The following is a 144,179-nucleotide window of genomic DNA, read 5'->3' as shown; positions in this document are numbered from 1 at the left end:
TTTGGGAGTTGTTGTTGGTACATATAGTTTGATGACTCTTTTGACTTCAAGTAAAAATATGTTGTAATGGTCTTCAACGGAATTGCATCCAGTGAATAGAGATTGCCAATCAAGGGATGAGAGATCGTTGTCTATAAGATCATAGTTGCCTCTTTTGAAGTTACAATTGGGGATTACATCATTGTGGTGATTTTTGTGTGGGCGTATGTTGAGACAAAAGTCAATCATATTGTGGTCACTGCTGGAAAAGGGTTCTTTAGTTTGTATTCCGTAAATTAAATTCAAACTATTGCAGAAGATGAGATCGAGGCAGTTGTTTAGTCTAGTGTTGTTGGTTACTAGTTGTTCCAGTCCCAGATTTGTAATAGCATTGTAGAAGGTTGTGTGTATGATTTCAGTTGTACAATCATTTAGGGTCCAGTCAATATGAGGTAGATTGAAATCGCCAAGAAAGATAAAAGGGTATGGGCAGGATGCAGCCCATGTTAGTAATGTATTTAGCTTGTTTACATGTTCGATGTCATAATCAGGTGCTCTGTAACATAGTAAGAATCGAATTGTGATATTTAAGGATAGTTCACAGATGATGGTCTCAGGAAGAGCAAGCTCCTGGGTAACTTGGATATTTTTTAGATGTAAGGACTTTTTTAGAAGATAGCAACACCACCTCCTCTACGAATTTCACGATCTGATCGGTAAACATGATAGTCTCTTACTGTGGTAATGGAGTCAGGGAGAGATGCATTGAGCCATGTTTCACAGACAAATATAATGTCGAATTTAGCCATATTTAGTAGGAGGAAAAATTCAGGTATTTTATTCACGAGGCTTCTTGCATTGAGTAGTTTGCATTTAAGGCCAGCAGTAGTTGGAATTGAGGTAGTTAGGGGCGTGCATGCCTAGTCTTGGGTGATGGTGGATCGGTTGAGGTAGGGTTGTGGTTGAGGGTTAAAGCTGAGTTGCGGGTTGTGTGGCTTACTTTTGATACAGTCAGCATGGTAGTCAATGTACAGGTCCTTCTCTCCATTGTCTAGACGTTTTTTGAGTTCGGTGCGGAGTACACGGGAGTGGGCACGTTGCTGTATGGTTAGGTCAGGGTGACAACGGAGGTTCTTATGGTTGGTGTTGGTTTTGGCGAGTGAATTTATAGTGTAAATGAATTTACGTTTGCTTGATTCATTTTTGCAAATGACCCTGCACAAGTGTGGGGCCACAGAGCCGTCTCTGTTTTTGAGCTCTCGGCCAATGCGGGAAATGTCAAGTATTTCATCAGCGGAGATGGTTGATGCTTGATAATCACTGATGATGTTTCGGACAGTTGTGATGTCATCATTGTCATTGATGTCCTCTAGACCAAATAAGATGGCGTTTGGACGTTTCCGTTCACGCTCAACAGCTTCTCTGATGAGGATTGGGATATCAATATTTGTCTGGGTTGTGTTTATTTGTGGATTGGGTTTTGGATTGGGTTGTGGTTGTTGGGTAGAGATGTGGTTAGTAGCTATTGGATGTTCAGGTTTTTGCGTTGTGTCTTTTTTTTCAAGGTTGGATATTCTTTCTTTTACGGCATCCAGGGATGCTACTATGGTGTCAAGGGATGTTTCAATGGTTTCAATGGTATCAACTCTTTCCAACAGATCCAGTTTGGGTTTGCATGGTTTGCAGAGATATGGAAACTCATTGGATGATTCCAGGTATTGAATAAATTGCTTGGTTAATCCCAAGCAGTCATGATGAGCGTATTTTTTACACAGAGAACATTTGATGGAGTTTTCATTATCCTTTAGATTTTTGTAGCATTTAAGGCATGTGCAGGAGTCTTGTGGTTCATTGGTGGGAATTAATTTCTCTTTATGTTGTGGTTTGGCATTGGATTTTCTTTTTGGCATGGTAGGTTTGTTAAGATAGTACGTTGATTGAATTAATTAAAGGAACAATTTTGGGCAATCTATATAGCCAATATCACACCAATCAATCAATTGCAGTAATCTCTCTAGTCAGATAATATTCCTGAGCAACAATCAGCCTAATCAATTAATTACTCTAATCACTAATCAATTAATTACACTAATCATTAATCACACTGTTCATTTAAATTCAATAAATCATTGGTTTTACTATTCAATTAAATTACATGAATCTTGATCTTTTAAACTAGTCAGTAATCACACTATTTGCACTAAACACTCTAATCACACTAATCAATTAAAACAATAAATCAATTAAACCATTAATAAAATATTTTATAGAAATTGATTATCTAATCGTTGATATAGGTGATGAGGTAGAAAAGTTGTAAGTTTTGAGGTAATGAATTAATCAGTGTTTGATTAAAGTAATGAGGTAGTATTAAGAGTCTGCAAGGAAAGTGTTAATTGTTTTACTAGCAGCTGTAGTTGACTGAATGAGAGGAATTTATTGCTCTTTGTAATAGCAGATTGCTATTACTCTGTAAACAAAAGGTTGTAACACGATGTTCAAAGGGTTTTTGAAATACAGTAAAACTTGCTGAATTAAACACTTTGACTACAATCAATATGTCTCTGAATAAGATTGTTTTGCAATAGTTTCTTAAAGCTCTTCAAGTTGAGTAGTAGTAAAAATACAGTCCAGAAGTTTGGGTTAACCAATCCAATCTGTCCTTTACTTTTAACTAAATCTGACAGTAACTCCAGATCGTTAATCGCAGCTATTTTCCTCCTTAGAGTCCCACTTTCCAAGGAAAATTCCACTGCAGAAATTGGAGTGATTTTTACCAAGATTAAGCACGCTGTTACAAGATCTTTCCTTTCTTTTTACTTCTGTCACAGCTTTGATTTAGCCATGCTAAGTCTCTTTTTAGTTCGGATGGAGAGGTTTTCTTCGAGTCAGTCTCAAAAGCATTCCTCTGCCGTCCAGGGTGACTTTTGGCTACTAAGAGCCTCAGGGCTTTTTCCTCCCTCATTTTTTTTTTCTTTTTCTGCCAGCTGACCGATGTGGCGGTGAAAACTGCGTGGGGGATATTAAAGGAAATGCATTGTCTGGCGTGGGAAGATAACTTCTATCAGCTGTGTGAGGGATTTAAATGAAGGTAGGTTGTTAGCACTCCACAGGCAGGCTCCGAGTGAAGGAAAGGGCTTCACTTCTCTGGGGAAGGAGAGGAGGGCTCCGGATCTGTTAGCAGGAATATTTGGGCTCCACAGCTTCAGAATCTAGCGTTTTTGGGCTTGTTTTTTTGGACTCAGGTTTACTCACGGTTACTGGTGTAACAGCAGCTTTAAAGGTGGTTTCTGGTGCAGGTGATGGCTTTATAGGGAGATAGTGGTCCAGGAGCGAGAGCTTCACCTTCCTAGTTGGGCGTCGACATCTGCAAATTTAGCAATAGTATTACTAGTGTGAATGGGAATACAGTCATGCACATAAACAGTATAGAGTAAGGGACTCAACAAGCAACCCTGTGGTGTACCAGTGTTAAGAATAAGGGCTGAAGAGGTTATGATTATCTAATCTGACCCTCTGTGAGCAGCCAGACAGGAAATCCATAATCCAAAGGCAGATTGAATTAGAAAGCCCAAGGTCCAGAAGTTTAGACACTAGTCTATGTGGAAGAATTGCGTTAAACGCAGAACTAAAATCCACAAAAAGCATCCTCACATAGACCCCCCCCCCCTGCTGTTCCAGATGAATCAGAGGAGTGTGAAGAGTGATGGCTATAGCATCCTCTGTAGATCTATTTTTTTTTTGTATGCAAACTGGTGTTTATCAAATGTATGCAGAAGACCAGAAATGCTGTGCTGGCAGACCAATTTCTCAAAGCACTTCATGATGAGTACCACTGATCTGTAATCATTGAGGTAATTGATAGGGAACTTCTTTGACAGCAGAACAATCGTGGAAGCCTTCAAACAAGATAGAATAGTGGACTGGGATAAAGACTGATTGAAGATCCTGGTAAAGACTCCAGCCAACTGATCAGCACAGACTTTAAGCACTCGGCCAGAGATACCATCAGGGTCGGCAGCCTTTCTCAGGTCCACAGCCCTCAGAATGCTCCTCACCTCCTGTTCCTCCACAGTGAGGTGGGGGTTACAATTGGCTGGTGGTTGTATTTTATCTGATGTCTCCACTTCAAAGCAAGTAAAGAAATGATTCAGTTCCTCTGCCAATGAAGCAGAGATGACATTGGTCAGTTGATGGTTGGTAATTTGTTGAATCCCTCACCACACCTGCCTCATGTTATTGCTATAAAATTTATCCTCAATCTTCCTCTTATAATCAGTCTTGGCCTTTCAAATACCTTTCTTCATATTAGCTCTGGCAACACTGTATCTTGCCCCATCACCGGACCTAAAGGCCTTGGTCCTGTCACGCAGAATAACTGCAAAAGAAGTAAAAAATGCAATTGGAAGACAAAAAAACTAATAAAACCAGGACCAGATGGAATACTCACAGAATTCTGTAAGGAATTTCAAGATTCATTGGGGGACTTATTGGTGGAGCTGTATAACGTGGCCCTAGAACAAGCAAAAATATCCCAAACATGGACAGAAGATTTATAACCCTTATCCCCAAAGAACAAACTGACCCTCACCAAATTAAGAATTACAGACCTACCTCACTCCTGAATGTGGATTATAAAATTTTAGCTGCAATAATGTCTGAAAGACTAAAAAAAATATTAAATGATATCATTCACCCAAATCAGAATGGGTTTCTCCCAAATAGATATATAAAAAAAACACAAGAATAATATTGGATGTCTTAGAGTATTATGAGATTTATTCCAATAAACTGATGGCATTAATGTTTTTGGATGCCCAGAAGGTGTTTGATAATTTACATTGGCAATTTTTTATTGAATCAGGATGAAATTTGGCGAAAAATATATAGGACTAATCAAAACAATATACATGACACAAAACGCAAAAGTAGTGATTATTGGAGAAACCACAGACAATCTAAAACTAAGCAAAGGAGTGAGACAGGGATGTCCTCTTGCCCCACTATTATATATATTATCGGTGGAGGTATTGTTGACTCAAATAAGGAAAAATCAAGGCATCCAAGGACTGACCATCAAAAAAGAAACATACAAGTTACAAGCTTTCACTGATGATATGGTCTTCATAATGGAAGATCCCAAAGAGTCAAGTAAAAACTTAATGCAAAAGATAGTCGTTTGGAAAGGCGGGGCTCAAAATCAACAAAGAAAAGACTAAAATAATAACCAAAAATTGTACCAGAAGGCAAAATGAGGAATTGACGAAGGAATTAGGGATTCAGATAACAAAGAGAGTAAAATATTTGGGGATCTGGCTAACGGCAAAATGCTCCACAATCAAGACAGACAATTATAATAAATTGATGGCCCAGTTACAGAAAGATTTAGATAGATGGGTAAATATACAATTCTCATTGATGGGAAGGATAATGTCTATTAAAACTAATGTGTTACTCAAACTATTGTACCTATTCCAAACCGTGCCAGTCAAGCTAGGAAAGAAATTCTTTGAAGACCTTAATAAAAGAATTGCCAAATTTATCTGGCAAAAGAAAAAAGCCAGAATAAAATACAAATCAATGCAGGATAGAAGAAGTAAGGGAGGCTTTGCCCTCTTGGAATTTGAGTTATATTACCAGGTTGTGGCTAGTACTTGGATTAAGGATTGGGTCAATCTGGCAGACAAAAGAATACTGATGCTAGAAGGCTTTGATCTACAGCTTGGCTGGCACGCATTCCTTTGGGATGGGAAAAACAGATGTCATAATTATTTCCAAAGACACTGGGTAAGAAATGCTTTGTTACACATATGGGAAAAAATTAAAAGGAACCACTATGTGAAAATACCTCTCTGGCTATCACCAATGAAGGCATTAATATACCCCAATGCCATAGAGTTGAAAAAAACAATAAAAATAAAGAACTTATAACGGATGAAGGAGAACTAAAAACACACAGCCAATTAAAACTACAAGGAATTGAGATAGGTTGGTGGCCTTATGTTCAAATTCAAACAAGATACAAAAAAGATAAGGAACAATTTGGATTTTATACCACCTTTCAGAGGAACTAGACAAAATACTACAGGGAGGTGAAAAAAAGATGATCACTAAAGTATATAACTACCAGTTGGAATTCAAAATGGAGGAGGAGACGGTTAAAGAGAATATGATAACGTGGGCCAAAAATTTCGGTCATACCATTGATTTGGATCAGTGGGAATGACTATGGCAAACGAACTACAAATTAATGCTATCGGTCTCCTATAAGGAGAACATTTATAAAATGTTTTATTGGGAGCACCTTCTACCAGTGAGACTGGTCAGAATGTTCCTCAACCTGTCAGCCAAATGTTGGAAGTGCAACCATAGCCAGGGAACATATTTTCACATGTGGTGGACATGTCCCCAAGTACGAAAGTATTGGCTCAGTATTTGAGCATGGTTAGAGGAGTTAACAAAACAAAAGATCCAATTTAAACTAGAAATCTTTCTGTTAGATATGTTAGAACCGACTGTCAGCTTTAAAATTCAGCTGCCACATTTTTTAAAGAGAATTGGAGGAGTTGAAAAGTTCAAGGTTATTCTGTATGTCATATTAAGAAATTCCAGTGGCAGTTAATTGGTTCTTGTGATTTATGAAGTGTAGAAGTGGGAGGAGAGAAGGGAGGAGCTAAGGTGGATTCTGTGTAACGCGCAAAAATAATTTCACTTGGGAAATTGCCTTTGACATGCCAGATCTGTTTCTAAATAAATCAATTGGAGAGGAATGTCTGGGAGTGATTGATATCATGGATACTTTCTGGATGCCTTACATTTATTTCCCAAGATCCAGCTGTTAGAGGTCGGAAGAATCAAAAAAGACCTCCGGCCAGGGGCAAGTTTGCTAAACACAGCTGGGAAAGCCTCCTCTGAGCAGATGGGAGCAATGGACCACCAGACCGCCACCATTTCCCTGAGAACCCGTCCTGCAAAGACGACCCAATGGTGAGTGATCCCATCATACCTTTTACAGTCAAGGTCAAATTAGTGGTACCAAACATGGGGGAGGCCAGGGAGTTAGAAGCTGTCATTGATACTGGGTGGTTCTAGATGTCTTATCAGATTCCCCATCGTTGAACAATTGGACATAAAGACTAACCCGCTAAAACACCCAATCAGATTTGAGCAAGTGGATGGAACCTTAATTGGGGTGGCCCCAGCCACTCAGATGACTGAATTGATCAAGATGGAATTAGGGCCCCATCGTGAACTCATACGCTTCATAGTAGCCTCCAAGATGTCAGAATCAATCATATTGGGACTTGCTTGGCTAGACAAATGGGCCCTGACGATCAAATGGGAGGATGGATTCAGAAAAATCCTCATTGGACTGGGCCCATTGCCCCCTCTTCCACCCACTTACAAAGCCACCGGTCAGCTTGAACCCAGAGCCTGAGCCAGCATCCATGGCATCCCACCTTTTCCCAGATAACCCCCAGGTACCCGACCAATACCAAGATTTGGCTGAAGCATTCAGTGAAGAAGAGTGTAGTGTCTTACCTCCCCATCGAGCCACTGATTGCACCATAGAATTGGAGCCTGGGGTGAAATTACCAAAACCAAAAATGTATTCCATGACGCCTGCTGAAATGACTGAATTAAGGAAATACATCGACAGCAATTTGGAACGAGGTTTTATTTTGCCTGCCAAATCAAGACTAGCTGCCCTCGTGTTGTTCAAGAAGAAAAATGGCGGGTTGATATTGTGTGTTGACTTTAGAGGCATGAATGCCATATGCATCAAAAACATGTACCCTCTCCCACTTATGAAGGACTTATTGAACCACCTGTCGAAGGGCAAGATATTCACCAAGCTAGATCTCAGGGAAGCTTACTACCGGGTCTGCATCAAAGAAGGAGATTAGTGGAAAACTGCTTTTAACTGCCCTCTGGTAGCTTCCAATTCAAAGTCATGCCTTTCAGACTTCAGGGGGCTCCTGCAGTGTTTATGCAGCTCATCAATGAGGTGCTACACCTGCACCTTTACCAGGGGGATCCTCGTGTACCTGAGTGACATCCTTATCTTCAGCGAAACCATGGAAGAACATGTTCAATTGGTCCGAAAAGTTCTAGAAAAACTTCTAGCCACCAAATTATATGTGAAACTCTCAAAATGCGAATTCCAGAAAGAGTCATTGGACTACTTAGGCTACCGAATATCCAACCTGGGGATTGAAATGGACCCCGGAAAGGTGAAAGCAGTGCTGGACTGGCAACCCCCCAGAACCCAAAAACAACTTCAAAGTTTCTTGGGGTTTGCCAACTTCTATAGACAATTCATTCCATCCTTTGCTGAAGTTGCCCTCCCGTTGACAGAGCTATTAAAAATGGGCCTGTCACCCACCAAACCGAAGCCAAGTCAACCCCTGGCTTGGACTATGGACTGTCAGAAAGCTTTCGGGGCCTTAAAAAGCCTCTTCGCAGCTGAGCCCATCCTCCAGCACCCAGACACGACCAAGCGTTTTATTGTCCAAACTGATGCAAGTGATGTATTGGTGGCAGCTGTTTTGCTGCAAAAGGACTCTTAAGGCCAACTGATACCTTGCGCTCATGTGTCCAAAAAGCTGACAGACACAGAGCGAAGGTGGGCAGTCTGGGAGAAAGAAGCATTCTCTGTACAATGGGCTTTGTTGACTTGGAGGCATTTTCTAGAAGGGGCGCCAGAAGCCTTTGAGGTATGGACTGATCACAAGAACCTTGAGGCTTTAAAGACTTCTAGGAGATTATTGCCCAAACAGGTCTGCTGGGCCCAATATTTCAAGCAATTCAACTTTAACATTAAATATATCCCCGGAGGGAAAAATGTACTGGTGGACGCTCTGTCCAGAAAACCTCAGTTTGACAGCCACCAAGAGGAAATAGTATAAGCCTTAATTTCAGAAGCTCAATCGGCAGGCCAAGTGACCACTCAAGCCCAAGCCAATCACAACCCCAAACACCTGGAAGATAAGCTGACTACAGAATTGAAAACAGCCCTATTGACCGACCCTTGGTTTTTAGACCATCAAACTGAGTTGACAATGAATAATGGACTAGTTTGGAAAGGGACTAAGCTTTATGTACCCACAACCCTAAGACTACTGGTACTAAAGCGTAGCCACGACTCCCGGCTGGGAGGCCACTTCAGATTCCTAAAAACCCTACATTTACTGACAGTTAGACAGTTCTGGTGGCCAAAAATGAAACCTGATGTCAAGGACTTAAAAGTTAAAAGTTAAAAGTTGCTCAATTTGTGCCACAATGAAACACAGAACTGGAAAAACCCCTGGCCTCCTCCAACAAGTTGCTGAACAAACCCAACCTTGGGAAGAGATTGCAATGGACTTTATTGTTGAATTACCTAAGAGATACCATTCTTATCTTATTTACCATTCTATATTTTCTATATAACTTCTCCCTTCTTTTCACTCTCTTAATTATATTTTGTTTATTTCATCTTATTTTAAAATCATTATACTTGTATCTTTTGTCCGTTCTTTTCCAATTATCTATTTATCTCTTCTCTTTAACAGAAAATTTCCCCTGTAATCACTTTTAAAGTGTGACGCCTTTCTATCTTTCCCCTAAATTAACACTTAAAATAATAATAATTTCCATTCTGATTCTGCTTAGTACATTCTACATGTTGCATTTTAAAATAAGAAAATAATAAATTTATAATATAGTTAAATATATAATTTCCATTCTAATTCTAATTCTACTTAATACATTATTTTAAAATAAGAAAATGAAATAGTAAATTTATAATAACATTAAGACAATAATGAATTAAACTATAACTAAACATTGATCATTTTACACATTCTCTTAAATATTTTATTGAATATTGAGATCTATCATTATTAAACATTTTAATATTTTAATATTTTGTCAAATCTATTTCAAATGCAAATACTACAATACTATCTTATGTACTCTTGCAGACTCTTTCTTTAATTATACTCTATCCTTTATCTCTGAAAAAGATCTGCTTTTTTTGCATCTTGTTTCAGGCCTTTGTGGCTTTTTTTTCCCTTTTTCCCTCCCTTTCTTCTCCACCTTTCTTCTCCACCCCACCTCTCCTAACCTCCACCTTTTTAACTTCCCCTCTCTGTTGTATTTCTCTTTTCTGTTGCTTTCTAACATTGTACCTTTTTTTCACCTTATTTTTCTTTTTCTTGGTTGTTTTATTAAATTTTAAATTCTCATTTTTCCTTCCTCTCTTCCTATTTTCTTTCTTTATTGAACTTTTTTGTCCATTAAAAATGGCTTCTTCCTCCTCCTCCTCCTCCTCCTCCTCCTCCTCCTCCTCCTCCTCCTCCTCCTCCTCCTCCTCCTCCTCCTCCTCCTCCTCCTCCTCCTCCTCCTCCTCTTCTTCTTCTTCTTCTTCTTCTTCTTCTTCTTCTTCTTCTTCTTCTTCTTCTTCTTCTTCTTCTTCTTCTTCTTCTTCTTCTTCTTCTTCTTCTTCTTCTTCTTCTTCTTCTTCTTCTTCTTCTCCTTCTTCCTCATGTATTTGCTGATATGTAGAAACTGCCATTTCTAAAAAGTAGAAGACAGCTCCCAAAGAATCCTTGCCTTCTTGTTCTCTTTCCTTTAATTTTTCATATTCCATTTTTAATTCATCCACAGATAGTGCCATTGTAAAATTTTAAGAACAACCCAGATGTTTTTAATCTTAAAGTAATTTCCAAGTGTCAAAGTTATCAAACAATCCAAACAGACACAAAATATTTCTTCTTCTCTTTGCAGTTTTTCCTCCTGGGGCAAAGTCCCAAAATATATTTTAAAGCTGTATTACAGTTAGTTGCTGGTCTTATAATCTTCAAGGCGTCTCCTCCAACAAATTTTTAAAGATTTTTTTTTAGTCCTCTCCTTCCCACTTATAACAAAGAGCTTATTTTTACCTTAAAGAAGCAGGTTTTTCAGTGCTCATTTGCTTTCTCCGTAAGGAAGGGGAAGAGAACTTTCCTTTCAGCACTTTCGCCGTTTTAACAACAACAAGGGAGAAATAATGAGAAATTTGGAAAAGACATGTACAAATGATAATTAAGGAGGTTTTATGTTTTTATGTCTTGTTTTATGTTTTGTATTTTGTGTGTTTATGTTTGATTGAGAATTAATAAAACCTTGATAGAAAGAAATATAATTGAATAAAAGTGAAGGGAGAAATAATGAGAAATTTGGAAAAGATATATATATATGCTTAAATGGAAATGTGATAATGTGGAACTATGCCTTAAAAAATAATGTTTTATTTGCCTTGTTAAAACTTATAAGTAATTTTTAGAAAGGAGGTTTTATGCCTTTATGTCCTATGTTTTGTTTGTCTTTAAAAAAATCAATAAAATTTGTTTAAAAAAGAAGTGAATAATTCAGCAGGATTCATTTATAGAAGAAACTTGTTTATATACAATAACATAAAACATGATGCATGTATACAACGCCCATGCAGCTCTTGCAATGTACTATCAACAAGAAACAGAAGTCAGAACCACCAGAACTCAGAATCACCGACCATTTACCCTAGGCCATACCCAGTCTCCAAGCTATCTGACATGACTCACAACAGGTGCTGTTTCTTAGTCACCAAACAGTTCCCATTGGCTGATTTGTTATGGCTACCCCAGCTCATAATTTCTTATATACTGACACTCCTCTCTTTATGATTGGAATAAACATAAAACCAAATAACCTAATATTCTTCCCATGGTGCACTCGACCCAATGGCTTGGTCATTATATCTGCCAGATTGTCCTCTGAAGAACAGTGAAGAGAGCTAATTAATTTACATTTGATGGCTTCTCTTACATTACAATATTTAATATTCACATGCTTGCTTTTATTTTTTGACATCTGTTGCCATTTTTATGCAAGCAATTCTCACTGTTACAGCATCATTTACCTTTACGCTTAAATCCTGTAACAGCTGTATGGACCAAGTTATCTCTGAAGATAGTTCAGATAGAGTTATAAATTCTGCCTCCGCAATAGAAATGGCTACAGTTGTTTGTTTTCTAGACTTCCAACCAATTAAAGCCCCTCCAAACAATACCACAATCCTAGAATTGGACTTTCTGGTTTTTACATCATTGGCATAATCACTGTCAACATAACATAAACAGAGGGATAGAAGCAAGATCACATGAAGTGTTAATACAACTTTATAATGCCTTGGTAAGGCCACACTTGGAATACTGCATTCAGTTTTGGTTGCCATGATGTAAAAAAGATGTTGAGACTCTAGAAAGAGTGCAGAGAAGAGCAACAAAGATTATTAGGGGACTGGAGGTTAAAACATATGAAGAACGATTGCAGGAACTATGTCTAGTCTAACAAAAAGGACTAGGGGAGACATGATAGTGTTCTAATATTGCAGGGGCTGCCATAAAGAAGAGTGAGTCAAGTTATTCTCCAAAGCACCTGAGGACAGGACAAGAAGCAATGGATGGAAACTAATCAAGGAGAGAAGCAAATTAGAACTAAGGAGACATTTCCTGGCAGAATGATTAATCAGTGGAACAACTTTTCTCCAGAAGTTGTGAATGCTCCAACACTGGAAGTTTTTAAAAAGACATTGGATAACCATTTATCTGAAGTGATATAGGGTTTCCTGCCTCGGCTGGGGGTTGGACTAGAAGATCTCCAAGTCCCTTCCAACTCTGTTATTCTATTTCTATTTCTATTTCAATTCTTCAGAGATCTGTATTTGAAGACCCAAGTTCACAGTTCCCTTCAAATACCTGAGAGTCCTTTTTATACCCTTCCAATGCAATTACATTGGTGCAGCAGTAAAGAGTCTTAGGATACTTGCTGCACAAGCTATGTCTGGTCTGGACCACTGTGGCAGATATAACAGGCTCCCTATTGCTGACTGACATATCTCTTGATCACAGAGTTTAATAACATATTACTTGTGCCTGAAATGAAGCATAATTTACTGAGTGTCTCTAGTCTAGACCAAAAAGAGTTTGAGACCACATTTGTAAATGGGAAGGGTGTCATAAAAAGGAATGGAAGTGTACATGCACAGGGCATAAAACAAAATAATCTTTATGTGTTGCAGGGACAAAAGGTTCAATGTGTCCAAACATTTGGAAATGTGGCACAACATGATTCACACATTCATCTCTTGAATAGAAAGCTTGGCCATGCCAACTTCAGAGTTTGCAAAAGATGCAACAGTTTGGTGAAGGTTTAAACTTAAAGGGTGTAAGGCAGGGGTTCCCAACCTGGGGTGCTTGCACCTCCTGGGGGTGCAAGATGATATTCCAGGGGGTGCGAGAAAAGTCCAGGTAAATAATAGGATATTGGCTATATGTTGGCATTTTTATTTTCTGAATATAATTATTTTATCTGAATATATTATTTTCTGAAATATAAATTTCAGGAGGTGTGAGGTTTGAGTGAAATTTCTTTAGGGGTGCGGGGCAAAAAAAAAGGTTGGGAACCACTGGTGTAAGGCTTACGAACTGTGCAGTATATGTAAGCAAAAGTATCACAAGGCAGACAACAAGAGCTCTAGAGCTGGTACATGCAGATTTGGTGGGGCCAATGCAAGCCAGTTTGGGAGGAGCAAAGTATGCGCTGGTCATTACAGATGACTGTTGAGGTAATTCCCCATTAGGAGAATGAGCGCGTACAGGGAGACGTATTTGAGAGTAGTGTTTGAATAATACACACACAGCACACAGATACACTGTACAGTAAATGTAGGTTTTTACTTCCATAAAGGTTTAAGCAAAGTTCAAAATAAGCAGTCCAAAGTCATTTACAGGTTAAATCAGTCAGTTTTCAGTCCAGGGACAATCCAATAACAAAGTCCAGTGTCAAAAACAGTTCAGTAACAGACTTACATCAAATCCAAGAATATCAGTCAATTAGAAGGAAAAATGGAGGAATGGCAATACTCTCCAACAGAAGGAAAAAGAGACTCACTGAGACTTCTTCTGAGACTAAGACTAAGACAACCCAGGTTTCTGGCTCCATCTTATGGCCATTTCAGAAACCACACCCAACTACAGTTTTGCATTTTTTTAAAGATACAGTTTTAAAATGTTTATCCTGGTTCATATATTTTCAACCCAAGTAGCTGTTAGGTGTCTTACATTACTAACATTCTCCCCTTTTGGGTAGGACAATATATACAACCTTACATTCTAAGTCTATAATCTTCACAGCATGCCTTATGCTTTATAGAGCCTTGGGCCTTTGTAAAATGATCTGCTATATTGCTTTCTGACATACAGTATTCTAACTTAATCATCTTACTTTGCACACATTGTCTCACATTTAAATATCTTAAATCTATGTATTTCATTCTCGTCTTAACAGCAATATTTGAAGCCATCTGTATTGCTGATTGGTTATCTTCATAAACTACAATAGAATCTGTTACATCAATTCCCATATCAATTAATAATTGTTTATACAAAACTAAATCTATACATAGTAAAGACAAACATGAGAATTCAGCCTCCATTGTTGACAAACTTAGATGTTTCTGTCTAATAGATCTCCATCCAATCAATGCTTTTCCCAGTAATACTACAGTACCTGATGTAGATTTTCATGTATTTATGTCTGTAGCAAAACTTGCATCAGCATATGCAGTTAAATTCAGTTCATCTTTAGGCTTCAAATACAATGCATAGTGCATTGTTTGTTTCAGATATCTTAACACACGTTTAGCAGCTTGCCAGTGCCTTTCAGTTGGCTCAGCGTTAAATCTTGCTAATTCATTAACACTATATGCGATATCTGGTCTTGACCATTTACTGAGATAAGATAAACTACCAATCAAGGACTGATAAATGTTCTTATCAAAAATAGGACTTTGAACATCACTATGGCTAAACTCCTGCCTCATTGGTGTTTTAGCCAGTTTACAAAGTTCCATTTTATAACTTTTTAGTAATTGGTTAATTTTATTTGCCTGTGAGATCTTGTATCCTCCCCTAGTTCTATCTATCTTTAAACCAAGATATTGTTTGATTTCTCCTAACCGTTTTATCTTAAATTTCTTCTCTAACAGTTAAATTATTTTAGTAGCTTCTTGTTCAGTTTTGATGATTAATGCTATGTCATCAGTAAACAATAGCAACAATGAAATCACACCATTACTTTCTTTTAAACAAACATGGATCAGCCATGCCAGCTACAAAGCCTATCTTAGTTAATTCTTTAACTATACATTGGTTCCACTCATATCCTGATTGCTTCAAACCATAAAGACTCTTTTTCAATTTCCAACCATCAGTTGAATTATCAGTTTTGATACCTAAAGGTTTCTTTAAATATATAGTGTGCTGCAACGTTGCATGCAGATAAACTGTCTCCACATCCAAATGATTTACTCCTTAGCTGCCCACACTAATGCCACCCTTAATGTAGTAGCCTTCAGACTAGGTGCAAACACCTCATCATAGTCATTTGCTGTCTGATTGAACCCTTGTGCTACTAACCTGGCTTTATGGGTAACAGTCCCATCGACACCTGTCTTTAGCTTATATATCCATTTACATCCTATGGCATGTTTACCTGGTGGTACTTAACATTTTCATATACCTCCAACTTTTTTAATGATTCTAGTTCCTTATCCATTGCTTTCTGCCAAGCAGCCTGATCCTTAGCAGGATACAGTTTTAGTTCACTATAGTTACTAGGAACTGTATTCACTTGGCATACAACACTAGCCTGATATCTATCAGGTGGTCATGTTACTCGGGTTGAACGTCTTGGTAATACAGGGCTAACTGGTGGACTTTCCTGTGCCACCTGCTCCTGTTCTTCTATCTCCTCCTGTGCCTGTTCTCCTACTTCCTCCTGTTCTTCCTCTTTAATGGCTATTCGTGGTTTATTGATTTTATCTTTAGGGACTATTTGGGTGTCAATAATGATATCATTGCTGGATTCCTGTTCCAGTTTATTCCACCCAACATGCTCAAGAAATTTTGCATTAGCACTACAATAAACATGAGCTGTGCCTTCATCCCAAAATCTAAATGATCTATGGTTGGCCTCATAACCTACAAAAAATAACTTCTTAGCTCTATGTTGCTCTTTCAGTCTTACTTGTGAGGGAATATGCACCCATGCAAATGTGTGTAGGTAACTTAAATTTGGCTTTCTGCCATGCCAATGAGTGAATGGCAATTCTCCAGTTGTTGTATTCACTACATTGTTTAAAACATGATCGCTACACATTATGGCTTCACCCCACAGTGTTTCAGGTAAACCTGAATCAGATAACATAGTGTGAGTCATGGCTTGTAACGTTTGCCCTCTTCGTTCTACAAAAGAGTTATGTTGTGGTCTGTAAGGTGCAGAATGTTTATGCTCAACACCAGCCAATTTCAACATAGTTTGGAATCTTTTGTTAACAAACTCAGTCCCATTATCAGTAACTAAAGTAATTACTTTACTTTTCATTTTTCTCTCTGCAAACCTTAGCCAGTTAAAGAAATGTTGGAATGTTTCTGTTCTCTTTTTCATAAGATAGCAGAAACCGTATCATGAGCAATGGTCCATAATACTCAGAATATAGCAGGCACCTCCTAAACTAGGTTTCTTAGGACCAATTATGTCAGCAAAAACAACCTCTAAAGGTTCTTTGGTCTTAAACCCATTTAGTCTGTTTGCTGGAGTATCCTTGCTCTTCTCTTGGCTACAAGCATTACAGTTTAAATACTTGCTACAGGGTTTCAATTTTATTCCCTCTGACAATTCAACAGTTTGTTTGAGCGTTTTGAAATTAATGTGCCCCAGACGTCTATGCAGTAAATGTATACATTCATCATGTGGCTTAACATTGTTATAAACTGAGTTAGCCATCTGCAACTGGTCATCATGTATCACATATAAATCATTCTCTAAAGTAGCAGTAACCCTTTTACCTTCTTTCTCTATTATTCAGTTATCTCCCCTAAAGGTTAACTAAAGCCCTTACTGATAATAAATTAAATTTCAGTTTAGGTACATATAACATAGTTAAATGTTCATTTATACAAGAACAATATGCAGTACCTTCACCAGATGCTTTAATCTTCCATCCATTTGCCAATGATACATGTTGTTTACTTGTGGACATCTTTATAAACCTTTTTCTATCTTTAGTAATGCATTGCGATGCTCCACTATCAATAATCCACAAATCAAGGTTTACAGTTGAATTGCTAGATATAGCTAAACTAACATTCTTCTTAGCCTTCTGGTGATTACCAGTATTCTGTCTTTTTCCTTTCTTACAGAATCTAGCTATATGTCCCCTAGCCCCACAAGAAAAACATTTCCTAACAGTATAGGCAGTTGAAGATAAATTCTCTTCTTGTGGTTGTTCCTTCCTCAGTTGGTCCCTATCCAGCGGTCTTCTTGCCTCTTCTAACAATCTTCCAGTTATGTCAGTCAATGTCAGTTTATCTCTGGGCAGGACTTCCAGGGAAGATACACAATCATCATAACTTTCATCCAATGAGGAAAGAATGATGTAAACTTGATGCAGCTCTGAAAATATCAGTTCTTTTTCATGTAGCTCTTGAAAAGTTCTTTTCATGAAGTTTAAATGAGCTAACATATCTCCACCTTTCAGAAGACGTGCTCTAAACAGTTTACATGTAAGATGTATGTGTGCACCTACATTGTCACGAACATAAATCCTCTTCAAATTCTCCCAAAACCTAGCAGCAGACTCTTCTCCACGAATATGGACTAGCTGCTGGTCACTCAGTGTTAGTCCAATTATACAAAGAGCTCGTTCGTTGTTCGGTTTAAAGTCAGCAAGCTTCTTGGCATCGTCCTCATTAGCTGGATCCCAAGTATTTACATCCGGTGGGTCTTGAACTTCAGTCCATAACCCTTCTCTACGCAGAAGTAGACTGCACTTCATAGACCAGGAAACATAGTTTGTTCCATTCAACCGGGTTATCAATGATAGACTTGTTGAAGTGACTTGTGCCATCTTTACCAGTATAGTAACCCACAATTAAATAGTAAACAGCTGTCTGTATACAGTACTGTGTATTCACACTAACTCTCAGTTATCTGAGCCTGGTATGGCCTGGGCCCATAACCAGTGTTGAGGTAATTCCCCGTTAGGAGAATGAGCACATACAGGGAGACGTAGTGAGAGAAGTGTTTGAATAATACACACACAGCACACAGATACACTGTACAGTAAATGTAGGTTTTTACTTTCAGAAACGTTTAAGCAAAGTTGAAGATAAGCAGTCCAAAGTCATTCACAGGTAAGTCAGTCAGTTTTCAGTCCAGGGATAATCCAATAACAAAGTCCAGTGTCAAAAACAGTTCAGTATCAGAGTTACATCAAATCCAAAAATAGCAGTCAATTAGGAGGAACAGCAATACTCTCCAACAGAAGGAAACAGAGACTCACTGAGACTTCTTCTGAGACTAAGACTAAGACAACCCAGGTTTCTGGCTCCATCTTATGGCCGTTTCAGAAACCACACCCAATTATACTTTTGCATTTTCTTAAAGAGACAGTATTAAAATGTCTATCCTGGTTTATATATTGTCCAATCCAAATAGCTGTTAGGTGACTTACATTCCTGGGGTTGAATTCTTGGCCTGTGGCTATCTGGAATGGGGTGAAACCAGTGCTACTGTGTACAGAGTTATTGTACGCTACCTCTGCAAAAGGTAGAAGGTCAGTCCAATTGTCCTGTTGGTAATTAATAAAGCACCTTCAATACACCATTCTAATACACCATTGGCTTTCTCTATCCTGTCATTGGTCTAGGGGTGATTTGATGAGCTCAACCCCTGAACGGAGCCTAATAGGTTTAAAAATGCCCACCAAAAGAAATGAACTGTATACCCCTCTCTGAGATAATCCGTTGGGGTGTAGTAGAGATGTAGATCCTGTAGAGGGTGCAAGCAGCACACTGCTGTGCCTCAACACCTATATGGGCCTCAAATACCTACATATGATCTCACTTAGCAGAGCTGTCTCTGGCTTGTACATGATCTCACCTTACTAACATCACCACTTCCTTACTTGTATATTCTTAAGGATTGGTGAGGGAATTCACCAATCCAGATACTGTTTCTATATTACCTTTTATTGCTTGTAAAAACTGTATAAAAGCAATAAATGCTGCCCAGGCAGTCAGACATCTTGGCACACTGGAAATGACTGGTTATTGAACTCCATCATTGAGGAGCTCCATGGAGGCAATAAATGTGTATTAAAAACATCTTTGCTGATGCCTTGGCTGTTGGGATCTTTTGACAGGGTATAAAATGAACTCATTTTGGAAAAAGGTCTGTTATAACCTAAATAACAGTGTTTCCTGTACTTTCTGGGATCTCCACTTTAAAGATCTGTCTCCAGGGTGCTGAAGGTTCTGCTACTGTTTGTAGAAGTCCAGGGGATTTCCCTTGTCTTCTTTTTGCAACCATGCAAATAGGGCAACTAGCAACATATTTTTCCATGTCTTTTTTGAGAGATAGCAACCAGAAATGTATTTTGATGAGTTGCAGGGTTTTTACAAATCCAAAGTGTCCAGCTATTTTGGAGTCGTGGCATCGTTTCATGAAGTCCAGTCTCTGACTGGTAGGGATGTAAAGTTTGGTTTCTACTCAGGCTAGATCATCTTTGAGTAAGCAAATATTTTTGTTAGCCTGGAGCCAGTCATCCTTAAGTAGTGCCTCTATAAATTTGGAAGTTGTTGCATTGGCAGCAAGTGGTTCTTTCTTCCCTTGTGCTCGGGTGATTACTTTGGCAGCAAGTTGGGTTGGTTGGATCATGGGTTTTACAATTCCAATCTTTTTCCTGCTGTATTGTGGTTTCCTGGAGAGGGCATCTGCCAAGAATTTTTTTCCTTGGGAGATATTTGAGAGTGAAATTAAGATGTTTAAAATATTGCACCCAACGTACCTGTTTGGAGGAGAGTTTTCATGGAGTTTTCAGGGCTTCTAGATTTTATGATCAGTCCAGATTTTGAAGGGTGTTTTGTTCCCTTCTAGGAGGTGTCTCCATGTGAGGGAGTGCCCATCGCACAGCGTATGCCTCTTTCTCCCATATGGCCCATCTTTGCTCAGTTTCTGTCAATTTCTTGGAAGTATAAGCGCATGGTTGCAACTGTCCACGTCCATTCTTTTGGAATAGGACTGCTCCTACTGTTACATCGCTAGCATCAGCTTGGGTGACAAATGGTTGCTCTGGATCTGGGTGTTTCAGGATTGGTTCTGCTGAGAATAGTTGTTTAATTTTTTTTTTTTTAAAAAAAAACAAGTTTTATTAATTTTTAAAACACACAAATTATCATTATTCATTACATGTTTAAACCTTTTTTCATTGTCAATTTAACAAGTCAGATAAATTATAATTCTATTTTAAACCATTTCCATACAACATACCAAAACCTCTTATTCAATTTCTCTTTACTTCTCTTTACTCTTATTCAATATCATTATTATTATTTCATCTGTTTCTTTCTGACTTAGTTACCATTATTCTCATTCTATATTTCTACAAGTTTTAACTAATTCTCCCCCCCAAAAAGACATATACACACAACACACAAAACATAAAAAAAAATCTTTTTGGAAAGTAACTTGGACCCAGGTGTCTCTCTCTTCATGGACATCAATTATATTCATGCTCATCTTACATATCATTACTTATTTTATTTACCATTCTAAGCCTTCTATATTAACTTCCCCACATATTTCACACTTCTTACTTCTATCTTAATTAATCATCTTAGTTTGAATCATTATATTTGTATCTTTTGTCCATTTTTTATCATCCCTTTGTCTCATTCCTTATAAAAAAAAAAGAAAATAAGTTTCTCCTGAAATCATTAATCAGAGTATGATGCCTTTCTATCTCCCCCCTAAGTTAATCAAATTAATCTTTAAAATAATATCTAATACCCAATCCGATTTTGCTTGGTACATTCTATCTAACTAATACATCCAACATAATTAAGTACATAATTAGACAATAAATCCAAATATTAAAAAAGATACTATAATAAAAATTTTATAATAACATCAATACCATAGTCTTATTAAACTCTTTAATTAAAACAATATTCTAAACCTCCCTATTATTAAGTTTTAAAGCCAATCATTTTTAAACATTTTAACATTTTAATCTCTTATCAACTCTTAAATCATTACAATACTACCATCTCATCTTATGTACCTTGCAAAATCTTTTTTTTTTAAAAAATTATACTTTATCCATTATCCATAAAAAATTTCTTTTTTTCATTTAATTTCAAAACATTGTAGCTTTTCTCCACCTTTTCCCTTTCTTTCTTCTCCCAACAAACCTTTCTACCCCCCCTTCTTCTAGCCTCTGCCTTACCAGCTTCCCTTCTCTGTCGTATTCCTTTTCCCTTTTGTTTACTATCATCATATTGGTTTTGCACCTTATTTTTCCCTTTCTTAAATGTTTTTTTAGATCTTAAGTCCTTAAGTCCTTTAGTTTTCTTCTTTTCTCTTCTTTTCTTTTCTTTCTCTCTTCCTTCTTTCTGGATCAAATTCTGAGATTCATTAAAAATGGCTCCTTCCTTTCTTTCTTGTTCCTCTGCTGTCTTCATCTGTTGTAATGTTTGTTGATAATTAGTAAGCGCCATTTCTAAGAAAAGGAAAGCTTCTTCCACACCATCTTTACCATTTTTTTTTGCTTGTTCATATTCTTTTCTTAGTTCCTCAACAGAAAGAGCCATTATAAATCTTTTCTTTTCTTTTCCCCTTCTTTCTTCTTACAACAACCAGAATATTCAAAAGAAAATAAAAAAATAAAACAGTCCCAAAGTTATCAGTCAGTCCAAACCAAGGCAGAGTTCTCACTTTCTCCTTCTGGGGTAATATCAATCCAAGAGAAAGAAAGTCCAAATCTGTTTAAAATCTTATTGCAATATATTCTTGTCTTCAAATCCTTAAGGCATCTGCTCCAACAAAGTCTTAGCATACAAATATTTTCTTTTTAATCCTCTCTCTTCCCACTCATCGCTTAAAACCAATTTTCACCTAAAAGAAATAGGTTTCTTAATATCCAGTTATTTATTCCGTAGGAAAAGAGGAAAAGCTATCCTTTCAGCACCTTCAAACAGCCGCTTTTTTTCCTCTTCTGGCAGGTATTATTCAGAAAGTCATACTTTTCAGGAATTTTATTAAATATGTCTTAGAGTCCTAGGAGCCAAGAAAAACTTTCTCCTCTCAATCACTTTCTCCACTTCCTCCTGCGCATTCTTACCCGGCTGCCAGCTTCTTTGTGGCGGCCATTACAGACCGCCGCTGCACCGTCCTGGGAAAAGGGAGTTCTGCCGGCAGGGAGGGAGTCTGCAACACCCCAAACCCTTCTCCAGATCCCCTACCTTCAGCTGCCCCTGCAGGGGCTAGCTCCCGTACCCGTCTGGGTGGAGCCCCAAAAATGGCTAGCACGGCAGGGATCGCGCAGCCGCAAATCCCTGCCGCTCGCGCTCGACAAACCGGCAGTTGTTTAATTTTTTTGAATGCCACTTCACATTCCATCATCCAATTAAGGCTTCAGTTCCTCCCTTGGCTTCGGTTCGCCCCACTTTCATTTTCTTTTTTTTATAAAAAGTTTTTTATTTTTATATTTCAAGAACATCTCTTTTGGTGAACAACGTGGTTCCTGGTTTTTACATTTCCATACAAACATGACCTTAGTTACATATTCATCTTTCACATTCAGTTTCATATCACATCATTACATTACATAATTTCTATAAATTCTCTCAAATATCCTTATATTCTTCACATTTATTGTATATATTTTCTATTCATAGCTTATTTCATTTTTCTTTTAATACTATGGTATCTTCTTTATATAATGTTTAAAATTCTTATTTCTTGTTCTTTATTCGTTATATTTTGATACTTTTGTCTCACATTTGCAATTTCATCACACACTCTTAATTCATTATTCAAAACACTCCATCCTAATTCTAATATCAAAAACGAAAAAGAAAAAACTCCCTTTAATTACTAATTTGAGTGTACCACCCCTTTGTCTTATACGTCGTTCAATTAATTCCCTTTTAATTAATAATGATGATTTATCATAATATGATTACTTTTTAGTCATCCCTTTGTAAGTTAGTAACAATAATCTCCTAATTACTATATCACACATATACATTTCAAGCTGTATTCTACATGGTATTTCCCCCCTTAATTACTTTCTATTACATTTATTATTGCAAATACATTAATCTATTCAATTAATCATAAAAACTGATGTTAGTCTTTTTATAACAATCCTCATAGTTCATTTTAACTATATTCTTAATTTTATTAAACTTATTTAGTATATTTATCATAACTTCCCAATTTCACATTTATACCAATTATATCTATGTGTAATTTAACTATAACAATCCAATAACAAAAAACAACATCAGTTCCACTGTGTATTTTTATACACAAAAAATTACTATTACTTCAAATGCATTTATATTACAACACATTACCTTGCAGAATCCCCTTCCTTATTCTAATCTACCCATTATCTTTATGTCTCCTAACTAAACAATTTCTTTTCATTCTTGTTCGATTTTCATATCTCCTTCTTTTCTGATCCTTTCTCTTATTGCCCCTTTTTTTCTTAATTTTTCCTTCCATTTCTTACTTGTTTTTATTCCCCTCCCTCTTTAAAGCTTTTTTCTGCAATTCCCTGTTCTGCTGTTTCCTTTTTCTTTGTTTGGCTTTCCAAACATTTCCCTTTTTAAGTATCTCCTCAAACCTCCAAGTTTTAATTTTCATTCTTTTTTTCCTTTCGCTTTAGTGTTCGTTGTTCCATTTGTTCATTAGAGTTGGTCTCTTCTTTAATCAGCTCCTCCCCTTCTGGCACTCCTTGTTGTTCTTTGTTCTCCAAAATTGCCATTTCTATTAGTTGTAAGGCAATACAGCATGATTCATTTCTTTCATGTAATATTTCCTTTATGTTTCTGAGTTCCGTTTTTATTTCCAAAAAAAGCTCTGCCATTTTTATACTCTTCTTTTAGGTTTTCTTTATTCCTTTCTTTAATATTTAAATTCAAACTAATTGTCCAGTACTTTAATTCAACCATCGTCTTCAATATTTATTTCTAACTATCAGTTTCTGTTAATTCTTCTTTGAGTTTTCTCCAAAATCATCAAATAATCCAATATCCATAAATTAGAGTTGTGCCAAAATCAACAAACAATCCCAAGGTAATTTCTTTACTCTTCTTTCTTTTATCTTTCTTTCTTTCTTAAAATTCTGTATTTTCACTTTTCAGGGTTTTTTATTTTGTTGTAACAAAGTTCCTCTTATTTTGTATCAAGTTCCACTTTTGAAAGAGCCAGGCACTAAAGGGTCACTAAAAATTTTCCTTTACCATTAGGTGGCGCTCTCTGTTATGTCTAAGTTTCACCCTTTTTTTCCCCCACTTTCTTTTCTCTGTTTAGGGGTTTTAAGTTTCAAAAATCCAATAAATCCAATTATCAATTACTGGGATTTTTCCTGACACATTCAAGTTCAGTTTTTAATTATGCCTATTTAGTACCAAATTCATATATTTATCCAATTTAAACAGATATTTTCTTCTGGCATCCTGCTTGAATTTAACTCCTTTCAAAGTTCAAAGCCACTTTCAGCTGTCAATTTTTCTTTTCACTTTCCCATATTTCTGGCCTTCCAGGTGACAGTGTGCAGTCAAGAAACCCCTAGCAGGGGAAATAAAAACAGTCATTGTGTAGCTGGAACCAACTCATTCAGCAACCCTGGTTCTTGAATTTGCTGTTAAAATGAAATAGGCAGGATATTGTTCAAATTGTCCATACTTTTATTCTACAGCTACAGACCTAGACTTAAGTGGGTGGGTGGGTAGGGGGTAGGTTTTGGGAAAATAATGTCTATTAGTAATCAAGCTACCTGTTGTGTACATTCTCATTACATTCATTACATAGGCTGTGCTGTGGTTGCTAATAACCTGATTAGGAAAGTTTCCAAGCTACAGTAGAGGGATAGTGAAAAAGGAAGTCCTTTTGTTTGTTTAATGTTAGTTCACCACCCCTCATTGGTAGCCAACCCCTACTTGCATATAGCAAAGCCTTTGGCAATCCAGGGAGGTTTTCCTAGTGGTAGCCTATGGGAAATATTGATGGTTGTGATAATATTGTAGATGTCATAGTTCCAAGCAATGCTTCCAACCAATTCAAGACTCTGAGGCCTTGGCTTCCTCAAAAAATTGGTTTTTGGATACAACATATCGATACGATCAGATGTGAAACCAAAATTGAATAAGTCCTCCATTTTTGGTACAATTATAGAATAGATACTGTCTACCCCCTTCTGTCACAGGTCACATTTTTGTCAACCAAGCAGGTGATTTGGCCTTGGTTCTCAGGAGCCTTATTGTTATGTCTGGCACATTAGAGGAAAACATTCTACATTCCTTAAATCCCCCTCCCCCCATAAGTATGGCAACTAACTGTTGAACTTCTCTGGCCAGCCAAGTGAGCCAACCCAATTGATAGAATCTCTTTAGTTTTACCCACCTTCTCTTTCAGACCATTTTTTTCAATTTTGTATGCACATTGTTGGTCAGCAGGAACTTTCGGAGTTCCTCAGGGTAAAATAACTCCTTTACAGGGTCATCTACATAATATTTTAATCTACATGCCATTCTTCCTCCTCATTTTTATCTTTAAACTTCCCCTTCATTCTACACACCACACAGTAATCACCCAGCCTAAGATATCGTAAGGTATCTTTTTTAAAAAAAAATTTATCCACACCTCTCTTTTGTTAGACAAATATATGGTATTAGGAAGAGCCCAGATGCTGCTATAAAATACCTCCAGAATTTATTTTTCCTTGTATCATTGTACCATTAAATCTCTATAATAGTTGCTTTATTCTCACTATGGATGACAAAATGATGAATGCTATAAGTCACTCTTTTTTTCAAATTGTATTGATTTTTTATTAATTATATTTCTTAGTGCTTAATAAACATCATGTTTTCTGGGTATTTAATTTGCTTAACAATTCTGATTATATTCTTAATTTTCACCCCTTTTTTCCAACCACTGGTAACATAGATTCCATGTTTGATAGTATTCTGTGTCTTCTTTCTGCTTAATTTTCAATGTCAATTTATCCATTTCTGCACAGTATAATATAATCTTAATTATCTCTTCATCTTGCAGTGTTTCTTCATTTTTCCAATAGTGCAAATATAATCCTTGCTGCTATTACAACATGTAATATAAGTATACAAGAAAAGTAATAATATACTTTTCTTATCTAATTTTTCTGATATTATAACTAATGAAAACAGTTCGGGTTTAAAATCTACATGATTCCCTATCATCTTTTCTAGTCAAAAATTTTGCCCCAATTTTTTTTTATTTTAGCACAAGCCCATCACATATGATAAAATGTGCCCATCTTTTGATTACATTTCCAACATTTGCTAGACATTTTTAAACATTTTAGCTAACCTGCTACCCTGTTTCTCCAACAATACGGCCTCCCCCAATAGGAAGTCCCAGCATGTTTTATAGGCATGAAATGAAATTAAGCCCTTCCCCCAAATTAAGGCCTATATTAAAACATGCGAAATGGGGGGATGGGGGGGCCCTTGCCGTTAGGAAGTACTTTTGTTGCACACCCGGATATGGTGCTGCCTGCGTTGACCCCGATACGAAGTGCCCCACCAATGCCGAGGTCAACATCCAAGCCGTCGACACTTGCCCATCCAAAGATACAAGGGGGAATTAAGTCACCCCGAAAAGACAGCCTAGCCATTTTTTCAGGGCTCAAAAAAAAAAATAAGACCCGGCCTTATTATATGAGAAACACGGTAGGTTAGCTAAGATGCTATAACATTCTAAAAGTTTCTCCAAATAAATATCGAAGAATTCTTAACCTCAATCTCTCTTATTTGGAGGTTGCTTTTTCTGAAGATGTTCTGGAAGTTTTCTGCATCCTGTTTCCCCAATTTAAGAGGTACAGGGGATGCCTGGGCAGGGGTGGGATTCAAATTTCTTAACAACCGGTTCTGTGGGCGTGGCCTAATTTGTGGGCGTGGCTTGGTGGTCATGTGACTGGGGTGGGAGTGGTTTGCTGATTGGGCGTGGCTTATGTGGTCATGTGACTGGGGTGGGCATAGCTATGTGGCATGTGACTGGGTGGGCATGGCCATGTGGCTGGCAACCCAAATTTAAGTGGTCCTCACTTAATGACCAGGTGCTTGCTTAGTGGCCAGTTGCTTAGCGTGATATAAGGATTAATGCAAATTGGAAAGGAAAGACTGCAGAGATTGTGCACAAGTGATTTGTACCAACCAACACACTATGTAACTGAAGATGTTTTATGTTTTATGTTTTTGTTTATGTTAAAAAAAAATACACTGTTCAAAAAAATAAAGGGAACACTTAAACAACACAATGTAACTCCAAGTCAATCACACTTCTGTGAAATCAAACTGTCCACTTAGGTAGCAACACTGATTGACAATCAATTTCGCATGCTGTTGTGCAAATGGTGGAAAGCATAGGCAAGACATCCCCAATAAAGGAGTGGTTCTGCAGGTGATGACCACAGACCACTTCTCAGTTCTTATGCTTTCTGGCTGATGGTTTGGTCACTTTTGAATGCTGGCGGTGATTTCACTCTAGTGGTAGCATGAGACGGAGTCTACAACCCACAAAGTGGCTCAGGTAGTGCAGCTCATCCAGGATGGCACATCAATGTGAGCTGTGGCAAGAAGGTTTGCTGTGTCTGTCAGCGTAGTGTCCAGAGCATGGAGGCGCTACCAGGAGACAGGCCAGTACATCAGGAGACATGGAGGAGGCCGTAGGAGGGCAACAACCCAGTATCAGGACCGCTACCTCCACCTTTGTGCAAGGAGGGACAGGAGGAACACTGCCAGAGCCCTGCAAAATGACCTCCACCGGGCCACAAATGTGCTTGTGGCTGCTCAAACAGTCAGAAACAGACTCGATGAGGGTGGTATGAGGGCCCGATATCCACAGGTGGGGGTTGTGCTTACAGCTCAACACCATGCAGGACGTTTGGCATTTGCCAGAGAACACCAAGATTGGCAAATTCGCCACTGGTGCCCTGTGCTCTTCACAGATGAAAGCAGGTTCACACTGAGCACATGTGACAGACGTGACAGGGTCTGGAGACGCCGTGGAGAATGTTCTGCTACCTGCAACATCCTCCAGCATGACCGGTTTGGCAGTGGGTCAGTAATGGTGTGGGGTGGCATTTCTTTAGGGGGCTGCACAGCCCTCCATGTGCTTGCCAGAGGTAGCCTGACTGCCATTAGGTACCAAGATGACAAGATACCTCAGACCCCTTGTGAGACCATATGCTGGTGCGGTTGGCCCTGGGTTCCTCCTAATGCACGACAATGCTAGACCTCATGTGGCTGGAGTGTATCAGTAGTTCCTGCAAGATGAAGGTATTGATGCTATGGACTGGCCCACCCGTTCCCCAGACCTGAATCCAATTGAGCACATCTGGGACATAATGTCTTGCTCCATCCACCAACGCCTCGTTGCAGCACAGACTGGAGTTGGGGGATGCTTTAGTCCAGGTGTGGGAGGAGATCCCTCAGGAGACCATCCGCCACCTCATCAGGAGCATGCCCAGGCATTGTAGGGAGATCATACAGGCTCGTGGAGTCCACACACACTACTGAGCCTCATTTTGACTTGTTTTAAGGATATTACATCAAAGTTGGATCAGCCTGTAGTGTTTTTTTCCACTTTAATTTTGAGTGTAACTCCAAATCCAGACCTCCATGGGTTGCTAAATTTGATTTCCATTGATAATTTTTGTGTGATTTTGTTGTCAGCACATTCAACTATGTAATGAACAAAGTATTTAATAAGAATATTTCATTCATTCAGATCTAGGATGTCTTATTTTTGTGCTCCCTTTATTTTTTTGAGCAGTGTAAGACACTTTTATTTAAAAATATTCATTTATGTATGCATGCAACTTCTTGTTACATTGATGTTGCTATATATTGATTTAAGCAGAAACAGATAATGTATAACATCAATGTAACAAGAAGTTGCCTGTCTCCCTTTCGGTAATTTGCTTTTCTTTATTTATGTATTTATATATATATTTTACTATCTGTTTCCGTTTTTATTAATCATAAAAACAAAACAGATACTAAAGAAATAATAAACACATAAATAAAAATTATTTCACTATTCATCTTGATGTTTCTTCTTTGCTTAAAGAAACATCAAGATGAATAGTAAAATAATTTTTATGTGTTTATTTATTTATTTAGTATCTGTTTTATTTCTATGATTAATAAAAACAAAAACAGATAGTAAAAAAATAAATAAATACATAAATATAAAAAAGCAACTTACCAAAAAGGAGACGGAGCAAGTTGGCTAGCCAACTATACTGGGGTCCTCCTCAGTCTTCTAGCTTGCTGCAGCAAGGATAGCTGGCGCAGGAGTCGGTTCTCGACCGGGCTGGCAGTGGCGGCAGCGGGAGGAGGTAGGGGACCGGCCCAGCAGGACTTGCTGCTTTGCCTCCTCACTACCAATCGGTGGTGGGAAGGCAAGGCAGCAACCCTGGGTCATGGTGGGCGAGGAAGGTGGCAGGCCAGCCAAGATGGTGGCCGCCATGTGGGCGAGGCAGCGGCACTGGGCCTGGAAGTCGGCTGATGCTGGTGGCAGCAGGAAGAGGTAGGGGACCGGCCCAACAGGACTTGCAGCTTTGCCTCCTCACTACCAATCGGTGGTGGGAAGGCAAGGCAGCAACCCTGGGCCATGGCGGGCGAGGCAGCGGTGTTGGGCCTGGGAGTCGGCTGGCGGCAGTGGCAGGAGGAGGTAGGGAACTGGGCCAGCAGGAGCTGCTGTTTTGCCTCCTCACTACCAATCGGTGGTGGGAAGGCAAGGCAGCAACCCTTGGGCCGCGGCAGGTGAGGCAGTGGTGCTGGGCCTGGGAGTCAGCTGGCGGCGGCAGCAAGAGAGGGTAGGAAACCGGGCCAGCAGGAGCTGCTGCTTTGCCTCCTCACTACAAATTGGTGGTGGGAAGGCAAGGCAGCAACAATGGAGGGCCACAGGTGAGGGAAGATTGGGGCAGGTGACTGGGGCTGGCGGCAGTAGGTAGACAACCAGGTTGGAAGATCGTACTTACAGATCCGCCTCTTCAAAGGCCGGTGGTGGGGTAGGCAGTCCAGGTGGGTGAGGACAGCTAGCGGTGGCGATGGGAGGCAGGCAGGGCAAGGCAGGCCGGCCGGGCGAGGACAGTTAGCGGCGGTGGCGACCAGGGCTTGTGGCAGGGACGGACAGCCGGCTGGCTGGCTCAGCTGCTGCTGCTGCTGTGAGCAATGGTAAATTAAAGTGGGTAAATTTTTGTAATTAGCACACATGTGCTATAAGTAGGGGCAGGGCGGGGAGGGTGGGGGAAATGAGAAAGGGATTTTTGCACTTGCACAGTAAAAATAACCCATTTTTTTAAAAAAAAACTGGATTTTTTTTACTTTGGAGCGGCAGATAGGGGTGGGGGCCAGGGCAGCGAAGGGAGGGGTGGGCGGGGGAGAATGTGGAAGGCATTTTCGTGCACATACAGTAATTAAAAAATGTTTTTTGGCCCATAGGAGCAGCGGGGAGTGGTCGGTTTTACCGGTTCTTAGAACTACCAGTGACGTTAACAACCGGTTCTATAGAACTGGTGCAAACTGGTAGAAACCCCCCCCCCGTGCCTGGGTATATTTAGATAGCTTGTAAATGTTAATATATTTCCATGGTTTTAGAGACATCTATGAGAACTGTTTGTCACTGCTGACCTAGCCAAACACCAATTGCTTTATTTCTAGGAAAATTAATTGAAATCTATGAAGGATAAAAGGATTATGTCTTTTTTTTAGAAAAGTTTTATTGAATAAACATTAAAAACAATTGAACACAGTGCGATTTTCCTGGCAGTTATTTTGTCATATATGCTATAACATATAACCACATAACAATTAATCTTTTCCTTATTTTACATTACTAAGTTGGTGCTATAAACGTATATAATTTCCTATTTACAACCCTAATTTCCTTTCACATTCTTTTTACATAGTCATTATATCTGCTATATTACATTGTCTTTAGCTTAAAGTTCATTTACCTTCCTTCTTATACAACGTCACATTTCCCCCCTTTGTTCTGATTTCCTTTTTTTAATCTAGCCATTGATACAGTTTGTTCCAGACTTCATAATATTCTGTTTCATCCTTATCCTTAATTTCCAATGTTAGCCTGTCTATCTCTATACAGACCACTTTTTTTTATTATTTCACTTTGCTCAGGGATATCTACCACTTTTGGGCATAAACCAATCTTGCTGCAGTTATAACATGCAATATTAGATATATCATTCCTTTGCTATATTTTCCTTCAGTAATTCCCAGTAGGAACAATTCTGGTCAGAACTCTATTTTTTGGCCAAGCATTTCTTCAGCCATATCTTAATCTGCTTCCAAAATTCTTTTGCTTTGGTGCATGACCACCACATATAATATGTCCCTAACACTGTCTTACATTTCCAACATTGTGGTGATACACTTTTACTCATTTTTGCCAATCTTGTTGGTGGGAGGTGCCATCTGTCTAATTTTGTATAGGTTTTCTTTGTAAGAAGTGGCCAAGGGTAGTTTCCTATTCCTTTCCCATAACTTTTGCCATTTATCTAATTCAATACTGTAACCAAAGTTTTTTGCCCATACTACCACGACTTCTTTCACTTGTTCCTCCTCCATTTTATATTCCAATAAGTATTCATAAATTTTCTTAATTGCTTTATCCTCTTCCTAATAGGATTTGTTAGGGATAACATGGTTACCTAACTTAGTTTGGGTAAAAATAATATATATAGACTATGATTGTGTGTGTCACTTTAAACGCAGACCATGTATTTTGGGTGCAGTTGTAAAATCACCATAAGAGGGAGCAAGAGAGCTCACTGTTTGCTGGCTTTTACTGGATTGCTGACAATGATGGATTGATGGTGATAACTGCGTTTTTTTTCACTGCTATTGCTGAACGAAGAAAAGAGGTTTGATTTTCTTCATATCTCTACTGCAAAAAGAGATATATTACTGGACTGATTATTTGTAAGTTTCTTGACCTCTTTTTCGACACTGGACTTTGCTAATGGATAATCCCCGGACGGACTGAACTAAGTGTATGATATATGGACTGTTTGACTATGCTATAACAATCTTACTGGAATAGAAAAAACTTCCGGTTTGTCGGCTTCGCGAGCGGCAGGGATTTGCGAAGCTGCGCGATCCCTGCCGCGCTAGCCGTTTTGGGGCTCCGACCCAGACGGGTACGGAGCTGAGGCTGCCCTGCAGGGGCAGCTGAAGGTAGGGGGGATCCGGAGAAGGGACTGGGGGTGTTGCAGACCCCCTCCCGGCTGGCAGAACCCCTTTTCCCAGGACGGTGCAGCGGCGGCTCTGTAATGGCCGCCACAAAGAAGCTGGCAGCCGGGTAAGAATGCGCAGGAGGAAGTGGAGAAAGTGCTTGAGAGGAGAAAGTTTTTCTTGGCTCCTAGGACTCTAAGACATATTTAATAAAATTCCTGAAAAGTATGACTTTCTGAATAATACCTGCCAGAAGAGGAAAAAAGCGGCTGTTTGAAGGTGCTGAAAGGATAGCTTTCCCTCTTTTCCTCGGAATAAATAACTGGATATTAAGAAACCTATTTTTTTAGGTGAAAATTGGTTTTAAGCGATGAGTGGGAAGAGAGAGATTAAAAAGAAAATATTTGTATGCTAAGACTTTGTTGGAGCAGATGCCTTAAGGATTTGAAGACTAGAATATATTGTAATAAGATTTTAAACAGATTTGGACTTTCTTTCTCTTGGATTGATATTACCCCAGAAGGAGAAAGTGAGAACTCTGCCTTGGTTTGGACTGATTGATAACTTTGGGATTGTTTTATCTTTTTTATTTTCTTTTGAATATTCTGGTTGTTGTAAGAAGAAAGAAGGAGAAAAGAAAAGAAAAGATTTATAATGGCTCTTTCTGTTGAGGAACTAAGAAAAGAATATGAACAAGCAAAAAAAAATGGTAAAGATGGTGTGGAAGAAGCTTTCCTTTTCTTAGAAATGGCGCTTACTAATTATCAACAAACATTACAACAGATGAAGACAGCAGAGGAACAAGAAAGAAAGGAAGGAGCCATCTTTAATGAATCTCAGAATTTGATCCAAAAAGAAGGAAGAGAGAAAGAAAAGAAAAGAACAGAAAAGAAGAAAACTAAAGGACTTAAGGACTTAAGATCTAAAAAACATTTAAGAAAGGGAAAAATAAAGTGCAAAACCAATATGATGATAGTAAACAAAAGGGAAAAGGAATACGACAGAGAAGGGAAGCCGGTAAGGCAGAGGCTAGAAGAAGGGGGTAGAAAGGTTTGTTGGGAGAAGAAAGAAAGGAAAAGGTGGAGAAAAGCTACAATGTTTTGAAATTAAATAGAAAAAAAGGAATTTTTATGGATAATGGATAAAGTATAATTTTTTTAAAAAAAAGATTTTGCAAGGTACATAAGATGAGATGGTAGTATTGCAATGGTTTAAGAGTTGACAAGAGATTAAAATGTTAAAATGTTTTAAAAATGATTGGCTTTAAAACTTAATAATAGGAGAGGTTTAGAATATTGTTTTAATTAAAGAGTTTAATAAAATTATGGTATTGATGTTATTATAAAATTTTTATTATAGTATTTTTTTAATATTTGGATTTATTGTCTAATTATGCACTTAATTATGTTGGATGTATTAGTTAGATAGAATGTACCAAGCAAAATCTGATTGGGTATTAGATATTATTTTAAAGATTAATTTGATTAACTTAGGGGGAGATAGAAAGGCATCATACTCTGATTAATGATTTCAGGAGAAACTTATTTTCTTTTTTTTTTCATAAGGAATGAGACAAAGGGATGATAAAAATGGACAAAAGATACAAATATAATGATTCAAACTAAGATGATTAATTAAGGTAGAATTAAGAAGTGTGAAATATGTGGAGAAGTTAATATAGAAGGCTTAGAATGGTAAATAAAATAAGTAATGATATGTAAGATGAGCATGAATATAATTGAAGTCCATGAAGAGAGAGAGATACCTGGGTCCAAGTTACTTTCCAAAAGATTTTTTTTATGTTTTGTGTGTTGTGTGTATATGTCTTTTTGGGGGAGAATTAGTAAAACTTGTAGAAATATAGAATGAGAATAATGGTAACTAAGTCAGAAAGAAACAGATGAAATAATAATAATGATATTGATTAAGAGTAAAGAGAAGTAAAGAGAAATTGAATAAGAGGTTTTGGTATGTTATATGGAAATGGTTTAAAACAGAATCATAATTTATCTGACTTGTTAAATTTACAACGGAAAAAGGTTTAAACATGTAATGAATAATGATGATTTGTGTGTTTTAAAAATTAATAAAACTTGTTTCAAAAAAAAAAAAACAATCTTACTGGAATAAACTATTTAACTGGCACAGTGTATCTGATTTACTGAGTGTAAGCTAGAACAACGTTTATCTCACATATCTGCCTGCCTGACTGACTACCGTTGTACGTTCTGCTAGGGTGTATATCCCTAACACTGGTTATGGGCCCAGGTGCACAGTCAGACTAACCAGGATATAACAGGCTTATATAAAGTGAGAGTTTGTGTAGTTACACAATACTGTAAACAGACAGCTGTGTTTTATTAATTATAGTTTAATATCCAGAAAAAGTTGGCACAAGTCAATTTACAAAGTTTGTCTCTAATATCCAAACTGGATGGAACAAACTATGTTTCATGGTCTATGAAATGCAGCCTACTTCTACGCAGAGAAGGTTTGTGGAGTATAATACAAAACCCACCAGAGGTAGATGCATGGGATCCGGAGGATGAGGATGATGCCCAGAAAATACAAGAATATAAACTGAAGAATGAGCAAGCTCTCTGTATAATAGGACTGACACTCTGTGACCAGCAACTTGTCCATATTCGTGGAGAAGAAACAGCTGCTAAGTGTTGGGAGAATTTAAAGAAGATTTATGTTCGGGACAGTGTAGGAGCACATATAAATCTTACACGGAAGCTGTTCAGAACACATCTTCAAAAGAATGGAGACATGCTGAGTCATATAAACATAATGAAGAGAATTTTTCAGGAACTGCATGAAAAAGAACTTATCTTCACAGAACTACATCAAGTTTATATAATTTTGTCTTCGTTAGATGAGAGCTATGATAACTATGTAACTTCACTTGAAGTTCTGCCAAAAGACAATCTTACATTAACTGACATTACTGGCAGATTAATTGAAGAAGCCAGGAGAAGGCTTGAAAGGGATCAACTCAGAAGGGAACAACCACAATGTGAAGAAGAGAAAATATCTTCGTCAGCCTATACAATTAGAAAATGTTTTAATTGTGGAGGAAAAGGACATTTGGCTAGATTCTGCAAGAAAGCAAAAGGCCAAAATGCCAGCCAGAATGCTAAAAGGCATCAAAAGGATAAAAAATGCATAGAGTTAGCCATGTATAGCAACGAAACTGTGAATTTATAGGTTGTAGATAGTGGAGCATCGCACTGCATAACGAAAGATAAGAAAAGATTTGTTAAGATGTCCACAAGTTCACAGCAGATATCGTTAGCTAATGGCTGGAAACTGAAAGCAAAAGGTGAAGGTATAGCATATTGTTCTTGCATAAAAAAAAATGTAAAAATGTTATATGTACCACAACTTAAGTTTAATTTGCTTTCGGTTAGAGTTTTGGTTAAACTAGGTTATGTAATTACCTTTAAGGGAGAAAATTGCATAATAGAAAAAGAAGGTAAAAAAGTGACTGCAACTTTAAAAGGTGAAATGTATGTGTTAAATGATAATCAATCAGAGGTAGCTAACACAGTATATAATAATGTTAAACCTCATGATGAATGCATACATTTGTTACACAGACGTTTAGGGCATATAAATTTTAAAATGCTTAAACAAACGGTAGAACTATCTAAAGGTATAAAACTGAAGCCTTGCAGTAAGTATTTGCACTGCAATGCGTGCAGTCAAGAAAAAAGCAAGGTAATACCAGCAAATAGATTAAATGGATTTAAAACAAAGGAGCCTCTAGAGGTCGTATTTGCTGATATTATAGGTCCTAAAAAACCAAGTGTGGGAGGTGCTCGTTATATACTAAGTATAATGGACCATTATTCCAGATATGGTTTCTGTTATTTAATGAAGAGTAAAACGGAAACATATCAAAATTTCTTTAATTGGCTTAAATTTGCAGAAAGAAAAACTAAAAGGAAATTAGTAACTCTTATAACTGATAATGGTACAGAATTTATAAACAATAAATTCCAAAATAAACTGAAGATGGCAGGTGTTGAACATAAAAAGTCTGCACCATATAGGCCACAACATAATTCCTTTATAGAAAGACGAGGCCAAACAATACAAGCAATGGCTCGTACTATGCTGTCAGATTCAGGATTACCTGAAACTTTGCGGGGAGAAGCAATAAATGTGTGGTAATCATATATTGAATAATGTTGTTAACTCAACAACAGGTGAATTACCATTCACACGGTGGCATGGCAGAAAACCTGACCTAAGCTACATGCATACATTTGGAGCACCAGCATGGGTGCATATTCCTACACAACTGAGACACAAGGGGCAGCATAGGGCTAAAAAGTTATTCTTTGTAGGTTATGAATCTAATCACAAATCATACAGATTCTGGGAAAAAGGTACATCTAGAGTTTACTGTAGTGCTAGTGCACAATTCCTGGAACATGTAGGATGGGAAAAACTGGAGCAAGATTCAAGTAAGGAAGTAATAATAGAAACCTACAAAAGACCAAATCAGTAATAAGAAGAGCGCAATTAAAGAGGAAGTACATGAAGAGCATATAGGACCAGAACAGGAAGAAATAGATAACCAGGAACAGGTAGTACATGAAAGTCCACCTGTAAGCCCTGTAATACCTAGACGTTCTACACGTGTAACCAGATCACCTGACAGGTACCAAGCAAGTGTAGTTTGCCAAGTTAGTAAAGTTCCAACTACTGTTGAAGAACTTAGGATGTATCCTGCAAAGGAACAGGAAAATTGGCATAAGGCAATGGAAAAGGAATTAAATTCATTAAAAGAAATGGATGTTTATGAAAATGCCAAATTACCTCCAGGTAAAAAGTCCATTGGCTACAAATGGATATTTAAATTAAAAACTGGTAAAAATGGGACTGTTACCCATAAGGCTAGGTTGGTAGCTCAAGGATTTAATCAAACTGCATATGATTATGATGAAGTATTTGCACCGAATCTAAAGGCAACAACCTTGAGAGCAGCTTTAGTGTGGGCAGCTAAGAAAAACTATATCATAAATCATTTAGAAGTAGAAACTGCCTATCTGCATGCACCATTGCAGCGCACTATATATTTAAGGAAACCAGTAGGAATTAAGGATGGTAAAAATAATGACTGTTGGAAACTTAAAAAGAGTCTCTATGTATTAAAGCAATCTGGTTATGAATGGAACCAATATATTGTTAAAGAGTTAAACAATATAGGGTTTAAAGCAGGTTTAGCTGATCCATGTTTATTTAAGAGAAAGACTAATGGAACAGTGTCATTATTATTGTTGTTTACAGATGATATTGCTTTAATTACAAAGACTAATAATGAAGCTACTGAAATAATATCATTATTAGGTAAGAGGATAAAATTAAAGCAATTAGGAGAGATAAGACAGTATTTAGGATTGACAATAAACAAAACCAAAAGTGGCTTTAAGATATCTCAAGAAGATAAAATTTACCAATTGCTAAAAACGTATAAAATGGAACTTTGTAAGCCGGCAAAAACTCCAATGAGTCAGGAATTTTGCCAAACTAATGCTCAAAGTTCAAAATTTGATAAGACTATTTATCAGTCATTAATTGGTAGTTTATCGTATATTAGTAATTGGTCAAGGCCAGATATTGCCTATGGCGTTAATCAATTGGCAAGATTCAATGCTGAACCCACTGAACGTCACTGGCAAGCGCTAAAGCGTATATTAAGGTATCTTAAAAAGACAATGCACTATGCATTGTATTTGGAGCCAAAAGATGATCTGATTTTAAGTGCATATGCTGATGCAAGTTTTGCAACAGACATAAACACTAGGAAATCAACTTCAGGTATGGCTATACTATTAGGAAAGGCACTGATTGGTTGGAGGTCAATTAGACAGCAACACATAAGTATGTCCACAATGGAAGCAGAATTTTCATGTCTATCTTTATTATGTACTTATTTAATTCTGCATAAACAGTTGTTATTAGATATGGGAATAACTGTTAATGATGCCATTATAGTGTATGAGGACAATCAAGCAGCCATACGGTTGGCTACAAATATTGCTGTAAAAACGAGATCTAAGCATACTGATCTTAGATATTTGAATGTAAGGCAATCTGTAAAAAATGGTTTAATAAGTCTGGAATATTGTATGACTGAAGAAAATTTTGCTGATCAGTTTACAAAAGCCCAAGGTGCAGTAAAGCACAAGGAAAGTTGTGAAAACTATGGGTTAAAATTGTAAATATGTTATTATATTACCCAAAAGGGGAGAATGTTAGGGATAACATGGTTACCTAACTTAGTTTGGGTAAAAATAATATATATAGACTATGATTGTGTGTGTCACTTTAAATGCAGACCATGTATTTTGGGTGCGGTTGTAAAATCACCATAAGAGGGAGCAAGAGAGCTCACTGTTTGCTGGCTTTTACTGGATTGTTGACAATGATGGATTGATGGTGATAACTGCATTTTTTTTCACTGCTATTGCTGAACCAAGAAAAGAGGTTTGATTTTCTTCATATCTCTACTGCAAAAAGAGATATATTACTGGACTGATTATTTGTAAGTTTCCTGACCTCTTTTTCGACACTGGACTTTGCTAATGGATAATCCCCGGACGGATTGAACTAAGTGTATGATATATGGACTGTTTGACTATGCTATAACAATCTTACTGGAATAAACTATTTAACTGGCACAGTGTATCTGATTTACTGAGTGTAAGCTAGAACAACGTTTATCTCACATATCTGCCTGCCTGACTGACTACCGTTGCACGTTCTGCTAGGGTGTATATCCCTAACAGGATTCTATCTAATATTGACAATTCTCTCTATATACCCCATTCGTTTTTATCTTTCTTATACCTTGATTGGATTTGTAGGTATGCCTACCATGCCAATTGTATCCCTTCTCTTAATTCTTGTTTGGATTTTAGTTCTCCATTCTCATTTACTATATCTTTGTATGTAGTAACTTTCCCCAAATTAATAAAATTTGGGTGCATTAACACATTGAGAACCATACTGGTGTTTCTATGAATGTGTGCCAGCCTAATTGTAAATCATGGCCTTCCAATGTTAATAACCTATTTTTGAAATGTATCCATTCTCGCACCCAAGTAAGTGTAGTCGCTTGATAATAGAGCTCCCAGTCAGGCAAGCCAAAAAACCCTCTTTCTTTGGCTTCTTGTAATAATTTCAATTTAATTCTCGGTTTCCTTCCCTGCCAAAGAAATTTCAATATTGTTTTATTCAAATTTTCAAAGTATTGTTTCTCTAATTTTATGGGTATGTTTTGGAAAAGAAATAGTAATTTCGGTAAGATATTCATTTTTATTGTTGTGATTCTCCCCATAAAGGAGAGTGACAGGTTTTTCCATCTTTCTAACTCTATCTTTATTTGATTATTCAAATAAAATTATCCTCCTTAATTGTAGTGCACCTTTCTGGTAGCTGTATTCCCAAGTATTTCACTTTCTTCACTATTTGGATATTTATTTTCTCGACCAAATCTTTTTTTTTTTTTTTTTTGTACATTTGTCATATTTTTGACTAACATTTTGCTTTGGACTTTGTTGATTTTTAAGCCAGCTACTTTCCCATTCTCTTCTAGTACTTCCATAAGTCTTGTGCCTGATTGTAGTGGCTCCTTCAAAAAAAACCAAGATCATCTGCAAATGCTTGCAGTTTAAAAGTTTCCTTCTTAATGCTTAGGCCTTTGATTTGATTGTCTTTTTGGATCATTCTTGCCAGAACTTCTAGAATTAATATAAACAATAGCAGTGATAATAGAAATCCCTGTCTTGTGCCTTTCTTAATTTGAAAGCATTATGTTGCTTCTCCATTAACTATGACTCTAGCCTCTTGTTTGGCATATATAGCCCTAAATATATTTATGAAATTGTTTCCAAAGTCCATATATCTTAACTGTCTTAACATGAAATCTCAAGTTACATTATCAAAGGCCCTTTTGTGCATTTATAATAGCAGCACTACTTGCTTCTTGTTATGAACTTCATAATACTCCAATATGTCCAGGATCGTCCTTGTATTGTTCTGTATTTGTCTTCTTGGGAAAAAGCCATTTTGGTCAACATGTATGAATTAACTCAGGTATTTTTGAAAGCTGTTTGGCAATTGTTACCATAAATATTTTATAATCTGAGTTCAAAAGTGTTATAGGCCTATAATTTTTAATTATTCTTAAGTCCACATTTTCTTTTGGGATCAACACAATATTTGCTTCAGTCCATGAAGCAAATGGTGTTTTGGCTTCTTTTAATACTGCATTAAACACCGCCAATAGTGTTTTGTCTAACAAGTCTTGTAGTTCTTTGTACACTTCTACTGGCAATCCACCGGGGCCCAGTGTTTTACTGTTTTTCTTTTCTTTTTTCAGTGCCACTGTTAGTTCTGATATTTCTAACTCTGCATTCAGCATACATTTTATTTCTTCTGAGATTTTTGGCAGTTCTGCTTTCTTAAATGTTTAACTTTCTCTTCCATAAAGAGAGCTCATAGAGCTCATTATCATCATATAATTTCTTGTAAAATTTTTGAATTGTTTTTTTCTCTTTGCTTTGGTGATATATATGTTTACCGATCAGATTGTGAAATTCGTAGAGGAGGTGGTGTTGCTATCTTCTATAAAAAGTCCTTACATCTAAAAAATATCCAAGTTACCCAGGAGCTTGCTCTTCCTGAGACCATCATCTGTGAACTATCCTTAAATATCACAATTCGATTCTTACTATGTTACAGAGCACCTGATTATGACATCAAACATGTAAACAAGCTAAATACATTTTATTTTATTTATTTTATTTTTATTTTTATTTATTTGATTTGTCAATTGTTTACAAGATAATAAGTACAAGTGTATACATAGTTGTGAATATATGAAATGGGTACATATAAGAAAAATAAAAGAATAAGAGAAACAATAGGACAGGGACGGTAGGCACGTTGGTGCGCTTATGCACGCCCCCTACAGACCTCTTAGGAAAGGGGTGAGGTCAATAGTATACAGTCTAAGGTTAAAGTTTTTGGGGTTTGGGGAAGAGACTACAGAGTCGGGTAGAGTATTCCAGACATTGACCACTCTATTGCTGAAGTCGTATTTCCTGCAATCAAGTTTGGTGCGGTTTACTTTGAGTTTGTATCTGTTGTGTGCTCTTGTGTTGTTATGGTTAAAGCTGAAGTATTCATTGACAGGTAGGACATTGCAATGTATGATTTTATATACCATGCTTAAGTCGGACCGAAGACGGCGTAATTCGAGGTTTTCTAGTTTTAGAATTTCGAGTCTGGTGGCGTAAGGTATTCTATAACGGGTAGAAGAGTGGAGAACTCTTCTTGTGAAATACTTCTGGACTTTCTCAATTGTGTTAATATCACATACGTGATAAGGATTCCAGACTGATGAACTGTATTCGAGTATTGGTCTAGCAAATGTTTTGTATGCTCTGGTTAGTAGTGAGATATTACCAGAGAAAAAGCAACGTAGGATTAGGTTAACAACTCTTAATGCCTTTTGGCTATGTAGTTGCAGTGAGCTCTAGCACTTAGATCATTAGAGGTGAGTATTCCCAGGTCCTTTACAGAGCTTGGGTCATCAACAAGATCTTGACTATTCAGCTTGTATTTTATTTTCTGATTTTTTTACCAATATGTAAGACAGAGCATTTATTTGTTGAGATTTGAGTTGCCATATGTTAGACCATTCAGATACATAGTCTAGATCTTTTTGAAGGGTAGTAGTATTGTCTGTGGTATTGAATAGCTTTACATCATCAGCTAAGAGAACGCAATTGCTCTTGATATGATCACAAAGGTCGTTTATGTAGATTATGAAGAGAGTTGGTCCTAGAACACTGCCTTGGGGAACACCACTATTGACAGGTACTGGATTTGATAGGGCGTTCCCAATTTTGACCATTTGTTGTCTGTTTGACAGGAATGCTTCTATCCAGTTATTCAGTTGTCCAGAGATACCATAAGATTTTATTTTTAGGAGTAGTTTGTCGTGTACCACTGAATCAAAGGCTTTGCAGAAGTCTATGTAGATTGCGTCTATTGCTTTGCCCTGGTCGAGTTGAGTAGTCCATATGTTTTTGCAGTGTAAGAGTTGCAGATTACAGGATAGTTTTTTCTGAAACCAAATTGTTTATTGGAGAGTAGGTTGTTGGTCTCTAAATGGAGGATGATGGATTGGTTAATAATTGATTCCATGACTTTACAGGTGACGCAGCATAAGGAGATTGGTCTGTAATTTTCAACTAGGCTTGGGTCTCCTTTTTGAAGATGGGAATGACTGTGGCTTGTAACCATAGGTTGGGCAAGGAGCTGGTTCTGAAAGATCTTTCAAAGATTATGCTTAGAGGTTTGGCTATGGCAGCGGATAGTTTTCTTAAGAAGTAGGCACATATTCCATCCGGTCCAATAGATAGAGATGGTTTTAGGTTGCGTAGTGCTTTTTCAACGTTGTCTACTGTAAAATCGATATGTATTAGATCATTATTGTTGTCTGTGGTACGGCTAGGAAACATTGGGCATGATCCATTACTGTTTACAAACACTGAGCCGAAGAATGTGTTAAAGATGTTGGCTTTAATGGTGTCGTCGCTGCAGTCTTTACCATCAGGTCCTATCAAGGGAGGGATGGACCTTGAGTCTTTTAGTTTGTTGTTTACAAAATTGTAAAAAGCATGGGTGGAATTGGTGCTTAGAAGGTTTTCCTCTTGTTTAATGTGGTAATTGGTGCATTCTGGTCTTTATCTGGTGGCATAAATTTTTATATCGGTTTTTGAAATTAGCAACGTGACCAGATTTGTTTTTCCGCCAGAGTGATCTCTTTTTGGATTGAAGTTTCCTTATTGATATGGGTAATCTGCTTTTTTGTTTTGTTTTTGGAGTTGTTGTTGGAACATATAGTTTGATGACTCTTTTGACTTCAAGTAAAAATATGTTGTAATGGTCTTCAACAGTATTGCATCCAGTGAATAGAGATTGCCAATCGAGGGATGAGAGATCGTTATCTATAAGATCATAGTTGCCTTTTTGAAGTTACAACTAGGGATGACATCATTGTGGTGATTTTTGTGTGGACGTATGTTGAGGCAAAAGTCAATCATATTGTGATCACTACTGGAAAAGGGTTCTTTGGTTTGTATTCGGTAAATTAAATTCAAACTATTGCAGAAGATGAGATCGAGGCAGTTGTTCAGTCTAGTGTTGTTGGTTACTAGTTGTTCAAGACCTAGATTTGTAATAGCATTGAAGAAGGTTGTGTGTATGATTTCAGTTGTACAATTATTTAGGGTCCAGTCAATATGAGGTAGATTGAAATCTCCAAGAAAGATAAAAGGGTATGGGCAGGATGTAGCCCATGTTAGTAGTGTATTTAGCTTGTTTACATGTTCGATGTCATAATCAGGTGCTCTGTAACATAGTAAGAATCGAATTGTGATATTTAAGGATAGTTCACAGATGATGGTTTCAGGAAGGGCAAGCTCCTGGGTAACTTGGATATTTTTTAGATGTAAGGATTTTTTATAGAATATAGCAACACCACCTCCTCGACGATTTTCACGATCTGATCGGTAAACATGATAGTCTCTTACTGTGGTAATGGAGTCGGGGAGAGATGCATTGAGCCATGTTTCACAGACAAATATAATGTCGAAGTTAGCCATATTTAAGAGGATGAGAAATTCAGGTATTTTATTCACGAGGCTTCTTGCATTGAGTAGTTTGCATTTAAGTGCATCCTGCCCATACCCTTTTATCTTTCTTGGTGATTTCAATCTACCTCATATTGACTGGACCCTAAATGCATGTACAACTGAAACCATACACGCAACCTGTCAAAGCATTCCTGTCAAACAGACAACAAATGGTCAAAATCGGGAGCGTCCTATCAAATCCAGTACCTGTCAATAGTGGTGTCCCCCAGGGCAGTGTTCTAGGACCAACTCTCTTCATACTCTACATAAACGACCTCTGTGATCATATTAAGAGCAATTGCGTTCTCTTCACTGATGATGTAAAGCTGTTCAATACCACAGACAATACTACTACCCTACAAAAAGATCTTGACTATGTATCCGAATGGTCAAACAAATGGCAACTTCAAATCTCAACAAATAAATGCTCTGTCTTACATATTGGCAAAAAAAAATCAGAAAATAAAATACAAGCTGAATAGTCAAGATCTTGTTGATGACCCAAGCTCTGTAAAGGACCTTGGAATACTCACCTCTAATGATCTAAGTGCTAGAGCCCACTGCAACTACATAGCTAAAAAGGCATTAAGAGTTGTTAACCTAATCCTACGTAGCTTTTCTCTGGTAATATCACACTACTAACCAGAGCATACAAAACATTTGCTAGACCAATACTCGAATACAGTTCATCAGTCTGGAACCCTCATTACGTATCTGATATTAGCACAATTGAGAAAGTCCAGAAATATTTCACAAGAAGAGTTCTCCACTCTTCTACTGTTGTAGAATACCTTATGCCACCAGACTTGAAATTCTAGAACTAGAAAACCTTGAATTACGCCGTCTTCGGTCTGACTTAAGCATGGTATATAAAATCATACATTGCAATGTCCTACCTGTCAATGAATACTTCAGCTTCAACCATAACAACACAAGAGCACACAATAGATACAAACTCAAAGTAAACCGCACCAAACTTGATTGCAGGAAATACGACTTCAGCAATAGAGTGGTCAATGTCTGGAATACTCTACCCGACTCTGTAGTCTCTTCCCCAAACCCCAAAAACTTTAACCTTAGACTGTCTACTATTGACCTCACCCCTTTCCTAAGAGGTCTGTAGGGGGCGTGCATAAGCGCACCAACGTGCCTACCGTCCCTGTCCTATTGTTTCTCTTATTCTTTATTTTTCTTATATGTACCCATTTCATGTATTCACAACTATGTATACACTTATACTTATTATCTTGTAAACAATTGGCAAATCAAATAAATAAATAAATAAATAAAAATAAAAATAAATAAATATATTTCATTCCTCATTCTGGTTTATCTCTTTCTTTTCACTTTTTTAATCTATATGATAGCCATCTGGTTTTTTTGCATTTTTGAAATGTTTTACCTATTTCATTTTATTTGTTGTGCTAATTCTTCTTTCTCGAGTATATTCAATTTATGTCTAGTTATCTCCATTTGTCGTTTGAGTTCCATTTTGAGGTTTCTTTTGTAGTTCTGCTTCTAGTCTTTTGAGTTCCTCTTCTAGTTTTTCTTGTTTTTGTGTCTTCATTTTATTTTCTCTTGCCATATAGGATATGGTGGCACCCCTCATATATGCCTTCATGGTGTCCAATAGATCTTGTTTTCTTGGAAGAATAGACAATTGTTCTTCCATCTTCAATCTGAATTCCAACTCCATTTTGTCAGCTGCCCAGAACCACAAACCCATGTGATTCTGCTTCATCAATAAACCATCTTTCCAATCAGCTTCCATGTTTCCAGTGTCTTTCTCCAAGTTTGGAACTGAACCAAATGGATATTTCTTCCCACATCTGCATTCAAGGAAATAATTGTAAAACTGAAAATAACCCCTTTTATAAAAAAAGGGGGGATGCCTATGTATGCTTTATAGTTTTACAAAAGGTGAGTAGACTGGGTGTGTTTGTATATGTGTTTATGGGAACGTATATGAAAATATGCAATATGAGAATAATGCTTTAAAAAAAGTTTCATAAGCAAACACGCATTTGTCTGATATTTTAAGGTGTAATTTATGCCGATTTTACTATGTTGATCTGTACATACTGCAATTCACTTTTTCATCAATCAAAATAAAATACCAACAAATACTAAAGGAAAGAAAAACTTGCATATCTTTATTCATCCTGATCAAAATGGGTTTCTGCCAAAGAGACAAATTAAAGATAACATGAGAATAATTCTGGACACTTTGGAATACTATGAGGCACACCCTGAAAAACAAATGGCTTTGATATTTTTAGATGCACAGAAAGCCTTTGACAACATCAATTGGGGTTTATGTTATTACAGCTGGAGCAGATGGGCTTTGGTAAGAAATTTACTCAAGCCATAGAAGCTATATATCAGGGGTAGTCACCCTTTTTATACTTACCACCCACTTTTGTATCTCTGTTAGTAGTAAAATTTTCTAACCGCCCACCGGTTCCACAGTAATGGTAGGGGAGTCACTTTACTTTATAAAATTTATAAAGCAGAGTTACAGCAACTTAAAGCATATAATAGTAATTACTTACCAAATACTTTATGTCGGACTTTCGCTAAGTTTGCCAGAATAAATCTTTATAAAACAACTTACTGTAGTTAAATCTATCTTTTTATTTATACTTTGCATACATAAAAACATGAAGTCTGATGAAATTACATTTAATTAATTAAATTATTAATGAGATCCCTGAGGCTGATGCTGCAAAACTAAATACTGGATATCTGGCTCAATTTTTGTAAGGAACAAACTAAGGTCTCTTCTTTCGGAAATATTCCGGCAGTTTCTTTCTTTGGTCATAATAAGATTAACAGCACTAAAGCCTGATTCCACAAGATATGAGGTAGGGAAAGGTATCAATAAACTGAATATCATTTTCCACATATTTTAATATAAGACAGGCATTTTTTTATTTCGCCATAGGTTTTCATATCCACCACTATCAAATTTATGTTTACTTTCTTCATCATATCTAATTTCTAACAGTTCTACTTGGCAAGTTGTATCAGCCTCTTCAATATTAGTGGTAAAAGGATTTTTCATCTAGTCATACACCTTCAATTTCAAAATATCTTCAAATTGTTTTTCCATGTCCAATTTAAGTTCATTGAGGTGGCTACTGAATCTGTCAATATCCTCTGGAGTTATATCATATTTTATAGATGATAATTCAGGAAACTGATGAAATTCTCTCTTCAATAGATTATAACAAAGTAGTTCAAGTTTGTCAATAAAAAATGACACAATACTTTGGCAACCTATAAGAATTTTATTAGCTCCTTGAAGCTGCAAATTGACATCATTAAATCTCTTGAAAATATCTGCCAAATAAAAGGCATCATTCTTTACTGATTTTAATTGTTGACACAGATTGCTCTCATTATTACTTTCAAAAAATTGTATGATGCTATCATATAATGCTACAAAACGAACCAAAGATGTACCCTTTGACAGCCACTGAAGTTCTGTGTGCAAAAGTAACGTCATAAAATCTGCATTATTGTCCTGGCAAAGCTGTCCTGGCATTCTATCATTTTTTGCATTGGATTTGATCTTGTTTATGGCTCAAATTATTACAGTTAATGATGAATGGAGACTTGTACTTAAATGTTTTCCTACAAGATGTTGTCTGTGCACCACACAATGAATACATAAAACATTTGGCACTTCTTTCTTCAAATAAGCAACAAATCCACAATAGCGACCTACCATTGATGGTGCTCCATCAATAGCGCATGCAACAATATTATTCAAAGGAATATTATTTTTTGTAAAGTATGATTTCACAGTATTAAATATAGATAATCCTCTTGTATCTGTAATGAGATTTATTACAAATATCATTTCTTCTCATAATGTATTGTTTTCATCAAAATAACGTACATATGCCATCAATAAAGTATTATTATCTGCAATGGTAGACTCGTCCAATTACATGGAAAATGAAGAGTTTTGGAGAATACTTATAAGTTTTTTTCAACATTAACTTCCATTTCTTCAATTCGTCACTTTACTATGCTATCACTCAGGGGCAACATTTTTAAAATTTCAGGTACATCCTGATGCATTATTGTTGAGATAAATTCTTTTATAAAGGGTATTATTACAATTACTCCAATATTATAGCTTTTGCCACTTTTTGCAATTAATTGTGAAATGCGATAAGCAGCAATTAATCCATCTTTGTTCGCTGCATGTTGTTTCTTAAATAATGCAACAATTGTTGAATGATTTTGAAATTTTTTATATATTTCCTGAAAATATTCAATGGGCTTGTCCTTATCATTTGGATGCTTTGCAGAAAGATGTTCTCGCAATCGACTTGGCTTCATTGCCTCATTGGATACATATTGGATGTTGTTTATTTACAACAGATTCTATGAAACCCATCTTCAGATACTCTGGCAAATAGCCACAAGCGTATTTCTTTTTTTTAGACATGGGCTCACAATATTTCACAATATTTTGTTTGAAGCTGTAGACACGTACTCACTCTCACAAATCTAACTGTGTACTGACCAGTGCGACTGCAAACAAAAGAGCCTGTGCCATGTATCATTGTCTGTGCATGCCTCTTGCACATCGTGGATTGGGTTTGGGGAGGGGCGCCGGCTACCAGCTCTGCTTGTCTCTTACAGCTGGGTGGTGTGGGGGGAAATGCACGAGCTATTCTGGGATGAGGCTCTTTTGTTTGCGGTCGCATTATAGCGCCATTTAGTTTCACTTATGTAATGTGAACTAAACTTATGTGCGGGTGATACAAATAGTATATTTTCATAAATTTAAATTGTCATGGGGAATATTATGAAAACCTAATGAAAATGTTTTTAAATAATGCTATGAATTTTTTTTTTAAAGTCAATTAAATTTTAAAAAAAGGAAAATGCTTCAGTATCGGACAAAACCCCTACCACCCACCATGAAAGCTGGAACACCCACTAGTGGGCGGTAGGGACCAGGTTGACTTCTACTGCTATATATCATAAACAAACAGCAAAGGTAATGATAAATGGGGAACTGGCACATTCTATTGACATAAGGCAAGGGACAAGACAAGGTTGCCCACTGTCACCTCTGTTGTTTGTGTTAACATTAGAAATGTTAAATAGAAATATTAGAGAAGAAAAAGATATAAAAGGAATGATAATTAAAAAGGAAGAATATAAACTGCAAGCATTTGCAGATTATCTGGTTTTTATTTTAGAGGATCCATTAGAAACAGCACCTAAATTGATAGAAAAGATAGAGGAATATGGAAAAGTAGCAGGTCTGAAAATAAATAAAGATAAAATGAATATTTTGACAAGGAATATGTTAGCAAGACAAAAGGAAGAATTGGCGAATGTTTTGAAGATCCAGGTCACAAATAAGGTTAAGTACTTGGGGATTCATTTGACAGCAAGATGCAGTACACTTAAAGAGAATAACTACCACAAACTCAAACAACAGATTGTGACAGATCTGGCAAAATGGGAAAATTTACAACTATTATTAATAGGGAGAATATCAACAATTAAGATGAATATATTACCTAGAATTTTATACCTGTTCCAGACAATTCCAATTAGGTTAGGAAAAGATTGTTTTGAAGATTTAAATGAAATAATGTTGAAATATATTTGGCAGGGAAAGAAAGTGAGAATAAAATTAAAACTGTTGCAAGATGCTAGAACAAGAGGAGGATTTGGCCTGCCTGATTAGAGTTATACTATCAGGCGACAAATTTGATTTGGGTTAAGGAATGGATAACGCTAAGAAATACTAGATTATTGACATTAGAAGGACATGATCTGTTGTTGGGATGGCACGCCTTCTTATGGTACAAGGAAACTAAAACACAGGGGTATTTCAAAAGACATTATATATGAGAGGCATTGTTATTAAACTGGGAGAAAATTAAAAAGCAATATTATTTAAAAATTCCAGTCTGGTTATCAATTATTGAAGCATTTTCATATCCAATAACATATAAAAAAGGGAACAGCAGAAACTCAAACCCAGCCACGTGAGACTCCAGGACTACCAGGGAAACAACATTCCCATTGCAGGCAACAGCCAATTCTATGTAAGGTATGGACAATTTGTGGGGTACCTATCTATGGTGGTAGTCAACGGAGCCTTGCCTACCCTCCTGGGACTGGACTGGTTCATGTCCCTAGGGCTGGGAATCACCGGTATACATGAAACCATCGCAGAGATGGCCAAGGACTTGAGCAAAGAGTTCACAGAAGTGTTTGATGGCTGGTTGGGAGAATATAAAGGCAAGCCAATATCATTCAGCCTAGATCCACAGGTGGCACCAATTAGACTGAAGCCTAGGTGGGTGCCCTTCACATTGAAGCCCAAGATCGATGAACAGCTGGACAAATTAATCCAACAAGGAGTTCTGACGCCGGTAGATCATGCAAGGTGGAAGACCCCAATAATAACACCTATGAAGCCTGACAGGTCAATAAGAATTTGTGCAGATTACAAATGCACAATAAATAAAGTGCTACAACAGAGCGCGTACCCCGTTCCGGTGGTACAGCACCTACTACATTCATTGGGAGGTGGGAAGATCTTCATGAAACTCAACCTCCCACAGGCCTATTAGCAACTCTCTGTGGACAATGAGACAGCTGAGGGTCAGATGATTGTTACCCACCAGGGGGCATTCTGGTGCAGATGCCTACAATTCAGGGTGATTGTCACCCCCAGACTCTTCCAATGGAAAGGATGTTGCACAGAATCCCAAGCACCATCCTATATTTTGACAACGTCCTGATCTCTTCCGCAAACAAACCTGAACTATTCAAATGATTGTGGGCAGTACTCAAGAAATTCCAGCAGCCAGGGTTCAAGGTGAAGAAGGAAAAGTGTTTAGTGGCTGTAGAACAAGTAGAATTCCTGGGGTATTTCATCTATGCATCTGGCCTACACCCCACCAAGGAAAAGACACAGGCAATCAAAGCTGCCCCAACACCGATGAACAAAATGGAGCTTCAAGCATTCCTGGGGCTCCTAAATTTCTACTGCATTTTCCTCAGGCAGGACCACTCCACAGACTACTGGACAAGAAAATCCCATGGGCTTGGAGACAAAAGGAAGCAATGGCATTCAGAGAACTTAAGAACCTAATCATATCACAGTGTTCTGGTCCAGTACAACGAGAAGCTACCACTGACAATGATGTGTGATGCCTCACTACATGGAGTTGGAGCAGTCCTAGGCCACAAATTCCCAGATGGGAAGGAAGCGCCTGTCACATTTTTTCAAGAATGTTATTTTGGGGCAGAAAGGAGGTGTTAGCTGCTGTCGGCGGGATAAAAAGATTCCATGAGTATGTATATGGGTGGACATTTGAACTCATAACAGATCACAAACCATTATTGGAAGGACAAACCATATCTTCACAGGAGAGCAACAAATACCTCAAGTTCTGTCCCCATGCATGAATTAGATGGACAGAATTCTTAGCAGCATACCATTACAAACTCATACACTGCCCAGGCACAAGTATAAGCCATGCAGACATGCTTAGCAGATGCCTGTTATCTAAACAAGTGGAAGACCCAGCACCAATAACAACAATACTGCTAGTGGAGACAATGCAAATAGGACTGATTACGGCCACCAAAGTAATCTAAAGAAGACCTTACGATAATGAAAGTATTAAACTGGGTGTGGAGGGGGTGGCTGAAGGAATCAACCAGCACAGAATTCAGGCCCTTCAAGATGAGACAATATGAACTGTCTGTACAAAAAGTTTGCCTGTTGTGGGGAAACTGTGTAGTGATACCCCCAACATTAAGGAAATTGTTGCTGCAGACGCTACATGAAGACCACCCCAGGATCACTGGAAGAAGGCTTTAGCTCACAGTTACTTATGGTGGCCATCCCTGGACAAAGACACCGAGCAGTGGGTAGCCAGCTATAAACCATGCCAAGAGACTGTCACCCCCATCACACTGCCATGAGAATGGAAGATTCTCAGGAGCCCGTGGTCCAGGATACACATCAATTTTGCTGAGCCAGTCTATGGGAAATTAATTTTAATCATCGTCGATGCATACTTGAAGTGGTTAGAAGTGGCCGTCCTGAGCACAACAACTACAGATGCCATCACTGATGTGCTATATAGACTGTTTGCAACCCATGGTCTGCCAGATGTGCTGTTCTCCAACAACAGACCACAATTCACAGCAAGGCCATTTGAGATACCCCTGACAAATCAAGGGATCCACCATGCACTCACCACACCATTTTACCCCGCAGGGAATGACCAAGTGAAGAGGATGGTGCACACTACAAAGGAGACCCTCACAAGAATGCGGCAAGGACATGTACAAGAGAAACTGGAGAAATACCTGCTGACCCAACATGTCACCCCATACGTGGCAATGGGCAGGAGCCCGGCAGAACGGTTAATGGGGAGAAGACTGAGAACACACCTGGATAGAATACACCCTGACTACAGAATAGATGACCAGCGAGGGGAGGATGACAGGGTCAGGAGCTTCAAACAAGGGGACAGAGTGTATATGAGGAAAACCTATTGTCAGCCTTCAAGAATCCTTCTTCTGCTTGTCTTTCCAGCTGCCATAGAAATGGGGGAAGGAAAATTAATTGGGCTTTGTACAGGGGGGGAAGAGTGCTGGAGGCTTGAGATGGTGAATTGTAAAACTTGGGAAAACTTTCTCACTTGCTTATTGCGCAGCTGTAGCTTCTTATCTAAGCAGGTCAAGCCAACTGCCCTAGTGAGCCAGATGTGTGAAACATCACCTGAAGATGCCCCACATGACATGATACACATCTCATATTGTATGGCCAGTTTGAACTATTGTGGGTGGGAATGTTGTCATAACTTTATGTGTCTTTTGCGCCTAATGCCTCAGATCTCAAATTCTTTTGATGCTACCACTTGATTTCTAGTAAAAGTCCTTTTCTCTATAACAATGGAGTCTAAGGGTTTCTTTCTTGGATTTTGAATGGAGCCTCACCTGACATTATTCAAGATCTCAGTTTACCAGTCCACCTGGAGAGTTAAAATTTTATTTTCTGAGGGGGTCTGAAAAACAATGTCTAACTCAGCCAGCAGCCAGAAAGATTTGGAGCTGCTGGAAATACAACCTCTCTGCTTCTTGATGCTGAAGGAGAGGCCGAGCTGCTGGCAGGGCTGCAGATCGGAGAGAAACCAGTGGTCCGACCCAAATGGTCTTTGGGAGTTAGATGGAAAGACCCAGAGGAAAAACCCCCAGCGGTGACAACTACCAGACACAGTCGGGGAGAGGATGCTTGGCAGGAGGACAAAGAAGGAATTTTCTGCTAGCACAAGCTTTACATCTCTTAAATGAGGCTATGGAAGGAAGCAAACCCGACAAAAGTTGTGAATTGCCAACTTGTGAAGAAACTGGGAGAGAGAAGGGGGAGGCAGGAGCACTGGGAGCCCAGCCATCCATCCCCATAAATCAGCCCAGGCCAGTTCAAATGGTGGCTGACGCCCAAGCCTCCCCAGTGGGGGGGATAGTTACACGAAGGTGTTGAATTCCAAAGGTCCCTCCGCTGGAAGTAAAATATGGGGGGGATCCAAAAGAGTTAGGATTCTTCCTAGCCCAAGTTTGGAACCATATGGAGGAATATGGTGATGATTTCGCATCAGAGGCAGCAAAAGTCAGATGTCATCAGAGCTTTAGAGGGAACCGCTGTGAAGTGGATAATGATAATGCCCCCCAATTAATGAACTATGACCTGTTCATGGCAGCATTACGCACCCAATTTGAAGATCCACTGGCCAAACGTAAGGCTAGGATTAGAATGAAAACGATAAACCAGGGACGGAGGTCTGTGGCCAAATACACCCAGGAATTTAGAGAACTGGTTTGAGGCTGGTCCCAAGGAGCCCTGATAGAAGCTTTTAAGGATGGGCTGAATGAAGATGTTTATCAACGCTGTATCTCCAGAAGAGATCCTAGGGACCTGCAACTCTGGTACATGTTAGCAGCAGATGCGGAAATTGACCAGAAACAGACATAGGTGTGGTCCCGGCTGGAGCAAGCTTGTGGGAGTTGTGGAAGCATCATCACTTTTCAAGAAGACATTGGACTGCCATTTGTCAGAAAAGGTGTAGGGCAGGGGGTTGGACTAGATGACCTACAAGGTACCTTCCAACTCTATCTGTTATCTGTTAAGCTCTCTCCTGCAAACCCCCAAGAGGCCCCCAAACCTCAAAAGGGTGGATCAGCTGAGAAAATCAAAACCACAGCGTGCTTCTGATGTGGAAAGGAAGGTCACCGGGCTGCAGATTGCTGTGCTAAATTGGAGCCAAAGGGGGTGCTGGCAGGAGGAAGAAAATCTGAATATTTATTTTCCTATTGTCTTATTCTTTCTCTTTTCCAGGGCTAATGTCTCTTTTGCAGGAGGGCCAAATGTCAGCCTTCAAGTATCCTTCTTCTGCTTCTCTTTCCAGAAAGTGGGGTAGGGATAATTAATTGGGCTTTGTGGGATGGGGGAAGAGTGCAGAAGGCTTGACATGCTGAATTGTAAAACTTGGGAAAACTTTCTCACTTGCTTATTGTGCAGCTGTAGCTTCTTATCTAAGCGGGCCAAGGCCAACAAACTCAGCGAGCCAGGTGTCTGAAACACCACCTGAAGATGCCCCACATAACATAATACACATCTCAGATGGGATGGTCAGTTTGAACTATTGTGAGTGGGAACGTTGGCATAACTTTGTATATGTGATTTTCGCGCCTAATGCCTCAGATCTTGAATACTTTTGATGCTACCACTTGATTTCCAGTAAATGTCCTTTTCTCTATAACAATGGAATCTAGAGGTTTCTTTCTTGGATTTTGAATGGAGCCTCGCCTGACACCCATTTGGAAGTCATGGACCCACAGTGATATCATATGGAACTCAGAGATGGCAAGGTATGGCGCAGACATATCAACCAGCTTCGGAGAGACCCCAAAACACAGGCTAAGAGTGAAACAGAGGACCCAGACCCCCAGGGGGATGAGGGCAAAAGATGTGAATGAGAAGAAAACATTCAGTACCTGGAAGGGTAAGTCCAGCATGAGAGATGACACCTGTCATGAGTGTTCCAACGATGGCAGATTGAGAGATGACACCTGCCATGAGTGTTCCATCGAGAGGGATGTATCAGATGACCCTGAAACAAGGCAAAACGACACCGCTAAGAGGGATGAGCAGTCCAGAATACCAGATACTCGAAAATCAGCACAGAACTGCCAGCGACCCTTTTATCTAGAAGAGCATGAATGTAACTGAGATTATAATTAAAGTTCCAACGAGATGGTGAGGGGTGTTGTGTCTGCACAGACACAGAGCAGCCCATCATGAACAGTGCAGAAAGAATAGTTCAAGGTTATTGGATAATGGAGTGGCAGGCAGCTGCTATATAAAGGTTGCCTCCCAGCCATTATCATTCGTTGTTGCTACATTGTTGCTGTACTTACCTTCAATAAACAAGTGTTGCGGATCCTTGGCTCTGGGTGTTTATTCTGATCCCCTGATCTAACATTGGTCCAGCCCTAACAATCTGCATTGGTAAATATGGTTTATAACTTCATGGAAGAAATCATTTTCAGTGGATTGTTTGATAATGCAAAGTATTTCTGTATACACTACCTCTAATCTTGTATCCTCTCTTTTCCTCTCTTTTCATGACATGTAAATGATTATAAACTGAACTTGCTGGAAAAGTTAGGAATGTTTTGCTTCAGGAAAATTAGTCTCCTTACTTCTCAGCTTGCGGATGGTAGATTCAACAACATTGTCTAGCAGAATCCAACTCAAATTGCCCAAAATTGAAATTTTAAATCAAGTATATTATAATAAAACTAATTAATTATTTGTGGTTTTCAATGTGTACCCCCCCATCTATTGAAGTTCCAATAGGCTCAGAATCCACTAATGTTGAACTTTTATTATTCTGAACCACAACATGGCCAGTGGCCTCAGATCAAGGTCACTACTTCTCTGCTAACGAAGAGCACAATATAGAAAACATATGAAAGAGAAGCCTTCATTAAAGGGTGCATTTCTACCATGGTTATTATTTGACTAATGTGGATCTTTACTTGAAAAAAACCTTTAAGAAAGCTTTCTTTAAATTATAAAATTATTTAATTATAGAAATTAAAAACAAGTTGCTATTAATATACCAAATGGCTGTATTTATTCACATATGGTTGTATTTATTCCACTGTATTTATTCCACTATATGTTTGACATTTTCATGCATCAAGATAATTGGCAGAGCATAACCATAAACCATAGAAAGAAAACTGGTACACAGGTGCAAATTGATGCACGAACATGCTGTTGCTTTTGAGGTGGTTGCTATAGCAACAAGATCATTTATAGAACATGTTCTTTAAGAGAAAAACATATTTTTTTACCTAACTTAATTGTGCAAGAATATTTTCTACATAATCTAAAGTTTTTATTTTGGTTATTCCTTCATTTTTATGTTGCCATGCAACAGTGGAAGAAAGAAATCAGATAATAATTATCCAAGTCAACAGATCATTCAGTTGCTCTTTAGGTTGCATCCAATTGTGTCTCACTCTTAATAAAGAAATTTGCTTTCTTGATACAAATTGTTTTATTATTGTGCTCATCTTCAGAACAGAATAAGAATACATAATCTTTCATTGTCATGAAGGATGGGATTTCAATCTCCCAGTTCTATGATGCTTCCTTGGAATTGACTCCAATCCCTGGTAAGCAATGTCAGAAAGTTGCAGTGAATGGTTGTAATAGAGGAATCTCATGTTGAGTTGTCAGAATCAAATTTTCTGTTGTCAAACAATGCAATTATTGGGCGGCTTATTGGGTAGAGGAAGCAATCTATACAATTGATCATTTTCTGTGACATGCTAGAATATTACTACTACAGCAAAAGATGCTTAGGTACTTTCCTGACTTAATGATGATGATGGTGGTGGTGGTGGTGATGATGATGATGATGATGGTGATGATGATTTGCACAGTCAGCCAGATGTTCAGACTGGGTTTGGCATTTTTGTCTACCCATTCTTACCAAGGACCTAGGATAGGCAAATCTGGATGTTCTATTATATCACATGACCTAAAATGGACACCTAACATCAAAAATGTAATAAAAAAAGCACAACAAAGAATGTTCTTTCTGCACCAACTCATAAAGCTCAAACTGCCCAAGGAGCTGCTGATACAGTTGTATAGAGGAATTATTGAGTTTATCATCTGCACCTCTATAACTCTGGTTTGGTTCTGCAACCCAACAGGACATACAGAGACTTCAGAGGATAATTAGGACTACAGAAAAAACAATTACTACCCACCTGTCTTCAATCAAGGACCTGTATACTGCACGAGCCAAAAAGAGGGCTGTGAAAATATTTATAGACCCGTCACATCCTGGACATAAACTGTTTCAACTCCTTCCCTCAAATCGATGCTATAGAGCACTGCACACCAGAACAACTAAACACAAGAACAGTTTTTCCCTGAAAGCCATCACTCTGCTAAACAAATAATTCCCTCAACACTGTCCAATTATTTACTAAGTCTGCACTACTATAACTGTTAATCTTCTAATCACTCCTTATCACCCACCCCGTCCCACTTGTGACTGTATGACTGTAACTTTGTCGCTGTATCCTTATGATTTATATTGACTGTTTCCTAGCATGATTTGATTGCTATTGTACCCTATGACTATCATTAAGCAAAAAAAAATCAGAAAATAAAATACAGGCTGAATAGTCAAGACCTTCTTAATGCTCCAAACTCCATCAAGGATCTTGGAGTACTCATCTCTAAGGGCTAGAGCCCACTGTAACTACATAGCCAAAAAGGCGTTGAGAGTTGTTAACCTAATCTTACGTAGCTTTTTCTCTGGTAATATTACACTAATAACTAGAGCATACAAAACATTTGCTAGACCAATACTCATATACAGCTTATCAGTCTGGAACCCACATTAAGTATCTGATATTAACACAGTTGAGAAAGTCCAGAAATATTTCACAAGAAGAGTTCTCCACTCCTCTACTCGTTGCAGAATACCTTATGCCACCAGACTTGAAATTCTAGACGTAGAAAACCTAGAACTACGCCGCCTTCGGTCCAATCTAAGTATAGTACATAAAATTATATCTTGCAATGTCCTACCGGTCAATGAATACTTTAGCTTCAACCATAACAATACAAGAGCAAACAATAGATACAAACTCAAGGTTAATCGCACCAAACTTGATTGCAGGAAATACGTCTTCAGCAACAGAGTGGTCAATGTCTGGAATAATCTACCTGACTCTGTGGTTTCTTCCCCAAACCCCAAAAACTTTAACCTTAGACTGTCTACTATTGACCTCACCCCTTTCCTAAGAGGTCTGTAGAGGGCGTGCATAAGTGCACCAACGTGCCTACCATCCCTGTCCTATTGTTTCGTTTATTTTTTATTTTTCTTATATGTATCCATGTATTTATAACTATGTTTTTACTTATACCTATTATCTTGTAAGCAATTGACAAAAATAAATAAAAATAAATAAAATTAAATGTTGAACCTTATGATTCTTCACTCTTGATGAATGTATCTTTTCTTTTATGTATACTGAGAACATTTGCACCAAGAAAATTCCTTATGTATTCAATCACACTTGGCCAATAAAGAATTCTATTCTATTCTATTCTATTCTATTCTATTCTATTCTATTCTATTCTATTCTATTCTATTCTATTCTATTCTATTCTATTCTATTCTATTCCTGTTATGTTCTAGTCTAGTCTAGTCTAGTCTAGTCTATGTTTGATGGTGTTATAGATATCACCGCAGGATGGAATCTATGTTGTTCAAGTGGTGCTCCAGTTGTTTTGGGACTGCACCCAAGGCGCCTATTACTATTGGTACTATCCTTGCTTGCCTTTGCCATAGTTGTTCTATTTCTATTTGTAGGTCTTTGTATTTTGTTAACTTCTCCAGTTCTTTCTCTTCTCTTCTGCTGTCTCCAGGCACTGCCACATCTACTATCTAGACTTCTTTGTCTTTCTTATTGACAATTGTTTAGTCCTGGGTATTATGTGGCAGATGCTGTCTGGATTCTGAAGTCCCAGAGAAATTTAACTTTTTCATTTTCTATGACTTTTTCTATTTTATGGTCCCACCAGTTCTTGCGTACAGGCAAATGATATTTCTTGCAGATCTTCCAATGTACAATTGTTGCTACTTTGTCATGCCACTGCTTGTAATCAGTTTGTGCAATCTTCTTGCAGCATCTTACCAAGTGGTCCAATATTTCTTCTGTTTCTTTGCATAGGTAACACTTACTGTCTGTTCCTGTCTTCTCAATTCTGGTTCCTTAAGGCTTGGTCTTGTGCAGCCAAAATTAGTCAGATACAGATGCAGATGCAGATACAGATGCAGATGCAGATACAGATGCAGATGCAGATACAGATACAGATACAGATACAGATGATACAGATATAGATACAGATACAGATACAGATAATCAGAGTTGGAAGGGATCTTGTAAGTCATGTAGTCCAACCCCCCGCCCAAGCGGAAGACCCTACACCATTTCTGGCAAATGGCAGTCCAATCTCTTCTTGAAAGTCTCAACTGATGGTGCTCCCACAACTTCCGAGGGCAAGCTGTTTCATTGGTTGATTGTTCAGAAAGTTTCTCCTTGTTTCCAGGTTAAATCTCTCCTTGTTCAGTTTCCATCCATTATTCCTTGTCTGGCCTACAGGCGCTTTAGAAAATAGCTTGACCCCTTCCTCTCTGTGGCAGCCCCTCAAATATTGGAAGACCGCTATCATGTCTCCCCTGGTCCTTCTCTTGACTAGACTAGCCAAGCCCAGTTCCTGCAACCGTTCGTTGTATGTTTTAGCCTCCAGTCCCCTAATCATCCTGGTTGTTCTTCTCTGTACTTTTTCTAGAGCCTCAACATCTTTTTTATAATGTGGTGACCAAAACCGGATGCAGTATGGTTTGCCAGCCAGTTGCAAATCCATCTAGTGGTGGTGCTATCTATTCTACTTTTTTCTTGCTTACTAAGAAGTAGGTTGTGGTCTACTTTATCGAATGCCTTGCTGAAATCTAAATATATTATGTCCACAGTATTTTGCTGGTCTTCTAATTTAGTCACTGTGTTGAAGAATGAAATAAGATTGGTTTGGCATGATCTGTTTTTAACAAACCCGTGCTGACTGCTAGTTATTATTTTACTTGTTTCTAGATGTTGGCAGATCCGTTTTTTTATTATCTTTTCCAGTATCTTCCCGGGTATTGATGTTAGGCTGATTGGTCTATAGTTTCCTGGGTCTGTTTTTTTCCCCTTTTTTGAAGATGGTAACCACATCAGCTCTTTTCCAGTCCTCTGGTAGTTCCCCAGTGCTCCAGGATTTTTGAAAGATATGGTGCAGTGGTTCTGAGATGATCTCTGCCAGCTCCTTTAAAACTCTGGGATGTAATCCATCAGGCCCCAATGATTTGTTTTCATCAAGATCAGGCAGGTGTTCTCTTGCTATTTTTTTTGTTTATTTTAACTTTTATTTCTGGTCTGTCTTTTACAGTTATGTTTTTGGTGGGTTGAGCTATAGTTTCTTTTTGCGTGAAGACAGATGCAAAGAATGAATTAAGCAGTTCTGCTTTCTCTCTGTTGCCTGTTACTTCCTTGCCATCTTCTCTCTTTAGTGGACCGACTGTTTCCTTGATTTTTTTCTTGTTATTTATATGTTGGAAGAAACTTTTTTTATTATCTTTGACTTTTGTTGCAAGTCTTTGTTCGTTCTGAGCCTTTGCTATCCTGACATCCCTTGGTCTCTTTCTTTAACTTTCCTGCTCTTAGCCATTGCCAGGTCTTGTTATTTTCTGCTTTCTCTGCTATTTTTTTTAATGTACTGTCCATGTAATGCTTTTTCTTCCCATGCCTCCATTCTGTTCTTAATGTGGTCTTTCTTGTAGGCCAGTTTAGTCTCTCTGGTAGTCAGCAAGCCTTCCTGGCATATTAACTTCAGTGCATCTTCTTCATTGTCCTTTAGATATTCTTCCAAAGCCCTTTTTTCTTCTTCAACTATCTGATGTACTTGCAACATTCCATGCCCACCTTGGCTTAGGTAGGTAAAGTCTGTCAATGTTGCTGCAAGGATGAAGGGCAAGATTCATTGTCATTATTTTTCTGGTCTTCCTATCCATTGCTTTTAATTCTGAATCCAGTTCACTATTCCAGCTGTGTACCTAATGACTGGTATTGACCAGGTGTTGATTGCCTTGATGGTATTTCCTCCACTGAGTTTAATTCTCTTAATGTATTCACCTCTAATTTTTTTTCTTGACTTCAGTGTGCTTGATGTTGTCAGCTTGAAAGATACCCAGGTATTTGTAGCAATCATCTTCATCCAGAATCTTAATGTTATTTTCATGGGGCATCTTGATTCCTTCAGTTTTTACAATTTTTCCTTGTTTGATAGTGAGTGTGGCACATTTATCCAATCCAAACTCCATTGCAATATCTTGGCTATATATATGAACAGTGTTGAGCAGCGATTCTATTTCAGATACTGTTTTTCCATACATCTTCAGATCATCCATGTAAAGGAGGTGGGATAGTCTGGCAGATATTTTTGATGTTAGATAGCCATGGCCTGAGTTATTCACTATTGTTGACAGAGGAAACAATGCAATGACAAATAGAAGTGGTGATAGTGAATCTCCTTGAAATATTCCTCTCTTGATATTAACTTCTCCAAGTCTCTCATCATTAACCTGCAACTGTGTCTTCCATTGTGCCATCGATCTTTGCACAAAGCTTCTGATGTTTCTATTGACTCCTGTTATTTCTAGGCACTTGGTTATCCAGTCTTGTGGCAGAGAATCAAATGCCTTTTTGTAGTCAATCCATGCTACATTCAGGTTGGTCTTCCCTCTCTTGTAGTTTTCCAAAATCATTTTGTCAATTAGGAGTTGATCTTTTGTTCCTCTGCTATTGGGGAGGTTTACTTTCTGCTCAGGTGGAAAAATACTGTTTTCAACTAGATGCTATTGGACTGCATCAGCTATCACACCAGTTAACAATTTGAAAGTTGTTGGTAAGCAGGTAATTGGCCTGTAGTTGCCTGTTGCTGGCCCTTTTGCTGGATCTTTGATTATCAGATAGGCTTTGCCAGATGTTAGCCACTCTTCAATTTCACCCCCTTGTATTATGTTGTTAAGCTGCTTGACAGTAGTAAGTGGTAATAAACCAGTTAGATGTTTCAACAAAAAAACATGCTTCTTCATCTGGTGCTGACCAATTCTTGATCTTCTTTGCTCTTTTCTCTACCATTTCTGTTGTTATTACTAGTTCTTTCATTTCAACTTCTTTTTTTATTCTTATCCACATCTTTTAACCAAGCTGCATCCTTGATTTATTTCTTTGGGTTATCCCATATCTGCACCCAGAACTGCACTGTGTTTTCCTTGTCAGGTAATGATTGATTCACTGTTTCTTCCTTGTCAGGAAATGACTGCTTCTCCATTGATGGATTGATAGAAACATTTCTGATTGGACTGAAATTGGAGGTTCTGCCTATAATTTGCAATTTGACCTTTATATCTGCTAATCTTCTTAGCTATTGATGTTATTTGCTGCTTTATTATTTCTAGTGCTTCCTTGATCTTCCTTGTTTCTAAGTGATATTTCTTGATTAGATATTCTTTGGTCTTCTTGTTCTTCTGCTTCTTTTATCTGTTCTAGCTTGCTTGCATCTGATCTCAACTTGCTAATCTTATTTTCCAATCTAATCTTCCATTTCTGTGGTGCACCTAGTTTTTTTCTTCTCTGTTGATTTTGCATCCCAGGTATTCAGTTATGCAGCTGTACTGTACATTAGTTGGTTTGTTTTGTGCAGTGAGTTGGTGGTTTTGCTTAATATTGCAGTATTTGCATCTTTTAGTGCTTGTGCTAGCTGTTTCTTTGGAACAAACTTCAATGCATGCAGCCTTATTCTGATGTTTTTGTGCTGTTCTAGATGATGATGATGATCATCATCATCATTTTATCATCATCATCATCATCATCATCATCAATGAGAGGGATCTTAGAGTCTTAGTGGACAACCAATTAAATACTGTATGAGCTAGCAGTGTGTGGCAACCGCCAAAAAAGCCAATGCAATCCTAAATTGCATTAACAGAGGGATACTGTCAAGATCAAGTGAGGTACTAATACCACTCTATAAAGCCTTAATAAGACCACACTTAGAATACTGCATCCAGTTTTGGCCACCACAGTAAAAAAACGATGTTGGAACTCTAGAAAAAGTGCAGAGAAGAAGCAACCAGGATGATTAGGGGACTGAAGACAAACATATGAAGAACAGTTACAGGAACTGGGCTTGGCTAGTCTAGTGAAGAGAAAGACCAGGGGAGACATGATAGCAGTGTTCCAATATTTGAGGGGTTGCCACAGAGAGGAAGGGGTCAAGCTATTTCCAAGGATCCTGAAGGCAAGACAAGGAATAATGGATGGAACTGATCAAGGAGAGATTCAACCTATGGAGAATAAGGAGAAATTTTCTTATATGTATAAATTTTATTATTTTTTAAGACAAACATAGACAAACAAAACATAAAAACATCAAGCCATCTTCCATATATATATATATACATACAGTATGTCAGTTGGTTTACAAATTATTTTGTGCTTCCACTTCGTAGTCTTCAATTACAATTACATTGTATATATTCTCATATTGTCAATCAAATAAAATACATTAATATCACTGTTAATCATTCGACTGTACTATTATTCATTCATGTTTTATGAGATAATCCATATTTTACTTAATTTATTTTATGACAGTTCATATTATCATCTCAAATCTATCCTACAATCATAGATAGATATAATAGATATAATAAAAAAAAATACATCTTTATATATTCATTATTTTCTAAAAATCTACACATTTCATTATCATGTTTTATTGTCTAACCATTGATAGAATAGATCCCAAATTTTATAAAATTGTTTATCATCTTGTTCTCTGATTTCAAATGTCAATCTACTCATTTCAGCACATTCCAATATTTTCTTAATGATTTCCTCCTGTAATGGTATTTTCTCATTTTTCCAGTTTTTGGCAAATACAATCCTAGCCGCTGTTAATACATTTACGATCAGGTATTTCAATTCTTTACTATATATTTCAGGTAAAATTCCCAATAAAAATATCTCTGGTTTCAAGTCTATATGCTTTTTTGTCATTTTTTCCAACCATGTGTGGATTTTAGTCCAATATTTTTTAGCATCTGCACAAGTCCACCACATATGGTAATATGAGCCAGGTGTCTGATGACATTTCCAACATTTTCCAGATTTGTTTTTGAACATTCTTGCTATTCTTGTTGGGGTAAAACATCTTATACAAATTTTCTTTATATGCTGTTGACATTGTCATTTTATAATTTTGAGACCACAGTTTTTGCCATTTCTCTAGATCAATCCCATATCCAAAATTCTTCCCCCAAGCAATCATTGTTTCTTTAACTTGTTCTTCTAATTTAATTTCTAATAAATATCCATACAATTTTTAAATCACCTTTTCATCAGTACCTGTCAAAATCTAAATCTGTCAGTTTATCATAGAAACCTTCTGTTTTAGAATCTTTATCATACCTTGAATGTATTTGCGCATATGAAAACCAATTCATCTTTATACCTTGTTCCTCTAATTTTTGCATATATTTAAGTTCACCCTTTTCATTCAATATTTCACCATATCTAACTGTTTGTTCCTTTTTATATATTATAGGATAAGAAAATGCTTCAATAGTCAATAGCTGGACTGGAATTTTCAAATAACATTGCCTTTTAGTCTTCTCCCAGTTTAACCACAGAGACTCCCATATATAATGTCTTCTAAAATACCCGTGTTTTAGTTCCTTTATAGTATTATACCATAGAAAAGCATGCCACCCCAACAACAGATCATGTCCTTCTAATGTCAACAATCTAGCATTTCTTAATGTTATCCATTCCTTAACCCACATCAAATTTTTAGCTTGGTAGTACAACTCCCAATTAGGCAAACCAAATCCTCCTCTTATTCTAGCATCCTCTTATTCAAGTTTTAATTTTATTCTCGCTTTCTTACCTTGCCATATATATTTCAACACAATTTTATTTAAATCTTCAAAATAATCTTCTCCAAGCCTAACTGGAATTGTTTGGAGCAAATATAAAATTCTGGGTAATATATTCATCTTGATTGTTGATATTCTCCCTATTAATGACAGTTGTAAATTTTCCCATTTCGCCAAATCTAGTGCTATCTGCTGCTTAAGTTTAATATAGTTATTCTCTTTTAGTGTACTACATCTTGCTGTCAAATGTATCCACAAGTACTTGATCTTATTAGTGACCTGGGTTTTTAATACATCCGCTAGTTCTTCCTTTTGTCTTGATAACATATTCTTTGTCAAAATCTTTGTTTTGTCTTTATTTATTTTCAAACCAGTCACCTTCCCATATACCTCTATCTTTTCTATCAATTTTAATGCTGTTTCTAGTGGGTCTTCTTAAATGAAAACCAGATCATCTGCGAATGCTTGCAACTTAAATTCTTCCTTTTTAATTTTCATCCCTTTTATATCATTTTCTTCTCTAATATTTCTGTTTAACACTTCCAAGGTTAACACAAACAACAAAGGTGACAGTGGGCACCCTAGTCTTGTTCCTTTTCTTATATCAATAGAGTCTGTAAGTTCTCCCTCTATCATTACCTTTTCCATTTGCTTATGATATATAGCTTCTATTGCATGAATAAATTTTTTACCAAAGCCCATCTGTTCCAGCTGTAATAACATAAATCGCCAATTCACATTATCAAATGCCTTCTGTGCATCTAGAAATATCAAAGCCATTTGTTTTTCAGGGTGTGCCTCGTAGTATTCCAAAGTGTCCAATATTACTTTCATATTGTTCTTAATTTGTCTCTTTGGCAGAAATCCATTTTGATCAGGGTGGATAAAATAATTTAGGTATTTTTTAAGTCTTTCTGCCAATATTGAAGCAAAAATGTTATAATCTGCGTTTATAGACATAGGTCTATAGTTCTTGATTTGTAATGGATCGGCCTTCTCTTTTGGCACGTGTAATATAAGCTTCTGACCATGATTTAGGTATCTTCTTCTTTAACATAACTTCATTCATAACTTCTAGCAATGGAAGGTTCAATGATTCTTGTAGTGTTTTATAAAATTCTGCCGGAAGTCCATCTGGGCCTGGTGCCTTTCCATTATTTTGCTTCTTGAGTGCTTCAGTTAACGCCATCATCGTTATATTGCTTTCTAACATTGTTTCAATCTCTTTAGGTATCTGAGGTAAATTAGCATTCTGTAAGTACTGTTTAACTCTTTCCTCATCAATATTCTCTTGCATATATAGTTTCCCATAGAAGTTTCGAATGATTTCCTTCTTCTCTTTACTTCTATAGCAAACTTGGCCTTGATCATCTATTAATTGCAATATTTTCCTTGATTCTTTCTCCTTTCTCAGTTTATATGCTAACCATCTACCTGGTTTGTTTGCATCTTCAAAATAGCTCTGCTTCACACCTCTGGTTTTCTGTGCTAGTTCTTCTTTTTCCATTAGTCCCATTTTATGTTTAATTATATCCATTTTTAACTTAATGTCCTTTTTCTGTGGCATTTTCTGTAACTCTTTTTCAAGTCCTTTATACTCATCCTCTAATGTCTTAGAGGCTAGTCTTTTCGTGGTATTTCTTTTCCTTGTATAGTCTATTGTCAAGCCTCTGGCATATGCCATCATTGTATCCCATACGTTCTGCATTGATGTGTCTTCTTTTTAATTTTCTCTAAAGAAAAAAGCCAGTTCTTTCTCCATCCTCTGTATGAAGTCTTTTTCTTTTAGTATAGTATTATTTAACGTCCATCTAGATCTTCTTTGTCCTTTCCATTTAATTGTCATTGGATTGTGGTCTGCCCAAGTACTTTTTTCAATATTTATTTCTTGGATATTAGCTAACAATTCTGTTGACATCCATATCATATCTATTCTGGACCATGATAAATGTCTGTTTGAATAGAAGGTGTATTGTTTAGTCTTAGCATTTCTTTCTCTCCATGTATCTTTTAAACTTATTTCATCTATCATTTTAAAAAAGGGTTTAGGGAGAGTCTTTCTGTTTTGTTTTGTTGTTTTCTGTGCTGTATACTCCATTTTGTTGTCTACAATTCCATTAAAGTCTCCCATCATAACTATATTAGCATAGTCCAGTTTGATTATTTCCATATGCAGTTTTCTATAAAATTCTTCTTGATTGTCATTTGGGGCATAGATTGCAATCAGGAGTGTTTTCATATTATTGTCCATTATTTCCACCATTAGTACTCTTCCATCATCATCATCAGTATGGATCAATTTCTCTGGGATAATATCTTAAATGTATAAAACCACTCCTCTTTTCTTGCATTGTGTCAAAGAAGAAAATATTTTCCCTAATTTTGGCTGTATCAATAGTTGTTCATGTTGCTTTTTAATATGTACTTCTTGTAGGCAGATTATATCAAATTTTAATTTCTCTAATCTATGGAAAGTTTTCCTTCTTTTAACAGCTGAATTAAGTCCATTTATATTAATTGTAATCAGTTTTGTCTCTTCCGTAGTTATATTTTGTAGTTAGGTTTAGCAGCTCTTGTAGATCTTGGTTCATGTTGATCTTTGGCTTCCACCTTTCCACCTACTGCACCTTCTTCTTTTTCAGTCACCATTTGGCAGTCCTCTTGGAATTCAATTAGTGAGATTTCTTTTTCTGCCTCTTCCTCTTTCCCTCCAAAAAATTCTGTGTAAAATGATTCAGCTTTCTCAATTGAGTCAATTCTATGTCTCTGTTCTTGCCATGTGAACATTAAACCTTCTGAAATCAGCCATCTATAATTCACCTCTTTTTAAAGTAGCATTTTGGTCAGAAATCAGTATTCTCTTCTCATCTCTCTCACTCTTCTGGGTACTTGTTTCAGGACCACAATCTCCTTGTCTTTATATTTCAATGTTTTCTCTCTTGCCACTTGCAATATTTGTGTTTTAATGGCTTTCTTTGTAAATCTGATGTGAACTTCTCTTGGTAGGCTATTTCTCATTGCATATCTTGTGAAGACTTGATAAACCTCATCTATTCCATCCATCATCTTCTCTTTAGTAATTTCCAAAGCTTCAGCCAACATTTCTATCATTATCTCAGCTAGGTTTTGTCCCTTTTCTTCCTCTATGTTTTGGAATCTGAGATAAAATTCTGATCTGTCCATCTCCCATCTCAGCATCCCACTTTTATCTTGTTCAACCACAGTTAATCTGCTATCAATATCTCCAATCTTCTTATCTCTTTGTTGTCTTCTTCAATTTTTTGAAATCTCTCATCATACTTCATCATCATTTGTTGAATGTTCTCCACCTTTTCATCAGTTTTCCCTGTTCTTTGTTCAATGTTCTCTGTTCTCTTTTCAATATTCTCTGTTCTTATTTGAATATATTGAATTCCTTGCATAATCATCTGCAGGGTTACTTTTTCCTGTTCTTTTTCTTGCTGTAAGATTGTCTATATTGAACATTGTCCTCCAGATGGTGAACAGGAAGAAGTAGAAGTTGAGGAACCAGGGGCTGTTAGTTTCCTACTCATTTTGGACAATTCAAAATCTTCAGATTCTTCTAGACCTTAATCCACTTGTGAAATAACCAATTGCAATTCCAAATAAAAATAGTAGGAAAAAAGAAACATAATATTAATAATAATATTAATAATAATAATAAAATTTCTTCAGGTTCTTGTATACCTTAATCCAATCGATTGGCTAGATAGCAGTAAGAACTCAAAAATGGAAGAAAAGACCATAAACACACACAAAAAAAGAAAAAATTGTTCAATCCTGAAAAAGGCGGAAAAGTAAAAAGTAAAACACTAAAAAAGAGAAAAGGAAAGTTCTTCAGGTTCTTCAACACCTTAATCCAATTAAGAGGTCTCAGGTATAAAAGGACGCATAAGAAAAAAAAGAAAGCCACAAAAATAAATAAATAAATAAAAACAATATGGAGGATAAAAAAAAATACAAGGGAGGGAGAGAGAAAAAAAGAAAAGAGACTACTCCCTTAAAAAGAAAAGGAAGGAAATCATTAATACTAAAGCTTTTCCTTTAAAATAAAATGCAAACGTAAAAAATTTAACTTCAAAAAACAAAAAGAAAGACAAAAACAAGTTCCAAAAGGCCAAAAATCCAAATAACTATTACGAAAGGTAAACTAGTAAGGAGGGGGTTTGTTAAAGTAAGAAATAGTGCAGCTTAAAAATAAATAAATAAAAAGAGCACACTCCACCTTGTTTGATTATCGAAGGCTTTTGTTAGAATTTATAACTCTTTCCCCCAGACTCTTATCACCTTTTTTTTCTATAAGCCTCAACACCACTCTCCAGCTGTTGATAGAAACCCAGAAGAGCACCTGCAATAATACTCTCCCATGCTCTTCCCTCTATCTTATCAAACAGGCTCAAAGTCCTTGAAAAGAAGTCTCAGTTCTTTCTCAGCTTTGTCTGGTCAAGAAAAAGAAACAGAATATTTCCAAGCCTCTAGTTGGCAGTGTTACAAAGCTTCTTTGCTTTCACTTTCCCCCTCCTTTTCCAAACAAAATATAATAAAAATTAATTAAAAAGGGAAAAAGATATTTAAAAAGATGACTAAAAGGGAGTCTCTAGGCTAGAATATCATAAAGTCAAAAAGGAGAGAAAGAATAGGTGAAAGAAGAAAAAAAACCAGTCCAGTTTCAAAATATAAAATCATGTGTAGAAAATCCAGCAATGAGAAGAAGAAATTACTTAGACATTCCTGTTTAAAATTGCCGCTTAATCACTTCTATCAAAACTTTTACAGATTATTTCTTTTCCTTAGGGTGTCCTTTCAAATCTTAAAATAAAGAAAAAGTTCTCACCAAACCGGCACACTTTCTCTTTCCATTCTCTTTCGGAGCTGTCCCAACTTCAGCAGTTTTAATGGCTGCCTCTTTGCTGCTGGCAAAAAGAGCTTCTCCTGGATCTACCAGGGACTTTGCAGTATCCCTGGGATCGACAGGATGCGCTCTTTACATTCACCATCTCTTTGGGACGGTTTAGATCCGATTGGACCGTCCAGGAGCAAAGATATCGGCAGGGATCTCAGACCTCCAAGATCGCATGCCGTATCGTCGCAACGCGAGCTCCGCCCTCCCTGTTGTAAGAGGTATTTTGCCTTTGGTGGGACAATTGACATGCTGGAAATATTTTGGGAGCTCTTTCCTTAAATTTACTTGATTGAAATATCCTAAAATGATGGGAAGGGAATCTGGGTGTTTGGCTTCAGCCTCCATAATCTGATCAGCTAGAGTTTATAATGCCTTGTTTATACAAGCTTGTGAAGGAACATACACAGCTATTAAGAGAAATGAGCAGAACTCATTTGGATAATAAAATGGTTTGCAGTTGATATGTAAAGACTCTAAGTTTTCATCACAGAATTTATATATTATAGTTATATCCTGAGACCAGCTGTTGTTGATATATAAACATAATCCTCCACCTTTAGTTTTACCTGATGTCTCTTCAATTCTGTCTGATCTAAATATCTGAAATCCTGGGGTGTATATGCTGTTGTCATCATGAATTTCTGCATTAAACCATGTTTCAGTAAAAAAGAGAACTGCTGAGTTGTATAAATTAGAATTGCATCTATTTAAAAGGAGTATTTCATCCATCTTGTTTGCAAGTGAGTGTAAATTAGTCAGAAAGATTGAAGGGAGATGGGTTCCCCCCCCCCCATTCCTTAGTCTATTTAAAATTCCCACTCTTTTACCTCGTCTCCTTTTTTAGCGCTGCCGCTTCTTTCCTTTGTTTATTGTAATTCCGGGGAATTAGAATCTCCTCTGCATTTGCAAAGATAGAGGGGGATGAGGAATCAGAAAGCTGCTCCTTAAAGAAACATTGCCCAATTCTTAGCAGATGGTCTCGTATGAAATCCATAGTGAATTGCAGAGAATAATAAAGAATAAAGAAACCATTAGAGAGCATTTCACCGAGGCAGCTGTCATAGGCACCATTTTGCATCTTCCTGTCAGCTTCTCACCCCAAATAGTTTGTGAATAGTTCAACAGACGTCTGCCACAATCTTTTGGGATCAGGCTGATAAACAACCACCTTTATCTCCCTTGAAATGCTGCCAACGACTAAATTGCCTATTAGCTGTACAAGGCCAAATGGAGCACAAAGTCAATACGGAGCTTCAGATTTTAAACTGACCAGAATGAACAAAATTGCTTCCTGCAAAGGCTCATGTCCCTTTGCTCCTCCTTTATATCTTATGGGAAGGGCAAATCATCTCAAATGTTTTCTCCCAAGTCGCCCCTTTTGTCTTAACTGTTCTTGCCTTTGGCAGCTCTGTGCAACCGTGCATTGGGAACAGGCTCCCCTTGTTCCTCTACCTCACTGATGTCAGATTCTGGAGGCTCCAGAGTTGGCACGTAACTGTCAGATGGCCCTGGACCTATTTCTGCGTTGGATGCAGATCCTTCACCTGAGCCCTCCCTAGTCTCCAGGACTGGCCAATGTTCCTCCCCACTGTCTGAACCTGCTGCCAGCTTCACAGGCAGGTTGGAAAAAGCGGGTGGAGAGTAAGAATGGCATTTGTGTTGTTAAGCAAATTAAATACCCAGACAACATGATGTTTATTAAGCACTAAGAAATGTAGTTAATAAAAAATTAATAACAATTTCTTATAAAGAAGAAGTAATAGTCTCCTGGCCCGGGGCTTTTAAGAGCAAGACCTGTAATCCAGCAACAGATGTTTGGCATAGCTCTATATTAGCTCTAATAAATAGGAGATCCTTCGGGCTAGTAAATTATTTATTCTATATCACAACCTGACCATATAGTGGAATTTTTCTTTAGCCAACTTTATCACCTAGCCCTCTGCAGTATTGGAGGGAATATACAATAATATATCTTTTGCAGGATAAATATGTCCCTGTGCTATGGAGGCATCTGAGACCCTAGCCCATGGACTCATTTGACACTAATTTTTCAGACTAATTTATGCTCCTTCCTCTTACCTCTATACTTCCCCTCATCAATAGAAGTCCCTTTTGTCCTGAGTATAAACTAATTTGTTCCTTACAGTCAAATTAGAACCCCAACACAACAGTGGTGGGAATCAATTTTTTTTACTACCAGTTCTGTGGGCATGGCTTGGTGGGCGTAGCAGGGGAAGGATACTGTAAAATCTCCAGTCAGAGGTGGTATTTGCCGGTTCTACGAACTACTCAAAAGTTTCTGCTACTGGTTCAGAACCTGCTGAATACCACTTCTGCAACACAACCACAAAAGTCTAAACATTGAAACAATGCCATTACCTAACTTAGGAAACTAACTTTTGTTTTCAATTAATGTATAGTTACACTTTATTTTTTAAAGATCTTGCATTGCATCTATCATTTATTCTTCCTGTTGTAATTTGTCAAAATACAATTTTATTTATATACATTTACATTAATACAAACTGTATGTATGTATGTGTGTGTGTGTGTGTGTGTGTGTATATATATATATATATATATATATATATATATATATATATATATATATATATATATATATATATATATACACACACACACACACACACACACACACACACACATATACACACAGTTCAGTATAATTAATTGCTTAAAATTACAAAAACAGCACAGAAGGAAAAAGAAATAAGTAAGTGGGGTGGGGGGAATGGTTAACATGTTCTTTAGTTCTGAAAATGTCTTGGTTCATACTATGACCAGTAGTGGAAGAAATGGGGTCTTTGGAAATGTTAAATACTTCACCATGTAATAAGATTCATTTTGGTCCTTATAAGGACAGGAAGTGACATCAGCCCAGCTGGTGAAAAGTTAGCTCAGTGAAGCCTCTTTCTGATAAATTTCTAGTCACTCTCTGAAAACTGATTACTTGCCTTTACACTGAGACTTTGACACATATTCAGTTTAGACATTTACATGAATCATAAGATTTATCTCTCTTAATTTTAATTTTAGATCTTAATACAGGTAGTACTTATGACCACAACTGATCCCAACATTTCTGTTGCTAAACAAGACTGATGTTAAATGAGTTTTGAGTTTTCTTGCCAGTTTTTGAGTTAATAACTATAGTTGTTAAATTAGTAATGGTTAAGTGAATCTGGATTTCTCATTGACTTTGCTTTTCAGAAGGTCACAACAGGTGATCATATGACCCTGCAACCTCCAGATCAATCTTTGTCAAAAACCAATGTTCGGAACTCAATATTCTCTTCTGCTCTCACCGCTGCTATCGCACTATACTCACTCTGTTTCCTTCTTCTTTGAAATGGGACATCAAGCCTCCGGGTCCTTCATAAAGGCTGGCTTATTCTGCATCGGATTCGAGGGTCCCTTCTTAATGCAGGGGAGATCGCACCTCTCCACGTTGCTTCCAAAGGTTTCCCCTCTTTATTGTCGGTCCCCCAGGACCAGGCTTTGTCTCGAGGCCACCAATTGCACGAATTTCGGCACCGGGAATGAAGCACTGTTCCCCTATGCCACCACAACACCATGTTACTGTCGGAAGTCCAATAATTTCACATTTCAATAGAAACAAAGAATGAAAAGTAATTAAAGGAAAATATTTATTTTGTATAATCTGGTTTTATCCATATATAACAAATCATGTGATATCTGTATTCTTCTGCAATGTAGTTACAACTGACTAAAACAGTTTAGAAAACCAAGATTGCCTGCTCAAACTTTTGAGAACTGAAATTATAATTTCAAAACATATTACTAATAATTTGCTCAAGAATTTCTGTCCTTTAGTGGTCTTTTTTGCCTGCTCTTCAGTCACTGAAGTAAGACACAAGGTGAGAAACTAAGGAACTGTCTTGGGTGCAATTATAGGAATCTGCTCTTTAGCAATCCTGAAATAGTGCAGTGTAAAATGAAGCTCTTTCATTTAAACAGTCTTATGAGTCACCAGGCTTTATTAATTCTGATATGTTCCTGCATAATATTTCAGATTTTATAATTTATACCAATCTGATTTTATTTTTATTTATCATTAGCTTTCCTGGTAATGTCAGCAGAACAACAATATGTGTTGTGTGAAAAGTTGTGTGAAAAAACTTGATAACATGGTTTCAGTCTGCCCTCTGCTGGAAACTTTTAAAAAACTGTAATATGGACCTGCTATTATTTGCTATTGTACAATATCCAGAAGCCTATTCTCACTGTTTTATATCACAAAATCTCCAGAACCGTAAAACCTGAAATTTGGTATGGCTTCTCTTGGCTTCTAGGTGCTCACTAAGAAAGGATTTTTCAAAATGACCAGACCATTAGCATTTCATATATTTAACATGCTCTGATGCTAAGGAATTCTACTTCCGCTCCCACCTGAAAAGAAATCTGTTCCAAATGCAAAACACAAGCAGAGAAGAGTTTGTTTGTTTCACAGCATCAAGCAACTTTAGTACAGAACAGTTGAGCTAAGCCACACCCAGGCTCCTTGCTGTCTCCTCCTTGCTCACACAGCAAACTTTCACTTTCCAAACAGCCCTCAACTCTCACACACTGACAGGACATTAGCCAGATAAATACCGATGGATACTGGAAGGCAGAGGCAGAATTTTTTCCCCTTATTTTCCTCCCCAAAAACCAAGCCTAACCACATAGTTTCATAGCAAAGCACGGGTATCAGGCTAGTTTATAATAGAATTTAAGTAATTAAAGAAAAGTTTATTTCTTTCTCCCTTACTTTTAGCTTTTATTAAAATGAAAGAGAACACAAAACATTTGGAAACTGTAGCAGCTGCAGTGGTAGCAAATGGTGCCAGATATGACATATCTAAAAACTACATGTGCTACACCAGTTGATAGTGTTTTCCGGATATAGTTCAAAGGATGGTTGTCCCCTTTAAAGCCCTATATGGCTTGGGACTAGGGTTACCTGATTGTCTTTTTCCAACTCCTCCAATTCAGATTGGGTGTGTTGCAGATACTGCCAGCCAAAAACATTTGATTGGCAGGAACTAGAAGACAGACCTCATCTACTGTAGCTCTTGCTTTGTGGAACATTCTCCACTTGGAAATTAGTATGACCTCCACCCTGTTGGCCTTTGCAAGTCTCTAAAAACTTAACTATGTACCCAGGCCTGGCATGTGTTAATGGCCCCATTTCTGGCTTTCTAGTTGTTAATTATCTTGGCTACTGTATTTATTTTCTGGATTACTATTCTATAGTTTTTAATTGTTTTAACTGTTTTAGAATTGTTAAGCCACTCACTTGATCAATATGGCAGCTATAGAAACTGAATGAATGAATGGGTCAATAAATTAAAAATTCTTGCAGGCTGCAAAAGAATACCAGGCATGCATAACAACTGTTTTGCAGAGTAGCAGCAGCACTGGAGCTGGCAGTATTAGCAGTGACATTTTGAGAAATCCACAGTATCTTTTGGCAGCAGTAGTAGTGCATTTATTACTTTTTTAAAAAATGCTGGTGAGCTGCACAAGACTTCTCGGCTGGGCATGTAGGCATGAACTACATTTAAATGCAGGATGTTTGTTATGGATTTAAGACAAACAACTCTAGTAGAATCTTATTTAATTGCAGCATGAGGTTCTTGTTCTTTTCAAAACCTTGCAAACAGAGTAAATTGGTCAAATAAATGTAATTATTTTTATTCATCCACATTTGTAGCTTAAGTTTTCTTTAGACATCCCAAGAAAAGTAGGTTGCACAGGATCATCTTTGTATATACAGAGGCACATGTAATGAGGTAGGATAAAGGCAAGTTGCAGGGGACAACTGAAATTTTAGCATTTCAAAAAACAACACAATTAGATAAAATTAGATAGGCCAGAAGTAAAATAACAAAATGTCAAGTGTACATCTCCAATGAATACCTTACAAGCTAGGTTTTGAATGATTCAATAAAAATATGCTGATTTATTTTCTCTTATTCTGGAATAACATATTGATTTTTGAGATTGTTTATATATTACAGGAACTTAATATAAGAAACCATGATTGGTTTGCAGAAATTTTTAGCTTTAAAAGCAGTGCCAAACAAGGTGCTCTAGCTTCCAAAACATACATTAGTTATAGCCAAATATAAAATATCTACGTATAATTTTCAAACTATCTTATGCAGTTTATTTTGCACTTACAATTTACGATGCTTTAAACAAAACTTATTGGTAACTAAAAGCAAACCCAAAATACAAACCAATATAATATAGAAATTCTATTTACTCTTATATTTTATATCAGACCAATGCTTGTGCCATTTTGTTTTAGATCAATTATATAATATTTATTTATAGAAGGGAAACATTTGGTATAGGTAAATTAATACATAAATTGAATTTCACTAAAGTCTAATTCTGTTAATTTAATATTGTAGTAGCTTGCCACTTTCTCAACAAATCTGATATAACCAGAATTCAATTGAGAAAATATGTATTTTGGAGTATTAATAGGAAAGGACGTTATCAACCATTTCAATATAGTGAGGTACATTAGCTGAATTATAAGTATGCTTATTGCAAATTACTCCTAGTTATAACAAGCAATGTTTCTTTTCTGAAATGTTATTGCTGTGGATAATATGGCTGTTGTGGATAAGGGTATCCAGGTTGCTGTGGTCCTGGATAAGAAGCTTGTCCAGGATTTTGGTACCCAGGTGATGGTGTATATGGAAGATTGTATTGGCCATACATATAAGGATTATAGGCCAATGGCAAAGGCATCTGGCAATATCTGTGAAAACAAAACAAAAAAGCGTATTTTATTAGAATGAAGAAATTTTCATGCTTTGACTTATCCCAAAAATCTTAAAGAGTGTGCAGAAATAATCTTAATTTCGTAAAGCTATTAAACACTGAACAATCACACACGAAAGTATCTAATTATGCAAGAACTAGCAAATGAACCTCTATTACCAAACTTAGCAATGAAAGAAGAAACTATCTTATATTAATCAAAACAATATGCAATGGTCAAAATATAATTTACACATGTTCGTATGGATTTTTACAAGTACAAATAGGCTTCAACTTCAACTTACAAGTGGAACCTGCAAATTACAGTTGTGATAGTTGTAAAGCAGATCATCACATGGCCAACCTAATTTGTTTACAGCAGTTATTAAGCAAATCCATTGCTTACTATGGCCATTTTTTTGCCAAAAACTGGTCACAACATAAAGTGTTATAAATCATAGTTAAGTTACAACAGGTCACTGCAAACAGACATAAATACAGAACAGTTGCTGAACAGCCAAAATATTGTCACGACTAGGAGATGGGGGAACGCCATTAGAACTTGGTCATAAGTATCTTTTGGGGGTTTGATGCAACTTCAACTAGTCACTAAGAGTAATTGAGAACAACCTGTACTACTTTATTTCTGGCTTAGGTCAGCCCTTATACAAGACATTTGTAAGTTACTAAGCCAAATATGCAATCACATGAGATCTGCATTCTATATTCTGAATCATTCTCACTTTATAGTGAGAGAGAAATACATCGTAGGAGGAAAAAGATATTATTAGCCTGTTATTCATATTTTACATAAACATTTATGTAATTTTTTTAAATAGAAAAAAATCATCTAAGCTGAACAAGTAGACTGAATTGGTGAATTGATGTCACAAATTTCTGAACCATAAGATCATCTCACTTTATGACCTTGACCGCTGCTCTCCTTAATAGGTTATGTGGCCACACAGGTCATTACGTGAAGTACAGGATACCTCAGGAGACAGAGAAGCCCTGAGAAGCCTAGTGCAAACTCAAGCCCCCAAGCCCTAAGCCCCCCACAAGATCTCCCTCTCCCGCCTGAGTCCCCACAAGCCTTGGGTCTTCTTTCCATTCCAGTTGGGTCCTGCAGTTTCCCCATCTCCACTCACTAATAACACACACATTTTTGGTAAATCTCCAAAGCTCTCATTAGGGAAGGAGGGCAGGCAGCTCTGTTCCTTGGTGTTCCTGGTGTCAGCGTTCCAAAGCTGACACCTGGGCCATATGGTTCCTTTGAAGAAGTGGTCCCCATTAAGCAGACAGTCTGAAAATGGTGTCCACTTTTGGGATAGACCCACACAGTCCAGGGACAGATCACCCACTCTACTTCCCTAATGTAATTTCTGTATCATTCTAGTCCATAATCAGTAACAGGAGTGGGAGTAGGAATCGGACCTGGTAGGGTGAGAAGCAGGCCCAATTCTTGTGGAGACCCAGCAAAGGGAAAAGGGGGAAAGCAGACCTAAGATCCAGCAGGATGAGAAAAGGGGGAAATAAACCAGGGAGGAGGGGGGAGTTGTTGTAACATCTGTAGTGAGTCTGTAGAATCCGTGTGAATGTGGCACAGTGGCTTTAATTTCAAAACCAGATGCATAAGTAGCTTTGGGAACATCCGGTCATAACTTCAAAGGATTGCTAAGAAACCAGGCAAGAGAAAATATCTGTCAGAAAATACGAAAACGAATATAGTAGACCTCAACGTATAACCACAATTGAGCCCAAAATTTCTATTGCTAAGCAAGGCAGTTAAGTGAGTTTTGCCCCATTTTACAACCTTTCTTGCCACAGTTGTTAAGTGAATCATTGCAATTGCTAAGTTAGTAACACAGTCACAATTGCTAAATTAGTAACACAAACAATCTGTTTTTCTCATTGACTTTATTTTCAGAAGGTCACAAGATGATCACGTGACCCTGGCACATTGCAACTATCATTAATATGAGTCAGCTGCCACGCACCTGAATCTTGATCATGGGGATGCTGCAAGTCATGTGAAAATCAGTGATAAGTCACTTTTTTCAGTGTTGTTGTAACTTTGAATGGTTACTAAACAAATTGTTTTAAGTCAAGGACTACTTTTTAAGAAATGCTTATCAATCAGCATATTGTGCTATAGGTTCTATTTATTTTCCTCAAAACATTTTTTCTCCTCTTATATTTTCCCATAAGACCAGGTCCCACTTTTATTTTTTGGATCAGTTAAGCATTGACCCACTGGTTGCCACAGGAATTAATCAACTGGCTTGTTTCTCAAGTCTGATGTTGTGAGCTGGAAAAGAGTCCCTTTGATAGAACTCACAGTGTGGCGCTTTAACACTAAAGAGCCACAAACTGGCTTTCTTCCAAACTATTATTATAACTATTATTATTACTAAAACCATTTAATACATAAATCTATTTTCAGATCCCTAAAAGTAATACTGCCATTCAATTGGGAGAAGGGGGGGTGGGGCTTGAATTTGATTCATTACTATTGCCTGTGACAACTGGTATTTTATAACTTGTATCCTGGTGTCTAAGCGCCCTGAGATATTCTCACCTCTTGGGGAATGTGGTGGGGGGAGGGCCATGTGGCTTGTTTCACTCTGAAAGCCAGAGGAAGATGGCCATGGGAACGTATGCTTATCTGTTTCTCAGAGTGGCCGGTACAATAATATCTTCACACCTGTGGATTGGCTGAATCCACATCTGGCTAAAGGGAGGGGTTTCTAATGCTTTTAATTCTACTTGTCTTGCCTAAGGGTATTCAGATGTTGCTTTGAATGTATTGCTTTCACTTCTGCTTAATAAAAGAGTCCTTTTGAAATACTTCATTTCAAGAATCTTCACTTTCTTAAGTTAGGAGGAGAGACAATCCTTACATCTATTATGGTCAATATTAGTGGCACTAAGTTCAGAAGTGTCTTAACTAAATATGCTAGCACTCTCAAGTAGACAAATAGGAAATAGGACCAGCTGAACTAATTCTGCTTTACTGTAAGGCTACATTAACAGAATTTTGCAAGTCTGAAGATACAAATTTCCCATTGCCATTTTTAATCACCTGATCAATTATGGCAAAAGTTTCTTCCACTGACTATTAATCCATTGGGGTCTCCTCTCGTTTGATTGTTTCCTAGGCAGCTTCTCTTCCCTTTGTTTCCCAAGGTCATTCACACATTCCATCACAATATGATACTAATTAGTTCACATCTTTGCAAACTTACCCAGGATATCCTGGATATGTTGGATAAGGTGGTCCCTGGGCCTGTGAAGAAGCTACATTAGCTGCAGAACCCACGGGAGCAGGTGATATCCCAGTAGTTGCTAAACCAGGAGCAGTGACTACAGGTGCTGTAGAAATTGCTGGTGGAGGAGGACGTGCTGGTGGCTGTGGTTTACCAGACTAAGCAACAAAATGATATATAATCTAAGTTAGAAGTACAGTTATATTCTTTGTATTTTATATTTATGGCAATCGTAGTCCTGAAAGACTGATTAAAACCACAAACATGTAATTGACACATAATGAGAAAAAATTATTTAAATAGATTCCTTTTAAATATTCAAAAGAAGCTTTGCTTTGTTTTTTGTAAACATTTTATTTCAGTTTTCCACATTTTAAAAACATATTTTTTAGTGAACAGCATGATTCCAGGTTTTCACATTTCCATACAAACCTGACTTTGATTACATATTCATCTTTCACATTTAAATTCAAATCTTATCATTACTTTACATATTTTCTATTAGTTTTCTCAGATACTTTCCTCAAGCTTATTTTATAAATTTTCAATTCACTTCTTAACCTATTTCTTTTAATTTTAAATAATTCTCATATCTTCATATTTGTCATACTTTATACTTTTATCTGTCAGGTTTGCAATTTCATCGCATATTCTTATTTCATTATTTCAAAAATTCCATCTCGGTTTAAACATTTCAAAAAAGTTTCCCTTACAATTACCAATTTGGAGTGTGCGTTATATATCATTTAATTAGTTCCCCTTTAAATCCCAATAATCATTTAACTTTTTAATTATCAAAAATTAATAACAAAAATATCCTAGCGACTACATAACATATATACCTTTTAAGTTAGATTCCGTATGGTACTTTCCCCTTCAATTACATCAAAAACATGTATAATTAAAAAAAAAATCTATTCAATTCATCTTAAAAACTGATATTCTCATTATAGCAATCCTCATAATTCATTTCAACTATATTCTGAATATTCATTAAACATAATTAATAAACTTATCATTTCTCTTTTTTCATATTAATTCCATTTATCTCTGTGTAGTTTAACAAAAAGCAAATATTCCAATAATAAAAAATATCAGTTCCAATCTTTCATTTTAATAATCTATATTTTCCTGTTTTCTAAATAATTTGTTACTTCTAATACATTTATTCTACACCTCGTCACCTTAAAGAATTCCCCTTTTTAATTCTTAATTAATCATTATCTCTGACTTTTAAATAAACAATGTATTTTCATTTTTATTCTGTCAGATTCTGCATTGTACTTTCCTATTCAATTACATCAAAAGCATTTATAATTTCAAGAAGAGAAATTAATATATTCCATTCACCATAATAACTAATACTAATCTTATTGCAATAATCCTCATAATTCATTTCAACCATATTCTATAAATTCATTAAACATAGTTAATAAACCTATCATAATTTCTCTTTTTTCACATTTACTCCATTTATTTCTGTATATAGTTTAACAAAAAACAGCCTTCCAGTAACAAAAAAAGAAAAATATCAATTCCAATCCTCTATTTTGGTAATCTATATTTTCCTACTTACTAAATAATTTCATTACTTCTAATACATTTATTCTACATCTCATCACCTTGCAAAATCCCCTTTCTTAATTTTAATTAACCATTGTCTCTATGTCTTTTAAATCAGTGGTTGCCAACCGGTGGGCTGCAGCCGTGAGAAAATTTTGATGGTCCGCAGAGAAATCTCACCCCCAGAGCACCCCCCAAAGGAATTAATCCAGGCTGCGCAGAAACACAAGGCTGCTCAGCCCACATGGCTCACGGGGACCCTCCCCGCCCACTCACTCCTTACCCGGCAAACTTGCCTGCTAAATTGCTATTTTTCCTTTTTCCGACAGTTATCTGTTCTGCTATGCGGGGAGATTTAGATTAGCTAGGAAGCAGAAAAAGGGCGTTGGTACTTACCTGATACGCCCGTTCTCTGTGAGCTGTGAAGAGCATCCAGAAGTGAGGTGCTTCAGTCTCTTCTGGAAAGGCTGGGCTTAAAACTCCGGGACGCTCCTCCTCCTCCACAGGACTCCTCCTCAGCGTCCCCCAGTTTTGCAAAGACTGAGTGCCAAAGTCTGGAACTCATCACCTAATCTAGGTCCCTGACTGGAACGGAACCCCACCAGACGGAAAGAAATGGGTGGGGCTGGATGCTCTTCACAGCTCACAGAGACGGGCGTATCAGGTAAGTACCAACGCCCTTTCTCCCATGAGCTGTTCAGAGCATCCAGAAGTGGGACATACCAAAGCTTGGCCTCTCCTTAGGGAGGGACTCCATCTGGGTCGAAATCCACTCCTATACTCTGTGGACCCTCTGCAGGACTCTTCTGCCAAATGAAGTGTCCGCTGAGGCATAGGCATCAATTTTATAATTTCTGACAAAGGGAGATGGTGAAGCCCAAGCTGCCGCTCTGCAAATTTCGTCTATGGAGGCCTGTGTGGCCCATGCTGCTGACGTTGCCGCACTCCTTGTTGAGTGGGCTGTAATGCCCTTAGGAACTGAGATGGACTGGCATTCGTAACTTTTAGCTATGGTGGCTCTCAATCATCTACCGATGGTCGTGGATGACACCTTTTGTCCTAAAATGGATGGGTTGAAGGATAGAAATAGAGCCTCAGATTTTCGAAATGCCTCTGTGCGGTCAAGATAGATGCTTAAGGCCCTTCGCACGTCAAGTCTATGCCATTGATGTTCCAGCCTATGAGATGGTTTCAGACAGAAATTTGGAAGGACCAACTCCTGCGCTCTGTGGAAGGTTGAATTTACTTGAGGAGTGAATGATGGATCCAAATGGAGAATCACTCTGTCCGCATGAAACACGCACAGGTCCTTAGGCATTGACGATGCCGCCAATTCGGAGATTCTTCTAGCTGATGTGATTGCAATTAGGAAGGCCATCTTATATGTCAGGAATTTAAGACTAGTGGTTCTTAGAGGCTCGAACGGACCAGTTGTAAGTGCGGTTAACACCTTGTTGAGATCCCAGGTGGGATAGCGGTGAATTACAGGAGGTCGTAAGTTTGCAGCACCCTTGAGAAAACTGCGGACATGTGGATGATGCACTATGGAACAGAGGTCACCCCAGGTTATCACCGAGGCTAAAGCTGCCACCTGTCTACGTAAAGTATTTGGAGATAGGCCCTTGGTCAACCCCTCCTGTAAAAAGCCCAATAATTGTCCTATTGATGGAGTAGTTGGGTCGATCTTAAACCCCTGGAACCAGCGACAAAAGGCTGACCACGTGACCTCGTATATACGATTTGTTGAGGCCCGTCTGGATGCTTGAATAGTGGCAATAGCATCCTCTGAAATTTGTTGGGCCCTTAAATGGCTCCGCTCAACCTCCATACGCCTAGACTGAGCCATTGTGGGTTCGGGTGAAGTATCGGCCCTTGGGAGAGGGAAACCTTCGACGGTGGAATTTTCCAAGGTTGTTCTCTCGACAGGTCCTGTAAATCTGTGAACCACGTTTGCCTGGGCCAGTAAGGGGCAACCAATATCAATTCCGCTCCTTCCTCCAATAACTTTTGGATCAACCTGGGTATTACCGGGAGTGGAGGAAACGCATATAGAAGCCCGGGAGGCCACTGACATCGCAGGGCATTGACGGCCTCCGCCCCCTGAGTCGGGTATCTTGAGATATAGCGGGGCAATTGGGCGTTGAGAGGAGAGGCAAATAGATCGATCACTGGTTGCCCAAACCTCCGCACTGCTTCCTGGAAGACAGACAGGTGTATGCGCCACTCTGACTGATCTATCATGGCCCTGCTGAGCCAGTCTGCTTGTGTGTTTAATGCCCCTGCTATGTGTTCTGCCTTGAGTGAAGACAGATTGGCCTCGGCCCATTTGAACAACTTGGTCGTCTCCAGAGTCAGAAGTTTGGAATGAGTACCCCCTGTCTGTTTACGTGGGCCTTGGTTGTGGTATTGTCTGTCAAGACCAGTGGTGTGAATGGAAAAGGGGTAGAAAACTGTGTAAGGCCAGGTGAACTGCTCGCAGTTCCAACAGGTTGGTGCTTTGTGATTGTTCGGAAATAGTCCAAATTCCTTGTGCAGTGTGGGATTGGAAGTGAGCTCCCCATCCTACCAGGCTGGCATCGGTTGTGATCATTGCCCTGTGAGGTTCCTTGAAAGGGCACCCCTTGTTTATCGTTTTTTCCGACCACCAACGGAGTGATCGGGGAACGTTGTACGGTACCGTTATCCGGATGTTGGAGGTGGCTCTTCCGGATCGCTGGAAAGGTAGCAGGAACCATTGCAGCTCTCTAGAATGGAATCGAGCCCAAGGCACAATGGAAATACAAAAAATCAGTTTCCCTAACAGTTGAGACAGCAATGCCAGGGAAACCCTCTTTAAGGCCCTGATCTCTTTGGCCAAAGACTGAATACTGTTTAACCTGTCCTGAGAGAGAAAGACCTTGCCCTCCACGGTATCTATCACTGCCCCCAAATGAACTAGCTTAGTTGAGGGGATCAAGTGGCTTTTATCCCAATTTATGGAAAAGCCATGACCCTGAAGGGTCTCCAGAGTAAACTTGGTATCCAATTTTGCTTGATGTCTGGAAGATGACAAAATTAAAATATTATCCAGATAACATTGTAAGCGAACAGATTTGATCCTGAGTGAGGCAGCCAATGCCGCGAGGACCTTGGTAAAAGTCCTAGGGGCCGAAGCCAGACCGAATGGCAGGGCGATATATTCATAGTGCCGATCACAATAGCAAAATCTAAGATATCTGTAGTGGGCAGGTCTGATTGGAATATGTAGATAAGCCTCTGTGAGATCTATAGAGGTCATGATATCGTTCTCTCTGATGCTAAGCAGAATGGACTGGAGAATAGTCATCTTGAATTTTCGATAAACCAATGATTTGTTCAAACGCTTGAGATCCAGAATTGCCCTCCAGCCCCCCAAACTCTTTGGGACCACGAACAATAGAGAGTAACAGCCTTGACCCCGCTGTTCAGATGGGACCTCTCTAATGGCCCGAATATGCAGAAGATGATTGATAGCCTCCTGCATCAACGCCCTCTTAATGGGGTCCATGGACCTAAGGCTCCTAATGAAAAAGTTCGGGGGGGAGGATTGAAACTCCAGCGCCAAGCCAAACCTAATAGTGTCCTTGACCCACACATCAGAGGTAGAGATGTCCCATTGATCAGCAAACAGTTTTAACCACCCTCCAATGGGAACTGCTGTCAAGGGCTCACTTGGGGTGACGAAAAAATTGGCCTCTAGTGCCTCTGGGGTTTCTACTATTTTAGCCTCCCCGCTGACCTCTATCGGAAGATTCAGGCCTATCCTGTCTAAAACTGGGCCTGTAGCCTGATGTTCTCTGAGATCTGGGAACATAGGGGCCCTGATAGTAGGACTGAAAGGAACCCCTTCGAAACGACTGGGGCGTTCTGTTTTCAGACCTACGAAAAAGAGGGGGAAGCACTTTTTTCTTGTTTCTATTTTCTATAAGGAGGGGCTCCAAGACACTGCCAAATAATTTATCCCCCGATATCGGGGCTGATGCCAACTTACATTTATGCTTGGTATCCGCCTGCCAATGCCTGAGCCATAGCAGTCTCTGTGCTGATACATGAGATGCTATGGCCCTAGACGAGAATTTGACTGTATTAAATGTGGCGTTGGCAGAGAACTCTGCGGCTGCCATAATTTTATCTATGTCCTGGTGAGCTCTGACATTTGACGCCGGCAATATATCCCTCAGGTGGGAGAGCCATCGGAGGGAGGAACATGTAAAAAAGGATGCAGCTGTAGCTGCCCTAATGGCCCAGGTGTCAGTAACGTGCACCCTACGGAGTGCTAACTCTGCTCTCTTGTCTTCCGGTCTCAGGGCTTCCTCGGCGTCATTAGGGAAAGTGGAAGAAGAGGCCAGTGCCACAATGGGTTCATCCACCTCGGGCATTTTGAGAAAATTTGCAAACTCTGGTGCCAAATTAAAATATCGCTTATCGTACCCTGTTGGGGCTGGGTATGATGCTGCTGATGCCCATTGATTTTGTACTAATTCAGCAAACATACGAGGGACAGGGATAGTTTCTGCCTGATTAGCCGGTTGCGAGAATATTAGGTCCTCGGATTCGTCCTGAGACTCTGTTGGCAATGGATGAGGGTCTGATGTGCCTAGTTTAGCGGTGTTCTTTGCCTTGAACAGTAAAGATTTAAAGAGGTGTTGGCAAAAAAGGCCAGAAAAAGTAGGTTGGTCTGGAATGAGGCCATCATCATCTGACATTCCCCGTTCTAGCGGGTCAGCCTCTGACAGCCACAAGTCCATCTGATGGATCGACCCCCCCTCCATGGAAACCTCCTGGTCCTCAAAGTCCACCTCCTCCTGAAGGCCCTGGGCTGGTATGTTAGGAATATTTGGAACACCTGAGATTGATGTTGTTGGGTATGCCCAAAGGAGCGGGCGGACGGGGATCCCGCATCCGAAGCGGTCGAGAAGTGTCTGGTCCGGATGGATTGCTGAACTCCAGCCGCAATGCCCCTTTGAATCGCCATCTCCATCCATTGTCTCATTTCGATGGGAATAGTCTCAGGTAATCCCTCCTCCTGTCTTAGGCCGGCGGCTGTAGGAGTGAAGGTTGCCTCAGGAATTGGCTGGCCAGTGCTCAATGGAGATGTGCCTATGGGGGGGTTGTCTAGAAACAGCCTGTCTGGGCTGGGTAGATAAGTCCAAGGGCCCCATCAATGGGTTTGGGTTCTGATCAGGTTGTTGTGTCATAGCCATCTTGTCTGCCTCCCTGGCTTGTTTTTGCAATTGTCTTTCCAATGCTAGGTGCCTTCTATGGGCATCCTTATCTGCTGCCTTAGAGGCCTTTTTGGGGCCCACAGGCTTGTCTTGGGACTTACTTGGCTTGGAGCGGAAAGCGTTGTCACGTTCCATTTTGTATGATAGATTGTCTTGCCTCTGAATGTAAATTTAATTTTTTAAATTTTTTTTAAAAATTTATTATGATTATTATTGATATTGTGGTAGAAATTTGAACTTTGGGGAGATGCCTTCCCCTGCAGTTGAAATTAGAACGCTCCTCCAGGAAGGTAAGACTGTATGTTTATAGGAATAAGAGTTTAAATGGTGAACAGTATCTAAGGGTCCCCAGCAAGGGAAACCCCCAAGTGCTCCAAGTGAGAGAAAAACTCCGGATCCCTGGTCCCCAGCAAGGGAAACCAGCTATTACAGGCTCTGATGTGAGTCCTTGCCTGTCAGAAACAAACGTCCCGCAATATAAATGTCACTCGCAATTTCCGTCTGAGTAAATGATTCAAAGGCAAATGCACAGAAATGCCTGTATAATGAGTAGCCGTTTAGTGCTGCGTTAGCCAGAAGGATAGCCAAATCCAGGAAGGGCACAATGGAAAGTTACTACCTCGGTCCCCAGCAAGGGAAACCAGCGAGGAATGGAGGCTATGGTAATTAGGCACGAAATTGAGGCAGCCGTTGAAAAGGGCGGGAAGCGGAATCACCGGTGTTAAGCCTGAGCCGTCTGACGAGCCGCTGCTACTGCTGCTCTAATTGCGATTTAAACGCTGCTGTCAGAAAACAGCAAAGCCAGGAAAGCCACGGCTGCGAGTGTTCCGTTCTAATCGCAGAGCAGACGATCGGAAGGGTAGATAAGGCTGTTTCCTAAGGCGATAGCCTCAAGCTGCCTGCGGAGTGGCAGACTCCGTTAATTTACGAGGGAAACTGATCGGAAGGGTAGATAAGGCTGTTTCTTGAGGCAATAGCCTCAAGCTGCCTGCGGAGTGGCAGGCTCTGCTAATTTACGAGGGAAACTGTTTTAGAATTATTGCTTTTTGAATAAATCGAGGGGAAAGCCTGAAAAACCGAATTAAATGGTGAAGGGTTTTAAAGATCAAACCTGAATTTGAGAAAAGCCGTTCCAGTCAGGGAGTGCACAACCTCTTACCATGAAGGCTGAGCTAAAAACTAGGGGACGCTGAGGAGGAGTCCCGTGGAGGAGCGTCCCGGAGTTTTAAGCCCAGCCTTTCCAGAAGAGACTGAAGCACCTCACTTCTAGATGCTCTGAACAGCTCATGGGAGAATGGTTGAATTTCTTGCTTTCTAGCTAGTCTCTAGATCTTCGGCTCTGTACAGCCGAACCTCCCTTAGGACTGAAGGTTTGCTTGCAAGCAAATTCAGTGCAGACTCACAACAAGCAAATTTGAGAGACTGAGCTAGCCGATGGCAGATAGATAGATCACTGAATGATTCTGTGAGCAACTCAATCTGCCTGCTTTGCCTGATTTTGTGTAAAAATTGCTCTTTTTTATAAAAAAAAACAATATTTATATAAATATTTATAATATTTACATACAAGCCATGCCCAGCCAGTTACATGACCACCCAGCCACACCCACAAATTAAGCTACACCCATAGAACTGGTTAGTGGTCCCTGGGATCTAAAATTATGAGCTTGGTGGTCCCTGAGGTCCAAAAAGTTGGCGACCCCTGTCTTAGATAAACAATTTCTTTTCATTTTTGTTCGATTTCCATATTTCTTTATTTCCTGGTTCCGTTTCTTTTTACTTCTTTTTCCTTTCATTTTTTCCCCTCCTTTTCTTACTCCGATTTTTATCCCCCTCCCTCTTTAAAGCTTCCTTCTGTAATTCCCTTTTCTGCTGTTTCCTTTTGCTTTGTTTGGTTTTCAAAGTATTCCTTTTTAATTGCCTCCTCAAATCTCCAGTTTTTAATTCCCATTCTTCTCTCCCTTTGCTTTAATATCCGTTGCTCCAATTGTTCATTAAAGATGGCCTCTTCTTTAATCAACTCCTCCTCTTTTGGCACTCCTTGTTGTTCTTCATGCTCTAAAATTGCCTTTTCTAAAAACTGTAAGGCAAAACCAAACAACTTGCCTTTTTCTTGTAGTATTTCCTGCACATTTCTTAGTTCCATTTTAATTCCAAAAAAAGTTCTGCCATTTTTAAACACTTCTGCTATGTATATTTATATATCTTTCTTTACTCTTTATGTCCACAATTATCCAGTAATTTGAATCAGCCAATGTCTATAAAATTTATTTCCAACGATCAGCTTTTCTTAATTCCTCTTCAGGTTTTCCCGGATTCAACAAATAATCTAATGTCCATGAATTGAAGTTTATGCCAAAAACACCAAACAATCCCGTTAATTTCTTCCTGCTTCTTTCTTTGTTTTAATATTCAGTATTCCACTTTCATTTTCCAGGGTCTCTATTTTGTTGTTAACAAGGTCTTACTTACTTTGTATCAAAATAAGCTTTTGTAGGAGACAGGTTATAGAAATTCTTAATTTCTTTTACCACTAGATGGCACTCTCTATTATATCCAAATTCCATCCTTTTTCCCTTTCTCTTTTTCTCTCTATTTAGAGCTTTAGAAATTCAAAGTTCCAATAAGTCCAAATATACAAATACTATTTTTTATTTTTTTCTTTGACACATTCAAGTTCAGCTTTAGTTATGCCTATTTGATGCCAAGATCATATATTTATCCAATTTAAACAAATATCTGCTTCTGGCTTCTTCCTTTCAGGTTTCAAAGTCACTGTCAGCTGTCAAACGTTTTTTCTTCACTTTCTCTGGCTGCCACTTTAATTGTCTCTCATAAATTCCTTAAAATTTTAATTCTGGGGTATCTTATATTTAAATGTTGCACCTGTTTAGCTCGGTTTTCAAGCTGTCCTCTTCTTCACTGCTCCTGCACAATCTTATCCAGGTTAGTTCTTCCGCTTCAGGGTGGCCATATTAACCACCACTACAGCCGTCTTCGGAGGGGAATAAAATGTCTAGCCAGGGAATGGAAATGCAGCTCCTCTCTATCCAGCTCACGGTCTCTCCCCTCTTCACCACCCCTACAGGATGGTTCTGGCCCCAAATGCAGGTGATCGGGGCCCTCTGACGGGAGAGCACAGATCGAAGCCACGGACGATCACGGTCTCCGATCTGTCAATGAGGAAGATGTCACCGGAAGACCAGAAGCCTTTCTTAAATTACTTATTTAAATCAAGGATGATCTTTCATCTTTCTTATCTAACTAGTAAATTTGACAAAATATATTTATGATAGCAATTCATAGCATCACAAAATAGATTATATTCTAAATTGCAAATACAGTAGCTTTAATCTCCAAATGATACATAATATTCACAATCACTATCAAGCTGTGGATATAAGGCAATATTAGGGTTAAACACTTCATTGTTCCTGTGTCCTATCAATCATCCCTTCTCTTTTGCTTCATCCACCGCTACCATCACCACAGAACCACAGAACAATTCTATGTAGTCTAGAATTTTGTTAGAAAAACCAAATCTCAAATCTCAAAATTATCAATTATCAAGAAAAGTAGAATAGTTTTCAAATGCTATTTTGATTAGAGAAACGTAATACTATCTTTCTTTCTCTTTCTCTCTCTCTCTCTCTCATCTATTTGGGCTATGAATAGATTCTTTTTCATCCGTGCTTTGCATTGCAATTTTTTAAAATATAGTATTCAGCATACAAGGCTGCTCTTCCAATTTACTGAATTGACTGAAACAGAGGAAGTACAAAACAACAACTTTACTGTTGATTTACTTACCACATTGGTTCGGGGAGCTGGAGTTGGAGTAGAGGATGCAGAGGGCTTGTTTCCCCCAGAGGGAACAGTTTGATATGCAGGCACAGAAGGAAAAGAAGGAGCACTGGGTTCTCTGGCAATAGTCTGCTGCAAATCTCTTAAAAGAAACACATTAATAAAAATGAAAGGTGAACATGGAGAATTAGAACTTTAGCTTACTGTAGATCACTCGGGATATATTTTATATTGAGATCTTGGTTTCAGTGTCCGAGAGGGAAAACTACAAATTAATATTCACTCCAAGTCAAGTCCTAATTAAATTCACCTTCACCTAGCCAGAGCCTGACATAATTAGATTTAGGGTCTCACAGAAAAGTGTTTTTCTTGGATGAAAAGGTATTTAAGAAATACAAAAATAGAACTTTTTAAAGGAATCTTAATAATTCTATAAAAAAAATATTAAAGCAATACTCCAGATTTAAAATATTAGGTCTTGTTTCAAGCACTGCTTTTGCACCTACAAAAGATTTTCAGTTTATGCTCCCCAACTCTCAAGATGGAATATAGTCTGTTTATAAGCATAAATAGCAGGCACAGTAGAGGGAATGCAGAAAATGAGAACTAGGCTTCTCAATCTATATTCATAAAATCTGATGGCTAACAGTATATATTTTAGTAACCGCAGTATATGATAAATATAAGCGAACTAGTAAGTCACAAAATATGGAGGAAATTCAGTTAAAAAATAATGTAATGGTAACATTAATGTGTAACTATTTGAAGACCAGTGATGGGAAAGTTGTGACCCTCCAACTGTTTGAGGTTTATGAACAAGCAAACATATTCATTGTGTACAAATATCAATGACTAAACAGGGTCACAATTGTCCTCAAGATCTGTCAGACAAAAAAAAATACATATAATGTTCAATCAAATTGGATTAATTGCACATTAGTTGCTTTTATCTTAAGGGTAACCAAGCAAATATCTGAACTTAGAAAACATTCTATAATTCTATATATTACAAAACCATAAATAATGATTCTGTAACTAATCAACATCTTGATAATTGTAAAACAGAAGTATTTCCTATTATTTTCCAGCTCAGCCATTATTGACAAATCTATATTATGTGAAGGAACATTCAGTTTAAGCTGTTTTAAATACAAAGCTTTCTTTCCTTAAAAGCAGTAGCCAGAAGCAAGGTTTTTTTACAGTATTTGTAAAGGCTTACTTCAGAAGTTCATCTCTTTCTGTTTTGCGGGCAAACACAATGTCACTGCATTTGTTTTGGAATTTCAATAGGATTTCAGTCAATTCGTTGTAGAACTGGAAAGGAAAAAACAATGCATATATTCATACACCACACACACACAATTATTTAACTGAAATGTATTGAAGTATGTGTTATATAAAAGTTCTTCAAGATATTACCTCCTATCCTGCAGGGTATTTTAAATTTAGTCGGTCATGGTAGACAGAAAAAATCATGGTATGTAATCTTTGAAATACTACCCGAAGTAATACTGCTATCTTGGTTATTAAAAGCATTTCTCTACATCAGGAGTGTCAAACTTGATTTCATTGAGGGTTGCATCAGGGTTGTATTTGACCTCAGGAGGATGGGGGGGGGTGGAATGGGGGGGGGGGCAGGGTGAGCATGGCCAGCTTGACATCACTCGTGTTGGGGCATCTGTGTGACCCAAGCGCTCTGTCAGGAAAAAAGGGCTCTCGAGCCCCATTTTCGGCTCTGATGGTCTCCTGCCCTCTGCCAGTGAAAATGGAGCTTGGGGGAGATGCACCTGGCCCCTCCAAGCTCTGTTTTTGTTGGCAGAGGGCAACAGGAAGCTGTCACAGTCAAAAGCAGAACCTGGGAGGGCAGCACGCTCCATTTTTTCTGGTGGAGGCACTGTGGACCGGTCCTTTGCTGATTCCGGGCAGCCCCATGGGCCAGATCTAAGCAACCTGCAGTCTTTGAGTTTGATATCCCTGCTCTATATCATTCATCATTCATCCATCAATATTATAATTTTAATAGATACTGAACATCATATCTTTTAAAACTATATTATATTCTCATTTACTGTAAAAAGCCCCAGTCATTACAATATGTATGTATGTATGTATGTATGTATGTATGTATGTATGTATGTATGTATGTATGTATGTATGTATGTACCGTGTTTCTCATATAATAAGGCCGGGTCTTTTTTTTTTTTTTGAGCCCCGAAAAAATGGCTAGGTCGTCTTTTCGGGGGTGACTTAATTCCCCCCCCTTGCATCTTCGGGCGGGCGGGCGGGCGGCGACAGCTTGGATGTTGACCTCGGCGTTGGTGGGGCACTTCGTACCGGGGTCAACGCAGGCAGCACCATATCCGGGTGTGCAACAAAAGTACTTCCTAACGGAAAGCCCCCCCATTTCACATGTTTTAATATAGGCCTTAATTTGGGGGAGGGGCTTAATTTCATTTCATGCCTATAAAACATGCTGGGACTTCCTATTGGGGGACGCTGTATTGTTGGAAACAGGGTATGTATGTATGTATGTATGTATGTATAATGCCAAGGACATGACATGCTAAAATTGCTGAAATGGGATTTCTATTTTCCAGAAAGAAACCTTACAAAAATCAATATTGGATGACAAGATGGTATATGGAATAACAAAAACGGGAAGGTACCATCAGACTATATATTCCATAAAAGTACAACCTTTTTTTAGAATTGGCCCCTAAGATTTGATATTCGCACAAATTGTCTATTCTCTTCTTATATCCTCTAACACAGGGGGCAAATTGAAGGCCCGCCTTCAGTATCCTAATATCCCGCTCCTGTATCCTGCCCTCGGAGTTCTTAAATCTGGTCCACAGGGCTGGCCTGGAAATAGCAAAGGACCGGCCTGCAGTGCCTCTGGCAGCCAAAACGGTAGAGGGGCATTTTGGCCAGCAGAGTGCTGCAGGAGAACTATAATGATTCAGCCCTCAAAGAAATCAAATCAAATCAAATCAACCTTTATTGTCAGAGTACAACATGTGAACAATGAGATTGGATCTCCCTTCATGCACCCCCCCCCCAACCAAACACAACTCACAGTGAAGACAAAAAAGAAAAATCTCTAACCCAGTGAGTCCTACTAACAAACAATTGTATTGCACCGTGTTAAATTATTGCACAACATACCGGCCCCACAAGTCTATCATACTATGTTGACATGAGGTTATTTTCCATTCAGGAGTCTGACAGCCCACGGGTAGAAACTGTTCTTCAGCAGGTTGGTGTGGCTGGGCTATGCTTCTATGTCTCCTACCTGATGGTAGGAGAGTGAAGAATCCAGTCTGACAACCCTGCCCTAGCAGGTAGATAGATTTTTTATTAATCTAAGTATTTTACTAATTTTGCTTAAATTTTCCTATTCTTCTTTTGTTCTATTTCGTTCTAATTTCTGTCTGATAAAAGTATGATGCTACAAAATATCCTTTAACATCTAGCAAAATCTGCAATTCAAAACTGGTATTCTTGGAATACATGATCCATATATTCATTCAAGCTTTTCCAAGTTCTTTGTTGAACTTACATTCTATTAAGTTTTTAAAAACCAGAAATAAAACGTATCTTTTGAGATGTTATTAGTCTTGTGGACTCTTCTGTTACCATACCTTTGTGCCTTCTTTCAAGTTGGCTGTAAGTTCCACAAAGTTGTCATTAGCTATAGCTAAATTCTTCAGAACTTCTTCCCTTAAATTGGATTCGTTATTTGACTGTTTCATCTTAGAAAATTCCTGATGAGAATTCTAAATGTGAAAAAGGACAAGATATAAGAAACCAAGTTTACGATATTTTATTCCCTCAACCTGGGACAAGATTCTTGTTGGAATAATAATTTAATATTACTGTCTCAGTAAAAAGCTACATTAGATTATGCCAGATTTTTGTTCTAAAACACTTTTAAATAATTACCTGAATGGTGTTAAGCAGCTCGTCCTGTTTCTTCAGGGTCTCCTGTACTTTATGAGTAAGACCACCATAAAGATTATCCAACTCCATGACAGAAATGGCTTCTTCATTTAAAGCACCATCCTGTGCGAGTGCTATTATGAATTTAGATGTCATGTCAAAGCTTACTGATTTAAGATCATTCTCGAGTTGTTCTCTCTGCTTTTTTACTTCATCCAGACTAGCTAGCAACGATTTTAAGATGTTAACTACCTAATAAAAGAAAATAAATTAGAAATAAAATTAGATGTAGTTTTTCATAGTAATACTTTTATTATATCAATATTGCTTAAGAATATGACAGCATACTGAACCTAAATACAATTTAAATTAAACCCCTGGAGTTCTTATCTGCATCTTAAATGAAACAAAGATTAAGACTATTGAATTTCAGAAACAGATTTATTCTGTATAAAAATAGATAATTTTATATGAAACATCTGTTGTGCCATCTCTTTCTATTTGGTTAAATAGAATTGTTTTACGTAATTTTTGGAAGTTGTTTAGGTGTTTTTTAGCAACAAGGGAAAATGTAAATGCATAAGCTGTCTAGAATACTTTTGTGAGTATGACGATACACAAGTAGTTGGTTAAATAAATAACTCCTCAAACATGAAAAGCCAACCTGTATATATCATTACCATGAAAATAATACCTAACTATAATCAGAAGCAATTACAGGATGAAAAGAACTTGAGTAAACAGAACCAGTGTGATATATTGTTAAAATTGACAGTTCTAAGTTCAAGTTCCCCCTGTAAGCCTCAAAAGCTTACTGGATGATGGCTTTGGGGCAGTCACTTTCTCTCATACTAGCATATCTCATGATTGTTTTTGTGGGGGCAGGGATGCTAGCATGCAACTCTGAGCCACTGAATAAAAAGCAAGATATAAACCTAATAAATAAAGAACATCTGCATTGGACAGTGTGTGTGTGTGTGTGTGTGTGTGTGCACGTGTGCGCGCATGCACACATGTGTGCATTCCTTTGGATCACTGTTGACTCCTGGTTATATATTACAAAATCATTGAGATGAACCTATAAAAGCAGTATTCCTAAACTGTGATTCTTATATTTAAAATTCATTTTAATAGATTAAACTATTGTAAATCAAACATTGATAATTATGAACCAATCAGAGTACCTAACTATTCATTGTGTGAGGTTAATAATATGTTAAATGTGTGCATGGTTTAGAAACAGAGAAAGGAGCAGCAAGTGGTGAGCCTCCAGAAAGTCTGCACGCTCACCACTTGCCTGCTCCTTTCTCTGTTTCTAAGCCATGCACATATTTAACAAAGGAAACAGATAAGAGGATCCAGACTATTGTCTTTTCTTCGGAGGAGCCAGTATATAGACATAATAAAAAAGACATCGTTTATGTTACATGGTCCTAGTATCATAAGGGGGGAAGGAAAGCATGGTATCCAGTTTGCAAAATGGAATTTCAAAGTGTTTCAAAGTAGAGTCATCCCATATTATCAGATGCTACAATTTGGCTGTTACTATATGATTTATATTGCTTTCTTTACTATTCCTACATAATATATAAGGTATATAGCCTATAGCCTTGCTTAAACCAGGATTCTTTTGCATTCTTCTGGCCAAGAATTAGTGTTGCATATGTCTCCAAATGCTTTGATTTCTTATCTAAATTGGTGTTTTCCCACAACAAATGTAATCATTAAAATTTTTCTTTCATACCTCACTCCCTTGTATTGTTTTTGCTGGATTTGCTGATGGAATGGCTGCATTAAGTTCTTGTTCTGATTTACATAACAATGAAATTGTATCTCGATGAGATTGGTACCGTTCCTTAACCTGTTTGTCAGCTTGTACTGCTTTATCCAGTACATTACGGAAATTGCTTCCTTCTACAAAAAAAGCCCAAAGAAAAATCTGCAGCTAAAATATGACATCTTACTAATTAGAAATATAGTGAATTGTTAAGCTCTTATCAACCACTCACAACCAAGAAAGCAATATTCTCACAAAGTCTCTTTAGTCAAATAAAAGGAAAAATGGCTGCAGCATCTTAGCAATTGAATTATTTTACTTTATCAACTTATATCTTAACATTTTTTTGATGTCTTTATATTTCTTTCTATTAGCCTCTTGACACAAATATATTCCTACAATTCACCTGCTAACAGAATACTTCTGTTCTGGTCCATTAGTCTGAAAATATCCATTCCTGGATTTTGGGAAACTGATTGTGTGAATTGGTTACCAATACTTTATTAAATTAGTAGTTCCATGAATTTGATTGGGCCAAGCTCAGTTGTAGTATATTCTTTTCAGTATTGGAAAACACTTTCACATATCTTTGTGGTTGATTTTAAAAGCTTTATTAAATTATGACCGATGTCATATAGCCTGGATGCCAAACTGTGCCTTCAACTAGCAATTGTTATAAAGACACAAAGTTTCTGTTCAGATGCTTGCTCAAAAATTAAAATTCTACAGTAGAAAAATTGAACTTCCTTCTATCGCTTGAACATGCACAAGAATGGTTATTTGAAACCCAAATTTATTTTGAGATATATAATCCAGTTTCTGGGGGCGGGAGAGGGGTGCTTCTATTTTCTAAACTGTATTTTTTTGGTCATGAAAACAAAACATTTGAGATAACATAATAGAACTTGGAACAAACAACTTCACCCTCATTTTTCATCTTAGGATCATAATCCATACCACTTGTCGCCCTGTTTATAGAAAAACTGGTCAATGGGATATTGTTTTTTAAATAAGCATTTTTAAATTCAAATCCCACAAGAAGTTATTATACCTTTAAAAATATGTGCTTGTTAAAATAAAACAAACATTTGAATAATATTGAGAAAAATTAGAAGTCCAACAAAAATTAGAAATCCAACCTAATGAAGGCAAAGATATTTAATCCATTTATTTTGAGTTGATGTTTTGCTATATTCAAGCCCTGTTTGCACTTGATTTATAAATACTTCCTGGAAATACTAGCATAAAAGTGGACAACATTTTAAATTTTTCTAAATTGTAATTAATCAACATTAAAATATTGTAATAATCATTTATTAAAGCAGGTCTTTATTGTCTGTCCTTACATTATGAATACTCAAGTATCAAAATAAATTAATATCTAGCTCTCTGAAATATATGCAAAAGCATTAGTACCATTATATAAACTAATAATTAATCAACATCTTGTACTGCTAATATCTATCATCTGTATGCTGACTCAATGTAATCAATTCAGATTGGAACTGAAACATATCATCTATTAAATCAAGCCTAATATAAGTTTGTTTCTATTCTCAGACTGTTTCTTTTACTGTGCTCTCTTACCTACCTGCTTCAATGTTGTAACAATATATTTGGGGATAAAAATTATCACAGAAAGAGATTCATGCCAATTTCTATTTAGTAAGCACCGAGTGCAAAGATCAAATACACAATAATATATTACCTGCCCTCAAAGACTTGTATAAATCATTTGATGATGTTCTTTGCCAACGTTCCTTGAATTTGTTTTTCAACTCATTGTCTGTTGCTTCTTCTTCATCCAATATCCTTAGTGACTTTCATTGTTTTTTTAAAAAAACAATTAAAATAATTTTAGTTCATATTTTAATGGACTACTGCCAGCATATTGGCTTAAATTATCTACCATTAATAGTTATGACTTAAGCTGGTGACTTAAAGAATTAACTTAAAACCTAAATAATGTATCTAAATTAGATTACCATACTTTGCAATTATATCAGCCAGTTGTTATTTGAACAAATCAGGGTTAGTACTTCTTAAACTGATTCCGTCTCCTACTATATAAATATTGTAATTCCCATCAGTTCAATTAGAAACATTTAACTCAACGAAATGTGAAAATTTACCCATTTTACCAAGAAAAAGGCACATGATTTCTTAAAATAGCGCAATTATTACTGCAAACATACCTCATCCAGAATCTCTCTATTTCTCTGCAACAATTCAGGAAGATCTTTCATCAACTGATCTATTGCTTCAACGCCTCCCTGTTCAATCACTGACTTAGACTTCTGTAGAATAGATTGAGGAATACTATCCCCAGAAACATCTTCAATAGCAGCAGGAAGATTAAGAGATGCTAGCACTCTAGACGAGATTACAATATTTCAGTTTACCATTTTTCAGTCACTTCACAACAAACATACAACTTAAACAAGTCAATATAGTACTTTATGTTGATTCTAATTTTTACATCACCATAACATTACTAGGCATTTTTACTGTTAAGAAAGACTTGTCTTGATTAGGAGTATAAGGAATTCAACTATATATGAAATTTCAATTGTATACCAATAAAAAAAAGCCATCGGGAGAGACATTTCTAAAAACTAGAGTTTTATTTTATATTTATTTAGCGTATGGCAAATACATGGACTTATAATAGTTCAAATGTTAATGTCCAGTCCACCGAGACATTCAAGGACAAGATGGTCTATGTTGAAAAAATCAGACATTGGACCAGTATAAGCTCTTGATGGACATTCGGACACAATGCGATGGGTATTTTGTCAAGGAGCACCACAGTCACACTGAGGGGTAGAAACAAGACAGCACTTAAACAATGAGTCCTGGCAGACACCGTGTTGGGTATGGATCCTGTTCAGAATCAACTAATGCAGGCAAGGAAGGTCAAAACCTGGCACCTTTTGTGTAGGGCCAACTACGTGACTGTCTATCTGGGAGTTCAGCAGCCAATTTGGCTTTCCATTGTGTGTTGATGTCAAAATTGTTGACAGCTGTTGAGCAAGTGCCAGAGAGGGCTTCCTGGATTTAAGCCTGCCAATTGATAGATGAGGAAGATCAACACAGGAAGAAGTGGGTTTCTCATAATTTTGCTGTACTCCTTCACTAAGGCTTCCTACCTCCATAGAGCTGATGGTACAATGTGGCTCAAGAGAGGGAGATAGTAAGTAGATTTTATGCAACCACTTATGATCCACATTGCATCATTTAGTTTAGCATCAATCTTGCTAGTGTGGCAGCTATTAAGCCAAACAAGGGTGTAGTATTCAGCTGTGGAGCAGACCAATCCCAGTGCTGATATTCTGAGAATAGAGGCTGAGGCTCCCCAACTTGATCCTCTTAGTTCCTGGAGTAAGTTGTTCCTGGTATTGATTTTAGCGGACATGTTCTCTATGTGTTACTTATAGGAGAGGTTTGTTATAGGAGTGTTTATTTTATAAATTGCTTTTCTTGTTTGAGTTTAAAGTGGCATAGAAAAGAAGGAGCAACTATCTGGAGAGAGGGCCAAATGCAGTGGTGGGCTCCTGCCAGTTTGCACTAGTTCTCTGGAACTGTATGTTCATTTTCTGAGCAGTTTGGAGAACCAGTTGTTGGAAGAAATCTTTTCCCACTTTACAGGGCTAATCCTGCAAGGAACACAGGAAGGAAAGATTCTAGTGTGCCTGTATTTCTAGCCTAATTCTTATCTTAATTGCTGCCCCTGCTGCTTTAAGTGTTTTCAGAAACTGCCTCTGTGTTAAGCTTTGTTACATTGTAACAGCCTTAATGGTTCTTGGCAGAATGCCCAGACTTTCTGTCTGTAGCTGACCTTCTCCTGAGTCATCTTCCCACTCCCCCCCACCAGAGTTTTTTTTGTGGTACTTTTATTATTGGGGCTTGAACAGCTATTTACAGAAAGATTGGCATAGCCATAGAAGAAATGGCTGAGAGGCAGGATGCAAGCTTGGCATTCTGACTGATTTTTTTACTGGCTTTCTGAAGGCATGTGATTTTTCCTTAAATCTGGATTATTACCTTAGGATATCTTGTGAGGTGAGTGAGACCAGCTGGTATCTTTAAGTGGTGCAATAGATTTAATGATTGTTCCTGTGTGTTTTGTCAGTTCACTGAGCACTATGGGGATTCTTCAGTCATCTAGGTCATGATTGTCCCAAAGGTGCTCTTTTCATCAGGGAACTGGACTTCCTTGGTTTCCAGAAAGTCCAGTTGCCTCTTGAAAAAGCACCTTTGGGACAGGAGTCTCTTGCATTGCTTCAGAGTGGCCACAGAACAAGATTGCTCACTGATGATAAGTGGATCCTTCTTCCAATTTGTTATAGTTTGCTCTCATGATAATATGACATAGTATCATGGCATGAATTGTAGAAAGTTAGCACCCACCCCTCTCCTAGAAGAATGTCAGCACTTAAAAGATAAAGAGATACATAGCTATATTCATAGGCAAAAATTCCCTGCAGCAAGGTCTGAAAAAAGACAGAATAGGATTAGCCCTCACTCAAGATGTTAATTTGTCTCTTTAGGTCAGTATTTTGTAGCCCAAATATGTCCATCCACTTTCTGGAGAGCTTAAATTCCTCAATGTGCTCTGGCAACCTGCCTGATTTGTAACTCTGGGTTGCAGATATTGCTGAGGAAAAGGAAGGTATTCAGACAGAATAGCTTTCCATGACAGCTGTGACTCATTGATCTTCAGTGTGTATTCCCCCATTTCTAATCTAATGATTGGTATTTAGGGCAACTTTTTGCAAGCAAAGAAGCTTTTTGTATTTTTCTACAGGTAATTCTTGACTTACAACAATTCATTTAGTAACCATTCAAAGTTACAATAGCTGTGAAAAAAAAGTGATTTATGACTGTTTTTCACACTTATGACCATTGCAGCATCCCCATGGTCACAAGAGGCTGGGAGAGGTTAAGTGCCCCTCGACAGGAGTGACATCAAGTTGGCCATGCCCATTCAGTCACATGACCATCCAGCCATGCCCACCTAGCCAGTCATTAGGGCAGAGAACTGGTTGTTAACAAATTTGAAACCACCACTGGTCCAATGGCCACCAGTCTTATTCCCAATCCAATGCCTGAAATCAAAGTTGTCCTTAATACAGTGTATCAATATTTATTAACTTCAGTATGTCTGTACCACCAAATAATGTTCTATTAATGCAAAATTTCTCTAGAACCTAGCCAGACATCAAAATAATCATCTCACCCATTTGCCAAATTGGTGGCCTCTCTCATCTGCCCTATTGATCTATTAACCAAGTCTGCCTTTCTTTGGTTGTAGACAGCAAGAGCTTGCTGAATTGCCATGGGAACCATCTTCTCAAACAAATCTATAAAGCAAAACAACTACAATTAATAAAATAGATTCATATTCTAGCCTTCACAATTATTTACCTGAAATTACTAGACTGTATGCTCCCCATTATCTTTATTTTTCCAAAACAAAATCACAAGAACCAACATGTGAACTTGTTAGTAGTTTCTCTTATACCCAAAAACATGAATAAAGAAGTCTGCTCTAGTGAACCACCTCAAGATACTCCCACCTACAATTCTGATATAATTTAAAGATGATGTAATTTTATTTTTACCCTATTAAACATTTGAACTATGGGATTATAGAGTAAAGCCAATGTTTTTTTAATGTGCATTTCTTGAAACCTAAAGTACTTTTAACGTGAAAGCAATGTCACCAAAGTAATCTACATATTGCAAGCTAGACGTGCAACAATGATCTTATCACCAAGAATGCAAACCTTACATACCTGTTTTCAGAAGGCTTGGAGCCTGTTTGATAATATTTCACATTGAGTTTTTTAAACAAAAGGATTACTAAAACTTTGCAGGACAAAGATTATAGATTTCATTTGTATAGTGTAACTCTTTGAAGCAGATTTAACATATATACTTAAAATCAAATTGGTATTCATTAAGAACATACCAAATGCTTCAAACACTTGTACAGATATCCTGTTTCCCTGAAAACAAGACCTATCCCAAAAATAAGCCCTAGTGTGTTTTTGCAAGTGTTCTTAACATAAGCCCTACCCCCCAAAATAAACCCTACTTAAGAGCCTGCAGTTGGTCGCCCATTCTGTCTGGTTGCTCGCAGTGCCACAGCCACGAGATGAAGCAGAGTGGTGGTGGAGCTACTCCATGCACCCTGCACCATCTTACCTCAGGGATCCTGTATCAAGGCCATCCATGCCCCGACAACTGCTTCATGGCTGTAGCACCAGCAGCTATGTGCAGCAGGAGCACACTTGGCTGCTGCCTGACTTTTTCTGCTTGCTCGTGGCCGCAACAGAGCAGGAAGCTGAGCAATGTGCTGGTGCTGCGGCTGTGAGGTGAAGCAGGTGTCAGGGTGTTGATGGCCTAGCTTTGGGGGGCCTGAGGTAAGCTGGTGCGGGGTACATTGGGCAGCTCCCGGCTTGTGGTGGCACTAGCACATCGAGCAGCCTCCTGCCCCGCTGCGAACAGGCAGAAGTGGGCCTGCCATACATGAAGAAGAAATAAGATACCCTCCAAAAATAAGGCCTAGTGCTTATTTTGGGGCCCAAAAGAAAATAAGACCCAGTCTTATTTTCAAGGAAATATGAGTAGTTAAAATTTTTTAATGACATCAAATAATATACTGGTGAACTGATATGGACAATGAAACCAGCACTCATTGAAAAATACATGCAAAAGTAAAGCTAATCCCATTCCCACTGGGTTGACATTTAAAATAAAGACAATACAAACAACTTTAAATTTCAAAATCAGAATGAGATTGCTGAAATCATGTGCAATCATATTAGAATGCAGTGATAATCACACTTACCTGTAAATTTCTGACTCAGAGGGATAGTCATGGGAGTTGCTTTCACAAGACTGACTTTTCCTATTGGCTCAAGATCTTTAAGATCAGGAACTCTATCGTGATAGATGAAGTCATTATCCTTCTTTGCAGCAGTAAGTGCACGGTTGATTTTGTCAGACAAGTCTTTAACATTTATATATTCATCATAACGAGATGTCACTGTTTTTACAAGATCAGCAGCATGCTAATTTAAAAACAAAATAATCCGAAATTAACAGTTTTGTAATAACTGAATGCAATATTTCTGCATATAGGACCCAGAAAAAGGGCCTTCTCCGTGGAGGCTCCCTCTCTAGAACATCATTCCCCCAGAGATTAGAACATCTAATACTCTTCCAAAAGGCGCTGAAGACCTGGCTCTGCCAGCAGGCCTGGAGAACCCAGAATGGGATGGGGCCGTTTAAATGGCTCGTATGATCTGCTGTCGCCAGGGTGGGGGATGATTTTGTTATATTGCACTATATTAATTTATTTGATTCTTTTTGTTAGTTTTTATTGTTTAAATGAGATTTATATATATATAAAGATTATATATAAACACACATACACATACACTAGTTGTTAAATTACAAAGTTGGTATGCATAACGAGTAGTGGCTTTGTACATGAATTGACATTTAGATTTTACTCAGAATTTCCTAGTATATGTTTTATTTTGTTGGATTTTGTTTTGGTTTTCCAAATGCCAGCTATGGTAAATGGACAAGTACTAAAGAGTTTTTACATATAAGCTTCAAAGCTTTACAACAACAAATTATTTTTATTGTTTAATAATCTATTATTACATGGACATCATATATATTTCACATTGGCAGTAAAATATTCTAACAGAGATTTACCAATTTTAAATGTTCAATTTAAAACTTACCCACTGAATTTAACAGATGGGTAAATTATGCTGCTACGGCTATACTTCTGTGCCAAACGCCCATAAAACAGAAACAGCAGCTCAAAATTTAGCTTTTTAATATAGGAGAGCATTTTTATCTATTATAACAAGATAAAAATATTAGCTTTTGTAAAATATAAATGATAGATACATGGCAAACCCATGGCAGTAAATCATAATGTTCAATCTAAACATAGATTCAGTATAGTCCAACAACCATCAAAATTGTTGAGACTAAAACTCTGATCTAGAGTGTTGAGGTAATTCCCCATTAGGAGAATGAGCCCATACAGGGAGATGTAGTGAGAGTAGTGTTGAATAATACACACACAGCACACAGATACATTGTACAGTAAATGTAGGTTTTTACTTCTCATAAACATTTAAGCACAGTTCAAGATAAGCAGTCCAAGTCATTCACAGGTAAAGCAGTCAGTGTTCAGTTCAGCGATAATCCAAATATCAAAGTCCAGTATCAAAAAACAGTTCAGTAACAGACTTACATCAAATCCAAGAATAACAGTCAATAGGGAAAAATGGAGGAACGGCAACTCTCTCCAACAGAAGAAACAGATGCTCACATACTCCACTGAGACTAAACAACCCAGGTTTCTGGCTCCATCTTATGGCCGTTTGAGAAACCACACCCAATTACAGTTTTAGCATTTTCTTAAAGACATAGTATTAAAATATCTATCCTAGTTTATATATTTCCAAGTCAAATAACTGTTAGGAGACTTACATTCCTAACATAGTGCCTGATGGTTCCCAAGTCTACTTACTCCAATTTACCAAGTTATCAGAAGACCTGATTAAGGTACAGATCAAGGCCTGCCTTTTACCAATTACATAGGGTCTTAAAACCTAGTTTTGGTCTTAAGCCTGGGGGTTATTTTATTTAGAGAGGAGTTATTTTGTTTAGAAAGCGGCACTGTGCAGCTGCACTATGTGTTTAATGGATGTTTTTAGGCCACACTATTTTTTGTTTTTCATTGTGTTAACTTAGTATCAGAAACCAAACAGCCTAAGAAACTTGTTAGAAAGGAGGGGGTGGAAGCTCCCCTGTACCTGATCGTGCCTCCCTGACACGAACAGGCAGTGTTTGTTGCTGCAACTTCTGCCCAGGTTTGGTTGGAAAGGAAGAGCGGGGGGTGGGGGGACAGTAAGAAAGCTGGCTTCATACAAAGGAGTTTTTGTTTCAGGTGGGTATCCTAGCCTTAGAAAGAGAGAGGGAAGGGGGAAGGAGAGGGAGAGAGAGGGAGGGAGGGAGGGAGAGGGAGGGAGAGAGAGAGAGAAGACAAGAACAGAACAGAAAAAGAATGGAAAGAAAGAAAGAAAAGAAAGAAGGAAGGGGAAGTGAATGATGGATGGAGGGTTGGTGGGAGAGGGAGAGAAAAAGGAGAGAAAGTAAGGACCACAAACCCTGGCACTAGAGGCAGCTTCAGAGGACACTTTGAAACAGCACAGCAATCCAGGGCTGGAAGGGACTTCGGAGATCATCTAGGCCAACCCCGTGCTCCAGCAGGAGACCTTATATAAATGTTTGTCTATTCAGGAAATCAAAGCCAGAGCAATGTAAATGCCCCAGGCAAAAAAAAAAAAAAGGTGCTACGAAGGATTTTTTTTTTTCAAACAGCCTCCCTCACTGCATGTAGCTAAGTCTTCCTTAGGAACCTCAATTTGCATATCTTGATATCAAGACATACAGACGAAATGGGAACTTTGAGGGTGGGGAGATAAAACAGTCCCCCTTTTCAGATGAAGAAAATGATTAAATAAACTAATGTTCTGCTCTCTCCCCATCTCACACCTGATCCTGCAGTTGGGCTGCTGCTCCCCACATCGGACAATCTTAGGTACAGACATATGACATCGGTCAAGGCTGGCCATGACAGTCGTAAATCAAGGATTGCCGCAAATTGGAAAACAGTACAGGTAGTCCTCAACTTACAACAGTTTGTATAGTGACCAAAGTTACAATGCTACTGATGACCATTTTTCACATTTATGACCATTGCAGTATCCCAATAGTCACATGATTTACAGTTGGATGTGTATCAACTGACTTGCATTTATGATGGTCGCAGTGTCCTTGGGTCACGTGATCTCCCTTTTGCAACCATCTGACAAGCAAAGTCACTGGGGGAGCCAGCTTCACTTAAACATTATCTGACTGACTTAAACACCACTTAACAGTGGTGGCAAGAAAGCTCGTAAAATGGATCCAAGCTCACTGAACATTTGTCTCTCTTAGTAACGGAGATTCAGGGAAGCCAGATTCACTTAGCGACTGTGCAATTGACTTAGCAACCAAATTTTTGGGCTCAATTGTGGTCATAAATCGAAGACTATCTCTGCCTGCCTCTGCATCGCAGCGTTGTCCTAGAGGCCCCAAAATAACACAGATGATATAAAGTCTCCTGCTGGAATGCAGAGAGTTGGCCTAGATGACCTCCGAGGTCCCATCCAGCCCTAGAATGCTGTGCTGTTTCAAAGTGTCATCTGAAGCTGCGTCTAGTGCCAGGGTTTGTAGTTCTTCCTTCCTTTTTCTCTCCCTTTCTCCCACCATTCCTCCATATCTCATTCCCTTTTTTTCTTCTTTCTTTCTTCCTTTCTTTCTTTTCTTTCTTTCTCTTTCCTTTTCTTTCTTGTCTCCCTTCTCCCTCTACTTCTTTCTCTCTCTTTCTCTTCCCTCTCTCCTTCTAGGGCTAGGATACCCACCCGAAACAAAAACTCCTTTAGATGAAGCCAGCTTACTTACCGCTCCCCCACCCCCGCTTTTCCCTTCCCTACAGTCGCAACAACAAACACTGCCTGTTCAATGTCAGGGAGGCACGATCAGGTACAGGGCAGCTTCCACCCCCTCCCTTCTTTCTCCTAACAAGTGGCTGAGGCCATTTGGCTGCAGCACTTCCCCCAAAGCCCCCAGACCCTGCGATGGATCACACCGTGGCTTCTGGCTGCCAGTATTGGCTGGCAGCTAACTGTCCCATGCGGCCAAAAGCCTGGGACAAAAGCTGTTTTGTTGAATGGGTTGCGTGGGACGAAGGAGCCACAGCCCATTCGTCAGGGCAAACAGCTAGGGGATGGCCAGCTGAGGAGAAAAGCTAGAGGTTAATGTGCAGAGATGGGATCCTGGCGGCAAAGCAGGCGCAGCCAAAGGTAGAAGCCTAAAAGTCCTAGACCCATTAAGATTTTTCTTAGTGCAATTATAGTTGAAGACTGTATTATTTCTTTCTTATGAAAAATGTTACTCACTTGCAATCTTGCAATTTCTTCACCAAATTTCTTCTGTTGCTTTGCCAGTACAGATTGATGGTACTCTGTATGGGCTTGCATTATGCAGTGTTTTGCAGCCAGAAGAGGGAACACCTCCTGGAAATAAAAATACTGACCAAGGGAAAAGTCCAACCACATAAACCATCACAGACAACATGGGATGCAGGAAGAAAAGGAAGAAGAACATGGCATTAGACACACCCGATTAATGTTTTAGATAAGGCCTGGGAGATGAAAGATACCAACATGCAGGGATTATGTTAAGTGGAATTATGAATATTAATCTGAACAATAAAATTTAGGAAATGTTAATTTGATTTAGAATTTTCCTAAATCATCCCTTTCATCATTCAGGTTAGCTTAGGAATTTAGGAATTCAAATATGCATTAGGAACTAGGACAAGGACACTGTAATTTACATATTACATTTATCAACTCAAGTTACACAAATTATCTAGACCTTAAATGATAAAAAACTAGTTTATGTAAAACTAGTTTATGTAAATCACCCACTTAATATTCTTGAAAAAAAATTAAGAATTCAGTCCAAAGAGAAATAGAGTCACTAAATAAGCTTAAGCACCTAACTACATATTAAAGGGTAATATGATGCTTATGGTAAAAATATATAGGAAAATTGTTAATTCGCATAGATCAAGAAGAGATTATGTAGAAGTGCCATATAATATAATCTCAACAAAGTTCTGAATTTTTTAAATTACTTTACTTGCAACAACTATCTAAAATGTTATGTTTCTGTTTGCTATTTTATTGAAAATACCTGTCCTTCAAGAACATGAAAGTGAAGTACTTATCATCAGAATATCTTTGTCTTTATTCATATACTATTGCAAAAGATATCACTAGAGGGAAGATATATAAATATAACAAAACTGCCAGCCAATGGTGAGGAAAAAATAGGAGGAACGAGTGGGGTTGAGTGTATTTACCACTTTAGTCCATTTGCAAATAATTTTTTTTCTTTAAACATGCACATCCATTTCAAACTTAAATTTCTATTGGTATCCTGAAGGTCAATTCTACAATCAATTTAACCCCTAACAGGCTAATTTATTTGTTTATATCCTGTCTTTATCATTTTTACAAATAACTCAATGTTGTGAACATATCCAATACAACTTCCTCTTCCAATTTCCTGACAACAACCCTGTAAGGTGGGTTGGACTGAAAGACAATAACAGGACAAGATTACCCAGCTGGCTTTTATAGCTAAGTTGGCACTTGAACTCATGGTCTCTTCTTTCTAGCCTGGTGCCTTTAGCCTGGTGCTATAATTCCTACACTTTGCATACTTTTTGTTACTTGAATTAGAAAGTCATGAATTAAGGTTTGGATGGCATTGTTACTTATGGTATGATAGTGATTTTAATAATCATTTTGTTAGACATGCCATATTAAGAGTTTGGAATAAATATAAAACAAGACTGTCTACGAAATTGCCTCTTTGAATGTCACCCCAGGAAGTTTTCTTTAGAAAAGAAATGGTGGCAAAGCCAGACTAGACTGGTTGATATATGGTCAAATTTTATCTTTCAATTCTGGTGACCCAATATTAAAGCCAAGGGAAGAACTTGAATCAGAAAGTTATGTTTGACTTTGGTTTATTTATCAACAACCTGAAAGAAATATTTAAACTGGATAAAAAGTGCTACGGATTTAACTTTGTTAAAAATGAATTGGAAACTTTACTATGTGGAAACGATGAACATTATTATCACTAAGATCTATAAAATGTTATTGAAATTTAATTTGGAAAATGAACATGTAAAGCATGATGTATAAAGGTATGTCAAATGAATGTTGGAAATGTAAAAGAAGGGACTTTTTATCATCTATGGTAGACATGTGATAAAGCAAAAAAAATTGGAGTATGATTCATATTTTAATATAGAAAATTTTGAAAATGAAGATAAAGATGAAACCAGAATTTTTCCTTTTTGGTCAAATGGAAAAAGACCTGGAGAAAAAAATTTGAACTTGGTTACTACTAGTATATATGATGACAGCAGCAAGATTATTGTATGCACAAAAATGGAAGGACACTTTGATTCCTACTATGGACAAATGGTTGCAGAAGTGGATGGAGTTGGCTAAACTGGTAAAATTAATTAAAGATAAGAATGTAAGTACTTTTGTTTCCACATGGAGATTGCTTCTGAACTTTGCGCTTGAAGTGGAAAAGAATGAAACTTTGATTTTGGGTTTTACTGATTAGACTGATAGATCCTTATAGAAATGGCTGGTTTATACTATTAGAAAAAACAAAAAGTTGTGATTTGATGTTAATGCCTTATTTTACTGCAACAGTCAGAGCTCAATGCTTCTTTTTCTTTTTCCTAATCCTTCCTCACTTCTCTTCTCCCTCTTCCTCCCCACTGCTTTCCTATTTACTTTCATATTTTGAATCTTATCTTATAACTCAATAAAAATGTTAAATTGGAAAACTTTACCTCCACCCCCAGTTTTTAATTAACAGTTTTATTTCACTGGAAAAAAAGACTGTGATTGGACCAAGGTTCCCAGTTGGCTTTTATAACTAAGATGGTACTTGAACTCATGGTACAAGTTTGATTGCTAAGAAATGTTACACTTTTCATACTTTTGCTGTAAAATAAGATAAGAAATGATTGTGAATCATTACTTAACATATAAAATAATAATAAAAATGTAATAAAAGCAAAATATATTTAAACTGCATAAATATGTCCACAGTTGATCAGCAGTGAAAAACCATATTGCTACATTTATTTCCTGCCTATCTCACCATAAGGCGACTCTATATTGCAATTTACTAACACTTTCCTCCCCACAATATATTAATAGTGGGGGGAGGGGGGAAGTATTAGTAAATTCCTGATAATATTTTCAACTTAACTTTAAAGCAATGCTGTTTATAAATATGTCCCAATAACAAGAAGATCTTCAAGTATACATGTTCTAAGTTCAAACTTGTGCTATTGTTTCTGATAGTCTCTCCTCTCAGAATCTATGCTATTGTGACATAAATGCATAAAACAACTTCTAAACCTCCTGATAATTAAGTTTTTAAAAAGTGTTGCCAAAGGAAGCACTCTGATAGCTCACTATAGGTTTTCCAAAATTAAATACAACAGTAAATTGTTTTAACCAAAGTATTATATTATGAAAGAGTACAAGAAGTATTATAGAAAGAAATTTTCTTCACTCCACTGCATCTTTTAAGCCCCAAATCAGCCCTGCTGTGTTTCTCAACATCCAAAATGATGATGGGATGTAGAAGAGGAATCAATCTCCTGGTCAATGTCCACACAGTATTCTTATCACTTAAAAAACCCGTAATTAATTATATCTCAAATTGAATGAGATATACAAAAATAGCATATATAAATAAGTATACAGTGAAATTTTTATATGTAAACACACATACAGACTCAAGCATTTAAGTAACTCAGAATGTGAATATACATTCTTTAGGAGCTCATTTGGCAGTCTGTTTTCTGCTGTGTTTCTAAAAGTAACAAAATCAAGCAGTGACATCCTCATATTAATTTGGGCCAATCCAATATTAGTTTCCTTGTTCACATTAAGAACAGACAAGTTTGAATTAATTAAGAAGTGTGCTAAGTTGAAACCACATTTACTAAAGAAAGAGGTAAACAATGTATCTAGAGAAGTAGACACAAACATCCCATGTTATATTTAATTACAATACCTACCATATTTTTCGGAGTATAAGATACCTCTGAAGCGTAAGACACATCTAGCTTTTGGAGAAGAAAACAAGAAAAAGAAATCTGCCTCTGCCTCTCAGCAATTTGCCTCCTTGCAGCAAACAGCCTGATTAGCTTCAGCACAGCCTGATTAGCACAAGCAGCTGATTGTCGGTTGGATCGGCCTCCTGATGATCAGCTGTTTCAGGCTGCAGGGATTGCCATCACATATTGCTGCCTCCACACATCCCATTTTCAGCCTCCGCGCATCCGGTTTTCAGCCTCCACATGCCCCATTTTTAGCCTGTTCCAGGTGGTAGGGATCGGAACGGGTGGAAAATGGGGCACCAAAGGCGGCAATAGGCAATCCCTGCAGCATGAAACAACTGATTGTCGGGAGGCCGATCCGACAATCAGCTGCTTGTGCTAATCAGGCTGTGCTGAAGCTGACCAGGCTGTTTGCTGCAAGGAGGTAAATTGCTGGGAGGCAGAGGTCGGCAGGTGGGGGCTGGCAGGTGTGCGGGGCTTTGGCAACATTTGCTGTGTAAGACGCACAGACATTTCCACCCACTTTTGGGGCTGGAAAAAGTGCATCTTATACTCCAAAGAATATAGTATATTTCTTATACAATATATTTTAGGTTAAATATAATAAGCTGGGAATGAGTTCATGTGCTTCCTAAGAGGTACTGCAAATTATGTATTGATTTCACATACTGTACCTCAAAATTAACTGAATCTCTCCATCCCATTCCACAAGCCAAATGTCAAGCAAGGATTATAAAATATTTGAAAATGTCACTGATAGCTTCAAGTCAGTAACTATCTCAACATGTATTACTTTTGTACTCCTTTTCTGATGTCTTCAGTATGAAATTACCAACCTTGGGTAAGGTATCCTTGTACTGGCACTGTTTGAATGCATCACCATAGTAATCAGCAGCTTGGTTTGCAAGTTTAGCTATGATTGCATCTTTCATTTTATCTAAATAAAAAAGAACATGTGTCAGTTTTGAAAAATTGAGGCAGTATTTTTACATGTGCAAAATCAGTGAAGTACATACTGTCACCAGAATTTAAAGTTCTCCATTTATTTTTGTAAATGAAACAGCAACAATATAGAACTTTATACAATATTATAAAATTGTATATTTTTGTTTTAAAAAATACTTAGATTTTAGTTGAAAACAACTTCCAGAAAATGCATAAAACTAAATTATTTCTTAAAAGCTTCCCTCAAACAGTAAACTATTGAATGAAGTTCAAAAGAACTTCCTTTCTATGAAGCAATGTTAATAGTAAAGTTCAAGATTTGCAAACTTTTAACTTTTGTGTTGTTATGAACCATACACTTTAAATTAATGCTTTCAAATAATACATGCAGTATTAGTATGAATTCTGAATTGCAGTATAGGATTTTCAAATTACATCATGTGATATATTCCTAAATATTCTATGCTAGATATTGCAGGCTCCATAAAAGTATTGTTTTTAAAATATACCAACCTTAATGTTGTTTTATATATTTATAGACAGAAATACAGAAAGTAACTTTATTCAAATGACTAACTCTAAAACATGTTACTGTTATATTGGTTTTGTCCTCAGATTTCACAAGATATATTCTAGCATTTCTACTTAAATACTTAATAACATTTTTTAAAAAGCTACCAATATCACAGCCAGTTTGGTCTAGTGGTTAAGACACAAGGCTAGAAAGTGCCTCAGCCACTCTGTCTCAGCTCAATTCACCTCACAAGGTTGTTGCTGTCTATCCAAAATGTACTGGATAGTTTCGCTGTGGCTTTTGTGACAATAGTAAAGGTAGGATACAAATAAACGTCTATTATATTTTTTTAAAAATGCATTTTAACAAAATCGGTTTTCATATTATTCATAAAATAAAGGAATCAATTATAAAAGCAAAATTTTAGATGTTACTGAATATGGAAGCAAGAATGTATCATCTAATAGCCATCCAGAAATGCATAGTACACTAATTTAATTATATGCAATAGATACGTATCAGTATTATGTGTATTAAAATCTTTAAAAATCATTTAAATTATTTCCATTTTAATGTTGATTCTTCTATTTTTAAACGTTTCTTTTAATATGTGTATTGACTATTGTATGTCAGTCAGTTACTTACAAATTAGATAAGCAACTATATGAATTTGATAACTACACTTGAAAACTTCAATTGCCAATTTGAGAAATTGTGTTGGCAGGTATTTTTATGTGGATAGGTACAATCTATCCATATGAAAATGTTCTATGGAAACAAAATATTTTTATAAAAGTAAAAACTATTTTATACAGATAACAATAAATCCTATACACTGGTCAAAGATGGTAATTGAATTTATTATGGTGGTAGAATGGCTGTTATGTCCAGCCTTAACTATAGTATGATTGTTGTTTGTTACCTTGGTTTTATATTTATTTTTCATTTAAATTTAATTCTTATTGTTATATACCAACTAAAGTAGTAAGAGACAGGTAGTCATTAAGTTCCTTAAATAAATGAATAATTACAAATTCCCTGAATCATCATATGATATTTTGGCTTCGACTTTTAAATTACATTAAATTTTCCAGCATTCAATATAAATTGAAAGTGCCTACTTAAAACTTTAAATTGAAGATATTTCCAATTTGAATAAATATACTAATACTCCCAATTATTTTAATCTCTGGTAAAAATAAGGTTACAAAATCTATATATTTCCACCTTATATCACATACCTCTGGTAGCTTTCAAAAAAAAAACTTCTTGACCTTGAGCCAGCATGATAAGACTTAGTGTGCCAACTGTATCTGGAGAAATATCAACTGTAGGCTCTCGATTCAATGAAGAGAGGACCGTATCTTTTATATGCTGGAAGGCACCACTAGCAAACTTGAGAAAATAATACATTTTATTATAGAAGCATGCTAAATACTATAGTGAAAAACACTACAAAAATAGACATTCCATTTAAGGCACTGTTCATATTGCATTTAATTTAATTGGATGCCTGAGAAATCTTAGGCTACTAGAACAAGTTTTTACTGTATTTCTGCATTCAAGGCTGTTGGAACTTTATTGATGTCAATTCAATTTAAAATAGCTGAGAAGAGGAAGTAGGTCTCAACCTTTTCAAACTGATGGTACATTTGGAATTTTGAGAACATATTGTTGATGCTCTTTTACATTACATTAGTAATGGCTACTAATGATTTGTCAACTCACAATTATCATTAGGATATAACTATTCATATAGCACATATTAGAATACAATATTGCAATTCTTTTATTATTTCTATTACCCATTTAGCATTACCTATTAACCCTTCTAGTCTAAATCCTGTTTCAGTGTAATGGGCACAATTCCAAATTGAGCATATAAACAAAAGCAGGTTTAATGATACCCCAGAGATTTTCAGAAATATAAATTAATTTGAAGATTGGTGCTTTCTTTTGTGACATGCCAACTTTAATATAAACAGTCAAGCAGGACAGGGATGCTGTTGAGTCCAAAGGAAATCATGGTCACCATTCTTCTCTTTGATAAAGAATATTCATCTTAGATCAGAACTAGGCATTTTATGGCCCCTGGGCCACATTGGCCATTTGGCTGTCACTGTCTGGCTGATGTGACAATAATAGGAAATTAGAAATAAAATGTAAATAAAGGTATAAGATGCACGTGATACAACTGCATTGTTTTTATTTTGAAGGCAACCTTTTTTTTCCAATTTATGTATGTAAATGCATGCATGCCCACCATCACAGCCTTATTGGTTCAGCCATGCACAATTGTCCCAGTTTCTCATGTGACCCCTTGGAAAAATTAATTGCCCATCCCTCTCTTAGGTTTCCTAGGTTTATGACACTGATTTTTTAAAGATACATTATGTATCTTTATTACTAATGTCTAAACAAAACAACTTCCAAATTCCAATAAATACTTAATCGTAGAGAAGAATTATACCTGATAATATTTTGCGGCAGCTTTCATCCCTTCATCACTATCAAGATTCTGTTCTGATGCTATTTGACTGGCCAATGCTCCACAATTAAATAACACACATGTTTTCTCATAGCCTAAACTTGCCAGAGCTGAAACAAAGTGCATACAAATCAACATTCTTATCTATAAACCAGACAGTAATGGAGCCTATAGTAATTAATAAAAGTAAAAACAGACAAGTATACATCAATGAATCTGCAGATCTATAGAATGCATCAAATAAGTTATACTCAATTCTTTTTTAAAAATAAAAATTAATATTAGTTGATTTCCAGGTGATCTAGTTACTAATAACTGACCTTAAAGCTTTTATGATTTGAGATGAAAATGTTTAAATAATTGTTATTGCAGTCATATCATTGTGCGATTTGTCTTTAAGGGTTCTGGGTAAACACAACTAGCTTGATTTCTTGAAAAATAATGAAGGTGGCTTCATTTTCAATGGAGCTGACAACCACAGCAAAATGGTGAGCCAGAAAATGGATTGGGTCCTCAGAATTCCAGATCAAGGATACTGTGGTATTGGCCACAAGCACGCTACATAATAGTTCCCCAAAAGGAGATCAAAATATAATGTCTCCAGCAGATTTTGGAGTTCTCCAAACCAAGTGAAAGTCGTCGCCGACAAAGTTGCAGTTCAGAGCAAGTATACTTGGATTTCTTAATCAGTTCTGGAAAGTTTTTGTTAATAGAATTTGAAATAGTAAAAAGTGTCAGAAAATGTCAGGTGTAACTGTCATTACACCAGGTGAGTTTCTTTTTATTCTTTGCAAAATAAATTTTATGCAAGCTTAGGGAGTTAAAAAATTCTTTAAAAAAAAACAAAACTTTATTCAATTTTCCAACAATTTAAAAAACCATAAAGTACAAAATTGTATCAATATTGAAGACATCATTTACATTTCTTAATCATATTCTTATACTTAATTTTCTATTACATTACAATTATTATATATTACTTTTTCTATTAATTCACTATTCCTTACTCCTTATTTATACCACTTGTTACACAGTACATTTTCTATTAATTCTACATTCAGTATCTATAACTTCATATCCTTTAATTCAGGGGTCACCAACTTTTTAGACCTCAGGGACCACCAAACTCATAATTTTAAATCCCGAGGACCACTAATATAAATATAAATATAAATATAAATATAAATATAAATATAAATATAAATAATATAAATATAAATATATATATATATATATTCTTAAGTTTTCGCGGTACTTACATGTATGGCCTTCAGCTTTGTTGGTATTTTCCCACATCATTATAGTTGTGCTTTTAAAGTTGTAGCAACGTTTCAGCAGAATCTCATCTGCCATCATCAGCCTGATGATGGCAGATGAGATCTGCTGAACGTTGCTAACTTAAAAAGCAAACTATAATGACGTGGGAAAATACCCGAACAAAGTTGAAGGCCATACATATACATATATATATACATATATACATATATATACATATATATATATACATATATATATACATATATATATACATATATATATACATACATACATACATATATATATACATATATATACATATACATATACATATACATATACATATACATATACATATATATATATGGATCTTTGGTTATTGGGTTTTTCTCCGCGTAAGATTCAAAGTATCTAGGCACGTTTGGCGAGGTCCCACTCGCCATCTTCAGGCTGGTGCTTTCGGCTTAGTGCCAGTGCAAGCACTGCTTGCACTGGCACTAAGCCGAAAGCACCAGCCTGAAGACTGGCGAGTGGGTCCTCGCCAAACGTTGCCTAGATACTTTGAATCTTACTGTGAGAAAACCCAATAACCAAAGATCCACATACAAATACCATGAGAACCTCAGAAAACATATATATATATAATATAAAAATTTTAATAGATGAACACAATACAGAAGCCTGATGATGGCAGATGAGATTCTGCCGAAACGTTGCTAAAACTTTAAAAGCACAACTATAATGACGTGGGAAAATACCCAAACAAAGCTGAATACCATACATGTAAGTACCCGCGAAAACTTAAGAAAACAAATCTATCTATCTATCTATCTATCTATCTATCTATCTATCTATCTATCTATCTATCTATCTATGTCATCAATGTATATTAACCATAGTTTGGGTTACATTGATGACACATTTGTGATTTGGCCCCATGGAAAAGAAAACCTAAACAATTTCCTAACACACCTAAACAGCACACACCCCAAAATCAAGTTCACCATGGAAACGGAAACAAACAAACAACTACCATTCCTAGATGTACTAATCTACAAAAAAACAGATGGCACACTAGGACACACCGTATACCAGAAGAAAACACACACTAACCGCTACCTCAACGCACAATCCCACCACCACCCAGATAAACTCAGTGACTAAAACACTAGTTACTAGAACCAAACGCCTGGCAGACAAGACACACATTAAGACTGAACTATGCACCCTGACTAAAGTACTGACAGCCAACGGCTTCCACAAAAGCAAAATCACCGGCTTGATCCACAAAAACACACTGAGACATAATAGAGACCCAGAAGATGAACAGACCTATGGAACAGCTGTCCTGCCCTACATAAGAGGTACCACAGACAAAATTAGTAAGATACTACACAGACACCACATCAAGACTGCCTTCAAAACAGACAGAAAAATAGCAGCCATCCTTAGAAACCCCAAAGATAAAATTGACCTGGAAAACCAAGGCATATACGAAGTCCCCTGTGCATCATGCCCGGCCACATACATTGGACAGACCAAAAGAAGAATAAGTACCCGCCTGGATGAACACAAAAATGCAGTCAAAAAGCTGGAACACACTTCCTCACTAGTCCAACACATGGAAGCCACAAGTCATAGCATCAACTTCAATGGCACCAAAACCCTAGCCACTATAGAAAACCCCAGCCAATCATCAGAGAAGCCATAGAGATTGAAAAAAGACCAGAAAGCATGAATAGAAGAGATGATTCCACCAGACTGTCAATCATTTGGAAGCCTGCACTCACAAACAAAAAAATCTCCACACCACTAGCCAGGCAAACACCTGGGCACAAACAGATCCCCCCTGATACCTCCAGCTCAAACACACCCCAACCAGGCACCCAGATGAAACCTAGCTTCCTAACTAATGATAGCCATCCGTTTACCCGGAGACAAGCTGCACTAAAGGCCTCCAATAAAGTAACACAATGTTGCCAGCCAATCAAGATACAAAAAAAGCCAAAAAACAGACAGAAGATATCAGAAACACCAATCAAGCAGAACACAGCAAACTCCAAGACCAATAAACACAGACCAAGACTCCCAACCAATCAGGATAAAGAAAAAACCATTCTGGCACAGCAATAGGCTGCCCCAAATTTAAATCTGAAACCACTGTAAAAGTCTGACTGACAGATGAACACTATACAGAAGCCTGATGATGGCAGATGAGATTCTGCCGAAACGTTGCTACAACTTTAAAAGCACAACTACTATGACGTGGGAAAATACCCGAACTAAGCCGAATGTCACACATACATACATACATACATACATACATACATACATACATATATATATATTTTAATATAAAAATGGCCTGGTGGCCATATGGATGGGTGGGCGTAGCCAAGCCGACATCACTTCTTTGCCCTTGTTGTTCTCTCTCTCTCATTTCTCTCTCTTCTTTCTCTCTCTTCTTTCTCTTTCTCTTTCTCTCTCTCTCTCTCTCAGTCGCCGGGAGTGGGGGGGGAAGGTAGTAGGAATCTGACATGATTGGTCATCTTGACTTTGCTGCGGAAGGTAAGCTAAAAGAGCAAAATAAGGCAGGAAAAGCTCCAGGTTGTTTTGAGCGCCTCCTCAGCCATCTGGGGAGTGAAGAGGAGAGAGGGAAATTCCTAAGGAACTGGCCCCGTGGGGCGAGCTTCATTGATTCCGCTGGCTCTTGCAGAAGCGGCCAACTCGTGCCCCAGAGTTGCAGAAGGGAGAAACTCTTGGAGGAAAGTTCATCAAAAATTGCAGTCCTTCACACGCACCCCTCATACCCCCTCCCAAATCCTGAAGATCGCCAGGTTGGAGAAGGGCTGCCAGGGAAAAGGGTGACAAGACGCTTTTCTCTCCTGGATTGCAACATTTGGCACGTCGGGGTGTCAACTTTGCAGGGATTTTTGCTTTGTTCTCTCCCTCTCTCTCTCTCCCGCCACCAGTACTACCCCTATTGCCACCATGGGTGCGACCGGGCGGGCGTGGGTGGGACCAACCAGGGGTGATTGTTCAGTTTGGTGAACTGAACCGTCCCTACCACCTGGTGGAGGTACTCAAATTTCACCACTACTTCGGAGGCTTCAAATGAGGGGAGTGAAGGAGGGGGAGGCTTATTATCATGGTTTTGATTATAAGCCTCCCACTCCCCTTGTTTGAATGCTGCCCCAGGTGGCTGGAAACCAATTTGGAGGCCAGTGAGTCCTGCCCCCCTCTTGCCTTGGAGAAGTCCTCTCCCAGCCTTCCAAATTGGTTCCAAAGGCAGCGAGGAAGCCGCAGGTGGATGCTGCCAGTCACAAATGAATGTCGCTCCTCTAACTTGGAGATTGGAGAAGAAATACTACTCACATTTGTATGGCATTAGTGAAGGGGTGGGGGTGAGGGGAAAGGATCCGCACATCGAGGAGGTTGAGTGGCTGCCAGTGATGCCCTCAAGGAAAGATATTGCAAGGGGGAGGCTCGACCCCCCCCCCCCCAGAAGCTTCTCTTCCTCCTCGACAGAAGTACTCAAGTGCAAAGTGTCACTGCCCCTCTGGCCCGGCAAGCCTCCTCCTTCTCTCTGAGCATGTGAGAGCTTCTGGCGAGGAGGAAGAGAAGCTCTTGAGGGCAGGGGTGTGGGAGATTGCAGCATTGGAGCTCTTCCTGGGTGTTTCCTGGCCTGCGAGGGGAGGAGATCTCCTGCGCCCCCCTCAGTGCTTCTCTTCCTCCTCACCAGAAGCACTCACACGCGAAGCGCTCACTGCCCCTCTGACCCCCCAACAAACCACCTCCTTCCCACTGAGCGTGTGAGCACTTCTGGCGAGGAGGAAGAGGGGGTAGAGCTTCCCCCTCGCAACATCTTCACCTGAGGGCAGCTTCTTCCTGTGGCTCAGGAGGTCCACGCTCTTCCCACTGCTGCTCGGCCTCCTCGATATTCTGAGGCAGGAGGCAGCAGCTACGACACAGGAGACTGCAGGATTGCCCTGCCTCAGCATGCTGTGGCCCACCAAAATTTTCTCAGGGCCCACCGGTTGGCAACCGCTGCTTTAATTAATTACAGTATTACTTTTCTTTCTATTCTCAAACCATGTATACCAGATATCCTACACTGAATAATATATCGATTCCTCTCTATCCTTTAACTCTAAAATCAGCCTGTCCATTTCTGCGCAGTCTAAATATTTTCCTTATCACTGCTCCCTCTTGCGGCATATCTCCATTTCCAGTACTGTGTGTATGTACTCCTAGCAGCAGTTGTTATGTGTAAAATAATGTATTTATCAGTTTTACTATATTTTTCTTTTATTATACCCAATAGAAACAGTTCTGGTCAAAATTCAATTTTTTGCTTTATTATTTCTTCTAACCATTTTCTAATCTTACTCCAATATTTTTTTGCTTCTGGGCAGGTCCACCACATATGAAAGTATGTACCCCATTCATTCTTGCATTTTCCAGCATTCTGGGCTTTGATTTACAAACATTTTTGCCAATCTGGCAGCGGGGTGGGTGGGTAGATGTCACCTATAAAACATTTTGTACATATTTTCTCTATACTGTAGAGATAAAGTTATCCTATAATTTCCCCCCCACCATTCTTTCCCAATGTTCCAATTCTATATTATGTCCCACATTTTTCACCCAGGCTACCATCGTTCCTTTAATTACCTCTTCTTCCATTTTAAAGTTCAGAAGAAAATTATATAATTTAAATATCATCTTTTTCTGTTCCTTGGATAAGTTTATCTAATTGTTGTTTATCCATATAAAATCCATATTCTTCCTTGTCTTTTCTATACCTTGCCTGTACCTGCATATAGGGCCACTGGTCAATGTCTATATTTTGCTGTTTTAACTCCTGTACTGTTTTTAATCTTCCTTGTTTATCGAGCAAATCTTTGTATTTCCTCATTTTAGCCAGTTCCATTGTGTTTGCGTATATTAATGCTCCATTGTCGACAGCCAATTTGGTATTTTTGTATAGTGATTCTTCTTGGTTTTATTCCATACTTGGATAAGTGCATCTCTGATTTGGTGTCTTTGAAAGTAGGTGTGTTGTTTGTTTTTCCCTTCCCATAAAAAACTATGCCCCTTTTTGACTTCCGGTTTGCAAGCTTTCGGCGGCAGCAGGGATTCGCGACCGCGCGATCCCTGATGCGTTCGCCAAGGTTCCCCCGATCCATTTGGATCTGGGGGATATAGCTGCCCCGTAGAGGCAGCTGAAGACAGGGGGATCCGGCAAGGGGTTTGGGGTGCGCAACCCCTTCCCCAGCCGGCTAAACCCCTTTTCCCGAGGCGGAGGAACGGCGATCAGCAATGGCCGCTGACGAAGAAAGCTGCAGCCGGATAAGCAGGTGCAGGAGGGAGAAAGCTGGAAGAAAAGTGAAAGTTGCTTCTAACCGGGACAAGACGGGAGAAAGTAACCTGGAACCTTGAAGGCTGCTAAGTATATATTGTTCCTTGTGAGAGTTACAAGCTGCGAATACTCTAAAGGGGAAAGTTTTTTCTTTGTTCTACTCTCCTTCCTAAAGTGACAGCGGAAAAAAAAAACACCTTTTTGGCTGTGAGTGGGAAGGGAGAGTGAAAAAAATTAGAGCAAAATCTGAAAATAAGGAGAAGATTGCCTAGAATTGCAAAGAGTTGTTAAACATTAAAAAACTTCCAAAAAATATATTTGAAAAGGATTTGTGATTACTTTAACCCCAGAAAGAGAAAGTGAAGAAGAAGAAGGTATCTAAAAGAAATAGTCTGTTTGGATTGTTTGGTGATTTTGGAACCTTTGGAAATTACTTCTGATTAAATCATCTGGGTGGTTGTTTGGAAAAACTTTTTCTCTACACAATGGCATCATCTATGGATGGATTGAAACTTATATATCAAAAATATGAAAGAGAAAAACAAGGAGGGGAAATGGTCTTGGCACTATTTTTCAATACTTAGAAATGGCGGTTTATACTTATGTGAAGCAGAATGAGGATGATGGGGACAAAGAAGAAGAAGAAGCCATCTTTGATGAACAAATGACTTTGATTGGAGAAGGGAAAAAGCAAGAGAAAAAGGAAAAACGGTCTTTAAGATCTGGAAAAACAGCCCAAAAAGAGAAGAATAAGGTGAAAAGGGGACATTATGTTAAGAAACAACAGAAAGGGGGAAAGCAGAATAAAAGGGAGGTGGAGGGACAAGGGGTTAAAGAGGACAAGGAGGAGAAGAAGCAAGAGAGAAAGGAAGGGATGAGAAGTCCTAATGGTGGGGAGCAAGATGTTAAGAAGCAAAAGTTTTTTAGAGATAATGGATAAAATTGTTAAAGGGATTCTAGAAAGGTACATAAGACTGCATTTTTATACCTGTATTTAGAAGTAATCATAGAAAATTAGAAATAATATGTAACTTAAAATGTGATAAAATATTTAAGATAAATTAGTGAAATTTTTGGTTAAGAAAAGGGGAGTACTGTAATGAAACATGATTCAAGATTGTGATGTGGGGGGGTAATAATCTTTGGAAAACATAAGTGTTCCCACAAAGGCATGATATTTAATTGAAATGGATAAAATGTTTAAGATATAAATGATTGTTAATATTAATGATTAGAATATGGTATACTAGTGAAATTTTTTGTGAAATGAGATTTGAAGTAGAAGGAGGAACATTTTAATAAAATATTGAGCTATAATATGTGATGTGAGGGGGAGGAATAATTATGGAAAATAGGGCTCCCATAAAAGTATGTGATTTAATTGAAAAGCAATGAGTTAAACGTTTAAGATATGAATGAATATCAATACTAATGAATAGATTTGTATTATTTTTGATAATATAGTATAATTTTAGAATGTACCAGACAGAATCCCAATGTATGTCATGTGTTTTATATTAAGTATTATAAATATAGGGGAAAGAGATAAAGGCATCATACTCCATATAGTGTACAGGAGAAGTATTTCTTCTTTTTTTAAAGAAGAAAAATAAATGGTTAGCTGGAGTAGACAGACAAAGAATAATAAATATTATGATACGAATTGAGAGGAGATAAATAAAATAAAATAAAATTGAGAAAATTTAAAGGAGAGGAGAAGTCATATAGAAAATTGAAAATGTTAATAAGATATGAAATGGTATGTAAAATGAATATGAATTTGAATTTGTGTCTGTACCAAGAGTTTTAACCCGGGACTAAGCAACTTTCAGAAAAGAGATTTTTTATGCTTTTATGTTTTGTGTTTATGTGTATTTATGTATTGTTTGTCTTGAAAATAAAACTTGTTTTTTTTAAAAAAAACTATGCCCTTTTGCAGGTCATGTCTATTAATAATATCCTTTTATTCTCTAAATTGATCCTATCTTTTATCCATACTGCCGCTTGATAGTATGTTTCCCAATCTGGAAGTCCAAAGCCATTCCTCTCTCTTTTATCCTGCAGCAATTTCATTTTAATTCTAGCCTTTTTGCTGGCCCAAACAAATTTAGCTATTATTTTATCCAATTCCCCCCCCCCAAAAAATTATCTAATTTTACCGGTACAGTTTAGAATATAGTATTTTCAGTAGTATAGTCATTTTAACTGCTGCAATTCTTCCAATTAGTGAAATTTGGAGTTTCCCCCATAGTTCCAATTCCATTTTTATCCGCATAATTAATTTATTGTAATTATTTTCTTTAATTGAGGAACATCTTGATGTTAGCCAAATACCAATATATTTTACTTTTTTAACTATTTGCATTCCCAATTTTTCCTCTAATTCCTTTTTTTGTTTATCTGTCATATTTTTAGTTAATATCTTCATTTTGTTTTTATTTATTTTAAGTCCTGCTGCATTACCGAATTTTTCTTTTTTTAAAAACAAATTTTATTAATTTTACAATTAAAAAAAAACAAATCTACAACATATACACAAATAACAAAACCAGAAAAAAGCAAGAAAGAGAGAAAGAAAGAAATGCGAAAAGAAAGGAAAAAGAAAGAAGGGAGGGTGAACATTTAAAAACATTTTCCTTTTTTTTTTGCGGACTTCCAGTTGCAAGGCTTCGGCAGCGGCAGGAATCCGCAACTCTGCAGGTCCCTGCTGCGCTCGCCGCTGAAGTATCGGATTTGGGGGTTGTCGTTACCCCGGAGAGGTAACGGAAGACAAAGGAGATCCGGGCAGGGGTCTGGGGATATCGCAACCCCTTTCCCCAGCCGGCTAGACTCCTTTTTCCTAAGGCAGTGGAGCGGCAATCAGCAATGGCCGCCACAAAGAAATCTTCAACCAGTTAAGACTGTGCAGGAGGAAGAGTTTGAAAGTGAAAGTTTTTTGGCTAAACCGGGACATTAAGATATATCCAAACACCCTGGAAATCTGACTCTTTGAACGATATATTGTTTCCAAAGGAGACTGTCAAAGCGGCGAATGAAAGTGCTGAAAGGGAAAGTTCACTTTCCTTCCTTACGGAGATAGCAAACGGACATTGAAAAACCTGCTTTTACATAGAAGGTAAAAATTAAAAGCTCTTTGTTATAAGTGGGAAGAAAGAGGACAAAAAAAAATTATACTAAGACTTTGCTGGAGGAGACGCTTGAAGATTATAAGACCAGAAATTAATTGTAATAAGGCTTTAAAATACATTTTGGGACTTTGTAACTGATACTGCCCCAGGAGGAGAGAGTGTAAAGGGAAGAAGATGAAACATTTTGTGTCTGTTTGGATTGCTTGATGACTTTGGGACTTTTGGACACTACTCTAAGATTAAAAACATTTGGGTTGTTTTAAAAAAAAGAAGAAGAAAAAGCTTTTACAATGGCATTATCTGTGGATGAATTAAAAATGGAATTTGAAAAATTAAAGGAAGAAGAACAAGAAGGCAAGGGCTCTTTGGGAGCTGTTTTCCATTTTTTAGAAATGGCGATTTCTACCTACCAGCAAATACAACAACAAGAGGATTGGGAGGAAGAAGAAGAAGAAGAAGCCATCTTTAATGGACAAAAAATTTTAATTAAGAAAGAAAAGAGGAAGAGGGAAAGAAAAATTGAGAATTTAAGAGTTAAAAAAACAACCAAGAAAGAGAAAAATAAGGTGAAAAATCGATACAATGTCAGAAAGCAACGGAAAAGATGAATACAACAGAGAGCTAAAAAGGCGGAGGTTAGGAGATGGGGGGGTAAAAAGGCCAGATTGGATAAGAAAGGAAGGGAAAAAGGGGAAAAAAGCCACAAAGGCTTGAAACAAGATGGGAAAAAGCAGATTTTTTTTAGAGACAAAGGGTAAAGTACAATTAAAAAAATATTCTGCAAAGTACATAAGATAGTATTGTAGTATTTGTATTTGAAATAGAAAACTGGAATATTATAAGATCTAACAAAATATTAAAATGCTTAATAATGATAGATTTCAATATTTAATAAAATATTAAAGGGAATGTGTAAAATGTTTAACTATCTGCTATTGTTTTAATGTTATTATAAATTTATCACTTCATTTTTTTAAAATAATGTATTAAGCAGAATTAGAATGGAAATTATATATTTAACTATATTACAAATTTATCATTTTCCTATTTTAAAATGTAACATGTAGAATGTACTAAGCAGAATCAGAATGGAAATTATGCATTATTTCAAGTGTTAAATTAAGGGGAAAGATAGAAGGCGTTATACTTTAACCAGTGATTTCAGGGGAAATTTTCTGTTAAAGAGAAGAGATAAATAGATAATTGGAAAAGAACGGACAAAAGATACAAGCATAATGATTTAAATTAAGATGAAATAAACAAAATATAATTAAGAGAGTGAAAAGAGAGGAGAAGTTATATAGAAAATATAGAATGGTAAATAAGTAATGGTATATAAGGTGAGCATGAATTTGATTTAGGTCTGTAAAAAAGATGTAACCCGGGGCTAAGCCACTTTCCAAAAAGAAGTTTTATGTTTTGTATTTTGTGTGTTTATGTTTGATTGAGAATTAAGAAAACCTTGATAGAAAGAAATATAATTGAATAAAACTAAAGGGAGAAATAACGAGAAATTTGGAAAAGATATATATGTGCTTAAATGGAAATGTGATAATTTGGAACTATGCTGTACAAAATAATGTTTCCTTTGCTTTGTTAAAACCTATAAGTAGCTTTTAGAAAGGAGGTTTTATGTTCCTATGTCTTATGTTTTGTTTGTCTTTTAAAAATTAATAAAATTTGTTTAAAAAAAAAACATTTTCCTTTTCGACAGTTTGTAAGATCTTTTCTTCTTAAATTGTATCATATACGCACATCTTATCCGTATCTATATTTGGATTACACTCAAATAGGTTTATCTCATTCTTTTTTTTTATACCTTATAATGCACGATCTATCTTTGGTCTAACCACTTGTACCAGGGATTCCAGTTGTTGTAATATATTGAAGACTCTTTGTTTTTTAGGGCTAGGGTTAGTTTGTCCATTTCTGCACAATCTGAAATTTTCTGGATGATCATCTGTTCTGTAGGTATGTGAGATAGTTTCCAGCACTGAGCAAACGCTAGCCTGGCCGCTGTTAAGATATGTATTATTATATACTTCATCTTTTTTGGTAATTTTTTGTCAAAAATCCCTAATAGGAAGGACTCTGGTTTATATTCATTTTGTTCTTTGGTTATCTCCTCTAGCCATTTTCTAATTCTTTGCCAGTATTTCTGGGTTTCCTTACACGACCACATGTGGAAAAAGGTTCCGTCTATACTTTTACATTTCCAACATTTTGGACTCATGTTGGGGTGCATCTTCGCCAACCTCGAAGGGGGAAGGTGCCATCTGTAAAACATTTTGTATGCGTTTTCTTTATAAGCTGCCGATTTTGTGATCTTGTTGTTTCTGTTCCAAATCCTTTCCCATTCTGTTAATGTAATACTCCATCCGATGTTCCTGCTCTAAGCTATCATATTTCCTTTGACTATCTCTTGTTCTAGTTCTACTTCCAGTAAGTATTTGTAAAATTTAGTTATATTTTTTTTGTTTGATCCTAATAAAATTTTATCTAAGTGCTGGAGTTTGTTATAAATTCCAAAATCTTTGTTATCTTGTTTATATCTACTATGGATTTGGAGGTATACCCACTGGTCAATTTTAAATCCTCGCTCTTGTAATTCTTGTCGTGTTTTCAGTTTTCCTTGTGAATCTAATAAGTCTTTGTATTTAATCATTTTTGTGATGTCCAAATTGTTGGGATGAACCATTGCCTCCATTGTCGATAGCCAAATCGATACTTTTAAATAGTGTTTTTTCTGTACTTTTTTCCAATTGGTTAGGAGTGAATCTCTAATTAGGTGTCTATGAAAATATGACTGATTGGGTTTCCCCACATCCCACAAGAAGGCGTGCCAACCTCTCTGCAAATCGTGACCTTCTAATAATAGTGTTCTTTTGTTAAGTAGGTTCACCCAATCTTTTAACCATAATAAAGTAGCTGCTGTATAATATAGTTCCCAGTTTGGAAGTGCTAATCCCCCTCTGCTCTTCAGATCCTGTAATGCCTTTACGTTAATTCTAGCTTTCTTTCCTTGCCAAATGAATTTGAGTGTTATCTTATTTAGTTCTTCGAAAAAAATTTTATGCAATTTAATTGGAATTGTCTGAAATAGGTATAAGAATTTTGGCAGAATATTCATTTTGATAGAAGCAATCCTGCCCAATAGTGAAAGTTGCAACCTGCTCCAAGATTCTAAATCTTTCTTTACTTGTTGCAACAATTTGTCATAGTTATTCTCTTTCAGTGTTTTACATTGTGGTGTTAGCCATATCCCTAAATATTTGACTTTCTTTGTTACCTGTATTCCCATACTTACCTCTAATTCTTTTTTCTGGTCTTCTGTTAAGTTTTTGGTCATTAATTTTGTTTTTGTTTTTTCTATTGATTCTATTGAGTCCTGCTACTTGTTCTAATTGTTCTAATTCTTTTATCAATTTGTATCCTTTTTCTATTGGTTCCTCCAAAAAGAAGACCATATCATCGGCAAACGCTTGTAATTTGTATTCTTCTGTTTTAATTTTCAATCTTTTAATTTCGGGATTTTGCCTGATACGTGTTAAGAGTGTTTCTAGAGTGAATATAAAGAGAAGAGGTGAGAGAGGGCAGCCCTGTCTAACACCTTTTTCTATTTTTATTGGACCTGTGTGTTCCCCATTTATTAAGATATTAGCCTGTTGTGTGTCGTAAATTGTTGTTATGATATTTTCAAATTTAGTGCCTAGATTCATATTATAAATTTTTTGAATTAAGAAATGCCAATTTAGGTTATCGAATGCTTTTTCTGCGTCTAAAAACATAAGTGCGAATTGTTTCTCAGGGTGGGCTTCATAAAATTCTAAGACATCTATTACTGTTCTTAAATTATTCTTTATTTGTCTAGTCGGGAGGAATCCATTTTGGTCTTCATGTATGTGTGGGTTTAAAACTTGTTTTAATCTATTGGCTATAATGGAGGAGAATATTTTATAATCAGTATTTAGGAGTGAAATTGGTCTGTAGTTGTTAATATATCTGTGGTCAGCTTCCTCCTTCGGGATCAGCGAAATCAATGCTTCCCTCCACGAGTCTGCATCTTAGCTGCTAGTAGTACCTCGTTGAACACTTCCATCATCAGTGGTCCAATTAATTCCATGATTGCTTTATATAATTCTGCCGGAATCCCATCTGGCCCTGGGGTTTTATTATTACTTTGATTCTCTATTGCTGATTTCAATTCGGACCATGTAATATCTTTATTTAATAATTCTATCCATTCCTCTCCAATTACTTTGTCATTCGTTTCCTCTAAGTTCTTATTTTATCCTCATTAACTTCTTCCTTTTTATATAGCTTTTCAAAATATTTGTGAATGATGTCTTTTTTCTTTTCTATCTCATGTTATAAGTCGCCCTTCTCATCTATTAACTGGTATATCAATCTCTTTTCTTTCCCTTTTTTATGTTTATGAGATAACCATCTTCCTGGTTTGTTTGCATATTCAAAATAAATTTGTTTAGTCATTTTCAAATTTATTTCCATTTTTTCTTGTTCCAATAAGTTCAATTTATGTTTAGTTGTTATTAACTGATTTGTATTCTTTGGTTTTTAGAGGTTTTTTGTAATTGGATTTCTAATTCCTTAATTTGTTGTTGTAATTTGTTTTGTTGAGCATATTTTCTTTTATTTCTCATGGCATTATAAGAGATTGTTATTCCTCTTATGACTGCCTTCAATGTATCCCAAATATTTTGTTTCGAGGTTGCATCATTATCATTTTCCTTTAGGAAATAATTTAGTTCCTCTCTAAGCTTATTAATATACTCTTCTTCTCTTATTAATTGAGTATTTAATGTCCATCTTTTCTTTGATTTTCTCCTGCCTTTCCAAATTATTTGAATTGGGTTATGGTCAGCCCATTCATTTGGTAAAATTTCGATTCCTTTTATTTCATTTGCAATTTCCCCATTCATCCAGGCCATATCTATTCTTGTCCATATTTTATGCGGGTTAGAGTAATATGTAAATTGTTTGTCTTCTGGGTTTAATTTTCTCCATAAATCCATTAAATTTAGTTCTTTCATCATTTCCTTACAAGTCTTGGGAAACTCTCTTTTCCCTTTTTTGTTCTTAGTCGCATTACTATGGTCCTTTTGGTAATCAGCAATAGAGTTAAAATCGCCTATCAGACAGATGTTCCTTTTTTCAAATCCTATTATTTTTTGGTGTAAATATTTAAAAAAAATTCCTTGTTCTTCATTTGGTGCATAAATTGCTACCAATAGAAATGAATTAGTATTAATCGAGATTTGTAAAACCAGAGTTCTTCCTTCCAGGTCTGACCAAATTAGATCTGCTTTTAGGTCGTCTTTCACGTATATTGCAATTCCTTTCTTTTTTTGTTTATCTGCTGGTGCCGTAAATAACTTCCCTAGTTTCGGGCAAATTAAATATTTTTCATCATTTTTCCTAATGTGAGTTTCTTGTAAACATATTTTTCAATTTCTTTTATTAAAACAATCCCAATTTCATATGGTTCCTCTAGGAAAAATACTATATCATCAGCAAATGCTTGTATTTTATATTCTTCTTTTCTGATTGTAACCCCTTTAATTTCTTTATTTCTTCTAATGTTTGTTAATAAATTTTCGAATGCAAGGATAAAGAGTAGGGGTTACAAAGGACATCCTTGTCTTACTCCTTTATTTATATTAAATGTTTCTGTTCTGTCTCTATTGAGTAAAACACTAGCTGTCTGGGTTGAATAGATTGCCAATATCATCCTAATAAATTTGTTCCCAAAATCCATGGCTTTTAGCTGTTCTGTAAAGAACTGCCAATTTAATGCTTTTTGCGCGTCCAAGAATACCACTGCTGTTTGTTTCCTGGAGTGTGCATAATATTCTAGGACATTTATTATTGTTGTTTTTGTCTATTTGGTAAAAATCCATTCCAGTCAGTATGTATAATTTTATTTAATATTCTCTTAAGCCTTTCTGCAATTATAGTCATAAGTATCTTGTAATCAACATTCAGTAGTGATATGGGCCTATAATTTTGAATTTGTTGATGCCCAGTATTTTCTTTTGGGATTAATCTAATGTAAGTTTCCTCCCATGATTTGGGTAATTTCAGTATCGCTAGGGCTTCATTATATATTTCTAACATTTGTGTTTCTAATATTTCTTGTAATGTTTTATATAACTTAGGGAGTTAAAAATATTACTTGGGAATAAACAGCCGAAGGTTGATTAGAAAATTGATTTTCAAAAATCAAACAAACTAAAGGGTCAGATAGATTTGAAATCATATTTTGAAATTAATTAATAGTATCCTACTATTACTGTGTTTCCCTGAAAATAAGACTTGGTCTTATATTTTGGAGGGGCTCCAAAATAAGCATTAGAGCTTATATTCAGGGAATGTCTTATTTTTTTCACATACAGAAGGCAATGAGTGCAGGGGCCGATGGGGGTGGGAGTGCTGCTACTGTCAGGCCGGACCTCTCCATCCCACCATCTGCTTTGCCCATAGCCACAACAGACCAAGCTCTCGGCATGCCCCAGCCACTGGCCACCCTTCCTGCTGGCCCTGCTGCTGCTGGGACACTGGAGCTCGGGTTTTGCTCACGCTGCTGCTACTATAAGGCAGAAGGCCCTGTGGTGCATCAGGATTGCCTGCTCCCTGCCTGTGCCACCGCACGTTGGAATCACCTGCCTCCATTAATTCGGGTGTCAATACATCCCACCATCTCTCAGCTTGCCCATGGCCACAACAGCACAGCACATCCAGACTGCCTCCCCCACATACCTGTGGCCCAGCTGCTGGGCCTGCTGCATTACCCTCCTGGCCATGCTGCTCTCAGCCACACTGCTCAGCTGCTCCTGCCTGGCGCAGGACATGTCAGCTCAGATCTACAATCTCTGGAGCGCCTCCCGCCATTAGCCTGCCAGGGCTCTTGTACTGCAGGGCACTGCAGCTCTCATGCTGGTTGTGTGAGGTGGGCATGGGGGTTCCCATGTCTGCCATTGGCCTCTACTTCACCTGCAGCTGCTCTGCTGCTGCCACTTCACCCTCTGCCCTGGCCGGTTCAGCAGTCCAGTGCTGCCATGAGATGAGGTGAGGCTGGTGGGGGTGGTGAAGCTGCCTCCCTCTACCTGCCAGACACCTGCCAAAGGGATTCCCCACCATCCAATCAGAGCTGAAGAAACCTCTTGGATGAGAAGTGAAATGTCTTCAAAGAAAAACCAAAAAGTCCAGTTGCCTTTTGAAAAAGCACCTTTGGGACATGAGGTTGGGTAGTATCTGGATGTGGAATCTTGAGGAAATATCAGGATTGTAGATTTCCCACCATCCAGTCAGAGCTGAAGAAGCTTCTTGGATGAGAAGCAAAACATCTTCAAAGAAAAACCAGAAAGTCCAATTGCCTCTTGAAAAAGCATCTTTAGGACAACCTGGATGACTGAGAACCTCCACAGACATTTACCCAATTTATCTTCTGAGATTAGACAAAGCCAGATGCTACTGGAATACATGTGAATTACTACTTTACTATCTCCTGATAAAGTAAATGATCTATCTAAATACTTCATATGTATAGGAATAAAAAGAAACCATACTTATAGAATATTTCTAATTACTCATTCTTGCTCCCAGGTGAACAGACTGAAGTTTTAGATTACTTCCCCTGACAAATGAGATGGTGCCTTATATTGACAGGTTGGTCTAATCCTATTATACTATTTATTAACCCTGCTTACATTTCCTAGTATCTCTTTTGCAATTTCTGGGGTTTACAAAGAAATACGTTTTTTATAAACATTCAATATTTATACTTTTGCATTTGGGATATATAAGTGGAACAAAAACACCAGCCTGACTATCAAAATACAAAATGACAATGTGTTTCAATTCTGGTTCTGGTCTTATTCTAGTTTCTCTCAACTGACAAAGCATAAAAAGTAGGTAAGGAAAAGAAAAACCTAATAGGACATACAATATTTATACAGATAATCACAAGTTGCCTCAACAACTCAAAACCTTTAGGGTTTCTGAACATAAAAATTAGTTGCAAAATCAGTAGAATATAGTTTTCTTAGCACAAACCAATTTCATATGTATCATTTCAATGAAAATTTTAGTAAAACTAAAAACTAAAATTAGTAAATCTTTTATCAACAAGTATATTATTCCATTCTAACACTGCTTGTTTCTGAGGATCAAAACAAAAATTGTGCTCAAATTCATGAAGGAAGTTACATGTCTCTTCTGCAGAGTCAATTAAAGTGACTTTTAGAGTCACATAAGTGAGATGACTGGTATTGAATTTAATAAATAAATAAGCAATTCTTTAAAAATATAGTAAGTTAGAATACTTATGAGAAGAGCATTTAGATTTCATATATTTGAATTCTGTAATAATTACCATACCAAGTTTAACAGATCCTCCAAACAGTGACCCCTTGTCAAAAGCATCTTTCCAGGTAAAAGTTACACAGATCTAAAAATAGAAATAAAAACAGTAAATTAATTTCTAGCCTTAAGATTGATATAAATGTTCCAAAAAAGATCCTTAAGCAGAAATACAAATGTCAAAAATAGTAAAAATCTGGTTCCGGTCTGCAGCGCTTCGGGGCAGGCAGGAATCCACGACTGTGTGCGGTTTCTGCCTGCGCTCGCTGCCGGAGTGCCCTGAGCCACCTGGCTTCAGGGCTAGCCACCTCCGTAGAAGGTGGCGAAGATAGGGGGGATCTGGCAGGGTCGAGAGATATCGCACCTCTCTTCTCTAGCCGGCTAAACCCCCTTTTCCGAAGGCAGCTGAACGGCGGTCAGAAATGGCCGCCACATAGAAGCGCTCAGCCGGAAAAAGAAAGTGCAGGAGGAGTCAACAAGAAGTAAAAGGTTTTTTTGCTGACCGGGACAAAGCAACAATGAAAGTACCCTGGAACTTAAAATTTGCAAAAGACACATCGTTTCCAGAGATTTACAAGCAGCGAATGGAAGTTAAAAGGGAAAGTTTTTCTTTTTTTTCACTCTCCTTCCTAACGTGACAGCGAATGGAAATGCAAGAGAAATCGGAAAAACCCGCATTGGCACTAATAGGTAATTAAATGCTAAAGGGATAAGGATTTCTGAATATTTAAAAAAAATCTTTTTTGCTGTAAGTGGGAAGGGAGAGGAAAAGAATTGGAGGAGGATTTGGAAGTAAGGAGGAGATTGCCTAGAATTTCAAAGAATTATTAAATACTAACAAGACTTCTAAAAGATACATTTTAACTGGAACTTTGTAACTAAACAGTAAACCTGAAAGAGAAAGTGAAGAAAGAAGAAAGTGCTAAAAGAAACAGCTTATTTGGATTGTTTGGTGACTTTGGGACTTTTGGGAATTATTTTTGACTAAGAACACTTGGGTGGTTGTTTTGGAAAAACGTTTTCTTTCTACAATGGCATCACTTGTAGATGAATTGAAAATTGAATACAAAAAATACAAAGAAGAAGAACAAGAAGGGAAAGACTCTCTTGGCACTCTCTTTCAATTTTTAGAAATGGTGATTTGCACTTATGAGAAACTGACTGCGCAAAAAGATGATCGGGACAAAGAAGAAGCCATCTTTGATGAACAAGTAACTTTATTTGGGGAAGAAAGAGAGAAAGAAGAAAAGAAAAAGGGGACTTTACTTGAAAAAACAACCAAAAAATAAGGTGAAGAGTGGATATAATGTTGGAAAACAACAGAAAGGGGGAAAGCAGAAGAAAAGGGAGGTGGAGAGACAAGGGAGTAAAAAGGGCAGGGAGAAGAACAAGCAAGGGAGGAAAGAAGGGATGAGAAGTCTTAATGGTGGGGAGCAAGATGTGAACAAACAAGATTCATTTAGAGATAATGGGTAAATTTAATTGAAAAAGGGATTCTGCAAAGGTACATAAGATTTTATTCTTATATTGGTACTTAGAATTATTGTTAGAAAATTGGAAACAACGTGTGATCAAAAATGGGATAAAATATTTAGTGTAACAGTGAAATTTTTGTGAATAAAAAGAAGGCAATGAAATAAATGAGAGAATTGAAGTAGGAGTAAATGGGAACATTTTAATGATACAATGATTTAAATACAATGATTTAAAATATGTGATGTGTAGGGGAAATAACTATGGAAGGTATAAGTGTTCCCATAAAAGTATAATATTCAATTGAAAAGTGAGGTGTAAAATGTTTAAGATATAAATGAATATTAATATTAATGATTAGATTTGTATTGGCATTGATAGTTGTTTTAATTATATTATATACTTATAATTTTTTCTTTTTATAAAATATGTGTAATTTTAGAATGTACTAAACAGAATCCCAATGGAAGTTATGTATTATATTAAGTATTATAAATTTAGGGGAAAGAATCAAAGGCGTCATACTCCAATCAGTGTACAGGAGAAGTTTTGTTTAAAGAGAAAAGAGAAATGGATAGCTGGAAACAGAACATACAAAGAATGATAAATATTGTGATCTGAACTGAGATGAGATAAATAAAATAAAACTAAGAGAGTTAAAAGAGGTGAGAAGCTATATAGAAAATGGAAAATGGTAATAAGATATGGAATGGTATATAAAATGAACATGAATCTGAATTTGTGTCTGTACGGAGAGATGTAACCCGGGATCAAGCAGCTTTCAGAAAAGATGTTTTATGTTTTTATGTTTTATGTTTTGTTTGTTTGTGTATTGTCTTTGAAAATAAATAAAAAAAAAAAGTAAAAAGTAAAAATTTGCACCTTATCATTACCTGATAATACATACCGATACAAGAATGTTTTATGAGAAAATTCAATATATAAATTAGTATATTTAAAGTTCCAATTATTTTACTATTATAACCACAATTGGGTGTACACTCTTTGTTTTAAAACAATGTACATTTATGCCATTCAATTAATTGGACTATTCTTAATTTTTGTAGAGTTAAGTACATTTTGAAATTTTCTTGGGAAACTAACCAAAACTGTGGTTGATATGTATTATTCTGATCCAAAAGAGTATTGTCGCACTGTATAATAGATCCCTCTCCAAGACTGATGTCTTCATGACTTCACTTATTTAATTAAGAAAATATGATTTAAAACTGTAAAATTCATTCAAAAGCAACTTTTTATTCCAATGTCAACTGCTCTCTTCCACAATATATTGCATTTTAAAACAATATTTAACATTAACACATTACCTGGTTTTCAGAAAATGGAAATTTTGGTTCTATGGAACACAGTTGATCATAGTATCTGAAATAAACAAACACCACCATAAGTGTACATGTTGTTTCAAATATACCAGATTTGGAAACCACAAACCCATGAATGACTCTCTAGTTCTATATGAACACAGTTAGACCTTCCTTTCCTCTCCCTCCACCACTGTGTGTGTGTGTGTGTACAGTACACACACACACATATACAGAAAAGATTTTGTGTATCCGTTTTTTAATGTACAATGTCTAGCAGCACCTAATTGTATTTTAAGTATGTAATATGTTTTATGGATTGAACACTGAGTGAAATAAAAAAAATCTATTTTACTGAAGATTTTGTCTTTTTAAAACATACCGTGTTTCTCCAACAATACGCTCCCCAAATAGGAATTCCCGTTTTCTAGGCATAAAATGAAATTAAGCCCCTACCCCCAAATTTAAGCCTCTTTTAAAACATGCAAAATGGGGGGAAGGGTGGGGGGACTTGCCGTTAAAAGCGCCCCATGGGCAGCCATGCCTCGCCAACAGCCGCTCCTAACAGCCGCTCATGGCGGAGCACGGAGGGCTCCCTACCCCCACCAAGCGCCTTTGCTTCAGACCCGGGTCAGTGGGCGGCCGCCGGCGGCGTAGATGTCCACTGGCGTTTCAGCCGCTTCTCAGGCCTCTGTAGCATCTACGGTTCCCGCCGGCGCTGGCGCCTCTCTCACTAGCACCGTCTCCAACAACAGCGTCTGAGTCGCTCCCGCTTTTCCCCCCATCCCCGTCCCCACAACAGGGAAAAAAAACATTTTGAGGTACCTGGGAGCACCGCGTGGTGCGTTTTCGTTTAATCCCGAGTGGCTGGTTGGGCGTGAGAAGAGCTGAGAAAGCGTCTCTGCCGCTGCTACCCTTGGTGCTCTGCAAGTTTCCAAAAGTCCCAGTGCGCAGCCATTCCTGCATTCCAAGCGTGCCCAGGCCGAACTGCAGCTGTCCCTCTCTCACCAGCGCCGTCTCCAACAACAGCGGCAGCAGCGGCGGGTACCGTGGAAGTTACGGAGGCAGCTCCGCAGCCCAAGAAGCGGCTGAAAGGCTTCCATGGTTCCCGCCGCTTGCAGAGCCCAAGGCTGGAGCACCAAGGGTAGCAGCAGCAGAGACACTCGCTTGGCTCTTCTCACACCCAACCAGCCACTCGGGATTAAACGAAAACGCATCATGCGGCGCTCCCAGATACCTCAAAATGATTTTTTTCCCCATTGTTGCGGGGATGGGGACAGGGGGGAAAAGCAGGAGCGACTCATATGCTGTTGTTGGAGACGGTGCTGGTGGGAGCCGTGCAAGAAGCACCAGCGCTGGCGGGAACCGTGGAAGCTATGGATGCCCAAGAAGTGGCTGAAAAGCTGCCGGCAGACATCCACGCCAATGCTGCCCACCCGCTGAGTCTGGGTCTGCAGTAAAGGCGCTTGGCGGGGGGAGCCCTCCACGCTCAGCCATGATGGGCTGTTAGGAGTGGCTGGTGGCAAGGCGTGGCTGCCCACGGGGCACTGTAGGCGAGGTTGCGTTGGGGAGGAGAAATTAATTCACCCCGAAAAGATGTCCTAGCCATTTTTTCGGGGCTCAAAAAAAAATAAAACGAAGCCTTATTATGAGAAACACAGTAGCAAGGACAGTTCATAGAGAAAGGTTGGGAAAAGAATAGGGTTTCCATTATTTTAGCTTCTGATTAAAGTTTAAAATCTCCAAAAACCTGGAAAAGTTCTCGAAGTTTAAAGCAGAGACACATTCACTCCAGAACATTTTCTTTCTGTATAAATATGCACAGCCAGGAGTCTGTGGTAAGTTTTTTTTTTTTCTATTTTTGACATTATGCTATATTGCAGGATCCAATCTGGGTCAGTCCCCTGGACCAGAGGTTTTGTCTTCTGAGCTTTCAAACTTATGCTGGAGCCCATCTTCAGGGAACTTCTCTGTAGCAGAGTGTGTGCTGTTCTGTGTGTGGTATTTATAGTACCTGTTGTAAGTGGCTTTTTAGATGTTGATTGGGGTAAGTTGATGGCTGGCTTTTAAGTCATTAGCTATCAACCACAACCGAGTTCAAAATTTCCATTGCTACTTGCTTGTGCTGCCCAGCCCTTGCCTTCTAAGTACTTGGATGGTGGTAAATCAGCACTCTTGTTGGCCAATGAGGGGCCTGTTTTCCAGGTTTCAATCATTTCCCTGGCTGTTTCTGTGCCTGCTGGGCCAAAAATCTTAGAACAATCAGGGAGTGCGACTACAGAAATTATTTCACTGTAACATAAAGGCAATATAAGGCACAAGTTAGACACCCTGGAAGGCTAGGTAATAATTGGAAGAACTATCAAGCTGTTACACCAAAATAGGATAAGGCATTAAGTGGAAAAATTAAAGAAGGTTTTGGACCTCCAACCATCCCCACTCCTACGTTCAGCATCACTGCAGACAGTCCTCAACCGCCACTAAAGTCCAAAATTTCCATTGCTAAAGCAAGGCAGTTAAGTGAACTTTTCCCCATTTTACAATTTTTTTTTTGCCAAACTTGTTAAGCAAATCACTGCATTTAGTGAATCTGGCCTTTTCCGTTGACTTTGCTTGTTAGAAGCTACATGGGAAGGTTACAACTGATGATCATATGACCCCAGGACAGTGTCATAAAGACATAAATAACTAAATACATGCTACTAGCCAAGTGCCTGAATTTTGATCATGTGACCATGAAGACGCTAAAATGGGATAAGTGTGAAAACCAACCATAAGTCACTTTTTTCAGTGCCATTGTAACTTTGAACGGTCACTAAACAAATGGTTGTAAGTCGAAAACTACCTGTATAAAAACATCACGAGATTCATTCTTGATTATATTAGGAAATAATGAAAACATGACCCACTATAATGTTGAAACTGGAAAATAGTGAAGTAGATCTTCCTAGCATTTTTCTGTACATTCAGGATCCCCTTTTTTCAGATCAATCAACTATTAATTCAATGATTGCCACAGAAATTGACCAACAGCTTGTCGCCCAAGTTTCAGATTATAGGACAAAAATGACTGGCTCAAAGTCATCCAGCTGGCTTTCAGGCCTAGAGTGGGACAGAACTCAGTCTCCTAGCTTTTAGCTTGGTGTCTTAACCACTAGACAAAATCTTTCCACTTCTTACTAAGGCAAAGTATATCCTGTTTGTTTTACTTCAGTTAATATATAAACAAACCACACATCAATTCTTTACCTTATGGGATATTCTATTCTATAAGTAAACATTCCTGACTTTGGAATAGTTTATCTCTGAAGATTAAAAAAAAAACTAATTTCCCAGAAGTATTTCCTGCACCCATGGTATTTTAAATAAACGATCGTTACAACTAAAATGTCTGTATCATCATTAAGTTACTGACTTGATTTTTATACTGATTTATTTATGACACAAAGTAGTGAGAAAATATATTATCTGCATTTCTATGCCATTCTTTCCAAAATTATTGTGATTACAAATCAGTGTCCATATGGTTGTCTTAAGCATGGGTCACTAATCCATAATCATAATAATTTTGGAATAGAGTGGCACAGAAATGCAGATAATACCTATGCCCACTATTTTGAACCAATCATGAACCAATAATCAAAAGAATTAATTAGAAAACATGTTAAAGCTCAGAGGAAGTTAATAAGACCCAGTCTAAGTTTCTGCACATCACCCACATATTAATTTTTAGTAAGAATTATTCTTTAATTAATGGGATTTTTACAAAAGCCAAAGTGCTGTACAAGATGTTTGACTTTTAGATGAGTAACCTCCTGGACAACAATATTCATACTTAATAATTTGCATACATTATATATAAATAATATGTATATAACAATGTATTTCATACAGGTGATCGTTTAGTAGAAAACCTGAAAATTTATCAAAATGTTATTTTTTTCTAGTTTATATTAATCTACCCTAGATTTTCAGTTAGAAACATTATCATTTAAACATAATCTTCAAACTGTCTCTAGAATACTATTGTTGTTATTGTTGTAATTATTTAGCATATGATGAGAACATGAAAGAAGTAAATATATTTACACAATTGCAAAGGCCTCCTTGCAAAATCATCATGCAGGAAACTAACACTTGTCAAATTAGTGACATTTCAATAAATTTTATTGAAATTACTATTTCAAAAACAGATTAATTTCTACTTTTAATTTCTACTTCATTAAATATTTCATGCAATTATAGAAACATCTCATGTGAATCCTTTCAAACAGGATAAGCTAATAAATAGAACTACAATCTAAAATTTCACAGGACAACAACCATTAAAGATAAAGAAAATTTGCACATATGGAAAACACATATACCATAAAGAAATCTACAATCGCATAAACTTCCTTGTCATTTCCCCTATACTGTAGTGTAAGAGGGCCTCTCCGGTTCTTTATTCATCTTACGTCTTTTGGCGAATTCATACATCCTTCAATAAATTTATGCACATAATCCAACTGAAGAATCAAGAATGAACTGGTTTCCAGAATACCCAATATGTGTGGGGGTGGGGGGTTGTGCCCAAATATTAGTCACAAAATAAATCCAGGAGGAAGAAAACAACCTAGAAGAACGGGGCATCACTCTGCCCGCATTGCTTGTACTAAGGATCGCAAAAGCATCAGGAATGAGCTCGTCTCTTCTATTCAAAAATGTCTAGCGAAGACACCCCTCAAGGATGGCAAGTAGAGCGTCGGCTCCTTTATATTAACTCTTAAGCTACTAATCCACCCTCAACTACAGAAAACCGGTGTAATTTTCGTTCTTGTCGTTTTTCTTTTTCAAGGCGGATAGGACTGTTTGGAAAGCATCCAAGCCGTCACCTCTACATTCACCCACCCATTGGTAGTATGATGCCCAATTGTCGCCGATAGGCGAGAGCCAAGGCACCCGCCTCCGCCCGAGGGCTGGCTCGGTTTACTTGCTCGCAACTCATCATGCCAGGACGCGGCCTACGCGCAGCCTCACTGCGGGTTCGCCCGCGCGCCCTCCCCCACCACCTTATCCGCGCGCCTCACCTCAGGAGGGTCTCCAGCGAGCTCTCATGCTTGTCGAGCGAGCGCCCGAGCGCGCTCTTGCGCAGCTTACTGAGTTCTTCGGCGGCTCGGCAATGTTCGGCCTGAGATTCTCCACCCGGATAGGTCTGCTGGATGAACTTGCAGAGAGGCTTTGCCAAGTCTACCTCCGAGGTTTTCTTTAGTTGCACTGTAATGAACGACGCCATCTTCTTCGTCCCTTTCTCGTTCACTTCTGGTTCCCACCCACCCCCACTACTTATTTTGTACCTCGACTTGACGCTGCTCCAGATAATGTCTAACCGTTGTCCGCAACTCACTTCCTGATTCTACGTAAAAGTTCAGAGTCTCTATGGTATACTGGGATCATTACGTCATGCTCACGCGCCCACAGTCGCAGTGACTTGGCTCCGCCTATTCCCAAAGGGTTTTACTGTAGTTCCACCCAGTCGTCTTTTACTTATTTCTCCGGCTCCGCCCAGTATTTCGAAATGTTTTACTTTGTGAAACTTCCTGGTGCTTGTAAGTACAAGGAGGTGGAGGAAGCAGGTTAAGGAAAGATGGTTTCTCTTGCAAATAATGCTGTTGGTGGCCTATTTGATATAATCTGTAAATCCGAGGAAAGTTTCCGATGCAACAAAAGCAACTGCATATTCCTTTAATCTGGAAAGAAATCTTGTGGATGAAGCTTTGGAATGACTACAGAAAGGATTGTACAGCCTTTATACCGTAACTGGCATGCTCATTTTTTCCCAATGTACACATTCGATGAAATGGTCTCTATATATTATAACTACAGCTGTGTGAAAAAATCCTGCATGCTTTCAGTTTTAAGCTGTATTTACATGTTTAATCAACTTTTCACTCATAGAAACGACGCAAAATTAGTACTTTGGTGAAAATTTCTGTAGTCAGATTGAGATACATAATTTTTATTAATATAACCAAAGTCTTTTTAAGGTTTTGAGTGAGTTTATGTGCTAAAATAAACACAACTTGCATTTTCGAGAATGTTAGGATCGAAAGTAGCCAATCAGCAGCAAGCTTTGGCTGACCAATCAAAATGCACAGAGGCTAAATTTATGAGCCAATGTTGTAATACTCTGACTATAAATAGGCATGAAAAGCATCAACAAATTTAATTTAGCTCTGGCTGCAGGCAAGGATGAAGGCCTTTCCTTTCACCAGTACTAAGCAGTGGCATCGTATCATTATGCTTCATGAAGAGGATTACGCCTGTATAGAAATAGCCAAGAGAGTGAAATACCATCGCACCACAGTGAGCAGATTGGTTGAAAAATACCAAATAACCGGTTCAGTTGATGACAGGCTCCGCTCTGGAAGATCAATAAAGTCAACAAAACAGTAAGATCAGGCTGTAGAATGCATTTCAAGGCTGACAGAAAGCTCACCTCACCTTAGATTACAAAGAATTTGGGGTGAAATGTGATGTAAAAGTGTTCACAAGCACAGTGCATTGCAGCCTGCTTGTCAGAGGGCTCGAAGTAACCCTTTGCTCACAGATACTCATCACTCTTGTCAACGTGCGTGGTCCAAGAAGTATGCCATGGGACCAATGAACAATGGACCAAGGTCATTCTCAGTGACGAGAGCATTTTCTACTTGACTGTGAATCATGCACAAGTATGTCAGAATATTTGTTGAAGAATCAGGCCATACGCCTGAATCTATCTGAAGCATCCATTGCATGTGATGATCTGGGGCTGTATCGCTGCTTCTTGGTATTGGTTGATACAAATCATGCAGGGAATCATGAATTCCAAGCAGTGTTGAAGTGTCTGAAAAGACCATGCTTTCTCAGTCTCAGCAACTTGATTCTTACTTCCAGGATGACAACACTCCTTGTCATCGAGCCAAGTCCGCCCAGCAGTGGATGAAGAAGCATGGTGTTCAACTCCTGGATTGGCCAGTTCAGAGCCCAGATTTGAACCCAACTGAGAACTTAGGGCCAAGATTGGTTACGAAATAATCAAGAAGCATCCGAAGATCAAGCAGGAGTGATTGAATCCATTATTGCAGCCTGGCACCACATTGTCACCAAAGATCATGTGCAAAAGCTTATACAGTCTATGCCGAAGCAATGCCTCTGGTGATAAGCAATAAGGGCTGGCCATTTCATATTAGTAACCATGTTTGGTTACCTAAACGGTCCTTTTCAGGGCCACAAACAATAAAAATGTTAACAAAACACTAGCATCGGCCTTAGTAATTGCAACATGTATGCCACTGGTTATGCATCAGTTAATCTGTTTTTATAGTCATTGTAAGAATGCATTGTAAGCATGCAAGAAAATTCACAATCCCCATCCAAACAGCACCAAATTGCAAAAAGCTTATGCTTTTCACTTAAAAACCACCATTATTTATTTAAATATAACATTTGCATAGCAGTTAGCATAAAATATAAAATCAGTGGGCTATCCAAAAAAATTCATAAACCGTAAAGCGTGCAGGACTTTTTCACACAGCTGTAGCTAAGATGTACCATTATAGTTTGTACCTTGAAGTTCTTGTTATTGATGGATTGATTGAGCCTTTCAATCAATGTTGAGTCCTGACAATTTGCATTTGCCTGAATTTGCATTTGTGACCAATTAAGCATCCTGCAATCATGTGACTGATGGTTTTGCTGAAAACTGGCATTTCTACTTTTCAGCAGAGCCTTACTCATAGCTAACATTGGTTCACTTAACAACTGTGATGACAAAAGTCATAAATCAGATTGGCTATGTGGGTGACCCAAATTATGAGTCATGAGTTAGGACAATGATGGGTAGTCTCCAATATGATTGCAACTCAACTATTTGTCTCATCATTCTGCCATTTCATTATTCTCTTTTGCACTAAGCTAGGCCAC

General features: G+C 37.6%; 2 protein-coding genes across 3 annotated transcripts; both read right to left on the bottom strand.

Annotated features, from left to right (window-relative positions):
- Positions 1-75,850: 75,850 nt before the first annotated feature.
- Positions 75,851-141,632, bottom strand: PDCD6IP (programmed cell death 6 interacting protein). 2 transcript variants are annotated; one of them, XM_087945351.1, is made up of 18 exons: positions 141,305-141,632; positions 136,242-136,296; positions 133,459-133,528; positions 115,297-115,424; positions 114,068-114,221; positions 112,204-112,304; positions 107,589-107,720; positions 103,403-103,625; positions 101,786-101,909; positions 98,742-98,919; positions 98,255-98,366; positions 96,514-96,683; positions 94,773-95,021; positions 94,472-94,606; positions 92,050-92,144; positions 90,837-90,972; positions 80,200-80,378; positions 75,851-76,952 (listed from the first exon to the last, which is right to left on the bottom strand). In XM_087945351.1, exons 1-18 carry the CDS (start codon positions 141,508-141,510, stop codon positions 76,784-76,786), a joined length of 2,616 nt encoding a protein of 871 aa, XP_087801477.1. In that variant the 5' UTR covers positions 141,511-141,632; the 3' UTR covers positions 75,851-76,783. The 2 variants fall into 2 exon arrangements, with proteins under 2 accessions (XP_087801477.1, XP_087801478.1); XM_087945352.1 differs by having other exon boundaries at positions 107,589-107,705.
- LOC148128896 (uncharacterized) lies at positions 85,446-86,870 on the bottom strand. The gene has a single exon (XM_087945353.1). The coding sequence runs from the start codon at positions 86,784-86,786 to the stop codon at positions 85,524-85,526; it is 1,263 nt and encodes a 420-aa protein (XP_087801479.1). The 5' UTR covers positions 86,787-86,870; the 3' UTR covers positions 85,446-85,523.
- Positions 141,633-144,179: the final 2,547 nt, after the last annotated feature.

This window comes from Notechis scutatus, chromosome Z, assembly GCF_049901735.1.
Source record: "Notechis scutatus isolate UNSWTSFEM ecotype Mainland chromosome Z, rNotScu1.2, whole genome shotgun sequence".
NCBI classification, from domain to species: domain Eukaryota; kingdom Metazoa; phylum Chordata; class Lepidosauria; order Squamata; family Elapidae; genus Notechis; species Notechis scutatus.
The sequence above is the reverse complement of the archived record's forward strand: the minus strand, read 5'-3'. Positions and strand labels throughout refer to the sequence as shown.

Excerpts from the sequence above, each read along its gene's own strand:
- LOC148128896 (XM_087945353.1), bottom strand. The coding sequence starts at position 86,786 with ATGGATGGAGATGGCGATTCAAAGGGGCATTGCGGCTGGAGTTCAGCA.
- PDCD6IP (XM_087945351.1), bottom strand. The coding sequence starts at position 141,510 with ATGGCGTCGTTCATTACAGTGCAACTAAAGAAAACCTCGGAGGTAGAC. Across the intron at positions 114,222-115,296 it reads CTGCCGCAAAATATTATCAG|TTTGCTAGTGGTGCCTTCCA; the intron begins GTATAATTCTTC and ends TATTTTCTCAAG. Across the intron at positions 98,920-101,785 it reads GCCACCAATTTGGCAAATGG|AGTGCTAGCATCTCTTAATC; the intron begins GTGAGATGATTA and ends AATCTCGTCTAG.